Source organism: Myxocyprinus asiaticus, chromosome 25 (genome assembly GCF_019703515.2).
Source record: "Myxocyprinus asiaticus isolate MX2 ecotype Aquarium Trade chromosome 25, UBuf_Myxa_2, whole genome shotgun sequence".
Classification (NCBI taxonomy): Eukaryota; Metazoa; Chordata; class Actinopteri; order Cypriniformes; family Catostomidae; genus Myxocyprinus; species Myxocyprinus asiaticus.
In genome coordinates, this window is record NC_059368.1 from 21856425 (window position 1) to 21983561 (window position 127137).

A 127137-nucleotide genomic window follows, 5' to 3' on the forward strand; every position below is an offset into this window, starting at 1 on the left:
GGTTTAGACACGTGTGTGGAGAAAGATGGCAAAAGAAAGACGCCGCGGCGGGTCTGATGATGAAGGAAGTAATGTAGATGGAGCGGAGGATGTTGAAGACATGAATAATGAAGAGTGGTCTCAGGTAGGGCAGATATCACAAAAATGGAAAGACAGAGGATCAGATTCTGAGGAAATCGTAGGAGGAGGAGGAAGGAGTAAAACGATGAGGATGGAGGATGAGTACAAAGTTATATCAACATTTGCAACAATGGATGAAATGAGTAATCCTATGCAGCTAACAAATGTACTCAAAAAAGCAGCAGGAAAAATTAAATCAGCAAGATACAGTACTTAACTAACAATCGGGTGCTTGTGTTTTGTTTGAACAAATAACAACAAGAGGTGGCTATCAAAAAGAAGGAATTAGGGGGAATAGAAGTGAAATGCCATGTACCAGGTGAAATGAATGGTATTAAAGGGGTGATAACTGGGGTTCCAGTATCATTAACAGATGAAGTACTAAAAAAATCAGAAAACAAATGCAAAGGTAACAGATGTGAAAAGATTGACATCAAATAGAAATGGGAAAAAAGAAGCGAGTACAACAGTGATGATAGTAGTGAATGATAAAATACTACCAGAAAATGTAAAAATTAGATATGTGAGCTATCCAGTATGTCCATACATAAAACCTGCTTTGAGATGCTTCAGCTGCCAAAGATTAGGACATGTGGCAGAAGTATGCAAAGGAAAGAAAGGGTGCTGTAAATGGGGAGTGTGGAGAACAAGTTGGACCTAAGTGCTGCAATTGTGGAGGCCCACATAGTGCAGCATACTTAGGATGTACAGCACAAAACAAGCAATGGAGGTTATGAAGTACAAATCAGATCACAATGTATCAAATGCACAAGCAGTAAAGAAGATTCAAAATGAGCAAGGAAATAAGATAAGTGATGGGAACACTCATAACGATACAAATGAGATATCAAACAAGGGTACAGATATGGATAAAGCGAATGTTGACTCGGGTATGCTTGTGGTTAGTAAAGTGAGTTTCATTGCATTTATCGCAGAAGTCATTAACTGCACAGCACAAACAAACAAAAGCACAGAGAAACTGGAAATAATCATATCTGTAGCAACACATCAGTTGGGTATAACAGAAATAACAGTTGAGAAAATTCAGACACTCCTAGGTCAGTCTGAAAATATTGCAAATTCTCAGGAATTACCAGACAAGCAAAAGTTAAACAAATAACATGACATTCAGGATAGTACAATGGAATGCCAGAAGTCTGATCGTGAATGGCCAAGAGTTCAAAAGAATAGTACATAAATTAACAAATCCTCCAGATGTTATATGTATCCAAGAAACATGGCTTAAACCGCAATTAAACTTTGTTATTCCAGGGTACTTATCCGTGAGAAAAGATAGAACAGAAACAAATAGTGGAGGGTGTGCAACGTTTATAAAGAATGGGGTGGCTTATAGGGAAGTAAATACAGAAACACAATATGAAGGTACTAAGGTGGAGGTATGGACACGGTTAGGAAAAGTTGTAAAAATAAACTATTACAATCCATGTGAACAGTTATCCTTAATAGAATTAAACAAAATTTGGAGTAAAGAAGAAGGTATGGTGATATGGTGTGGTGATTTTAATGCGCACAGTGTTACATGGGGAAGTTTAAGCACAAATAAAAATGGCATAGTGGTGGAAGAATATATGGAGGAGAATTTGTTGGTATGCTTAAATGATGGGAGTGGAACAAGGTTCAGTATCAGAGATTCAACTAAGTCATGTATAAATCAAACAATAGTATCAGCAATAAAAGCAGTAAAATGTCAATGGGAAATACTAGATCAATCAAAAATTGTGAGTGATCATTATCCAGTAACCTGCACAAAAGGATTAGAAATGCAAAGGAGTGTAGTAGCAAAACAACAAAGATGGAAATTTGAGAAAGCAGATTGGGGGAAATATAATAGCATATGTAAGACAGAATTGATGAATTATAGTATGGGAGATGACACTGATGAGTGTACAGGGAAATTAAGCTCAATATTAATCAGAGCAGCAGAAGAATCCATCCCTACAGGGAAAGGAAAAGAAAGGGAGAAAGTTGTTCCATGGTGGAATGACGATTGTTCCAATGCAATTAAAAAAAGAAATAAGGCATTTAGAATATTAAAAAAAAACACTGACACCAGAAACAGTACAGGAATATCAGAGGGAAAGAGCACAGGCAAGGAGGAAAATTAAACATGCAAAAAAGAGATACTGGCAAGGTTATTGTTCTACTATAGGTAAAGAAACAGGATTGGATGAGGTATGGGGTATGTTAAAGAAAATGATTGGGATATATAAAACCAGAAATATACCGGTATTAACAGGAGAAGGAAGAATAGCTATTACAGAAAAAGACAAGGCAGAACTATTAGTTAAAACATTTCAGAAGGCATATAGTTAAGAAAATCTCGATGAGAATTATAGAAGGAGTTGTTTATCATTGTTTACAGAGCTGAGCTGACGGTGGTGCTGCAGTCAGGGCGGAGTTCAGCGGTGTCTTCTCGGTAAATTGCTAACTAGTTTGTGAAATACATACTGGAAAGTTAATATACAATGAGCCCATCATTTTATATAACTAATATAACATTAACCCTGTCCCTGACAACCATGTCACTCATGTCTGTTTGCTGTTAGCCAGCTATAGTTTGTCAGTGCAGTCAGTAATGTAGCAGATTGAAAGGTAAACATTAGAGCATCTTTTTGCAGCTCAGCAGACAACGGTGGTGGATTTATTTGAATTTATTCTTTATTTAAATGGTCAGCAACTGACTGATACTGAACATACAGTACTGATGTTTTTTTAAGCTATTTATTGTATTTTTATTTATTCTTTATTTTCTCAGTGTTCATTTCTAGAATTTGTAATAATAATGATGTCAAATATCCTTTGATAAAAATATGTTTAAGAAAGCAGTCTTCTGAGTACCTTTGCATAGTCATATCAGTGAACAATCCACATAGAAAATGTCTGTTTTCATTCCAGCTCAAAAATTAACTACATCGGCCACCATATCGGTAATCATGAATTTCCCCCTCTAAAATCGGTATCGGTCTCAAAAATCCCATATCAGTCGGGCTCTACTTAAAAGAGTATTATATCAAATTAATCAAATGGCGCCAGGAAAATATCTGGTATGTTATATTATGCTAAAATACGTAGACAACATAATACTTAAAGCAGTACTGGACTTATTTAATAAGATATGGGTAGAAGGGAGGCTGCCAAGATCATGGAAACATGCCATAATAATTATAAGCAATTATAATGCCATAAACTAAACTGGGGAAAGATGTATCAATAGCTGGGAATTATAGACCAATAGCACTTACATCTAACCTATGTAAATTGATGGAGAAAATGATTGTAAATAGGCTTTATCATGTGTTGGAGAGTAAGGAATTGTCAGCGCCTTATCAAAATGGTTTTAGAAAAGGTAGATCAACATTGGATGCACTAATAAAATTGGAAACAGACGTTAAGAAAGCAATAGCAATGAAAGAGGGGTTAGTGGCAGTTTATTTTGATATTGAGAAGGCATACGACATGATGTGTAAAGAAGGTTTATTATTAAAATTGAAGAAAATTGGAATAGAGGGAAGAATATATAATTGGGTTTAAGTTTTTTATTTGAAAGAACAGTCCAAGTTCGAGTAGGTAATGAATTGTCTCAAACTGTAAGAGTGAAGAACTGAACACCTCAGGGAAGTGTGATAAGCCCTATATTATTTAATATTATGATTAATGACATATTTGAAGGAGTGTCATCAGGAATCAACACGGCTTTATATGCAATCAATACTAGACTATGGTTGTATTGTATATGAATCTGCATCTGCAACTATGCTAAAGAAACTAGATATCATGCAAGCTAAAGCATTAAGACTCATTTTAGGAGCAGTTAAAACTACACCAATTGCAGCATTACAGGTGGAAACATCAGAAATGCCACTGTATATAAAAAGAGAGAAACTAGCTATGGCATACTGGATTAATCTTCAGGGACAAAACAATGATCATCCAGTAAGGGGAGTACTTGCTGAAAGTTGGGAAACAATAAATACACCAGGTAAAGGCTTTGCATGGAAAATAAAGAAATGGGCTAATGAAAATGGTCTAGATACAAAGTCATTTGCTCCAATAGTTGCAATACCTCCGATACCACCTTGGTTATTCACACAACCTGAAATCGATTTAAAGCTACATGAAAGAATTAAGAAAAAAAGGGATGGAGTTAATACAAAAACATATGTAAAAAAATATATAAAAAGTATGCATTATTCATTTCTTCAAGTATACACAGATGGCTCAAAGAACCAAGAATCCGGAAGGACAGGGGCAGCTTTTTATGTTCCAGAGTTTGAAGTAAGGAAGTTTGGAGAATAACAGATGGTGTATCTGTATACACTGCAGAGATGATAGCAATCTTAATGGCACTAGGTTGGATTTATGAAGTAAGAGCAGATAAAGTAATAATATGTTCTGACTCAATGGAGGTTCTTATGAGTTCACAATCAAATCAAACAAATAGAAGTGACATTTTAATAGAAATTATGATTACATTATACAGTCTAAAACAGATAGGAATAATAATTCATTTCATGTGGGTACCAGCACATGTGGGAATGCAAGGCAATGAAGAAGCAGACAAAATGGCTAAAGAATCATTAAGGATGGATGAACCAAGTATAAATATTTCACTTAGCAGATCAGAAGGGAAACATTTGGTATTGGAAGCATGCAACAGGAAATGGCAGACTTTGTGGGATTCATGTCAAACAGGAAGATATTATCATAAGGTACAAAGGAACATTAAAAAAAGTAAAATCATTCATAATATAAGTAGATTGGAACAAGTTATATTCACACATCTAAGAACAGGACATTCAAATCTTAACTATACATTACACATCATAGGGAAACATAAGACAGGTTTATGTGAGGTTTGTGCAATAGAGGAGACAGTAGAACATGTGTTGATGGTATGTCCTGCATATGAAAGAGAAAGGAGCAATCTTAAGGAAGAATTACAAAGCTTAGGAAGTCAAGAATTCATAATAAGCAATATCTTAAATGATGGTCCAAATGCGGGGAAACAAATGAATGAAATAATGAGATTTATTAGGAGCAGTGGATTAAAATATAGGATATATGGAATAGGGAGAAATATAGATTTCATTATCTTCACACTCCATCACAGAAGGTGGCGGTATGCACCTATTAAGTTGGTTCGCAACCCGCCATAAAATCTAAAGAAGAAGAAGAAGACGAAGAAGAAGGCCAAACATGGCGGCGTGCACAAGGAGGGCGCGAGAGATGACGGGCTTGTTACAAGTTTTAAGAAATTTACCACAGAGCAAGCGTATGTTATTGCGTTTTGCATCCTCCATTACTGGGTCAATGTTAGACGGTAATATCAAAACTAATTGTGCGGTTAAGAATAGAGTACTTGCGAGACAAACACTAGAACAGGTGCAATGCTGAGCCGTCACCTACTCAAATGAGTTACTGCATTGGTTCATAGAGTTCACACTACAGTACATTTATAATGTGTCGGATTGCTAGTTATAACTGATACCTTCATGTGTTATACACAATTTTTATTGTATTCTTAGGATTTATCTCGACGTCTGTTTTGAGGCATGCTGCGACGTCAGATGGACCACCAAAATTCACCCCTCCGACAAAACCTGTCATCATAGACAAAACACAAAGCGAGGCATCTCTGCGACGGTTTGTACATCACTTGGTCGTTTAATAACGTTATCTTGATTACGTTACACAAATGTGCACAATAATCATATATTAATTCAGGCTCTTTAGTCTAAGTTTAACGGAATCTGTCACTGAATTAGCTATTAAAGATCACAACATGACATATACATTAGTTTGCAACATGTGTACACTTAAGTAATGGCTATTTTTGGCTTATTGAGAACAGTATGGTGGTACATAGTAGAATGCTGTATGTTTAAATTGGCTTTAATAATGACCTTCCTGCTTTTTTTTTTTTTTTTTTTTTAAATTTAAATCTCCCTTTTCTCCCAATTTGGAATGCCCAATTCCCACTACTTAGTAGGTCCTCCTGGTGGCGCGGTTACTCACCTCAATCCGGGTGGCGGAGGACAAGTCTCAGTTGTCTCCGCTTCTGAAACAGTCAATCCATGTATCTTATCATGTGGCTTGCTGTGCATGACACCGCGGAGACTCACAGCATGTGGAGGCTCATGCTACTCTCCGCGATCCACGCACAATTTACCACGCGCCCCATTGAGAGCGAGAACCACTAATAGCAATCATGAGGAGGTTACCCCATGTGACTCTACCCTCCCTAGCAACTGGGCCAATTTGGTTGCTAAGGAGACCTGGCTGGAGTCAGCCAGCACACCCTTGATTCGAACTCGCGACTCCAGGGTTGGTAGTCAGCAGCAATACTCGCTGAGCTACCCAGGCCCCGAGCTACCCAGGCCCCAACCTTCCCTGCTTTTAAATCATGAGTTGATTTGGGAATATGCTTGGAAAGCACCACTCGGTTTCATGCTTAATTCAGACTGCATGCTAAAATGGCTTTTCTAGGTTTCTGAGTCCAGAGTTCATCCCTCCTCGTCAGCGCACAAATCCTGTGAAGTTTTCCATAGAACGGAAAGACATGATACAGAGACGGAAAGTTCTCAACATTCCAGAGTTTTATGTTGGTAAGAGAAACTGACAATTGTAACATCTCTGTAGACTCCTGTGTCGCATTGATTTTTTTTCCTAGTTAATCTATAGGCCATAAAATGTCCTCTTCGCCCCTCTTCTGTTTTTATTTATGCTTTTTTATGTAGGCAGTGTCTTAGCAGTGACCGTGTCTGACCCTCATGCGGGTGGGAACCTGAATCGCTTTGTTGGGATCTGCATTCAACGCTCTGGAAAAGGACTGGGAGCTACTTTCATCCTTAGAAATGTGGTTGATGGACAAGGTATAAAGAGTTAACTGTAACATTTCTTTTACATCACCCGACGGCCCTCGGCCAAGCTGTCATATTTTGTTTTTACCCATGCTGTGAAAACATAGCTAAAATTGTTACAGTATATCCCATTTATCTGTTCTGATTGTACTGGTAGCATTTAAATAATGATATTCAGGGGGTTACATGGAAATATAATGTCTGTGTGTAAATGTAAAGTAAATAATGAATGAGAAATAATGTATATTGTGATTACTGTAGGCGTGGAGATATGCTACGAGTTGTACAGTCCACGTCTGCGGCAGATTGAGGTGTTGAAGCTGGAAAAGAGACTGGATGACAATCTCATGTACCTGAGAGACGCGCTACCTGAGTACAGCACTTTTGACTTTGATTTGAAACCTGTCCATTTTGAGCTCACTGGAGATGTCCCAGTCAATTCAGTAAGAGACCGTTCATTTGTAATAAGTCATGAGTAATGCACACTTCTTGTAAAAGCTTTCATCACCTGTCCTTTACTCTCTCTTTCTCTCACTTGCAGTTGAAAGTAAAAATGAAGCCTAAACCATGGTCGAAACGTTGGGAGCGTCCAAAGTTTAACATTCAGGGGATCCGCTTTGACCTATGTTTGACCTCAGAGAAGATGGAGCATGCTCAGAAGTGGGCTGAACCTTGGAGGCAGTACGATATGCTGCGGGAATATGACACATCCAGCCTGGAGGAGCAGATCCTACAGGAGGTACAAGCAAACCTCAGCAAGTGAGCAGTCAACAGGGAAAGAATCCATATAAAGGGCCCTGGGGCAGATATGGCAACTGATTGAGTCAAGATGCTGAAAAGGTTTGAATTTGAGAAGGGAAAATGTGTTCAGGTTGGCAAAAGACTCATCCATTTATCCACCCATCCCAGTTCTGGTGTGTGCTTCAAATTGGATACTGGAGATGCATTCGGAAGAACAAACATTGGTGCCTGGAAAAATCTTTTTGTTTATTTCACACATTGATATGTACATAATGTATCTCACCTGCACAACATGTTTTAATGCTGGTGCTTATATACAAATAACAATAGTCAATTAAAAATGACTCAATAATTGCTTTGATATTATTTATCATTATCTTATCTGTCTCATCATGTGTCTACAATGGAGTGTCTTTTTGAAAATTGTATACAGTGGTCCTTCTGCCTTGCAATTAGTCACTCTGACCAATGGAGAGCAGTAGAGAACACATGAATATTAATTTCTAAATTGTAAATAAAATATCCTTCAAACGAAAAATTTTCGTTTTTTTTTTTTTTTTTTTTTTAAACAATGTTTGAAATGATTACGGTTTAATTCTGAAACTGAGATGAATCGCGATTATTTTATTTTATTGACAGCTATAGTTTTAAACCATAAGAAATAAAAACTAATCTGTATATAATTGAATATATTGTGGAACAATCTTATTTTTAAGAAATAAGGGTCGTACTTCAGTATTCTCTTTAAAGCTGCTTTGAAATGATATTTATTGTGAAAAGTGCAACACAAATACATTTGAGTTTATTGCAACTGCTCACAATCTGGAAAGAAATTAGAAGGGAAGTTAAGAAAAGTTAGCAGAGAAAGAAATATTTTATTAATAGAACTGCGGTTTGTTCACAATGTACTGATAGTGATTAGAGACTCTGAGTCTTTAAATACGATTGCATATAAAGCTCAGTGCTATTAATATAACCCAGATATTTCTAATGATTTGTAATAGCTTTTAAAAGTTCATAATTATTCATTTAATATGTATTCCAAAATTAATTGCAACACAATCTCTTCAAACACATGCACAATGAATATCGCCTTTCTCCACTTTCTCACTCTTGGTTTCAACTCTCCGTTTGAACAAAGGAGTGCACTGATTTACATATCAGTGACTTCTAATATCCAAGCGTGCTGTTTCATTTTAGACCCACTGCTAGATATGTATAATCCACAGCATGAACTTGTCACATTACCTTGGTGACTGACATGGTATTTTTTCTGACTTCATCTGGAGCCGCTCGCGCTAATCCTCGCGCACATCTGTGCATTGCTCTAGAGAGAGCACGGGCGAGGCTCCGCCCATCCTGCTGTTGTCAGTGACGTCAGCCCTATCGCTTGTGGACAGTGAAACGACGCCGCAGTCAGCGAGCTGCAGTGAGCAGGTGTATCCGAGCCGTCACCTGGGTACCAGAACCACACATCGTCCGCTATCCAAGGATATATCCGGCGTTATTTTCATAAAATCCAAAGAACACCGGGTCGTCCTCTGTTTTTTACGCAATGTACGGTAAGTATTAACGATACCTCGCGACATTTATCTTGTGCAGATGCTTATGTTATTCTATTTTGATGTTCGCAATAAGGTTGCCATCTATTTATATATATATATATATATATATATATATATATATATATATATATATATATATATATATAACTTATTTAGTAAACATACTCTATATTTATGAGCAATATCTAATAGCTGCTTTTTGAGATGAAATCTTTTATGCAAGAAAAAGAGGCAGAACAAAAGCCCGTAACATGTTGGAGAAGGTGCGGAATAGCTGTCAATGATTTCAGTCACATAACGGGCAAACTTGTTCGGCCGGTTATGAACTTGCGCATACAGCAACTCTATCCGTTTAAGCTCCATAATATCCTGAAACGTTAGACCGGTAGCATTGTAAGTGTTTCCCCACAGGGGAGCTGAAAGTGTCGTCAGAGATGCAACACACCTGTCCCACTAGATAACCTGCATTAAGGATACCTGTGTACCTGAGTACATCTACAATGACCCTTATCATCCAAGACTCTTATCTCAATATATGGACTCAATGCATACAGAAAATGCACTTATTTTAATCACAGTTGATGAATTTGTCTACTAAATTAAGATGTTGGCTGTTTGGTAACACTTTTTTCGTTTGTGGAGTCCATATTACATGTTAATAAAATGTCATTCAATACCAAACACAATGTGCTCAAATTACAGTGTAATTCTGAAATACCTTGTTATGATTTACTCTTATAATTATACTGTAACATGACGACTGTAAGTGTCATTAAGTGTGACCCAGAGTTTTAGGTTTTGCAAATGTTTAGATTTACAGACTGTAGGTTATGAGTGCGTGCCAACTGCCATTTATTCTCATAAATCTCTTTCCAAGGCTAGCTCAGTTAATCAAAGCACAGAGGCTACAGTCTGTTTTGGCTCTTGCATTTCAGTATGTGGGGCATGGGCCAAGAGGCAATAGTAAATAACCTGCTTGATGAATTTGTGAGGCTGGTCAGGAGAAATATGTTGACAGTCGTTCCTTTTCTCTAATCAACACAGTGATGCTCTGTCCCCAGTTTTTTTTAATTTATTTTTTATTTTTTTTATATATATATTTTTTATACCATAACTGGGGGATGTATCCAGATGAAAATATTAATAATCCGCAGGTGTCATGCATGCACCTTAGGCAGTTATTTTTTTAAATATGCATTTATTTTTGTTATTATAGAAGGCAGAATCATTGTTCTACAACTAAGCTTTAGTGTTTGGTTGGATGCTGTCTGAGGTCTGGAATAGTCTAATCTTTGTGTAAAAGGCAGTGGAATTAATAACTCACTGCAACTGTCCTTGGAGGACATACAGTACTTCGTTAATCAGAATTGTTCTTTAGAGTTGTATGCTGACATCACATACACATAGCAGGCCTATGCAGGAAAGGCCTTTATCTGAAGAATCTAGATAGATGACATAATTTCCTGCAAGGTTAAAGGAATAGTTCTCTACAAAAATGAAATATTTCTCATCATTTCCTCACCCTCATGCCATTCCAGATGTGTATGACTTTCTTTCTTCTGCTGAACACAAACAAAGATTTTTTTAATCATATCTCTGCCCTGTAGGTCCATACAATGCAAATGAACAAGTACCAATTTTATAAAGCTCCTAAAAGCACGTAAAGGTAGCATAAAAGTAATCCATACGACTCCAGTTGTTTAATCCATATTTTCAGAAGCGATGTGACAGGTGTGGGTGAGAAACAGATAAAAGTTTGTCCTTTTTTTTCTTTTTTTTTTTTTTTTACAAAAAATTCTCCTCCCTGCCCAGTAGGAGGTGATATGCATGAAGGATGTGAATCACCAAAAACAAAAGGAGAATGTGAAAGTAGACATTTATAGTAAATAAGGACTTAAACATCACTCTGTTTCTTACTTACACCTATCATATCACTTCTGAAGACATGGATTTAACCACTGGAGTCGTATGGACTACTTTTAAGCTGCACTTATGTGCTTTTTGGTGCTTTAAAGTTTTGGTCACCATTAATTTGCATTGTGAGGACCTACAGAGCTGAGATATTCTTCTAAAAATCTTCATTTGTGTTTTGCAGAAGAAAGAAAGTCATACACATCTGGAATGGCATGGGAGTGAGTAAATGATGAGATAATTTTCATTTTTGGATGAACCATTCCTTTAATAGTGATAATGTTCATGCAGCCTATACAAGCTGAATTGTGTTGCTGTATTCTGTGTTTGTGCAAATCTGTAAACATATCCTAAAATGCACTAGCGAAAATTAATTTAAATGATTTGTGAGTTGCTGGACTGACTGGGGTCAGGCTAAAATAACTGCATATGTGTGGAATCGGATGGTCGACGTGACATGGTTTTCTCTTTGATTCTGAAATATCGATCGGTACAGTTTTTTTTTCATCAAAATCTTTTTTCACTCTGAATTGCCAACCACCATGTTCTATGAGAGTGCTAGTGTGTGTAAGTCTCCCCTGTGAGATCATGGTGGAGTGGCCCAGAAATATGCCATATATGTCCTACTAGAGGATGCTGGCTGCCCTAAATACCAACAGTGGGGTATGTATGTGTGTGTGTGCATGCTTGTGAGTTCACCAGAGACATAGAAACAGGAGAAAAAGGGAAAATGGGTGTCTGTGACCATATGTCCTCGAAACGCTATTTGATGTCATCAGGTCTTCTAGGTCAAATTCTCTGGCTGTACATCATCCAGAACAACACAATATCACTCTTGAATATCAATTGATTTACAGAGAAACCTCATTGCTGTCCTCGTTCACCTTCAAATGTAAAAAGACTGAGAAAAGCTTGGCATAAACCTCTGTTGTGGAAAAATAGAAACTACACAGAATATGAATGATGGAGGTGCCTCTCTGAAATAATAGCTTTGCTACACTGGAAGATGGACCTGAGTGAGATGAAGTGTGAAGTGTTAACGGTCTCTTAAACATATACTTTCAAAGAAATGTGGCTCCCACCTACACATAGTTTATACACACACTGTGAAACAGATAAAAAGAGAAAGAGTGCTAAAGGAAACTGAAGCGTGAATGCTATTTGTGTTACTCAAATTTAGATAAACACTTCAGAAAGTTGTGTGTGAGAACAAGAAGATCTGGTGGTGCAGTTCTCCTCCCTGGTGCATTACGATTGTCCTGTTTAGCTCTGTAAACAAAAAGTGAATAAATAAAATGTGTGTACATAAATCAAATGTGAATGATTATAACATTTTCATTGTTGAGTGAACTGTCCCTTTAAAAAGTATTTCTGGAGTTCACTGCTTCATATAGTCCGGGAGCTCTAGTTCAACTAGTTCAGGATAGTTCACCCAAAAATGAAAATGACCTCATAATTTACTTACCCCCATGCCATCCCAGACTTTTTTGGTTCTGCTGAACACAAACAAAGATTTTAGAAGAATATCTCAGCTCCAATGGTCCTCACAATGCAAGTGAATTGTGACCAGAACTCGGAATGTCCAAAAAGCGCATAAAGGCAGCATAAAGTAATCTGTATCACTCCAGTGTGTCTTCTAAAGTGATATGATAAGTGTGGGTGAGAAACTGATCAATAAGTCCTTTTTTACTTTAAATCTACTCTTTCACTTTCACACTCTGGTGTGGAAGTGACTTTCACATTCAGTCACCTACTGGTTCAGGCTGGTCAAAGGTGGAGATTTATAGTAAAAAAGGACTTAAATATTGATCTGTTTCTCTGCCTCGCATATCATCTTGCTTCAGAAGACATGGATTTAACCACTGGGGTCATGTAGATTACTTTTATGATGCCTTTATGTACTTTTTGGACCTTCTGAGTTCTAGTCACCATTCATTTGCATTGTGAGGCCCTACATAGCAGTGGTATTCCTCTAAAAATCTGTGTTTGTGTTCAGCAGAAAAAAGAAAGTCATAAACATCTGGGATGGCAAAAGGGTGAGTATATGATGAGAGAATTTCCATTTTTGGGTGAACTGTCCCTTTAAGGTAAACAGATTTGACATGATATCCATAACAGAGGGGCTAGAGTTCAGGTATGGGCTTGAACTCTGAGATCCCCCCTGGAATATCTTACTAAAGCAAGAAATAGAAAGACAATTTTGAAATAATCAAAATTGAAATATGAAGGTAGAGATGGGGAGGTGGAGGGTTGCCGGAAGAATTATCACAGATGCAAGTGAAGCAGGCGCTTATATATCCTTGGGATATAATTGGCAGGCCAGAACAAGCTCCTTCAGGACTTACGTTTGGAACTAGGACTTTTTAAAATATTGAATTTCTGATGCATCACGATCTTCATTTGAATGATATCGATTCTTAAATCCCAAGATTGGTCTTTTGACTGCGCAACACTCCACTTCAATGAAAGGAAAACATTCGCATTTGCAACCAAATTTCGTGTTATGTGACTAATAATTTCTATAATTAGGCACTGGCTGGTAAATGTTCAGATTTTACTCACCAGTAATTTTATAGTGGGGAAGAAGTTCAGCACTGAGATCCTTTTACTGTGTGTTGAGAGTAAAAGTTTGGTTTGACTTATTCCATGTATGTGTCCAAAGATAAGATTCATGCAATCCATTTGTCATTGAAAAATGTCTTTTTTAAATACCCTTTCTGTTCTATACAGTCAGTTGTTGATAAAAAACAAGACAAAATAATCATTTAATACTAATGACGGATAGCATGGATGAGATAAAGCCTTCTGAGTCCTCTCTTGTTAATATGCAGATTTACAGACACTCTTTACAAAACTGCCAGTAGTCTTAAAGAGACAGTACTGGTTTTTAACACTTGTTCAACAAATCATTGTAAATACTTGTAATGGTACAAATTATGCATGTAAACAATACACATGTAAGAAAATATAATATATGAAATATAGAATAATTTTTAATGATGGAAAACATGGATTTTTCAAATGCAAACAAAATGGCCAGGGGTTACACCCCTGCTCTTTACGAGAAGTGCCCTGGGATTTTTAATGACCACTGAGAGTCAGGACCTCGGTTTAACATCTCATCCGAAAGACGGTGCCTTTTTACAGTATAGTGTCTCCATCACTACACTGGGATGTTAGGACCCACACAGACCACAGAGTGAGCATTCCTTGCTGGCGTAACTAACACCTCTTCCAAGTAAAAGTCATTTTATTAACCATAAGTATATGCCAGGTGAGCAAGTGTAACAACAGTGAAACTGCTGCACTGTCAGTTTGATGGCAACTGCATATAGAGCTAAGCTGCATTCATATCAAACATTATGAGAGTCCTCAATCTAAGAACAAGCAGTAATCTTCACCACAATTGTAACTCCAAAAGCCCCAGCCTATATATATAATCCTTTTAAATGGCAATATAACACACCATTAAACATGAACAAATGTCTTCCTATTCTTATCTTACTCAAAAATGCATAAAATAACACTTAGTTTCGACATTTGTTCACGCCATCCAGTCGTCTGAAAAGCATGCTGGGAAATGGAAATCCCCTGCCCAGTTTTGTCAATGCTACAAAAAGTATTCATGTAGTCTAGGGCTGGGCAGAATTGCAGAGGGTCAGAATTTTTTATTGATTTTGCAATTCATTTATTGAAACACAATAAACATAAACAAAAGACATTTCTAAATTCTAATTGCACTTTGAATTAAACAAAAAAGCAATAAAATAACGAAGTGATCAAAAAATCTTATTTAACCACCTCCCCAAATCCAAACATTTACAGTCTCCAACGGCTCCATTTGCCATCACGCAAGCATCCGTCAACACAACCGATGGAAAATTACTAATAGCCTACAGATTAAGAACTAAAGACAATTATAAATGTAAAGAAAATAATAATCAAAATAAATAAGCTTAATAAATTCCCTTGTGTTCCCAAAATAATGCTGCCAAATGTGTTCTTATTGAATTTGTGTTTGTATTGCATTTTGGTAATACAGTTAATGCTGCCTAAAGAAAATAAAATAAAACTAAATTTTAGGTTCAAGGTGAACATGTCTTGTATTACTTTATGATTTAATCACTTTTGTCTTTGTTTCTTTAATACAAAGATATATAATACTGAACCTGCAGAGTTGCGTTCATAATGCATGCCAACCAAGTGGAAATAAAGCGAAGTAAACTCACAGCACCTCCTGAGATGATCAGAGATAATTTGCAGCAATCTCACAGACAACATTATTCTTGCAAACAGTTTTCAGACGAATGAAACAGAGAAAAAAGAATGAAATCTCTTTACATGCACTTGTTCCACATGACAGGCTCGTGCTGCACGCCTCTGAACAAACAGCGAATCAGACACAGGCATTGATGGCTTTTCTTTTGTTTGATTTAAAAATATAATAAAGTGTGTTTCTTCAAGCGCATGTCTTTGTGACTAACAGCATTTCTTGTCATGTGTCACTCCGAGACAGGTCGCCCGCTTGTTGGCAGGTAGATGAGCAAAATTACCCGTGCATGAAATACATTTGGACGAGGAGCTTGCGAACTTGATTCAGCCTCGTCGCATTTGGCGGGTGCTAGTTTCACACCCTGGCCACTGTTTAATATATTTGGCGACTTCCCAGATCCATGGTTTTGCCATTTGCAGATGTTGTCGATAATCATCTGTTCGCAATCGGCATCGGGATCTTTGTAAGACATTGTTGATATCCGATTACATTGCCATATCACCCAGCCCTAATGTAGTCCAAACTCAAATTGATTAAGGAAACTTCAGTTTTACAAATTTAATTAGATAGAACATAATGAAATCAAGTTAAGACAAAATGTTCTAGATTTGTGTTGCTTTAGATAATTCTAATTAAGTAAAGTGGACAACCTGCAAAAATCTTTTTTTTGAGTGTAGAACTGGAACAGAGAGAAGATTTTTCTCATGTGGTGGTGTTTTACTGTTCACTTCTGCAACATCACTCAGCACAACTGTCTGAATGGTTGATGTGGTGTCTGCTGGCATGTCTCATATTCTTGTTTCCTGTGTGGACAGAGGAGCCCTCATTCTCCTTTCCTGCACAAAGCATGCTGGGAAATGCGCTTAGAACAGACATGTGCTGTGTGAGGAGAGTGAAATGTTGAATGCTGATTGAACTGTGCTGCATGCAGGTGTCCATCATTAACAGTTAAAGGGACATTTGTGACTAAGTGAGAAAGTGAATGATAGCGGACAGGAGCAGGCATAATGAAAAGAGAGAGTGAGGCTTTAAAGCTAAAGTGTGTAATTCTTGTGCCACCAAACGGAACTGCAAAAATGAACATTGTTTTTATACAGCTTTCCCAAATGAACTCTATACATGGCACAAAGCCAATGTATTTCCTGTAAAATCTGTGTCCGATAACGAGCTTCCGGTATCATATTCTGCCATAGCGAATGTGTCAAGAGAGTTGCAGCTAACTACTTTTCTTTCTAAACTGAAACGATTGATCAAAACAAATGTTAGTAAAAGTATAATAATTATCTCAGTAATGAGCTCCAATAAGTTTAAAAACATACGCAATGAAGCTTGCAGAATGGCCGAGCACTGCTGTCCCATTGTGTGAGGTTTCCTCTGTGTGCATAGTGTTTTAATTTAATTTACATCCAGCAATTGTACAGCAATTTACAAGTGATGAATACAACAACAGAAGTGATTCATGTAAAGGAAAGCTCAAACACCAGAAGATGAAGTTAGGGAGACTTTACCAAACATCACAAATAACAGTACAAAGCTCAAACAGTTTTTTTTTTTTTTTTGGTAAGTTATTATAATTTCAGTCTGATGTCATGAAAATTATGTGACTGTGGCAAAACATTTTTTTTTAATTATGTGGTTCATTACACGTATCGCTGCAGTTTGGAGGTGAATTGTTCACTGGGCGCTAAAAGCAAGTCAAATGTTTGCTCTATGGAATGCTCTATGGAGTTTTAAATTTACAAAAGCTACATCCCTAACCTAAACCTTTGAACTGAAAACCTAACCCAGGTAGCAAAATACACTCGGTCGAGTTCCGGTTAGAATCTCACCCGCCTATCCCGCTGTAGCCCGCTTCCATCTCCTGTACTCGGGCAGGTGCCACTCCCCGATTCTGGCCCAAATCAATCGGCCCAGATGTGGCAGTCGGTGACGCGCCAATGCTGTTGGAGTTAAGCTGGAATTGACCCAAAAACTATAGTGGACAGCGCCCATGTTCATTTCTGCATGTAACCATGTATGGTTCGTAAATGTTACCTTTTAAAATTGATATGCAGCCTAAAAGTTCTTGTTTATAATACATACATAATACATTTATATTAACTCATTATAATAAATGTACAATAACTCACTTAAATGCATGAAGAACATTTACAACATTACACAAACGCAATTTAAAAAAAACACATTACGCAATTGTTTAATAAGTATAGTTTTAAACATTTATAACATTTTAGAATCATGTAAGTGTATAATACCTCTGTCAACCAACAGTGTAATAAAAAGCAAATGTGACATGACAGAGCATTAATCTTAAAAACCTCATCAGTTTTTCTAGCTTTAAATAAACAAAACCGATGTCCCTGCCCTAAATGCTACATCTAAACGTAACCGATGGTGTCATAAAAGCAAACGTGATATGAAAAACGCAATAGCTGAAGCAACCACTTTATTTCATGGTGTCGCTCACGTGTCAACTTGCGTGCTTTGCTGGTCTCAAACCTGGGTCTTCTGTGTTCAAAGTCCAACACTCTGGTCACGCCTGAAAAGCTTGTAAATGTAATGCAAGCATTAAAATGTGTAGTCTTTGAATGCATTATAGTAAAAGTGTTTTGCTGTCACAAGATAGTACTGTGTGGGGAACAGAGTGAAAAATAAGTGTTCATAAAGTGCTAATCTACCATTTTACTCGTGATTTTAGTGAAAATGAATTAATCTCATTGTTGCTGTTGCGCCTCTAGTGTTTATTTCACCAGAAATCTGCAGCGATACACAGAACAAGGCATGAAATACTAATTTTGTTATAGTAACATGATTCTATGAGACCAGGTTGCAGCTGTATAATTTACAAATATATAATTGTAACAAATTTGTGATGGGGTTCAAGGAGGAAGCGGGAGTCGACAAGTTCCAACACAAAAAGGTATTTATTTTTCGACACAAATTTTTTTTCACTCTAATAACATGCACACGAGTCTCTGTGGGACGTTGTAGCTCTTTCTCCATTCACAAGCCGGTGCTCAACCATGCCCCCACTTCCACATACCCCCATCTGCCAACTCAGGTCGGGGAGCCATCCGGCCTGCCCAGTACACCCCCCCATTTCTGGAGAGGAAGTCCGCCACAGCCATTTGCGGCCCCAGTCTCTGGACCACCTCGAACTTAAAAGGCTGAAGCGGCAGATACCAACGGGTGATTCGCGCATTGGTATCCTTCATGCGATGGAGCCACTGGAGCAGGGCTTGGTCCGAACAGAGGGTGAAAGCCCATCCCGGGAGGTAGTAGCGAAGGGTGAGGACCGCCCACTTGATGGCCAGACACTCCTTCTCAATGGTGCTGTACCTCGCCTCTCTCGCTGACTGATGTACAGCACTGGGTGCTCCTCCCCCTCGACCAGCTGGGACAACACAGCTCCAAACCCTCTGTATGACGCGTCGGACTGTAACACAAAAGGGAGAGAGAAATCAGGAGAATGTAACAACGGTACCCCCCAAAGTGCAGCTTTCACCTGCATAAAAGCCTGTTGGCATGGCTCCACCCACTGGACCAGGTCTGGGGCTCCCTTTCTAGTGAGATCAGTCAGCAGGCTAGTGACATCCAAATAATAAGGCACAAATGTTCTATAGTAGCCAGCCAGCCCCAGGAACAGGTCTCCGGCAGGCTGCAATTGCTGCAGTCTTTACAATTTGGGGACACACCTGCCCATGGCCCAAGTGGAACCCCAGATAGCAGAGACTTCCCTCTTCCTTATGTCATCCTGCTGTGGAGATGATGTAGATGGCCCTGGCTCAGCCTCCCCAGCCAGCACATCGCAAACAACACACCAAGACGCTTTGTTACAAGACCCATCCACACAAATTTCCCTCAATAAAGTGGTAAATGCCGGCCAATTTGTACCCAAGATTAGCGGATGGGTGAGGCGGGGACTAACTGCCACCTCGACACTATGCTTTGTCCCTGGAATTGAATAGTCAGCGTCACTACCGGATAACCTTGGATATCACCATGCACATACCTCATCTTCACCCTTCGCCCACTTCTCATAAACGAGAAGTGTTTGCTGTTGGATATGCGGCACATTTCAGCGGCTTTCTCCCCCTCTACATGATTAATGCAGAGTACACCCCTGGGCACTTCTACAGCTGAAAGAGTATATATTCTTCCAAAAAAGAGTACATTTTCTTCTAAAAGAGTGCTTACTGATGGAGAGAGTCTTTTTAAAGATGACTTTCTGTCTGTGTGTAGTTCCTGGATGTGGTTGCTATCTCTCTGCCTCTGACGGCCACAATCGCTGTCTCACGTGCCTGGGCTGTAGTCACGTTGAGGCAGCGTTCGTGGATGGTGCTTGTTCTCACTGCGAGAACATGACCATGGCAATGTTGCGGTCACGGCTTTCCTTCTTCCGGGGGAAAGCCACTCCAGCCGCTCCCAGCCTCGGTCCTTCTACCTACAGGTACGAGGCTGGGTTGGTTAGCGCTGGGGGCGATTTGGGGACCCCAATGGGAGTGGTTCCAACGGGTAATCCCCCACGGACCTCCCATTCCCCAGTATGCTCGTTTGCCCCGGTCGATTTCTGGGATGAGACAGGCAGCTTGCCTCAGGGTGAGTTTAATGTCTCTTTCGGAGCTCTTGAGCAGGATGAGGTCTCGATCGCAGCATTGGAGAGCGGGTTGGCGCAGTCGGATGCTGAGGACTCGACTGGGCTCCCACCTTCGGGTGCAGTTGCCCAGTCTGAGGCCGACACGGAGCTGACCGCCACGCTTGCCCGGGCTGCCGCGAGTGTCGGGCTGGAGTGATTGGTTCCTGGGTTCGGAGCGCCACTCATGGCCACGCCCTGCCCCGGTCCCATTCTTCCCGGAGGTGCATGAAGAACTCACAAAGTCGTGCCAGGCACCTTTTACTGCCCGGACCCGACTTCTGGGTTCTTCCACTCTCACTACTCCGACGGTGGGGCAGCCAGGGGGTATACAGAGATTCCTCAGTTGGATAAGGCGGTTATGGTGCACCTGTGCCCGCAAAACGCAGCCACCTGGTGGAATCGCCCGATAATCCCGTCCAGGGCCTATAAGTCTTCATCGTCTCTGGTGGCCAAAGCTTACAGTGCCGCTGGACAGGCCATCTCCACCCTGCATGCCATGGCCCTCCTGCAATTACACCAGGCCAAGGCATTGAAAGAGCTTCACGTGGGTAGTCCTGACCCCGAAGTGATGCAGGAGCTGCGCTCGGCAACCGATCTCGCCCTCTGGGTGACGAAGGTCACGGTGCGGGCACTCAGGCAGGCGATATCCACCTTGGTGGTCCAGGAGTGCCACCTATGGCTTAATCTGGTTGAGATGATGGACGCCGACAACTTCCGCTTCCTCGATGCTCTCATCTCCTAGATCGGCCTATTCGGCGACACCATTGAGGACTTTGCCCAGCAGTTTTCAGCGGTGAAGAAGCACATGGAAGCCATCAAACACATCCTGTCCCAGCGCAGTTCAAGGTCCCGCACCCCGTCTGCTCGCCACCGAGGCCGTCCCCCTGCTGCTGCACCCGCTCGGCCCCGGCGTAGAGCCCCCTGCAGGAAGCTGACGCCCCCCGTCTCACAGTCTGGCGCTAAGAACCCCAGGAAGGCCTTCAAGCGCCCCTGAGATGGACGACCCAGGGAGGAAGAGGCCCGCTGGAACCCTGGAGCTGGTATACAGACCACTCCGTCCTCCGGTGGGAGGCCGGGAGGAGAATCCTTTGTTCCCTTTTGTTTTGTTTTCGCCGCATGCCCAAGGGGCTGCGGTACCCACATTTTCAAAAAAGGATCAGTTTCCTCACTCCCTGGGTCATAAACCCGGTGTTTACGGAACACTTGCAGCCAGGGCACCCAGCCGCGGCACACACACACTTACAGCCAGGTGGTCGTGACGAGACGCGAGGGCGCTCAGCCTCCTCCTCCATTACTGACCGGTCCTATAGTAGGTATGCGGAGGGAGGTAAGTGCTTTGATGCCTCCCTCAGCACAGCCATGAGCTCGGGATGCACGGCTCCTCGACATGGCGGTTCCTGCTCCTCCCTGCCGCGAGGCCCCACCCGCAGGTACGTCAAATGTGGTCGTCCCCTTGGTGCCCCTCGTTCAGAGTTTGGAGGCGTGGCTAGCCCTCTCCAACCCGTCGTGCTGGTTGGCCAGGACGATCCGACTTGGCTATGTGATTCAGTTCGCCCGGCGCCCGCCTGTGTCCAGTGGCATCAGTTTCACCTCAGTGAGGGGCAAGAATGCCGCTACCCTGTGTGCGGAGATCGCAACCCTTCTACAGACCCTGTCCCTCGAGCCGAGATGAAGAAGGGGTTCTACAGCCCCTACATCATCGTGCCAAAGAAAGGCGGTGGGTTGCGGCCAATCTTGGACCTGGGAGTGCTGAACCGGGCCCTGCAGACTCCCGTTCAAGATGCTGACTCAGAAGCACATTCTGTCATGCGTTCGGCATCAAGATTGGTTCATGGTGGTAGACCTGAAGGATGCGTATTTCCATGTCTCGGTTTTACCTCAGCACAGACCCTTTCTGCGGTTCGCTTTCGAGGGCTGGGCGTATCAGTACAAGGTCCTCCCCTTCGGTCTGTCCCTGTCGCCTCGTGTCTTTACGAAAGTCGCAGAGGCAGCCCTTGCCCCACTAAAGGAAGTGGGCATCTGCATCCTCAATTATCTCGATGACTGGCTGATTCTAGCTCACTCTCGAGACCTGTTGTGTGCGCACAGGGACCTGGTGCTCAGGCACCTCAGCCAGTTGGGGTTTTGGGTCAATTGGGAAAAGAGCAAGCTCTTCCCGGTTCAGAGCATCTCTTTTCTCGGGATGGAGTTAGACTCGGTCTCAATGATAGCACGCCTCTTGGATAAGTGCACACAGTCGGTGCTGAGTTGCCTGAAGTCATTCAGGTGGAGAAAAGCGGTCCCACTGAAACAGTTTCAGAGGCTGTTTGGGCATATGGCATCCTCGGCGGTGGTCACGCTGTTCGGGTTGATGCATATGAGACCGCTCCAGCACTGGCTTCAGACTTGAGTCCCGAGATGGGCATGGCTCTGCGGCTCGCATCACCTGGACTGACCTTGCATTTCTGCGGGCAGGGGTCCCCTTACAGTAAGTGTCCAGGTGTGTCGTTGTTACGAAAGACGCCTCCAAGTTAGGCTGGGGCGCTATGTGCAATGGGCAAGCAACCGTGGGCTCCTGGACAGGGCCACGACTACGTTGGCATATCAACTGCCTCGGGTTGCTGGTGATATTGCTGGCCCTGTGGAGGCTTCGGCCGTTGATCCAGGGCAAGCATGTGTTGGTCCGGACGGACAACATGGCGATGGTAGTGTTTTTAAACCACCAAGGCAGCTTACATGCGCGTTGCATGTCACAACTCGCCCGCCGTCTCCTTCTCTGGAGTCAGCAGCGACTGAAGTCGTTGCGGGCCACTCACATCCCAGGCGACCTCAACCGTACAGTGGACGCGCTGTCATGGCAGGTGATGCTCAGGGGAGGGTGATGACTCCACCCCCAGGTGGTCCAGCTGATTTAGAGTCGATTCAGCGAAGCACGGGTAGATCTGTTTGCTTCCTGGGAATCCTCCCATTGCCTGTTCTGGTATTCTCTGACAGAGGCTCCCCTCAGCACAGATGTGCTGGTACACAGCTGGCTCTGGGGGCTGCGCAAGTATGCGTTCCCCCCAGTGAGCATGCTTGCACAGACCTTGTGCAAGGTCAGGGAGGACAAGGAACAGGTCATCCTCGTGGTGCCATACTGGCCCACCCAGACTTGGTTCTCAGAACTCACGCTCCTCGTGACAGCCCCTCCCTGGCGAGTTCCCCTGAGGGAGGACCTCCTCTCTCAGGGACGGGGCACCATCTGGCACCCGTGACCAGACCTCTGGAATCTCCATGTCTGGCCCCTGGACGGGATGCAGAAGACCTAAGTAGCTTACCACCGGTGGTGGTAGACACAATCACTCAGGCCAGGGCTCCCTCTACGAGGCGCCTGTATGCCTTGAAGTGGCGTTTGTTCGCAAAGTGGTGTTCTTCCCGAAGTGAAGACCCCCAGAGATGTGCAGTTGGGTCAGTGCTTTCCTTCCTACAGGAGAGGTTGGTGGGGCAGCTGTCCCCCTCCACCTTGAAGGTGTATGTGGCCGCTATAGCGGCGCACCACAACGCGGTGGGCGGTAAGTCCCTCGGGAAGCACGACCTGATCATCAGGTTCCTTAGAGGTTCGAGGAGGCTGAATCCTTCTACGCCACGCCTCATTCCCTCGTGGGATCCTGCTGGGCCTGCGGAGAGCCCCGTTTGAGCCCCTAGAGTCAGTTGAGCTAAAGGCTGTCTCATCGTGCTCACGTCCATCAAGAGGGTTGGGGACCTGCAGGTGTTCTCTGTCAGTGACACCTTCCTGGAATTCAGTCCGGAGTACTCTCACATGGTCTTGAGACCCTGACTGGGCTATGTGCCCAAGGTTCCCACGACCCCTTGGACTGCACGCAGAGCTTTAGATGCTGAGCAGCTCTTTGTCTGCTTTGGCGGACAGCGGAAAGGGAACGCTGTCTCCAAACAGAGGTTTGCCCACTGGATCGTGGATGCCATCGCTTTGCATACCAGGCCCAGGGTGTGCCCTCCCCTTTGGGATTACGAGCACACTCCGCGAGGAGTGTGGCATCCTCCTGGGCACTAGCCAATGGCGCCTCTCTAGCAGACATCTGTAGAGCAACGGGCTGGGCAACACCCAGTACCTTCGTGAGATTTTATAATCTCTGGGTTGAGCCGGTTTCGTCCCGTGTGTTGTCAGGTACGAACAGGTAAGTATACAGGGCAGCTGGCCGGGTGTACCGCTTGCGTACAGTGCCTTTCCCCTCCCGGAGGGGAAGACGTGTGCTTTATTCCCCCATGCGAGTTCACGAGACGTGTACCCTGGATGTTCTTCCTGCTTAGCCCTACGGCTGACGATTTGACAGAGGAATTCGTAGCCAGGCCCAGTACATGTGCTAGTATGCCCTGTACTGGGGTAGGTGCTCCACATGTGCTGGTTACCTGTGGTAACCCCTTGTGATGTATTTTCCATGGTAAGGTTTCCCTGAGGGCAAACCCGTGTCTCCCTTCGGCAGGGTCCTCCCGTGCCTCTGGTCACCGTGCTGGTCGCCATGCTGTAGAGTTCCTCCCCTCTGGGCGCCTCTTCCACGTGCGGCTGGTAAGCCCATGTGACGTATTCGCCACATGTTAACCTCCCCTTCAGGCAGGATGTGGTCTCCATGGTGTCTTTTTCTCCTGGTGAAAGAACACCTTCCCCGACGTGATGGCCTCAGCTGAAAAGATTTTCACTCTGTGGGGAGAACAAAAGAGAGAAAAGGCTGTGGCTGGCATGGCCTGTTCCCATTGTAGATACGTCTTGTCCCCCCCGGGGTGTGAGGGACTGTGCAACGTTCTTGGGCGTTGGGGGAGGCTACATGCAGACCGGGTGCACCTGCTATTAGGCACGCAGCGGCTTGCTTGCACCTGCACTGTCAGTCCATGTAACACAGTTCAGCTGGTTGTGACGTTTCGTATAGGGATCCCTAGTGTCACTACATCGACACAACGTCGAGTGAGTGACAGATAGGGAACATCTTGTTTACTGTTGTAACCTCCGTTCCCTGATGGAGGGAACGAGATGTTGTGTCCCTCTTGCCACAACGCTGTACTACCCGCTGAAATGGCCGGGACCCTGTCTCGGCTCCTCAGCGCAAAACCTGAATGAGTGGTTGCGAGCCAGCTCCTTTTATACCCGTATGTCCAGGGGAGTGGCATGCAAATTCCACTCGCCAATTCCAATTGGCCTTTTCTCAAAGATCAGAGGTGTTTCGGGCTCCCAAGAGCGACCCCTAGTGTCACTACATCGACACAACATCTCGTTCCCTCCAACAGGGAACGGAGGTTACAACAGTAACCAAGACGTTTTTGTTTGTATAAACTGTAATATCACACCACAACATATATAATTAAAGGATAGTTCACCCAACAATTAAAATTCTCTCATCATTTACTCACTCTCATGCCATCTCAGATGTGTATGACTTTCTTTCTTATGCAAAACACAAACAAAGATTTTTAAAAGAATATTTCAGCTCTGTTGGTCCTCACAATGCAAGTGAATGGTGACCAGAATTTTGAAGGTTCAAAAGGCAGCATAAAAGTAATCCATAAGTCTCCAGTGGCTAAATTTACACTATATCTTCTAAAAGCAATATGATAGGTGTGAGTGAGAAAGTGTGGAAGATCAATATTTAAGTCCTTTTTTAACCGTAAATATACACTTTCAATTTCATTTTCACTTTCTGGTGTGGATGTGACTTTAACTTTCACATACAGCCACCTACTGGTTGGGGCGAATGTGGAGATTGATAGTAAAAAAGGAATTAAATATTGGTCTGTTTTCACCCAAACCTATAATATTGCTTCAGAAGACATGGACTTAACCTCTGGAGTCTAATGGATTACTTTTATGCTGCCTTTATATCATTTTTGGACCATCTGATTTCTGGTCACCATTCACTTTCATTGTGAGGACCAACAGAGCTGAAAAATTCTTCTAAAAGTCTTCATTTGCAGAAAAAAGAAAGTCATAAACATCTGGGATGGCAATATAGTGAGTAAACGATGAGAGAATTTTCATTTTTTGGGTGAACTGTCCCTTTAAATGACAGTAATGATACAATAATACTATTTAATATTTTTTATTGTGTCATTGTTAACTGTCACTCTTTTCTTTTCTGCAAATAAAAGAAAAAAGGGAGAAGATGTAAAAAGTTTACTTCTCTTAAGTATTCATCCATCATAAGGGTGCTCACTCTTCCAGTCGGCAGAGCACTGCCCACAAATAATCGCACATAACAAATCTCTCTGAAACTGGAAGCAATTCTTATTAACATAAGTAAGAAATGAATTTATAAAAATAAAATAAAAATTAGCACTATTAGACATATGGTAGCCTGTGGTTAAAAGGTCACTGTGTTAGGACAAATTTTATCACTCACTCCCGCATTCGACGTGAAGTCAAAGTATCGTCAATTGTTATATTATACTACCTTATAATATCTTAGTGGTATACTTAATCTAGCAAGATGAAACAAAATAATAACATGTATAAGTATATACAGACCTTGCTTAGCCAGTGCTGGTCAGCTATGACCCTCATAGTTGTCAATATAACTTGAAATATATGTTGATAAACCCCTCCTCCTTTTAACTGGATAAAGCAACAGCTCCATGTCTCAATGCGTGATGGATATTGTTTAATGTCATCTGTATAAACTCCTAAAAAAGAATGCATGTAAACCCCCTGACACTTCATCATTACACACTTCAGCTTCAAGAAGTGAATTCAAATGTAGAAATCACAGTGGTGGAATTTAGCGCATCTAATATTACCCATTGTTTTTTTTATATGTTTGAGCTCCAGGATCTCGGGTGGGGTGGTGTGTTACTGTGTTTGTGTGTGTATAAAGGACAGGTTTTATATTATGTTCCATTGCCTGTGGGCTCTGACTCTGTTTGCAGTGTAACCAATTCTTAGGTTACACACACTCACAAACACACATTCACACTGCATGTACAATGACCTACTGTCCATAGTATTGACACAAGTGAGGAAGTGTTCTAGGTAACAAATAACAATTAAAGTCTTTCTTTTCCCGTCAGTACTCTTGTGCACCACTGTGGTAGTGGGGGTGTGGTTGAGCGCCGATTTGTGAATGGAGAGCAAGATCGGGAGATGGGAACAGTAAAGATCATCACCTGTCATTGAATGTCGCTAACAGCTGTTTGTCATTGCAGTGAGAGTTGGAGGCAGATTTAAGAGTGAGACAGATGCCAGTGAGGCAGAGAGAGAGAGCTACCACACACACCGAGACTGTGTTAAGCTGTGTGCGCTGAAAAGCATGATTATTGAGTGAAGTGCTGGAAAGTCAATTTTGTGTTATAAAATAAATACTGTCTGAGTTGGATTCGCCAATTCCCACTTCCTCCTTGCAACCCCATTACAAAGTTTGTTACAACAACATTCACTAAAAAACTAAAACAAATATTAGTGCATTATTCTTTGCTTATGAAACCCTGTGGGTTCCAAAAGACCATCAGACCAGTTTTGTGATCTTTCCTTATGAGAGCACTTAGACAGATGTCTTAACAATGTCTCAGATTTAGACTTTTGTAGCAAAAATGGCATTAAAGTTGGTAACACATTTTCTTGAATTACTGTATATTTCCATGAAACAATTCATTTCAATGAATCAATTCAAAACACTGACTCTCTGATTCTGTATATACAGTATATATACAGTATACAGCATATACTGAATATATACAGTACTGTGCAAAAGTCTCAGATGCATTAGATGTTTCACAAAAACCTTTGTCTTAAAATTTTTATTTTATATCTTCTGCTTTGGTGTGACAATAAGAAAAATCAGTTTTAGATTTTAACATTCCTTTTGAAAATAGAATAGAATAGGAGTAGAACAAGGCGTCTCATAACAGGTGGTATGGCCGTCACAGAGCCCGGATATCAACATCTTTGAGTCAGTCTGGGATTACATGAAAAGACAAAATAAATTTAGATTTTTTGCCTAATACATCTATGGCAAGTTCTCCAACATGCTTGGAACATCCTGTCTGCCAACAGCCTTGATAAACTGTGCGTGAGTAAACCTAGGAGAAACACGCACACACACACACACACACACACACACACACATGCACACACACACACACACACACTATAAAACTATCAATATATACAAGTATCATTTTTTGTTTTTGTTTTATTGCCCAGCTCTAAACCAGCATTCCATGTAAGTTTTCTCAGCACCTTAGGGAGATGTAGTTGTGTGGTTTTGCATTTGTGTGGGTGTAAATAGAAATTTTGCCGCTGCAGAGCTTGAATGAGTTTATTGCACAAAAAACACAAAAAATGTCTTTCTGAGACCCACATTGACTTATACTGCAGTCAAGATAGGAAGAATAGTATGTATGCTAGAGTTACTATAAAAGTGGCCCTGCAAGCCATGCTATACTGATTTATGAACTCTCCTCTCCTCTCCCGCAAGCAACCCAATTTAGTATTCAATATACTAGTCCACATGAGAACCGTGAAATTGAGAATGGATTTTAGAGTGAAGTCTTTAATAAGCAATTCAGCATCAATTCACCTTTCAACCTCTCATTGACATCCTACTTTTTTTTCTAGACACATTTTTCTAGAATTCCTTGACATGAGGTGGCTAAAATCCTGAATGAAATAAAAAAAATGACTCTCTCCCTGATTCCTATTATCTTGAACAAGCTTGTTGTAAATGTACTGTGGATGATATTTGTTGGTATGTGGCTTTATGCAAATCAGTCACGTTGTGGATTATACAAAGCTGATTTAGAAATTAATCTGAATAATATTCCCCCTGTTCAACAAGTAATGACATGCAAATGTCAGGTCTTTACTATGTGCATATAAATGAGATGAGAATCACATGTCTGTTTGAGAATAAAATGTGTTGTTTGCTTTTCTGTTGATTGTCTCTATGCTTGTTTTAATGTTCATATTTTACTGGATAAGTGTATTTGACTTAAGTTGAATAGTCAACTTAGGAAACCCGGTAGTTAACCAAACTTTACTGTAATAACTCTTTTATTGTAGAACTGAATTTTTTTGCAGATATTACCTATTGGTTATAGTGGCTATGTATCATAGTCTAATAAATTGCAACATGTCTCCTGTTTTGTATAGACAGATAATTTAACTTGAATGGTTTTGAATTTGGAAGTAGTTCATTTTTTTCCAGTTATGTTCCTTTTGCTGTGGTGTTTTTAGCTTAGACCACTTCTCTCCATAAACGCTAATTGTATGTGGTTGATACACCAGCACAGACAGGGAAACTAGAGCAAATATTCGTATTCATTCTCTTATACTGATCACTAGAATAAGAGCTCTGTTATATTTTGGGGTTGAATGAAATAATTGGGTTGAATTAAATAGCAGAAATGAATGTGTGTATGCATGTATGTTTGTGTGTGTCTATTTTGGAAGTACTTTTTGTCTCATGACTGAGATCTAATTTACACACTTCAACTTTAAGATTGAAGAGCATTACTATGTGGCAAAGGCAATTAGAAGTCGCTAAAACAGTCCAATGATTCTGTGCTGTTGAATCACTTACAGATAGATCCTGTGCTGTTGAATCACTTATAAATAGATTTCTCAAAGACATAAGCCTCAGCACTTAATGTAAAACTGATGATGATTAACTGAGTTAATGGTTAATTTATACTGCAATTGGTCATGGAGAAGTTCCACTTTTTATTAGGAAAGTTGCACTAAATGTGTTGAGTCAAGAAATGGAATTGGTAGAATCAACTGTTTTCAGTTGGTTGACAATTTGCTGTTATAGCATTGTAGAATGCTGGTTAATTTGAATTTAAGGTAGTATAATATGCCTTTGTAACAGTGGAAAATCACACCCCATTTAAAAAGAAATGTAAGGATAAAAGCAAAGAGAATCCACCAGTCAATGCTATTACAGAGCTCTGACCCACTTGAGAGCCATTAATGCAGCACAGTGCAATGCAATAATGCAATTCTGTTTACTGTAAATGTGGACTGGCTAAGCTGTTCATGGCATTGTGGAGTCCACTGTATTAAGCAAAGACAAAAATGCATGAAAATAAATATGAAATGTAAAACATGTGTGCACAGCTGTGGACAAACTATTAGTTATGATTTAGTATAAATGCTTCAGAAACACTTGCTGATGAGTAAATTTATGCTTTGACAACATAACCAACTGGGTTATAGGGTAAATGTAAAGTTTACTTTGCAAGGAATGAATGAGACCAGATTGTGCACTTTGGGCCTGTTTGCAGATTTTTTCAGATGTTAATTAGTATTTTGCCTTGGTTGTTAGCTTGACCTTTTCATATAGTACATGTGCAAAAGTTTTAAGCTGACTTACTCCATGATTTAAGTTAAAATTAGGGCTGTCGATTTAATTAATAATCAAATTTAAGTTAATTCAGTATTATATAAAATAACGCATTAACTGCAGCCAAATGTATGCAATACAGCACGTACATTTTTAATTACAAAAATACTGTCATGTTCACATACATTTTATGAGATCAGGCTGGCAATTCAAGCTTGAAGCACCACCTTTATGTCTTTGCGAGTCCTAGTTAGCAGGGGGCAGTAAACACAACTCCAAAGACAATGTGCAGTTATATGGGCAACAAACTCTAGCTGTGTCCGAAATGGCTCACTTATTCACTCATTCACTATTCCATATATAGTTAGTGCACTATATTAGCAAGGAGTGAATGAAATGAGTGAGTGAATTCAGACACCGACATCAGCATTCTGAATGCTGAAGAGACTATCGTGTGCATGGCGCTCTCATGTGAACATATAGCAGTTCTAAAGGTAAACTGTTCTGGAATCTGTTTGGAAATTCATTATTTTGCAAGTTAAATATTATAAAAAACAGTCCAATGATTCAATACTGAAATAGGAGCAAGAAACTTAGCTTTGAGAATAGCGCTTTCCTAAATAGAGCACTCTGTGGGACACCAGAAGTGAGTATTTGTTGTGCATACTCAAATATACAGTATACCTCTCTCAAATAAGAGATAGGAGGATCATGCACTAAGTTACTTCCTGGAAAGGCAAGACTAATTAGCATCTAAGTAGTAATTTTGCTTTAAAATGTAGATTCAAACACTCCCAAAACTGACAGCTGATTTGCACACTAATGCGTTGAAGCATAAAGAAACATTTACTGAAAGATGTAATGTTTTGTCTCTCACCTCTGAGTAGGTAATAACCAAGCTCTACCACTGTTGCCTCCTCCACACCAGCTGCTGGGCTGAAACACTGCCAACTTAAGACTTTTTAAAAAATGTCACTGACTTCTGTTCAAGAATCGAAGATATGACATTTTACATATCAGCTAAATGGGTCTTAAGTAATTGGGCAGACTGAAATTGTCTGACGTTGGACTACTTAAATGTATTTTCGATGTAGCAGTGTTCTCTTTTGGGTACACCGCAGAGGAATGCTGTCATCCTAAACTAATTATTACTGTAAGTAATGGGTCATTTTTTCATAACAGTATATGATATCTAAATCTGTATCTGATCTGTGTTAATATACAATAAAACAATTTATTTAAATAACTTGTCGGAAATAGCAAGTTACTTGAGTTAGAAATAACATATGTTAGAGTTAAGAAAATAATTCAAAGGACATTTTCTAGTAAAAAAAAAAAAAAAATGCTGAATCATGAACCTTCTTTCAAGACAATCTTGACTACTTATCGTAAACAGAGATATCTACCTCTGAAGTCATTGGCTAAATTGTTGCACCTCCCAACTTATTTTAGTGTTTGTCCACATGAACATTTCTCACACTGGTGATCTTTGTTTACCTAGGATCTCTGGTTTACAATTCAGCTTGTTGGTAGAAGGAAGTTCATGTACATGAACATGCAACAGACTAATGAATAATGAAAAATTAATGAAAGCTGCAATACGTAACTTTGTGCTCTCTAGCAACATATGCAATGCACACTATAACACAGTAAACATAAAATGAGGAGTCAGTAATGATGGGGATAAAATCTACTTTATTAAACATGAAAATAATATGCTTAATTATGCAATATAACAATTACAAGTCAATTTCAGAAGTCATGCATATTAGTAAACATGTTATAGAAAATTCCCCGGACAACGTAGGTACATCACGATAGGTTAACACGAGTAATGTTCGATTCATAAAAGCATGACAACCAATATATGCTTCAACAACCCTACCAGAAAACATATCCAAGCATTATAGCAGTTAAACAACTTTGCTAAACGGATAACAGATATACATCCATCCAGATTGCTGCGATGCTGTCCTGAACTGTATGAGTGTGACTGACTGAACTGAGCGGCATAGATTCCCCAGCCGGAACACGTGACAGTTGGTTCCTCTTTTCTGTCTTTACGGACATGACGTAATGACGCAAGGATGAACAACATAAGCCAGAGATTTCGCGCCAAATCCGACCTGACAGCTCAAAATACATATAATTTTTATAGGCTTACCATAGTGAATCAGGGTAAGGTTAGAACATTGTTTGAACACTGATTGTTTATATACTCAATCAATAATGGCAATTTGTAAATTTTTACCAAAAAAAAAACTAAAGTAATGCAGCTTTAAATTTCATGTTTTTCTCACTAACCTATCATATGCCTTAGAAGGACATCACGAAGTTAGAAGAGGGAGGGCATCGGAGAGTGCGCTTATTGTCTCTGACTCTGCCTGCTTTTTGATTGCTGTCTGTTCACTATGCATGCACATGCTTGCCAACCAAATGAAAGGAGCCTGATTATTTTGATCAAACGAAAGAATTATGAAGAGTTATCACTTATAGCCATCTGAATTCTGTAACATCATACCTAACAACACTGCTCAGCACCAGATGTGTGTGTGTGTGCATTAGCACTGAATGGACATGATAAAGAGAAAATGTGAATAACCCAAGGGCAGTGAAATTAACAAAAGCTCTTTGTTTTACATAAAAATTACTGTTATAGTTATAGTATCTGTAATAAACTAAGTATGTATAAAGTTTCATTATTGCTTACCCAATAAAATTATACTTAATAAAAAACAGCTATTTTGATGTTATGATACTTTGGTGATCAGTAGTGTCCTGTATTTTGTTGTTAATAGTGAAGTTATGCTCCACGTGAGTATCAAAAAGAAAGTATCGGTATTCATACTCATTCTCTTAAAATGCTATCTGTGCATCTCAAGTATGATTTATATTTGGATGAAATGTTTGAATTAAATTTTCATATGAAATGCAGTATATTCAGTTGAAATCAGGACACGTACAGAAACATTTTCCATTGATGATCAACCTCAGAGTTCATTATATAGAAATATATATTAGATTTACATTGGCCAATTTATCACACGGAAAATGTCTCAAATTGGTGTATTCTGGAATACTTATTATGCGCAACTAGGCCTACAAATGAAGGAAAATCATCAGAAAGTGGACTATAGGGACTTTAAAAATGTTTATGTATTAGGTTTGGGATTGGCATATATTGAGTTTTGATACTGGGCTAGTTTTATAGGTTATTGGGCTAGTTTTGATTGGCTATTGGGCTGGTTTTGTAACAGAGACCTGGCAACCCTGCCTGATGTAATCTCATGTACATATACATGATTTTCTTGCGTCGTCAGGTTTTGCTAATGAGCTACTTTTTGATAATTATCAATGCTTTGTTGTACATGTAAACACACCAATTTACACTGTTCTTGAACTCTCCCCTTGACTGCAGCTCTCAAATTCTCCAGCAAATATTTAGAATGAGCTCGGAACTCTTCAGCTCTAATTAGGTTGAGTTTGTGTTCGGCTTGTGTTTGTTCAGTTGGCCCATGGAGCACTGACTTGACTCAGCTGTGAGACGCAGGGCTAGTTTCCCAGAAAGAGCTTTAGAGCGAAGACAGAGAGGTATACACACGTGTGCACAAACACTCACACTGCATTAGGCGAAAGAGCTATGGAACGATCAAGATCATTGATGTGTGTGTGAATGTGTGATGCTGTGCAGGCTGTGTGGCTTGCTGCATGTACATAACTAAGAGGAAGATGAATGCAAACAATTAACAAAATGACAGTGTCAAGAGAGGCTAAGAGAGATCCCTTTGTCCATTTTTTAAAAGCACTCCTTTTCTCAGTACTCTCTAATTATTCTCTTTCCTTTACCTCTTTCACTTCCTATCACAGTGTGTCCTCTGTAGCTCCTAAAGGTTTGTAAAACCTCAACTTTCTAATTCAACATGATCACACGGAAGGTCGGCATGTTGTGTCAGAAAGTTCCAGTAGCCTAGGATCGGCCACATTATGCCGACTCACTGACAAGCACCATCTCCCATCAGACATTTTTGCCTTGGCTCCAGCGTTTTTACCTTGTCTTGTGGAACGACTGGAGGCATGTTGCGCAGGCAGCGTGGGAGACCTGTGTTCAGATCCAGCATTGAAACCATGAAGTACTCATGTTGCTAAATCTATGATGAGTACGATTCGGAGGTTATATTTTTCCCTCTAACACAACATTTTTACTCCACAGATGGTTAGGTCTAGTTTTGGGGTTTGGGTTGGGGTTGAGTTTATAAAATATGTATTCCTCTTCACTTATTATAGCCTGTTCAGCTGATAACAACTCACTTCACAACTCGCTTTTGGTGCCCCTCCATGGACATTACACCCGGAAAATGGAGCTCACGCATGTCCATACTCCCAACAACACTTACCGCTTTGGCAGTGTTTCAAATTTCGATAAGCACAGACCAATTTTAGCTACATCTGATTTCACAGTGAGATCAGTCTGAACTCCTTACCTTTCTAATCTCTCTCTCTCTCTCTCTCTCTCTCTCTGTGTGTGTTTCTGCAGATGAGTATTAGCTAGCCAGTCGAGCAGAGGGTCACTCGCATCCCACCTGCAGTCATGAATGGTAAGAACAGAGTTCTTTTTGTATTTGTGTGTCAGGGTCATGCATTTTCTTTTAGAGGAAGGAGGTAATTGCATCCTCTCTCTCTCTCTCTCTCTCTCTCTCTCTCTCTCTCTCTTTCTTTCTCTCTATCTCTCCCTCTGCTTTAATTTTTTTATCTGTGGAAAATAATTCAGCTGACAGCTCATTTCGCTTTTGTGCTGAATTTTATCAGAACAGCATAGCACAGTATAAGAAGGACGTGAAAGGTTCTGGTGTTGTAGAATGTTATTGAGCTCAGATTATAACGAATAGTTCTGACTCTAAATTATGATCGAATGAGCCTTGTTCAAAGTCATTGTATAATGCAGATAAACGCACAACTGTGACCACACATTCTATATTCATGAGCCAACAAGATATATTGCTTGGCAACTGTAAACAGATTACAGTTAGACAGTTATTAATTATATTACTTTGTGGAAGAATGGTTTATTCCGACTATTACTTTTAATAAACTTTACTGTTTATTAAACAGTGTCTTTTATATTGCTCTTCTTGCCATCACTTTATGAAAGTCAAAAGCCACCGTGATTTTACTATGTGCAAGGGTGTTCTTATCTTAAGCACGACAGGAAGCATAATGCCTAAAATCTCCTTAAAATAAATGTAATGCATGACCTTCTGTGGGTTATTACTTTAATACATGAATTAGTGAAAAAGTAATTGTCAGAATGTCCACATTGTCTAGATGCAGCACAATGTTTGTACAGAACACGCCCAACAAAATTTGCAAATGACTGCTTCCCTAATTATTTAGGGATAGGTCAAATATTTGCTAAATCACCACAAAAGATTCTGAAAGGTTTTCTGAATATTTGCAACACTTTGTTGAACACCCTTACAAAAAGTAATGTGGAACTGACTACTGAGTGATTGAATAATATCAAAACTCCATGGTACATCGTACTACAAGCTACACTATCAGTAGGGTTGCCACTTGTTCCATAAAATACGGGATCACCCTGTATTTAAAGATGAAATGACGCATCCCGTATCGATTCAATACGGGACACAATTTGTCCCATATTGAATCTGGTTAGATAGCGTCACACTCCAGATTATTAATTTAACATTGATATAAATTGGACATTTTGCCTACGGTCTGCCGTCTGAAAAGTCCACACATTGTGCTAAAACTGTGGATTTTTATTTTATTTGATTGAAAAACAAAAGGTTCAGTATAAATGTTCATTAAGATGTACAAAATTACACAGATCTGTGTGGAGTTTTAATACAAAAATCATACCATGGCATAATTTATATTTATTGGGTAGAGAGTGTGTGTGTTTGATGTCTTTGGTTTGTTTATGTGGCCTTGAAGTAAAGCTTCACAAAAGTTTCACTGTTAAGCTTACTTTTAGCCATTACATCTCTTACTTTAAGAAAATCAAGAATTGCCCATTTGCTGAATGCAGCATCAGAATGGTGGCAAAACTGAGATTGCAGGTTTGAACCTTTGAAGGTAAATTAATCCAAAATGGCTAAATAATCTCAAATAAATGCTAATCATAGAATGTTGTTCAGAATTTAGGCAGGGATTTTAAAACTGTATAGGCTGAGGTAGGTCATTGGGGAAATTTAGGTACTGTTACTCCATGCTCTATCTTCATGTGTGTTTGTGATGTGTGATTTTGAGTGGGGCAGATGCATTTCTTGTTCATGTTTCGTGTGTGTATATACTGTATGTATGCTTATTTTGTGTCTGTGTGTACTCCATTTACCTGTGTATGGGCATGTGTTTGTTTGTAGCCTATGTGGTGGCTAATCGTCTAAGCGCTGTTTGGAAGGGGTTGCCTGTTCACAGTTTAATCAACCTGTAAGTGCACAACAGAGAAATAAATATTGTTTGCCTATAACATTTGGTGTTTTTGGATACATTTTCTATGTTTCTGTAAATAAAATGTGTGTCAGTTGGTATTTTAATTGTCATTTGCTGTTGATTCTGTATAATGTTCATTTGAGCTGAAAAAAGATCCTTTACATTACTGAAAAAGCATACCTGCCTTTTCAAAACTGAAAAAAAAAAATTGCACTTGATACTTAAATGGGGAAATGTTTGAATTAGTAATAAACCTTAAGAATGTGTTTCACTGTGTGTGGCCTGTAGGGATTACATTTTCCTAAAGGAGCACCTCAATACTCCAGAACACAGACTCCCTGATTCCCACACGACAAACTCTGTTGCCATGATTAATTGTTAGGAGACCTGATTGTGGAACTGTGTGACCTTCAATTCACTGTTAAAAGTGGAAATGTGCAGATGTTATAATGGTTGGTGCTATTTTATGATTTTCATCAGAACTGCAGTGAAGGTTGCTCCTGACATACAGTATATAAGAGCTGTTAGCTAACAGGAACTTGGGTTAGAATCCGGCAAATTGATTTGCTGGTACTTTCATTCCAGATTCAGAATGTCTTTCTGCAAATCAGCTTGCAACGCATCTGATTGTCACTAACTATGCCAACACTGAAACTGAGAAAAAAAGTGTGGATTTTGTAGTTACTGCAATTTTGTCTCTAAATCCGAGCATAGTTGAGCCAGACCTGTGCTGAAAGCCTTCATGTTTGTCCCTGTCTGAGGCTTTGAAAATCTGGTCTACTTGAAGACTTCTTGTTATGTCCGACTTCTGGATAGCATGTTTACAATGCTCTCTGATCAACTCCTCTATAAATACTTCACTTAGATCCAATAACCAAAATAATTTCACAGAAAGCTTCATTTGTTGTTTAGTCAGTAACCCGCAAAGCTATACGGGAACATGGTTGCAAGGAATGCGAGACAAAAAAAAAAAACCAGGGCAGATCAGGCAGACAACCAGGGGACCAAGGAAACCAGGGCAGATCAGGTAGATGATCAGGGGACCAAGGAAACTAAGGTAGATCAGGCAGACGACCAGGGGACCAAGGGAACCAGGACAGACCAGGCGGGCGACCAGGGGACCAAGGAAACCAGGGCAGATCAGGCAAACGATCAGGGGACCAAGGAAACCAGTGCAGATCAGGCAGACAACCAGGGAACCAAGGGAACCAGGGCAGATCAGGCAGGCGAACAGGGGACCAAGGAAACCAGGGCAGATCAGGCAGTCAACCAGGCGACCAAGGAAACCAGGGCAGATCAGGTAGACGACCAGGGGACCAAGGAAACTAAGGCAGATCAGGCAGACGACCAGGGGACCAAGGGAACCAGGGCAGACCAGACGGGTGACCAGGGGACCAAGGAAACCAGGGCAGATCAGGCAGACGATCAGGGGACCAAGGAAACTAAGGCAGATCAGGCAGACGACCAGGGGACCAAGGGAACCAGGGCAGATCAGGCAGACGATCAGGGGACCAAGGAAACCAGGGCAGATCAGGTAGAAAACCAGGGGACCAAGGGAACCAGGGCAGATCAGGCAGGCGAACAGGGGACCAAGGAAACCAGGGCAGATCAGGCAGACAACCAGGCGACCAAGGAAACCAGGGCAGATCAGGTAGACGACCAGGGGACCAAGGAAACTAAGGCAGATCAGGCAGACGACCAGGGGACCAAGGGAAGCAGGGCAGACCAGACGGGTGACCAGGGGACCAAGGAAACCAGGGCAGATCAGGCAGACGATCAGGAGACCAAGGAAACTAAGGCAGATCAGGCAGACGACCAGGGGACCAAGGGAACCAGGGCAGATCAGGCAGACGATCAGGGGACCAAGGAAACCAGGGCAGATCAGGTAGAAAACCAGGGGACCAAGGGAACCAGGGCAGATCAGGCAGGCGAACAGGGGACCAAGGAAACCAGGGCAGATCAGGCAGACAACCAGGCGACCAAGGAAACCAGGGCAGATCAGGTAGATGACCAGGGGACCAAGGAAACTAAGGCAAATCAGGCAGACAACCAGGGGACCAAGGGAACCAGGGCAGACCAGACGGGTGACCAGGGGACCAAGGAAACCAGGGCAGATCAGGCAGACGATCAGGGGACCAAGGAAACTAAGGCAGATCAGGCAGATGACCAGGGGTCCAAGGGAACCAGGGCAGATCAGGCAGGCAACCAGGGGACCAAGGAAACCAGGGCAGATCAGGCAGACAACCAGGGGACCAAGGAAACCAAGGCAGATCAGGCAGAAGACCAGGGAACCAAGGAAACCAGAGCAGATCATGCAGATGGCCAGGAGATCAAGGGAACCAGTGAAGATCAGGTGGACGACCAGGGGACCAAGGAAACCAGGGCAGATCAGGCAGACAACCAGGGGACCAAGGAAACCAGGGCAGATCAGGCAGATGACCAGGGAACCAAGGAAACCAGAGCAGATCAGGCAGACAGCCAGGAGACCAAGGGAGCCAGAGCAGATCAGGCAGATGATCTGGATACCCAGAAGACCAGAGTAGATCAAGCAGATGATCAGAAGACCCAGAAGACCAGAGCAGATCAGGCGGATGGTCAGGAGACCCAGAAGACCAGAGCAGATCAGGCAGATGGCCAGGAGATCCAGAGAGACCAGAGCAGATCAGGCAGATGGCCAGGAGACCAGAGCAGATCAGTCGGATGGCCAGGAGACGCAGAAGACCAGAGCAGATCAGGCGGACGGCCAGGAGACCCAGAAGACCAGAGCAGATCAAATGGACGGCCAGGAGACTTAGGAGACCAGAGCAGATCAGGTGGATGGCCAGGAGACCTAGGAGACCAGAGCAGATAAGGTGGATGGCCAGGAGACCTGGGAGACCAAAGTAGATCAGGCAGATGGCCAGGGGACCCAGGAGACCAGAGTAGATCAAGCAGACGGCCATGAGACCAGGGAGACCACCTCAGGGTAGGGACTGGATCAGGAGGCCTGGTTGATGGCCACAGAGCTGAAACAGGGTCAGGAGGCCTGAGTGATGACCACAGACTAGATTCTGGAGCTGTGGAAGACTCTGAGGGCGGAGCCGTGGAAGGCAGAGCCATAGGAGGCTCGAGGGGCGAAGCCGTGGTAGGCGTAGCCGTGGAAGGCTCGAGAGGCGGAGCCGTGGCAGGCGGAGCTGTGGGAGGCTCGAGGGGCAGAGCCGTGGAACACGGAGCTGTAGGAGGCTCAAGGGGTGAAGCCGTGGAAGGCGGAGCCGTGAGAGGCTTGAGGAGCAAAGCCGTGGAAGGCAGAGCCGTGGCAGGCTTGAGGGGCGAAGTCGTGAAAGGCGGAGCCGTGGGAGGCTTGAGACAAAGAGTCCTGGATTAGCAGAGTCTCGGCAGCGACCTCCGTGGTCGCAAACATGAGCAGAGTCTCGGGAGCGACCTCTGTGGTTGTGGGCATGGGCAGAGATTTGGGAACAACCTCTGTGGTCGTGGGCATGGACAGAGACTCGGGAATGACCTCTGTGGTCGTGGGCATGGACTGAGACTCGGGAACGACCTCTGTGGTCGTGGGCGTAGACAGACACTCGGGAACGACCTCCGTGGTCGTGAACATGGGCAGAGACTTGGAAACGACCTCCGTTGTCATGTACATGGGCAGAGACTTGGAGACGACCTTTGTGGTTGTGAAAATGGGCAGAGACTTGGAGATGACCTCTGTGGTCGTGAACATGGGAAGAGACTCGGAAACGACCTCCATGGTCATGTACATGGGCAGAGACTAGGAGATGACCTCTGTGGTCGTGAACATGGGCAGAGACTTGGAAACAACCTCTGTGGTCATGTACATGGGCAGAGACTTGGGAACAGAAGACTTTCTCCTCCTCCTCCTCCGGGAGGCCGAAGTTGGCAGCGCAGGCTCTGGGACGGACGAGGCTGGCAACGCAGGCTCCGGGACGGACGAGGCTGGCAACGCCGGCTCGTTGGCCGTGGCAGGCGTGGGCGTCGACTCCTTGGCCGTGGCAGGCGTGGGCGTCGGCTCGTTGGCCGTGGCAGGCGTGGCCGTCGGCTCGTTGGCCGTGGCAGGCATGGACGTCGGCTCGTTGACCGTGGCTGGCATGGGCGTCGGCTTGTTGGCCGTGGCTGGCGTGGGTGCCAGCTCATTGGCTATGATATGGCGTAGAGCAGACTCAAGCGTGGCTGTGACATTGCGTGGAGCAGACTCAGGCGTGGCTGTGACATGGCGTGGAGCAGACTCAGGCGTGGCTGTGACATGGCGTGGAGTAGACTTAAGCGTGGCTGTGACATGGCGTGGCGCAGACTCAGGCGTGGCTGTGACATGGTGTGGAGCAGACTCAGGCATGGCTGTGACATGGCGTGGAGCAGACTCCGGTGTGGGAGGCTTGGAAACTGGGTTCAGGGTAGGGAGAGGAGGATCTTCTGAATCGAGAATTTCTAGAGTTAAACTCACATATTCCTCCCATGTATAGTCTCCTGTTACCGGCAACTCCCTCCACTGGTGTGCAATGAGTCCGATTTGATACAGGGATTTCAGGTTGGAATCAGCAAATCCCGTGTATCTAGCAGCAATGCTAAAAAGATGTGAGTATTCTCTGACGGGTAAATTCGCTTGACTCAACTGAATAAAGTAAGCCGCTAGATCCATATCAGTCATGGTCAATTGTTCTGTTACGAAATGAGGGAGATGATGAGAGCAAGATCTAAGAGCAGCTACTTTAATGAAGATAAAACAAAATACAAAACAGGATGCAAAACAAAAATAAACAAACGGGACGGAAACCGGATCATGAACAGGCAACTGACAAAGGTAAAACAGACATCAGGGCAATATATACACAAGGATAACGATGTAAATGAAACACAGGTGAGAAACAATATGGAACAGCTGGAAGTGATCAGAGCAGGGTATTATGGGAAGTGTAGTCCGGGGGGAACAGATGACAGAGGCAAAACACAGGGCAGACAACAGTGAATCATAACAATTACTCTATTTCTTTCTCTATACTTCATAGGTGGTTTTAATATTTGGGCTATAACTCCAGAAGAGAGAGGGAAACATGACAAACAGTTTGAATCTCTGGCTCCCAAACTGGGCTATTTGTCAGGTGAGAACACACATACATACGTACAGTATGCTTCATGCACACATGCATTCTGATTGCACTGTAGATTACTGTGTGTGTGCTGTATTTCTTTCTAGGAGATCAAGCACGGATGTTCTTTCTGCAATCTGGCCTTCCTACAGCAGTCCTGGCTGACATCTGGTAAATGTACACATACATACACAACTGTAACTGTAAATACACACTTGATCCAGTTCTTCTGACTGTTTTTCAGTGAACTGCCTTGCACTTCCTATTTCTTCCCTTCTGTCTTGCATTCCCTTATTCTTTGTGTACTGTATATAGTCTGCTTTCAACACTCAAAGCCAGTTGTTGTGATGCTTACTGTAAAGGTTTCACACAAAACTAATTTGTGAATGCACATTTGTGAATGTTTAAGTGACAAAGTGGCATATAAAAAAAGTGAGGTAAGAATGCACACTTTCACAAATTAGGTCCAAAAGTCTGAAACCACATTAAAAAATCTCTGGATATAACTTGACCTGGAAATAAATTTATATTTTTGACGAAATTAAAACTGATAAAAGTTATGACATAAGAATTAATGGTAGTACTTTATACTAAGGTTACATTTGTTAACTTTAGTAAAAGCATTAGGTATTATGAACTATTAATGAACAATATATTTTTACAGAATTTAATAATCTTAGTTAATGTTAATTTTTAAAAGTATAATGGTTCATTGTTAGTTCATGTTAGTTCATAATGTATTAACTAATATTAGCACATATAACTTATAATTTAATAAAGTATTAGTATATGTTGCAATCAACATTAACCAAAATAAATAAGTGGTGTAAAAGTAAAAACGTTCATGTTAACTAACGCTGATAACTAATGTTACCATTATATTTAAAAAAATTAACATTAACTAAGATTAATAAATACTGTAAAAATATATTGTTCATTTACAGTTCATGATACCCGATGCAGGGTATCATGAACATATTAACAAATGTAACTTTATTTTAAAGTGTTACATATTTATTTAATATTTTGCATTATTTCTTAGTCATTAATTAAATCAAAGAAGCAAATTTATGACACTGAGCATGTTAACTGCTATGTACAAAAGGTTGCATTTCCTCGCTTCCACTGAAGCAAACAAGATGCTCTTTGGAACATTCTCAAATCATGCTAGGATAACCTAAATCATCAGGTTTTGCACAGATTTCCAGTTCAATTGCATGCTGTCATTAAAGCAATTGGGACATACCAAATGCTAAGAAATTCTGAAATTCATGTTAATTTTCTAATTCAACTTATCACTCAAATTGTTATGCTGATAATACAATTTTAATTTACAGTAATTACATTTTTTTTAATAAAATAAAAGCATTTTCGCTACTGGTGTCAGAATTTTGGACCCTATTGTACATACAGTATATCTAAAAGGCTGTGCATTGTACTTGCATCTGATTTACACATGCTACACTTGTGTATACTGCATGTGCCTTAATGGTTGTTTTTGAAATTGTTTCTGAAATGTGTGTGTGAGTGTGGATGTGTGTGGTACAGTGTGAGCTTGTAACCACATACCCCTCTGGAGGGTGGAGGTTCCCTGAAGCAAGCTCTTCCTGTCTGCGGTTAGTCTGCTGGTAAACACTGTTGCCCATCCACAAACAGGATGTCGATTTATTGTGACCGTTTATATGTTTATAACATAGCAAGTTGTCTTCTCTGCACCATGCTAATTCCAAAAATTCTCTTATTCCTAATTAAATAGATATGCTGGAAGCATAACAGATTACTATCTGAGCTGTGCTACTGAGATCACAATAATGCTGCTCTGTCATCATGCAGTTAATTCTGGGCTGCTCCACTGGGACTATATGCAATTAGTGTTCTGTAAGCCACATTTGATAAAAAGCATCAATGGCTGCTAACTTCCTTTCTTTCAGGTCACTTGCAGATATGGGGAAGGATGGGAAGATGGACAGATTGGAATTCTCCATCGCAATGAAGCTAATTAAACTGCAGTTGCAGGGTCAGCCCCTCCCCTCCACTCTGCCAGTTGTCATGAAGCAGACACCTACCCCCATTATGACATCATCATCATCACGCTTTGGTCTGCAAGATGGTAGAAAATCTGATTATATAATGACAAGATGTTTACCCATTTTCTCACCCTCATATCCTTCCAAACCCGAAGGATTTTCTTTTTTCTCTAAAGCGAGATGTTAGGCAGGATGTTAAGCAGTGGCTATCAAGCTGTAAACACAAACAAGCATTTCAAAGCATTAATTTTCATTGTAAGGAAAAGAGCAGTGTTAATATTTTTTTTTTTACTTCTCATTTTGAAAAAAAAAAAAGAATCATACAGGTTTGAAATGGCATGAGGGTGAGTAAATGATGACAGAACTAACCCTTTGTTTATTTAACTACCGGCTGAGACTAAGATGGCTTTGATGCTAAGATTATTTGTGTAAAACAAATAATTTTTGAATTTAGAAAATCTCAATGAACTTATTTAATTTGATTCCTTATTTTCAGGAATGGGCTCAATGTCAAATCTCTCTGCCATGTCAGTGATGCCCATCCTTACAGCCATGCCTGTGGTCCCTGCTGTGACCGCTTTGGTCCCTGCACCCACCCTGGTTTCAGGAGCCCTGCCTCAGATCTCCAACTCTCTCAGTGTGCCAACCTTACCCAACGGCAATGCAACTCTCCTCACAGCAACACCAGGTAGCACACTCTCTCACACTGTTCTGCATTTTTGCACATCCAGCATTTTGCACTGGTCAAGCTGACTGCACAGTGAACAAAATTTGCATGCTGCAAAATTGAGTTTTAGATGATATATCAGCATAAATTACTAGCAAATATGTGTGCAATGAGACTCAAGCATTGATTTACTGTCTCATCTACAGCACAAAGTTTATCTGTATTTTAATACTGCTTTCACGCTTCATTCAATGGCATGGTCCGATACCAAATTTGAATCCAGCCCTCATACCCTGCCCTAGAAGGTTTCTTTTCACGTTGTATTATTTTGGTCTGAACCATGCTACATTGCATCATAACGTGAGTATCACCACAAGTTTTAGCAGCAGCTGTTTATCACAGTTAGTAGGTAACAACTCAGGAGGAGAAGATGCCAGTTTCATTTTGTTATTGAAGTATTTGTCCCTTTGCATTTAGCAACAAACTTTACATACACAGAAGGGCACTTGTGTTTATCTGCCATGGATGCATTGCAAGTGATGCAAAGAATGCAAATTGCTCTAAGAGAGTTTATTTGGAGACAAGCAGCTATTCTAATTGCATTATATTATAATAATTGCTTTGAGTTTGCAAAGAGGAAAATTAGACATCATCACACGTTGCATTTGCGAATTGAGCCTGATTGCTTTCATACTAAATTGTGAAAGCACCCTAAGCAATTATCTTTCTCTCTCTTTCTCTCTTCTCTTACCTCTCCAGCTTTCCCAGTTTCCAGTGGTTTAAGTAAATCACACTCGCTGTTGGACCTTGGCTCTAGCAGGTGTGAACCATGCTTACTGAATTCTAAATACACATAAACGGGCATGTTTCTGTTGACTATTGGATTTTTATGTAATATCCGTTACATGTGTGTGTTTGAGTGTGTTGGCACATTGTTTGTTTTTGTCAGAGCTGAAAGGACAGTGATTTTCTTATTGCAGATTTAAATGAGTGGGTAGAACTGAACTCTTCTGAGACACCCTGTTGTTTTGCTTGTACTGGAAGTTTGTAGTAAATAAGAGTGTGTTTTATGATGGAGTGCTTGAATAGCACAGTTGTCTCCCCGTATCTTAATAAGATCTTGTTAGAGTTCCTCTGAGAGCCATCCAGCCTCCACATGGTGGTACAGAAGCTGTTAATAAACCCACTAATACCTTCTCAGTGCCTTTTTACAATTAATTTGTCCACCCATGTGTGCATATGACAGTGTGTATAAGATGTAATGATTATCGCTGCAAAAACTTATCTTGAATTAATAATTTTTTTATTTTTTTTTGGCATGCAAATGCAATATCTGGATTTGAAAGTGCTGTACAATTGAAAACTTTCAGGAATTACCTGAAGATGTAGAGGGTCTGTATTTAGCATAAAAAGAATATAAAGGGATAGTTCACCCCAAAAGGAAAATTCAATCTCCCCTATGTTGTCCCAAACCCGTATTACTTTTATCCCTCTGGAATACAAAAGTTGATGATAGGCTGAACCTAAGGGATTGACAGGATCAGTCGCTATTTATGTGTAAATGGTGACTTAAACTATCAGTCTCTAACATTCTGTCTAACATCTCCTTTTGAGTCTTTTTTTCTCCACAGAAGAAAGAAATTTTGGAACAACGTGATGGTAAATGAGAGTGCATGATGACATGCTGTAATTAAACATTTTGGGTGAACTATCACTTTTAAAGGTGCACTCAGTAACTTGTTTCTGTTTCATCTTGGACTTACATTGACACCTAGTGGCTTGGATGTAGTATCATTTAAAATCAATAATTTTCAGTGTCAGATGCCATTGTAGAAATTTAGTATTCTGTCAGCCATGAATACTTTAATCAGCAAGTGTCAAATAACAGGACGGTTACTAAGATTAAGCGAGTAGTATTGGTCATGTGATTCTAGCATGGCAGCCCCCATGTGCGGACCCTCTCCATGTAGAAAAAAACAGCTTTTGTAAGGTTTCTGATATGACTGGAGTCTTCATTTTAATGTGAGTGGTCATGATTTTCTACATATATCAAAAAATTACAATTCATGTCTTTAGAAGTTAAACTTTTTTAATGAGGAAAAAATTACTGAGTGCACCTTTAAGTTTATTTATTGGAGGAATTATATTTAGGAAAGAAAAACAATAAAACCTATAAGACAAAAAAATAGTTAAAGATTAAATTACATGTGCAGAAAAGCATACTAATAACTTTTCCCCCTGAAATCTCACTGGTTCCCACAGTTCTAACTCTTCTTCTACCACCTCTCTTGCGAGTAACTCCCCTAAAATGGGTGCATCTGACTGGGCAGTACCTCAGTTGTCCCGTCTGAAATACCGACAGCAGTTCAACAGCCTGGACAAGCTGATGAGTGGATACCTATCAGGTGAGTGTAAGTTTGTAGATGTAAAGAAGTGGATGGGATTAGCTATGTTTGTATATGGCACTGTGTAAGCATCTCTGCATATGTGCTATGTATTAACTCTTTAGTGTATATATTTGAAGGTCCCCAGGTCAGAAATGCCCTCACAGCCTCAAACCTCACGCAAACACAGCTTGCCACCATATGGTGAGTACACAAAACACAGTCTCTCACAGTCTAGTTAAAACACTCAGGGGTGTAGAACATGTCTGGGTGGCATTATTTATATGACTTATTAAATTAAGCACACCCTCGATTCTCATTACTAGGTAACTAGGCTATACTTGGTAATCATGTTCAATTGCTGAGTGATTACATTACTTGGTTGCCACAGTAGTTTATGTTGCACTTCCTTGAATTTATGCTGATTTAAATACATTCATAACTCATAACTGTCATTCATAATAAGGAGAATTACAAACCTAAACAATCCAACATCCAGATGCATTGCAGTAAGGAGAATTCATGAAAATAATGTTGCAATGCAAAAAATCCCAACGGTTCTAAAATAGGCTTCTTTTTCTTTATGCAAAGATTATGTAAAATAAACATGCAAAGATTATGCATATAATTTCTTTTATTTTTAATTTTTATTTTTTTGGGCTGAAATATGACCAAGACATGTTCTTAACAGGCTTTGTAAAATCCACCCACATATTCTGGTTCATTAAACATGAATGTATTGCTTTGGATCACACTTTGTATTGAACATTGTATTACGATAAACACCAGGTTTACATGAAATGCTTCCAGGTTAATCAAAAATGTGTGCGTGTTTGCACATGGGTATGTGTGTAGGACTCTTGCTGATGTAGACCATGATGGGCAGTTAAGAGCAGAGGAGTTTATTCTAGCAATGCACCTGGTTGACATGGCCAAGACTGGCCGTCCCTTACCTCTGACTCTACCTCCTGACCTGGTGCCACCCTCATTCAGGTAAGGCATACACTTATGCAGGAATAAGTAATTTATAGAGGAGATATCTTTTCTTGTTATTTTGTGAGTTTGTGTTTGTTTTCAGAACAGGGAAGTCATGTGACCTGCTGAACGGACCTGTTCCTCTGATCAACACTGAGCTGATTGAGCCAGAACAGCCACAGAAAAGCAAGACCAATGGTATATGCATGTGCACATACTGAAAATGTGGTCGACCAATAGGTTTTCAATGACCGATGGCAATATCTAGAGAGTGGGGAGGCTGATAGCCAATATATGCCTATGTATATGAGATATACATTATAATGCAATTTAATGATAACAGATCAAAATATAGCTGCAAGCAGCAATGCGTATTCCTCCTCAAAACTGCAAATTATTTAAAAATTGACATGGTAGAGACATGTAATTCACACATGTACACAACATTTCAAAGCGATTGTAGCAATGGCTGATTTTGTAGCATTACCATTGAACAAGAGTATACTCGCATAATAGTAAAATATTTATAGTGGAAATGTTGAAATAAGCAGAGACCAGTTTATTAGCTTGGGTCAGATTTGGCTCTAATTCCATCATCTTTTCACATATCAAGGTGAAAATTGGCAGAGTAATACAGAGTTATGTCATCTTGAAACCTGTTACGTTTGAAAAACCATCCGTGAAAATGGCGTTCGATTTATGGACATATAGATATTGAGACAATGTGGACATTTACATAAATATGCACCTTTCAGCCATTTTGGATTATATTCCTTTTTGCTGTATATCAAATTGAAAGACAGGTATCCTACACATACATACTGAGTTTCAAGTCAATTGGAGCTATGGTTCAGGAGGAGTAGATTTTTGTATGTTTTCCCAAATTTTCACTGTACAGGAAAATCCATTATGGTGGACTTTATGGGTTCTATAGGCTTTTTTGTTCCTCATGAGAAATGTGGCATATATAGCAGGTTTCAGAAATGTTGGTCTTGTGGGGTGGAAATGGCATCACTTTGAAAATGGAAAATTGGGGTGTGGCCTGTAGCGCCACCTATAGGCTCACGTGGGCCATTTTCGGTGTGGTAGTTACTAGTGGCCTGTAGTATCAATGTGCCAAAGATCTTGAGTTATTGGGCAATTTAGAGCTACAGGAATAATAAAAATAAGAAGAATACTAACAAAAACAATAGGTTTCCTCCTACTGGAGGAATCCTAATTAACATTTTATTACCGATATATCAGTCTATCTTTAATACATACTCGCACCCTCACTAAAACATATGATCACAGGCACACAAATACACATTGTCCTAATTTCAACACTATATTGTAAATTAACCTAAATCAACAGCTAAACAGTCTCTTCTGTGAGTTCTGTGACATCATGTAGAACAGTTATGAAATAATTGTCTTTCGATTACACTTTTCTCTGATTTCTTATGCTACTTTTGTCATGTTGACTTGGATAACACTTCTCTTTCTCTCTCAGTGTCATTTGAGGACAAATTGAAGGAGAATTTTCAAAAAGGCAGCGCAGAGCTGGAAAAGCGCCGACTGGCTTTGCAGGAGGAACAAAAGAGAGAGGAAGAGAGACGGAGAGAGGAAGAGTGGAGAGTGGAGGAGAGGAGACGACAGAAAGAGAGGAAGGAGAGAGAATGGAAGGAGAGAGAGCAGAGAAGACAGAGGGAGGAGGAGAGGAGGATAGAGAGACAAAGAGAGCTGGAACGACAGCGAGAGGAAGAAGGACTGAAAGAATTAGAACAACAAGAGGCAAGTACAGAATAGCACACAAGTGTACAGCAGTGTGGTCATTAAACAGCACTACAGTATCACAGCAAAACCTTGGATATGTTCTAGGGCCATCAATAGATTAAAATAATCAGTCGCAATAAATCTCTTATTTTAAGTGCATTTTATATCTCATAGTTAAATGCTAGTAATGGGAATTGTACAGAATTGATCAATTCTGGTTCTGGTTACGATTACCTTAACAATTATTTTAGTATTTGAAGAACAATTTGTTATAAACTATATACTACTTAACTAATTTTTCTTAACAAAAATAATACAACATTTTCTATTAAAGAACCATTTATTTTAACAAAACTCTGTTCTGAATATGAATCTTTAACAGCACAGACAGTAATGACAAATTAGGTAAATATGTTTATTGCGTTAAGCACATGTAATAGCAATAGACATATTTAACTAACCTCATGGAGTGTTAACTTTGGCAGCCCTTATATTGTATATAATGGAGTGGTTCTCCATTTAGGGCTGGTTCCCAGGAAAGCAATTTGAACATAACATATATCCATGTCAGAATGAATGATTAGATGGTAAATCTCTGTATTAATCTCTTCCTTTCTTTATTTTTCTCTCAGGAAGTGGAATGTCAGAGGCGGATGGAATGGGAGAGGAGAAAACGAGTGGAGCTTCAGACACAGAGAGAAAAAGAGCAGAGCGACATACAGAGACTGAAGGACAGGAAGAGAAGCCTAGAGATGGAACTGGAGGCTGTGGTCAGATTTCTACTGGTTTCGTTTTCCTTTTCCTCATTCTCTGCTTTTTTCGCATTCTTTTTCACCCTCGACACTACCTGTTCTTCATCCAGTCTCTTAGATCCTTGTCTCTGTGGTGTAATGGGATTGATGGTTGGATTAAATGACAAATTTAAGACATTTCAGTCCGTTCTTCTTCCAGGGTAACAAGCATAAGCAGATCTCCGATCGTCTCCGAGATGCTAAGAATAAGAGGCAGGTCCAGAGGGCCGAGCTAGACTTGATCAATCAGAAGAGGGACAGTCGTATTGTGGATATCAACTCTCTCCAGTTACAGTTTGATGTATGAATATTACATTTTTGTTACATGAATTGGATTGCATTCATTATTTTTATGTCATTTATATCATCTAAAGGAATAGTTCACCCCAAAACAAAACTTCTGTCATTATTTACTTACCCTCATGTCATTCCAAACCCATATTATTATTAAATTATTGTAGTTTTTCAATGAAAAACACAACAGCATACAGTTTTGAAATGACATAAAGGTGAGCAAATAATGACCAAATTTTCATTGAGTGGGGGAATCTATTCTATGAACAAAAACAATAACAGATTTTGCTTCTCTTGTGATTGAATGTTTATGAATATAAATTTAAAAGTAATTGGATATCAATGTGTTCATGCAGGAAATTCAGAGGCAGATGAGTCATTTTGGTCCTGAAAAGCAGAGACTGACAGAAACACTGCTACACCTCACCCAGAACAACACCAGTGAGCACTCACATACTGTAGGACTAAAGCAATAAATTAATGGAAGGGTGGATGACTAATTTAATTTGAGTTCACTGCATTTGTCTTGAACTCAGGGTCAAAAGAATTGACTTTTTAAAAAAGTGCTTTTTTTTTACTCTCTCTCTCTCTCTCTCTCTCTCTCTCTCTCTCTTTTTTTCCCTTTCAGGTCCTTTGATAAATGATGTGAAACAGAGTGTGTGCGAGAAAGATCTGAGCTGTCGGAAGCTGAAGGAGCAGTTGGATGCTTTGGAGAGAGAGACCACGGCTAAACTCTCACAGATGGAGCAGTACAACAGAGAAATCAAGGTCTCCTAAATTCCCAAAGTAAACCTTGAAAACATTTAAAGTGCCATGTTTTGATTAAAAGGTAATGTGGACATTGGATGGGGACTTGTTCCCTTTGAATTTATTTTAATCCTTAATGTCCCTGTGAGGGACTCACTAGTTCACTGTTCTAGATGTTCCAGTGATTAAATCCTGCAGCTTAAATCCCAGCCCTGAGGACAGGAGCGCTGTTCATTACAAACTAACTTCACACATAGTCACACTAAATAAGAAACTCAACACACAAACACTGTAATAACACATACCATATGTCATAGGATGGTTAGATCTGCAACTTGAGCATTATCATTATAACACTTAGCCATTGTTTAGTGAACTTCTAATGTTTCTACTCCGAGCCTTCTTTCTTTCTTTCTTTCTTTCTTGCTTTCTTTCTTTCACAGTGCACATTTTCACATCATTTTCTTTCCCTGCTATGTCTATTTTCTCTGCCTCTCCACCCTGGCTGTCTTAATAGTTTGTGGAAATGGATGACTGTGTGCTTCAAGGACTTCTCTCTTTGCTGGGTTGCTTAACCAATCTCTTCCTTCTAATAAAGGTTGACCGCTCTTTGTCTTGCCTGTACTTATGCTCATCTCAGCTTCCTGTCTTTCATTCATTTTCTTGACACCTTTTGCCACAGTTATTCTCCACGAAAGAAACCTCATTCTACCCATCTTCGTGTCTGTCTGTTATATTTCCATCAATTCATAACAGTGTCATTGTGTCATAGAGCAAACTGAAGATTTCTACTCACTGCCTAAAAACGAACAAACAACAATTAAATTAATAGGCTCTTTTTTTTTTTTAAATATCTGCAACATTCATTTTAGATAAATTGTTGTATTAGTAACAATTTGTACTATATAGAACAGATCCAGAACTGTTTGCTTGGGAAATTATAGGAGCTCATTACTACCAAATTAGTTTGATATAGAGATTATCGGTTAGAGAGATAATCGCACTTTTCATCAGTTCTTTAATATTGTTCTTTAACAATAATTACACTGTTCACAGCATACCTGCCAACACTCCCAGTTTTACCAGGTTTCCCCCATTTTTCCACCCCTCCTCCCACTGTACTCCCGATTTGAGACTGTCCTCGCTGCGGACTGTAGCGTGGTGACGTAGTGGATTTAATCCACCATGTAGTCGTTTTCCGTGATGTACTGGATGTTTTTAATGTGTACGCCCACAGCTACATATTATAGTAGATTCTCTTTACAATATTATGTCATTTAATGTTGACAGTACGGCATACAGCTTATACGCAATTTGTTGACAATTTGTTTGACAGGCTATATTAGCCTAGTGGCTAACTAAAAGTTAGTAGTTTAACTACTGCCGGTAGACATCTGTGTCTGTATAAGCTTTAATGTTTACATTTATCCATATACCGTAACAAATGTTATTTTCTCTTTGGCAGCTTCAAAGTTTGGTGCATTGTTTTGTATTTCATCTCCACCAAACTGCTCTACTTGTGCCGTATTGTAACTGACCATTGCAGGATACATAAAGATTCATTTTATTCTTGTCATCTTTAGTAAGTCATATTTTATATCGATATATGTGTTGTCCATAATCCACATAACTTTTATTATTTGTCCTTTATGTTTTGCTGTCCAAAATGTAAGGTTTATAGACTGAATATATCTATTTGTAGCCTAACTACATAATTATTCTCGTTTTATAAAGATGTTGAAGCAGTCATCGGCGTGTTATAATCATTAATGTAACTATCAAATAAAGGCTATATAGTTCTCTGTCCCTCTGTGATATAAGCTACTAGGCTACTAAAATAAGATTTTAATCCCAAATCAAGTTAAAGAGGAAATAGGACTGTATATGTTCTCGAAACAGAAACAAACGAATAAAAAAACATATATTAGTCATCATCCATACCAAACAAATTCACTCCAAATACTCAGCAACCTCTCATATTCTTTAGAAGACTAAAATCCCTGATGCTCAAAAGTTATTAGTACTATACTATCCTACTAATATAAAAAAAAGTTTAAGGAAATATTGCTCTCTCTCACTTTTTATTTAGGCTAAACTTGCATACTGTAGAAGCTGAATAAAATGTTTGCATTAAAAACATCCAGCATATCACGGCTCTAAACTTTTTAAATCCATTAAAACATGGATTTAATCCACTATGTAATGGATGTCCGTGATGTAGTAGATGAAATCCACTACGTCATCGCACTACAGTCTGCAGCGAGGACCTCTTGCACAATTTACAATTTCTCCCGATAAACTCACGATTTTCGACTGTCGTGAACTGTGGGTGCATCTCAATCATTTCCCTAGTTCAGTAGTCAGGGCACTGATCAGTGAGTCTGAAATTTTTAGAGCTGTCTCATGCGCAAAATCATTCCAGTGCACTGAAACATTTACTCCCTAAAAAATCCCACAGTGCACCGTAAAAACCAGGGAGCATTGTTGCTCACTATGTTTCTCACTGGTGCTGATTAATAACAGCTGCGCTTCAATGCCCGAGCTCGTTAACGTGTTGCAGGTGATTGAGTCAAGGGTGTAGATTTGGCTTGAACATTGGGAGGGTTGCAGCATGAAGCTTTTACATGTTTCCATTGATCATGGTATTCCAATGGATTCCCCCAAAATCTACGCCCATGGATTGAGTCATAAGTGTCCCAGTGTTCAGTGGATCAGTACTTTTACCAGTGCATGAATTTGAGTTTACAGTATACTTAATTGGAGTTTACAGTATACTTATTCACGACATAGGGAGCTAGGGAGCTGATTGAGACACAGGTACTGTGATCGAAATCACCCCCTATCCACTATATAGTGCACTATTTCGGGTGTCGGCCATTTTGTAGTAGCATCCGAATTCTGAGTGAACTATTCATTCCCTACATTCGTTCATTCATTCTTACCCACAATGCACTCTGATTTGGAGTGTACATCGGATGTACACTCGTCGATGGTTTATTGCCTAAAATCCACCACGGGGAGGACTGACGTGCGGGAGAGAGAGCACGTGCGGGATAGAGAAAGAGCACGAGCGAGAGATGCCAGTTTACAGCTTCCTTCATTCCTGCAATGTTTTATTTCATGCTGACTGTATTGTTTTACTTTTTGAAAAATATTACTTGATTAAAATTACGAGAAAATATAGTGAGCCAAAATCATACAGATACATTTTCAAATTTATAAAGCTCCATCACTCTCTCCAATGCTCAGTGTATACGTCAGAGTCCAAATTCACTCACTCTTTTAATTCACTCCTTGCTGATATAGAGCACTCACTGTCATTCAGTAAATAGGAAATAGTGAATGAGTGAACGATTTCGGACACAGCCAGGGTGAGTCTGCCCGTAAAATAGAATCCGCATCTGACGTCATAGCTATTCCTGGCTCATAGGACTTTTATTGAGTACTATATTCACTGCCTGAGTAAAAATCCTACAAAATCCTTTTATGATGTATGTCAATATAACTTTGTAAATATGACAATTAATGACTTCTAAATAATTTGATACACATAATAGTATATTACCACTGCTATATATTGTGAAATTAAACATTTATTGTTCTGTGTGTTTTTCAGTTAGCTTCCATTTGGCAAGCTATCTACTACAGAATTACTGAACCACAATATTACAAAATATTTTACGTATTTACACACCTTACAATCTTATATGGCCACCAGCAATTAAGATGGAAAAAAACAGTGTGTCTTGAGCGGTTACCCCTGAGGACACTATTTCACGGGCGGACACAATTGATCATGACACCGCATCCACGCTTTGCTCATGAGAATGTAGGCTATTAGACCTCCAGATAGGGTTGCCACCCGTCCTGTAAAATACGGGATCGTCCCGCATTTAAATATGAAATGATGCGTCCTGTATCAAATCAATATGATCATTTTGTCCCTTAAGCAGGTCAGATGGTGTCACGGATAAATAGTTCCAGATCGTTGATTTAACATTGATAAAAGTTGGACATTTTTCATATGGTGGGTAAGGGGTCGTCTGAAAAGTCCACACATTGAGCTGAAACGTGCTAATACGGTGGATGGTGTGGTAAGGGACTGTCTGAGAAGCCACACATAGAGCTAAAACTATGGATGAATTGAAAAACAGAAGGTTCAATATAAATGTTCAATAAGATGTACAAAATTACACAGATCAAACAATGTACACAAAGAAGATTTTTTCTTTTTTTAAATAAAGTAGATGACAATAAAAATAAAACAAAAATACATGTAAATAAACACAGATGTTTACATAAATAAGATAAAGAAGGTGAATAATCAAAGAAATAAAAATAAACATTTATTTATGTCATGGGTCAGGAAAGTTCTCAGCATATAAAAAAGTTAATTAAATCAGCATATAAAAATATAGAAAAGATATAAACATGTTATTATTAATAACTTCAAAAGCATTTATTGCTAAAACTGTGAAGGACTATTATTGATTATTGAAGATGAATAATACTAAGAAATTGACCATTTATTCAGAATTATGGGGTACTGCCACTCCCTATAATTAATAATAATAATAATAATAATAATAATAATAATAATAATAATAATATTAAAATATAAATAATGCATGTTTTTATTGTTGTAGTCTTACTGTAATTATTATTTAGTTATTGTGGCAGAAATAAAACAATGATTAAAAATTGTTTATCGGATACTTAAAATCATTATATCCTGTATTGTTTGTTTGAAAAAAAAAAAAAAAGATTGGTCAATCTTTAATTTGATTATGCTAGTTTGGGCAGTCAGTAGAGCTCAGCACATTATTTCCTAACCCTAACCCTAACCCCTGAACCTAACCCTAACCCTAACCCTATCTCAGCATACAAATATTTATGTATTTGAAATGTCTCTCTGTTATTATAATTTTTGTTATAAACATAATCCAACTGTTGAGGGAGCATGTGGGTAACGTTTCAGGAGTTGAGACAGAGGCAAAGCCAGCAGCAAGACGTCCTAGAGCAGCTAAGGAGAGTGAGATCTGAGAAACTGACAGCGCTACAGAGACACAGGAAAGAGGAGGAGGAGAGGAAGAGAAAACAAGAGGATGAGGCTGCCAGGTAATCTCTTGCTCACACACACACACACACACACACACACACACACACACACACATATTGGTGCGGCTACCCTTATGAGGACTCTCCATAGACATAATGATTTTTATACTGTACGAACTATAGATTCTATACCCTAACCCTAACCGTACCCCTAAACCTAACCCACACAAAAAAACTTTCTGCATTTTTCATTTTCAAAAAAACATCGTTTAGTATGATTTTTAAGCGATTTGAATTATGGGGACACTAGAAATGTCCTCATAAACCACATTTATACCATAATACCCTTGTAATTACCAGTTTGTAACCTAAAACAAATTTCCTCGTAAACCACTTAAACCTGTCCACACACACACACACACACACACACACACACACACACACACACACACACACAAACACACACACGTGTTGGTGCAGCTATCCTTATTAGGACTCTCCATAGACATAATGATTTTTATACTGTACAAACTATAGATTCTATCCCCTAACCCTAACCCTACCCCTAAAGCTAACCCTCACAAAAAACTTTTTGCATTTTTACATTTTCAATAAAACATCATTTAGTATGTTTTTTAAGCGATTTGAATTATGCGGACACTAGAAATGTCCTCATAAACCACATTTATAGCATAATACCCTTGTAATTACTAGTTTGTAACCTAAAAAAAAGTCCTCGTAAACCACTTAAACCTGTCCACACACACACACACACACACACACACACACAGACATTTACCTATAGGGTGCACACAGTCATGGTAAACCTGGAAATATCAGGGAATCTTAAAATGTACATTTCCAAGCCTGGGAAAGTAATGGAAAATAAAAGAATTACTAAAAAGCGTCATGGAAATTTCTATAGTGAATATAGATTTTTCTAGGTTTACTCTGCTCTGAAATATTTCTTCACAGAGTATTTGCGCATTGTGATGCAGAATGTATGAAATAGATTTAAATAATCCTTATTCAATAATCACAAATGACTGTCATAGAAGGTCATGGAAAAGTCATGGAAATTCATTGGTCGAACTGGTGTGGGAACCCTATATTTAGAAAAACCTCTATTGTTTTTAAATAAAGCTAAGTTAAATTAGTATAGACCAGTAGTTCCCAACCCTGTTCCTGGTGGCCCCCCAACACTACACATTTTGGATATCTCCCCAATCAAATGCACCTTAATCAGCTCATCCACTCTTTAGTGGAGACTCCAAGACCTGAATTGGGTGTGTCAGAAAAGAGATATACAAAATGTGCAGTGTTGGGGGGACTCCAGGAACAGGGTTGGGATCCCCTGCTATAGACCAACTCTAAGCCAAGCCCTAACCCTACCCCTACAAGAAAACCTTTTGCATTTTTAGAATTTATTTTTTTCATTACTATTATTTAGTTTATTTATAAACCATTTTTCCTTTTTAGGACATCCCTAAAATGTCAAATTTAGCTACCTTCATAAAGTATGGCTAGGTTAAACTCACACACACTCTTACCTACTTATGTATGCTCAGTCTCAATGCACACTTACAGAAGCATTTTGTTCATGTGTACATTAGACAGACAAAGCTGGAGCAGGAGCGTCTTAAGCAAGAGGAGGCAGAACGTCAGAGGATGCTCGTCCAGGAACGAGAGGCCAAACTCAGAGAGGAACAACAGCGGCAGGCCCAAGCCCGACTTCAGGAGGCTCAGGAACTGGCACGAGAGAAAGAGGAAAAGAGAAGAGCAGAGGAGAGAGAGTGGGAAGAGAAAGAGCGACAGGAGAGAGAAAGGAATGAATTGGCGGTACACACTCAGGCCTGCATATCATACAATAGCACAGAGAATAAAGGTAAGTGTGTTTAAGTATAAGTGTGTGTTGATGAGGTGCTCTGCCAAAGCCTAAATTTGCCTTGTATTTTATCCACTTGGCCATGAATGTGATGTTTTCATTATATTCAATGTAATAAGTGCCGTTCTGTCTCCTATGAATTATATGACTTAATATATCAGAATGTGAGCTTTGAGAGAATTATCAGAAGGTAATAGACCTAACCATGTACTGTATAAAGGAATTATACACCCAAAAATGAAAATTCTGTCATAATTTACTCACCCTCATGTCGTTCCATATCCATATGGCTTTCATTCTTCTGTAGAAACACAAAAGGAGAATTTGTAACCAATGTGCTGATCGTTCATTTTCATGCATTTACAAAAAATGGTGAATTAAGCTTTTTAATGACTTAAATTAAGGTTTGCTCAGTGCTCACACTGGCTTTCTGTTTTGAATTCTTGTAAGATGATTTTAATAGTTAAGTGGTTAAAAGACTATTTCTATGATGCCTTTATAGATGTGTTTTATGGTTGTGGGACGGTTGTGATATGGTTATAAGTTGGTTATGTGCGGTTTTTGCAGGTTTACTGCCAGTGGTAACCACTGAAGATATGTCTAGTGTCCTCACCACCTACAGAGCTCTTTATCCCTTTACAGCACGTAACTCTGACGAACTCTCACTGGAGGCAGACTGTTTAATCGAGGTACATGTGTAAACACACATTGACTCATATACATATATACATTTTAAATTAACTCTCTCAAATACTCATATTTATGCTTCCTATGGATCCATAGGTAAATGAATCAACAGTTAGGGAGACTGGCTGGCTGTATGGGAGTTACCGTGGTAACAGCGGCTGGTTTCCAGAGAGTTATGCTGAGAGATGCAGTAAAGATAGTCAAACTGAACTGACTGCAGCTGTTATACACTCCATATTGCCCTCTACCAACTACCCTGGGTATGGCACTAAAACTACTCTACTAACACAGTGGCTATCTTTGAATAGGAATACCAGCTTAATACTTAATGAATACTGTGCAGTTTATGCTATATAGGCTACTGCCTACTATTTTTTTAATTAGTTTGCAAAACAACATATTATGCAACGATAAATGTTCCAAAAAGTTGTATGTTACATAGTTGTCACATAAGATTCAGCTAGTAACATCCAGTTATCATCTTGTAAATGAAAATGTTGTTTTGCATTTTCAAGATAATTTCTTAATATTTGGCAGTCTAATCAAATAATAAGTCAAGAAAGAGATGTTTGAAATTGCAGCTGATACTACTTGCCTTCTTTTCATCTCACTGGAAAGGGAAGGTCAAGTCAAGTGATTGCACTGTGGGAAAAACTGTACAACATGCAGTGCTCTTTTGTATACTGTACATTTTGGTTGGGTATTTCTTGCATACAGAAAAAATCACACTGTGCACAGTGTACATACAGTGGTATATACCGCAGAAATGGTCAAAGTAGTATGGTAGTATATGATCTGAACATTTTGATGAGCTTCACATTTATTAGATGCCAAAATAAGGCATAACAATTTGTGTCTCTGGAGAATATGTGAATCTGAGAGAAATGTTTGAGGCAGTCATTTAGTCTGTCACCTCTGTTTCATTCTTAATGAATGAGTGTAATAGACCTCTGAGATTCAGCAACATTCAGTAGGTGATATTCTCGACTGTTATTGAGCTGTATTAAATCTGCTAGTGGGACAACAACTTAAAGGAATATTCCAGGTTCAATACAAGTTAAGCTCAATCGACAGCATTTGTGGTATAATGTTGTTGACCACAAAAATAAATTTTGACATTTGAAAAAGCAAAAATCTGTGTTACAGTGAGGCACTTACAAAGGAAATAAACGGGGCCAATCCATAAACATAAAAATACTCACTGTTTCAAAAGTATAGCCACAAGACGTAAACAATATACATGTTAACATGATTTTAGTGTGATAAAATTGCTTACTAACCTTTTCTGTGTAAAGTTATAGCCAATTTGACAACTATATTGCCATGGAGATGTAATGTCTTGACTTAAACCCTAAAACTCAAAATCGATCATAAAAACGACGATTTACACAACTTTACAGCTCATATTATACACAAGTTTTAACAGAAGAATTAATGTAAGTGCTTTTATAAAATTATAAGCTTCACATTTAGGCCTTTTAAACCCACCAAAAATTGGCCACATTCACTTCCACTGTAAGTGCCTCACTGTAACCATACTTTTTTCTTTTTTTTTTCTTTTGCTTTATTTCTTTATTTCTTTATTTTATTTTATTTTTAAATATTTTTTTGTGGTTATCAACATTATGCCACAAAAGCCATCAACTGAGCTTAACTTGTATTGAACCTGGAACATTCCTTTAATAGACTGACATACAGGTGCATCTCAATAAATTAGAATGTCGTGGAAAAGTTCATTTATTTCAGTAATTCAACTCAAATTGTGAAACTCATGTATTAAATAAATTCAATGCACACAGGCTGAAGTAGTTTAAGTCTTTGGTTCTTTTAATTGTGATGATTTTGGCTCACATTTAACAAAAACCCACCAATTCACTATCTCAAAAAATTAGAATATGGTGACATGCCAATCAGCTAATCAACTCAAAACACCTGCAAAGGTTTCCTGAGCCTTCAAAATGGTCTCTCAGTTTGGTTCACTAGGCTACACAATCATGGGGAAGACTGCTGATCTGACAGTTGTCCAGAAGAAAATCACTGACCCTTCACAAGGAGGGTAAGCCACAAACATTCATTGCCAAAGAAGCTGGCTGTTCACAGAGTGCTGTATCCAAGCATGTTAACAGAAAGTTGAGTGGAAGGAAAAAGTGTGGAAGAAAAAGATGCAAAACCAACCGAGAGAACCGCAGCCTTATGATTGTCAAGCAAAATCGATTCAAGAATTTGGGTGAACTTCACAAGGAATGGACTGAGGCTGGGGTCAAGGCATCAAGAGCCACCACACACAGACATGTCAAGGAATTTGGCTACAGTTGTTGTATTCCTCTTGTTAAGCCACTCCTGAACCACAGACAACATCAGAGGCGTCTTACCTGGGCTAAGGAGAAGAAGAACTGGACTGTTGCCCAGTGGTCCAAAGTCCTCTTTTCAGATGAGAGCAAGTTTTGTATTTCATTTGGAAACCAAGGTCCTAGAGTCTGGAGGAAGGGTGGAGAAGCTCATAGCCCAAGTTGCTTGAAGTCCACTGTTAAGTTTCCACAGTCTGTGATGATTTGGGGTGCAATGTCATCTGCTGGTGTAGGTCCATTGTGTTTTTTGAAAACCAAAGTCACTGCACCCATTTACCAAGAAATTTTGGAGCACTTCATGCTTCCTTCTGCTGACCAGCTTTTTAAAGATGCTGATTTCATTTTCCAGCAGGATTTGGCACCTGCCCACACTGCCAAAAGCTCCAAAAGTTGGTTAAATGACCATGGTGTTGGTGTGCTTGACTGGCCAGCAGACTCACCAGACCTGAACCCCATAGAGAATCTATGGGGTATTGTCAAGAGGAAAATGAGAAACGAGAGACCAAAAAATGCAGATGAGCTGAAGGCCACTGTCAAAGAAACCTGGGCTTCCATACCACCACAGCAGTGCCACAAACTGATCACCTCCATGCCACGCCGAATTGAGGCAGTAATTAAAGCAAAAGGAGCCCCTACCAAGTATTGAGTACATATACAGTAAATGAACATACTTTCCAAAAGGCCAACAATTCACTAAAAATGTTTTTTTTATTGGTCTTATGATGTATTCTAATTTTTTGAGATAGTGAATTGGTGGGTTTTTGTTAAATGTGAACCAAAATCATCACAATTAAAAGAACCAAAGACTTAAACTACTTCAGTCTGTGTGCATTGAATTTATTTAATACATGAGTTTCACAATTTGAGTTGAATTACTGAAATAAATGAACTTTTCCACAACATTCTAATTTATTGAGATGCACCTGTATACTCACTTTTGCTTTAGGGTTGAATTATAAGTTTTGTTTTTACATTTTATTTCATGCATTTATTTGAACTCCAAATTACAACATACTTGACATTTATTTCTCATTTACTCTTTCAGGATTCCTCGGGTGGACATAGAAGGTCCAACACCAACACACACACCAACGTTTACAAACACACAACGCACACAGGTTGGCATGTGTGAATATATACATATTCTTTATCTCTCTCACATACATGTTCACATAAGTCATTTCTCTGCTAAAAAAATAGCTTAGCTTGTTTGAGATGGTCTAGCTGGTCTCCCAGCCTGGCCAGGCTGGTTTTCAGCTGGTTTCACTGCTTGGCCGTCTGGTCTCCACCAGACAAGCCTGACAAGGCTGGGAGATCATCTTAGGCTTTTTTGCTTGATTGGAAGATCATTTATAAGAATATTATATTTTATTACTGCCATTTTTTCTGTGTGTGCACATTTTTTGTGTATGTTTGTGTTTATTTGTGTTGCTGTAGGCTGTAGCTGTGTGCGAATGGGGTGCTAAGACTGACAGTCACCTGGGCTTCTCTAAAGATGACATCATCACTGTTCTAGAGAAGCTGGAGAACTGGTGGTACGGAGAACTAAATGAGAGTCGGGGCTGGTTCCCTAGTACACATGTGTCCATGGTTACCACCAATAACACACAGACCGAGTAAGCAATGAAATACCTCACACATGCGTCCACTCAACAAATTAGTCACAGACTAATCTTAAAGTCTATTGAAGTCTACTGCAAATATATAACATTGTATTATGTAATCATAATTGCTATTTACTGTAACTGAAATGACTAACATAATGCTTTGGAACTCAATAGCAAAAACTGCAGAATTTTAATGTTATCACAGGTAATTAATAACAGAATGTACTGGCTTACCAGGACTTGAACCCTGAGAGAGATGCAGCGCAATGACCAAAGATGTCTGGCTAGGTTGTTTTTATTTGCTACTTAAGCTAAAGCTTTCATGTTTTTGTGTCTCTCCTAGACCATTGTATTCTACTGTTGATGAGATTGAAATTTCAAATTCTTGTCTGCTTGAGGGTGAGGCACTGTTTATGTTTTTTTAGAATCATCAACCAAATCAGTTATTTTGACATACTTGTTAGTAGTTTGTAAGTTGATTCACCGATTTTTGTCATGGTTTGTATTTAATTTAATCTAATTAGAGTATGTGGCTCTGTACACATATGAGAGTCCGGAGTCTGGTGACCTGACGTTTTGTGCGGAGGATGTTGTCCTGGTAACAGAAAGGGAAGGAGAATGGTGGAGAGGGTGCATCGGTGACCAGTTTGGCCTCTTTCCTTCCAACTATGTTAAACCCAAAGATCCTGATGTACGCATATTTAACAAATGTAATATATTATCATGTATCGATAGTTACCTTTTGAATATTCATTTTTTGTTTAATGATGTAATATTTTTTTTAAAATACAGTTTGTGAATAATTTTATTTAATTGTACTTTGGTTATTTGAATCATATTAATTAGAATACCATGCTAAAAATAAACATCCTAAACCAGTTTTTGCTGGTTTGCTGATTTGATCTGGTCTTCCAGCCTTGTCATAGTGGTCTGTTTGACGGTTTTATAGGGGTTTTGGGCACTTTTTGGTTTTCTTGGAAACTGGTCAGGCTGGGAGACCAGCTAGACCAGCCAAGACAAGCTTTAACCAGCTAAGACCAGCTCTGGTCTCAACAAGCTTAAACTGTTCTTTTCAGCATAGTAAATGTTCTTTTGGGAGATAAATGTTTTAAAATAAGTTTCTATTTGTTAAAATCATGCACTCAGAGATATTAAAGTTGTTATGTATTGTGATAATCATGTGCTCACTGCATTATTTTTTAGATTGCCAAAGCTGGAGATCCTTGCAAAAAGCCAGGTGAGATTTTAAGCATATGATAATATGTGCCAATACACAGAAGAAAGAATCTAGGCCGGATATTTCAAATGTTAAACATTATTCATTTGCCATCTTGATTGGTCTTCAGAAATTGCCCAGGTAACCACGGCCAATGTTGCCACAACACCTGGGCAGCTGAGTCTCATGCCTGGTCAACTGATTGTGGTGCTGCATAAGAACTCAAACTGCTGGTGGCTGGGTGAGCTACAGGTCAGTATATCACATAGGACAGCAACTCTAAGTGCAATATCAGTTTGTGCCCACAATTACTAACCATTATAAATGCATAGTTTCGGTCCTGGATTCTGATTGGTCAATAGCTGTGCTTTATTCATGATAAAGCACAGCTGTGACCTCTTCATCAATCTATTATTTGTATCACTGCGCAGCATCCATAACTGATTGTTACTTTTGTTGTTTATTTTTATTGTTAGCAATGTTATGTGTACAGTCAGAGAAAATTATTCGGGAAAAAAATTATTGTTAATAAGGCCACGTCCACCGTGCTGAGTGACTCCAGCCAGGTCTCTTAAGCAACCAAATTGGCCCGGTTGCTAGGGAGGGTAGAGTCACATGGGGTAACCTCCTCGTGGTCATAATAATGTGGTTCTCGCTCTCGGTGGGGCGCGTGGTGAGTTGTGCGTGAATGCCGCGGAGAATAGTGTGGGCCTCCACACACGCTACGTCTCCGCAGTAACGCGTTCAACAAGCCACGTGATCAGTTGCGCGTATTGACGGTCTCAGACGTGGAGGCAACTGAGATTTGTCCTCCGCCACCCGGATTGAGGTGAGTCACTACGCCACCATGAGGACTTAGAGCGCATTGGTAATTGGGCATTCCAAATTGGGAGGAAAAGGGGAGAAAAAAATTATACAAATAAATAAATTAATAAAAAATAAGGCCACGTCCACACTAAATGAAGTTCCAAACTTCATGGGGATTTCAGAACTCAAGCCCAGTCCTGTGCTCGAGCCCCTGTTTGAAAACGCATTGATTTTGCTATGTTTATGCCTTTCATCCACACTAGAACAGTGTTTTTCCTCCGCAAAAGGAAACTTCTGAAAACCCCATACTTTGTAAAAGAATGACATTAGGAAACTAAAAAACAGAGTTTGAAAAATTAAACGGATTAGTGTGGACATTGCCTAACAATTGATTTAGTCAGAAAAAGAGTCTGTCATTGACATTAAAATATTTAAGGAAAGACAGTTTTAATAACAACATTGTTATAATATTGCATCAAAAAGAGGGAGAGGTTAATTATTTGTGTGTTTGGGGGAGTCAGGTTTTGCCTGTATTATGAGGAAGAATGTCCTCTCAAGGATTGTGAAACCTAAAATCACCTACTTTGTGGGGACCAGGAAAACAGCTTTATAAAAATAATAAATGTTGTCTTATTGAAAAGGTAAAAATACAGAAAGGTTTATGTAGCTCAGTATTATAAACAACAGAAGTTAATGTAAGATCTCCACCATGATAGAAAAACAAAAGTGTGTGTATGTTTGTAGGCACGGGGTAAGAAGCGTAAAAAGGGCTGGTTCCAATCCTCAAATGTCAGATTACTGGAGGCCAGCAGTGGCAAAATAGCTCCTGCATCTCAGCCATGTAAGACACTCACTCTTACACACTCTTCTATTCATCTCATTCATACTCCTTTGTATGTGCTGATGTGTATGTGCTCTTTTTCCTTCTCTTTATCTCTCTTTACCTCTTTACCTTTCCCTGTCCCATTCTGCTCCATCCACACATTCTCTCTCCCTCCCCCCTGTAGTGTGTCAGGTCATTGCAATGTATGACTACAAAGCAGCCAATGAGGATGAAATGAGCTTCCAAAAAGGTCAGCTGATCACCGTACACAACAAGGATAACCCTGACTGGTGGAAAGGAGAGGTCGGTGGGGTCAAAGGGCTGTTTCCAACTAATTATGTGAAGATGACAACAGAATGTGATCCTAGTCAGCAATGTGAGTAGAGCTACTTTGATCAGTTACTATTTTCACATCAGTTTTAAGAGTTGTTAGTTTAGAGGGCAAGGATGGAGAAAATATAAGCCTCTATATGTTTGAAAGATATTTTGAAAAAGAGTATCTGCTCACTGCAAAGGTTGAGAGGTTGAAAAGTATATATGTATATATGTATATATACAGTATATATTTCACATAGAGATGTTGTATATACATACAAGGCATAGAAATATGTTGTATTGAAAATGAGCTTAATGTAGTTGTTCAGTTTTGGCTGAACACTTAACCAGAGGATGAAGCGTCTATAAGATTAAAGGGACAAAATGAGAAATCCTTTCTTTCTTTCTTTCTTTCTTTCTTTTTTCTTTCTTTCTTCAAAATGTTCTAATATATATTCTCCGTTCATCTCTTCATTTTTCTTTATTCTCTTCTCTGCCCTCATCTCCTCTCTTCCACTTTTTTTTCCATTTCATCCACCTCATATGTGTTTTATTGTAGGATGATAGCTCTGGCCCCTCCTCCCTCTTCCTCCTCTCTTTTCTGGGCCACTCAGAACACTGCTCTGGTCCAGGAAGCAGCCTCAAGACTCTGTCCTGACTAGCTCTGTTTGGATTTGACTCCTCCCCTTTTAATATTTGTGTTGAAACTTTTCTTAAAATAGATAAATGAACAAATTAATTTACTCCCTCTGCCTTTAGCACACACACACACACACACACACACACACACACACATATATATATATATATATATATATATATATACGTATATATATATTTATTCATTTTTGTTTTTTTGTGTCATAGGGAAATGTTAGATATCACTTGCAACAGGCTTCATAAGATGAATTAAGGAGGTCATATCATGTGGAATTAAAAAAAAATATATATATATTTTTTTTTACTTATGATATAAAAGAGTTAATTGTACTATGAAAACATGTTTTTGTAATTTAGAAAGCTCAAAACTTCCTCCCCAGTTCAAAAAGTCTATCTATAGAAACTAAGCTGCAAAAATGGCTTGTTACGAAGACGTTCAATCCCTGACATAGGAAAACATAAACATATGACAATCTACTGCAAGCTTTACAGAGATGCTGTTATTGAAAATGGTGTAGTATAAGCAATATTGAAACCGACAACAAACCTGCAACCCACATATAAGCGCAACAAATCGCTCACATTTCACATCTGAAGTGATCATTAGACCTAGCTCTAAATGTGTTAACCTCTGGATGCATTTTTATATTGAAAGTATTCACAGGTATACTGTATGAATTAGAATTTTAGAAATAAAGTTTCTAATTGTGAGATGCTGTAATGTTGTGGTCACTGATGAGTATGGATGTTTGCTTGCATGAATGTGGCATGCTTGTCCTGTGTGTATGTGTAGGGTGTGCCGATCTGTTAAGTTTAGAGTCGATGTGCACTGAGGAGAGGAAGAGGCAAGGCTACATCCATGAGCTCATTCAAACAGAGGAGTCCTACCTGGAGGATCTGGAGCTTGCACTGGAGGTAAACCTACAAACAATTTAACATTCAAATGCTGCTACTGCATTAATTATACAGGGAAGTGCTTATAATATCCCTGCTTTTAGGAAGTAATGCTCTTCATAATTGAAACCAATTTAATATGGGAATATTTGGTTCCAAAAGTCAGAGACTATTAGTGAAATGTTGTAATTTAATAAAAAATATTTCATGACAAATTATATTATCAGAATAATAATTTGAGTAAACAGTTCAATTGAAAAATTATATTAATTTAAGAATATCTGAGTATTTTTTGTGTCCCTTTTTTGCTTTTAATGACAACATGTACTCAAACTTGCATGGACTATATCAAGTTTGTGCAAAACCTGTGATTCATGTTATCCCAGCATAATTTGGGAATGTTTTAAAGAGCATCTGGTGTGTTTCAATGGAGGCAAGAAAATCTGACCTTTTGTGCAAAATTTGCTTATTCGCTTAGTGACCTAAACATAGTGCAGAATCTTACATGTATTTATTTTTCATCATTACTCGAAACTAAAAAATGTTTTGTATCTGTTTAAATGAATAATAATAATAATAATAATTTTCAATGTGATCTCAGATTTTTGGACCACACTATATCTTTTCTAGCTTGTAAACTATACATAGGCCTAAATATGTTGATTTGTTTCATTGATGTGTGTATGTGTGGATATTAAGGTGTTCTATAAGCCAATGGCAGAATCAGGGCAGTTGACGGAGTCCGAGATGGGCATGATTTTTGTGAACTGGCGAGAACTCATCATGTGTAGCACCAAACTCCTAAAGTGAGTAAACACCAACTGTTGGAGTCCAACTGGTCCATAGCTTACACTGTAGCACTGTTGTATCACAAACATCGAACATTAAACTAGATTTCCAAAAACTACCACAAATAAATTGTAGCACTTAGGCAAACAAAAGAAAATGCAATCAATGTATAATACATAAATCGCAGTGGATAATATCCTGTATGTGTGTTAGAGCTTTGCGTGTGCGTAAGAAGATGGCTGGAGAACGGATGCCGGTGCAGGTAGTGGGTGATATCATGTCCTCTGAGCTCTCTCATATGCAGGCCTATATTCGCTTCTGCAGCTGCCAGCTCAATGCTGCAGCCATGCTGCAACAGAAAACAGACAAATCACCTGACTTCAAACTCTTCCTAAAGGTGAGAAGATACAGTTTAAGTTCAATACAGTATAATAACAGAAAAATGGTTGTTCACTCTCTCAAATGTGAATAGATTTCAAAATCTGTTGTTTTAGACAGATACGTACATTGAGAGACAAAAAAAACACACAAAAAAAAAACAAAACAAAAAAACAGCTTAGACCAGCCTTAGGTGGTTTGCTGGTCTATTCCTTACACATTCAAATATGGTTAGAGTTAGGGTTAATCTTTCCTGTGACCTGGAAATTCTATCTTAACCTTAGGTTGAGGTTTCTATTCATAGACTATTGTCCTATATTGAAAGTTTTTAAAAAAAAAAAAAATTATGCATTAGTGTGATCCACAGTTTCATTTAATATTTTAATATGTATTCTTGATAATAATTCTTTTATTGTTTTCCTGTAAAAATATCTAAAAACCATTAACACAAGATAAATTTAATTTATCTTGTTTTAGAAACAACACTGCATAAGATATTTAGGTTTTTCAGAGAATATATTTTTAACGTGTATTTTGTCTTCCTGTACTGGCAGAGTTTTTATAGTCAAAATAAGTGAAAAATCTACCAGTGCTGAAGAAGTAATCCAAAGTATTTAGAATACGTTACTGACCTTGAGTAATCTAATGAAATAAGTTACAAATTACATTTTACAGCATGTATTCTGTAATCTGTAGTGGAATACATTTCAAAAGTAACCCTCCCAACCCTGGTGATCCATGCCTAAAATATTTTATTGCAATGCTGTGCCAGCCTTGGTTACATTTTCCACAGTGGTCCACAAGAGGGAGCTGTAAATACTACGCTCGATTGACTACTGAGGACTTTTACTCTGCAGAAAGAGATAGGACATTATTTATACTCTTTTCCTTGTGTTTTCTTGTGTGGCTTTCATCTCCTTTGTAGAAAATAGCCAGTAATTACCGCTGTAAAGGAATGCCACTGTCTAGCTTTCTCCTGAAACCCATGCAGAGGATCACACGCTACCCACTGCTTATCAAGAATGTACGTGAAGCTTCTCCTACAGTCCTGAACAATAAAATGATATGAGGAATGAAAGCTACAATATTATAAAGAGACATAGGAAAAAAAGAAAGAAATTAAAATTGAAAGTAATAAAAGAGAGATAATGAAAAAAAGAAATGAGATATTTGAGCAAATTAATTTGTAAGGTATCTGAAGATTATTGAATGGTCCTTCAAATTTGGAGGAGAAATAATAATGCACATATTCACAGATAAACAATATCACAATAATTTTGAAATATGAACAATGTGAGCAATGGAATTAAAGCATCTTAAATATTGTTTTCATGTTTAATTTACATTTAATTTAAGCAATTCATTTATTTTACTCTTTGTTTTTGAATCTGGTCATTTAGATTCTGGAGAATACGCCTGTGACTCATGCAGATCATGCAAAGCTGCAGGCAGTGCTAGAGCAGGCCGAGGAGTTGTGCTCACAAGTGAATGAGGGAGTGAGAGAGAAAGAAAACTCAGATCGGCTGGAATGGATCCAAAACCATGTGCAGTGTGATGGAGTAATTGAGGTGTTTACTAAGATTGTTAACTAAATACACTACTGTTTACATTTTTGTGCTACAGAGTGACCTCAAGGTGTAAAAAAACAACTTTTATCATAATAATTATAATTATAATAATTATCATGTGTTATTAAAGAAATAGTTCACCCAAAAATGAAAATATTCTCTCATCATTTACTCACCTTCATGCCATCCAAAATGTGTATGACTTTCCTTCTTCTGCAGAATTTTTAGAAGAAATCTCAGCTCTGTAGATCCATACAATGCAAGTGAATGGTGACCAGAACTTTGAAGCTCCAAATGCATATAAAGGCAGCATAAAAGTAATCCATACGACTCCAGTGGTTGAGAAACAGATCAATATTTAAGTCCTTTTTTACTATAAATCTCAACTTTCACTTTCATCTTTTGTATTTGGCGATTCGCATTCTTCATGCATGTCACCACCTACTGGGCAGAGAGGAGAATTTATTGTAAAAAAGGACTTAAATATTGATGTGTTTCTCACCTACACCTATCATATCACTTCAGAAGACATGGATTTAACCACTGGAGTCATATGGATTACTTTTATGCTGCCTTATGTGCTTTTTGGAGCTTCAAAGGTCTGGTCACCATTCACTTGCATTGTAAGGACATTGTAAGAACAGAGCTGAGATATTCATCGAAAAATATTTGTTTGTGTTCTGCTGAAGAAAGAAAGTCATACACATCTGGGATGGCATAAGGGTGATGAAAATGAAATGAAAATTTTCATTTTTGGGTGAACTATCCCTTTAATATTTTTCTGAAAATGTGACTGTATTTCTTTTGTAATATTCTTTGTCTTGTTTTAGCACCTTGTTTTTAACTCTCTGACTAACTGCCTGGGCCCTCGAAAACTGCTGCACTCTGGGAAATTGCATAAGACCAAGAGTAGCAAAGAGCTGTGGGCCTTCCTGTTTAATGACTTCCTGCTTCTCACATACACCTCCAAACAGTTCTCATCTGCTGCAGAAAAACTCTTCAACTCAAACTCCAATGCACAGTACAAGATGTATAAAACGGTAATGCTACATGGTTGGTTATGTAGGGACCTTCTGAAGTGTGTGTTAAGTTCTAGATTAGATTGTTTTGGACAGTGTTATACTGTATATTATATATTTTTGTCTTATTCTAACTTTTGTATTCTAGCCAGTGTTTCTGAATGAGGTCTTGGTCAAAATGCCCTCTGACCCATCCAGTGACGATCCAATCTTTCACATCTCGCACATTGACCGTGTATATACACTCAAGACTGACACCATTATTGAGAGGTACACATCATATTGTGCACACACAATTTCACAAATGCATTCACACTCTTCTCATTCTCATTTAAAGACCTAGATCTGGAATTACACACTCATAGACACAACCACCAAACGTCCTGGTTACTGGTAATCTGTCACTCACTCGACGTTTTGTTGATGTAGTGACACTAGGGGTCCCTATACGAAACACCACACTGGCTGAACTGTGTTACGTGAACTGGCGGTGTGTGATGGGCAGACCACTGTGTGCCTCGTAGCCAGTGCACCAGGCCGACACTTAACCTCCTCCAATGCTGTTATGAGTGTTGAACGGCCCTTCGGGGACAAGTTGACTGCCCAAAAGATAGAGACAGGCAAGCCCAGTCGTGGCCTCTTTTTTTCCTCTCCCCCCAAAAAAAGGAATTAACCGACTGGGGCCACCAGGTCTACGTCGGGGGGTGTCCCTCCGAAGGGGAAGACACCACAGAGACCACACCCCGCCCGGGGTGGGGGGGGGGGGGTATTTGAGTGGAAATACGCCACATGGTCTTGCCGAGCTTTGTCGGAAGTATGTCATGTGGAGAAGTCCCATGGTAGGTCCTACCCTACGGGGGAGGAGTTTCTACAAGCATGGTGACTGGGGCAGAGGAGCCTTTGCCCAAGGAAGACGCAGTTTACCAACAGGGAAACGAATTAGCGGAAGATATACGTCGCATGGGGTTACCTATGGGGAACCACCACATGCGGAGCACCTACCCCAGTACAGGGCTTAGTTAGCACATGTACTGAGCAGACAGCGAGTTTCTCCGCAACTCATCTGCCACAGGAAATCATCCAGGGAACACAGTTTGTGAACACTACTGCGAGTCAACAGCACACGTCTTCAGCTCAGGGGAGGTGAAAGGAGCTATGCGCAAGCGATACACCCGGCCAACTGTCCCGGACTTACCTGCTTGTGCCTGCCACTACATGGGACAAAACCGGTTCCACCCGGAGATTGTAGAACCTCACAAAGGTATTGGGTGTTGCCCCGTCCGCTGCTCTGCAAATGTCTGTTAGAGAGGCGCCACTGGTCAAGGCCCAGTAGGCCGCTACACCCCTGGTAGAATGGGCTCGTAGCCCTGCTGGGGTGGCATGTCCTGGGCGTGATATGCCATTGTTATGGCGTCAATGAGCCAGTGGGCGATCCTCTGCTTGGAGACAGCGCTTCCTTTCCACTGTCCACCAAAGCAGACACAGAGCTGCTCAGAGACTCTAAAGCTCTGCGTGCGATCCAAATAGATGTGTAAAGCACGCACTGGACACAACAATGTCAGGGCTGGGTCTGCCTCCTCCTGGAACAGCGCTTGCAGGTTCACCACCTGGTAGCTGTCGTGAGGAGCGTGAGGTCCGAGAACCATGTCTGGGTGGGCCAGTAGGGTGCTACCAGGACAACCTGCTCCTCATCTTCCCTGACCTTGCACAGGGTCTGTGCAAGTAGGCTCACTGGGGGAAACCAGTCCAGGGGGCCAGCTGTGTGCCAGCGCATCTATACCGAGAGGTGCCTTGGTCAGTGGGAGGATTCTTGGGAAGCGAACAGGTCTACCTATGCCTGCCCGAATTGACTCCAAATCAGTAGGACCACCTGAGGGTGGAGTCTCCACTCTCCCCTGAGGGTAACCTGCCGTGACAGCGTGTCCGCTGCAGTGTTGAGGTCGCCCAGGATGTGAGTGGCTCGCAGCGACTTGAGGTGCTGCTGACTCCAGAGGAGGAAACGGCAGGCGAGTTGTGACATACAATGGGAGCATAGACCGCCTTGACGGTTGATATATGCTACCGTTGCCATGTTGACTGTTCGAAATTTACATGCTTGCGCTGGATCAACGGCTGAAACCTCCACAGGGCGAGCAGGATTGCCAGCAACTTGAGGCAGTTGATGTGCCAACGTAGCCGCGGGCCTGTCCAGGAGCCGGCGGCTGCGTGCCCATTGCATACAGCACCCCAGCCCCTTTTGGAGGTGTCTGTCGTAACCACGACGCACCTGGAGACCTGCTGTAGGGGAACGCCTGCCCGTAGAAACGTGAGGTCGGTCCAAGGACTGAAGAGGCGGTGACAGATCGGCGTGATGGCCACGTGATGTGTCCCGCGATGCCATGCCCATCTCGGGACTCGAGGGACACCGCTGAGGATGCCATATGCCCCAGAAGCCTCTGAAAAAGTTTCAGTGGAACCGCTGTCTTCTGTCTGAACACCTTCAAACAGGTCAGCACTGACTGTGCGCGCTTGTTCGTGAGGCGCGCCGTCAACGAGTCTGAGTTCAACTCCAAGCCGAGAAAAGAGATGCTCTGAACCGGGAGGAGCTTGCTCTTTTCCCAGTTGACCCGAAGCCCTAGGCAGCTGAGGTGCGAGAGCACCAGGTCCCTGTGTGCACACAACACATCCCGAGAGTGAGCTAGGATTAGCCAATCGTCGAGATAGTTGAGGATGCGAATGCCCACTTCCCTTAACGGGGCAAGGGCTGCCTCTGTGACCTTCGTGAAGACGAGAGGGGATAAGGACAGGCTGAAAGGGAGGAGCTTGTACTGATACTCCTGACCCTCGAATGCAAACCACAGGAAGGGTCTGTGTCGAGGTAGAATCAAGACGTGGAAGTACGCGTCCTTCAGGTCTACCGCCGCGAACCAATCTTGATGCCGGATGCTTGCTAGAATGCGTTTTTGCATCAGCATCTTGAACGGGAGTCTGTGTAAAGCCCGGTTCAGTACTCGCAGGTCCAAGATTGGCTGCAACCTACCGCCTTTCTTCGGTACAATGAAGTAGGGGCTGTAAAACCCCTTCTTCATCTCGGCCGGAGGGACAGGCTCTATCGCATCCTTCCGTAGGAGGGCAGCGATCTCCGTGCGCAAGGTAACAGCATTCTTGCTCTTCACCAAGGTGAAGTGGATGCCGCTGAACCTGGGCGGACGCCTGGTGAACTGAATCGCGTAGCCGAGTCGGACGGTCCAGATCAGCCATTGTGACAGGTTGGAAAGCGCAAGCCACACGTCCAAGCTCCGGGCGAGGGGGACCAAGGGGACAATCTCATTGGACGTACCAGCGGGTGGGGTCTTGTGGCGGGGCGGAGCCTTAGGTGCCACGCCATGTTGTGGCCGTGCTGAGTTCAAGGACATCGAAGCACTTACCTGGCTTCTTATGACCACCCTCGGAACAGCCTGGGATGGGGGAGGAAGAGGCATGTCCTCGTGACCCGTGGAGACTGTCACACTGGGGGCGGATTTGTGCTACAACTGGGCGCGCAGGGGCGGGGAGACCGCCGCTGGAGCGCCAAACCTGCCAAAATGGAATGGTGGACAGTGGTCATGATGATGGCCGTGCACACCGTTTATGTGACCCAGGGAACAAGGAAACCGCTCTTTTGCTGAACTCTTGGGTACCGCAGCCACTTGGGCATGCAGCAAAATGAAATGAAAAGGCAACAAAAGATTCTCCTCCTGGCCCTCCACCGGGGGATGGAGTGGTCTGCTTACCAGCTCCAAAGAATTGGGTTTCGTTGCCCCTGGTTCGCCCGTCTCAGGGGCGCATTGAACACTTTCACGGGTTCTTGGTGGCCAGCCGTGAGACGGGTGGCGTCTGCTTCCTGTGGTGGGTTCCACGCCGGGGCTGGGCTGCAGGGGCAGGCTGCAGCGGAGCTGGTGCAGTCACCGCAGGGGGACGCCCTTGGTGATGAGCAGGCGGGGTGCGTGATCTTGAGCTGCGCCGGGGTAGGATGTGCCGGATAGCCTCCGTAAGCTGCTTCACCACCGAGAACTGCTGGGCAAAGTCCTCGACGGTGTCGCCGAATAGGCCAACTTGGGAAATGGGGGCAGCAAGGAACCGTGTCTTGTCGGCCTCTCCCATCTTGACCAGGTTGAGCCAAAGGTGGCGCTCCTGGACCACCAAGGTGGACATCGCCCGCCTGAGAGACACAATCCGGAAGCACAATCGGGGCAGACGAGCGTGCTGGGGAATGGGAGGTCTGTGGGGGGATACCCGGCGGAGGTGGTCCCATTGGGGTCCCCAAATCGCCCCCAGTGCTAGCCGCACTGACCTCATACCCGTAGGTAGAAGGACCGAGGCAGGGAGCCACTGGGGTGGCTTGCTTTCTTACGAAGGCAAAACGTGACCGCAACGTTGCCATGGTCATGTTCTTGCAATGAGTACATGATCCATCCACAAACGCTGTCTCCACGTGGGTCACAGCCAGACACAAAAGACAGCGATCGTGACCATCAGAAGGCAAGAGATAATGACCGCAACCAGGAATAACACACAAACGGAAAGGCATCTTTAAAAAGACACGTCTTTAAAAAGACGTTCCATTCTCTTTTAGAGAAATATACTCTTTTATTTCTGCCGAAGCGCCCAGGGGCGTTCTCTGCAGTGCACCAGTGCAGAGGAGAAAGAAGCTGCTGAAATGCACCGTCAGATCCAGCAGAGGTGAATGAACAGTCAGCTCAGTGAACATCGACCTTTCGGCTCCGAAGAGAAAATCTGAATGAGTGGTTGCATACCAGCTCCTTTTATACCCGTATGTCCGGGGGAGTGGTATGCAAATACCACTTGCCAATTTTCATTGGCCTTTTATCAAAAACCAGAAGTGTTTCGGGCTCCCAAGAGTGACCCCTAGTGTCACTACATCGACACAACACAAGTACCTGTTGCAGAAACAAAATGAAAATATGGAATTAATACGGTAGGTATGTGTTTTAAATGAATACAGTCACTAACATTATTAATCTTTAGCACTTTCCTGTTTAATCAGGACTACATGGGTGCAGAAGATCAAAGCAGCATCTGACCACTTTATAGAGACTGAGAAGCTCAAAAGAGAGAAGGCATACCAAGGTTGGAAATCAATTCTTCTTAAGTGTCAGCTCAAAGCTATTGTGTCTGAATGCATCTTTACTGATAAAAGCCTTTGTATTTTGTTTAGCTCGCTCTCAAAAGAATAGTGGAATTGGGCGACTGTTAGTAACAGTCCTGGAGGCAACTGAGCTGAAGCCCTGCAAGCCAAATGGTTTGTAATTAATGCACAGACACATCACATTCACAAGCACTATTCACACAAATTCATTAACAATTTTCCAATTTTTAAAGGTGCTCTCAAATTTGTGTTTATGTTGCACTGACACCTAGAAGCATAGATGCAAAACCAGAAGTTTTTAGTTGCTTTTTAGAAATGCTATTATTCCACGAGTGAAAGCGTCCAATTACATCGAGATAAAGTGAGTAATATTCAGTTGGACTCATGAGTTCAACGTGGCGATGCTCAGTAGTGTGCGCCCAGCACAAAATGTAGAACAAAGCAGCTTTTTAAACAGATTTTTCAAAAATACCATTCTACTATCACTATTTATTTCTCTTTAAAAGTTAGCAATTAGCAAAACAAAATAAATAAATAAATAAATAAATAAATAAATAAATAATTTTTAATTTTTAATTGATAATATTTAGACATTTAAAGATTTCTCTTTTTTATGGTACTTCACATTTACTAACAGTGTACCCGGATTAGTATCAGTTCATCGTTTCGCTTTTGCCAAATATCTGAATCAATTTAATCATTCAACTGGTTCATGTATTCACTTGCCTAATTTTAAGTCAGTTCTTTTTGTATCCGATCTGATGACATGTAATTTGCTGTGTGTTTTATAGGCAAGAGTAACCCATACTGTGAGCTAAGTATGGGTGCTCAGTGCTATGCCTCCCGTCATCAGCCCGACACACTTAACCCCAAATGGAACTTCAACTGCCACTTCTTCATCAAAGACCTATATCAGGATGTCCTCTGCCTCACTATCTTTGAGAGGGACCAGTTCTCTCCAGACGGTGGGGTTTAATTGATAGTGCACATAAACACTCATAAGGTTATTGACAATGATGCATACCCATACTAATGGGGCTTTCCCACTGCATGGTACAGCTTGACTCGACTCGACACTGCTCGCTTTTTGGGGGTTTTCTATTGTGGATAGTACCTGATACCTGGTACTTTTTTTAGTACCACCTCGGTTGAGGTTCCAAGTGAGCCGAGCCAATACTAAATGTGATGTCAAAACCCTGCAGATCACTGATTGGTCAGAGAGAATCGTCATTACCAGCTTCACTAGATTTGCGACATGGGACATCAACCCGCTAGTTTTAAAGTTAGCAACAGCGATAGCAGTATCAGTTGTTCACGCGACTTTCGAATTGTAAAAAGAAATGGCTGTGCACAAAACCACGCCGTGCTCAATAAATGAGGTGCAGACATTCCTCTCGTTAGTAGCAGAGGAGAGAATCCAACGAGAGTTGGATGGAGCGACGCAACTATTACAATCAGCCTATAATCCCACCCGCGTTGAGGCTGCACTAAACTGCCCTGGAAAAGCAAGCTCAGAAAAGTAAAGCGAGCAGAGTTGAGTCGAGTTGAACCGTAACATGCAGTGGAAAATTACCATTAGTGGGTATTTGGGTACTTTTCAGCTTGGTCAGGCTGGGATACCTCTGGCTAACCAATTAGACCAGCAAACCACTCTTAGGCTGTCCCCCCCAAAATTCTACATTTTATCAATTAATATTATATCATGAAATTGTGTATATATAATAATGTGAACTGTCAATGTTTGAAATATTGTGTACAGTATACAAAGTGTTCTCACACAGGTGTTCCGGTTCATTTATTAAAGAGAGAGAAGTCTCGTTTCTGTAGCACATCTGTGCTATTTGTAATTAAAACAAATATTAATATTTACTTTTTTATCTGACTGTAAAGAACAGAAAGGATATTAAAAGACACATTATTCAGTGAAAGTGGAGTGCGGGATCTCATCTTTGATGGACACACATTAAACAGAAGAAATGGTCCATTATAATCTCAAGCACTTTTCAACAAAAGGCGTTTTTCCAGGTATTCCAGTACTTAGATTTCTAAAAGTTAAATTCAAGCACTTCAAGGACCTTGTGCGAACCCTGTAAACAGTGTAGAAAGAAAGCGCAGTAGGGGTAAAATCAAGCGATGTTTGAAAAGTCATTTCATTTATGATCACATGGACAGAAAACAATGTTGCAAATTTCGAAACATCGAGTATTGCTTTGATATGGTTAATTTTTTGGGGGGTTTGCAACATATCGAAATTAAATGTATTGTCCCATCCCTAATGCAGATAAAAAATGTTTTATATTGTTATGCATACACTGTAAAAAGTGGTAACCTGCAATTGCTACCTTAAGGAGCTATATTCTGCTTGATCTAACCATTACAATTCATTTTGTTGGAGTAATCTAATGTATTCAGCTTTATTTTGAAATGTTAATAACATTTTTGACTTGATTAAACCAGTTAATTTAGATGTTACACCTTCAGAACATCTTAGTCTTTTTCAGTGTTTTTTTTTTTTAACTTAATGTTCTTTCAATACAGATTTTCTAGGTCGTACTGAAGTTCCTGTTGCAACAGTAAAAAAGGATCAAGATGGTAAAGGTCCATTGGTACGCTGTCTGCTTCTTCACGAAGTTCCAACTGGAGAAGTGAAAGTGCGGCTTGACCTGCAGCTCTATGAGCAAACACCTCAACTGTGAATTCCACATCTGTTTAACAATAACTTACACTTACACTTACACTTGAACATTAAACAGCTCAAAATTTTTCATTTCATCTATATGATTATATTTCTAAATTACATAATGAGCACTTCAGAACTATGTTTGGCTGTTTTATCTTGTTGTGAAGTGTAAGCTTTAACTGCAGTGTCTAAGGGCTGACTTTCCTGTGTCATCGTGGGATGGTGATTTTTGTCAATTCATTGATTAAAATAGTGATCGTTTTAAAATTACAGGAGTGACAGCTCCTTTACAATGTGCACACTCTTGATGTGGCAAAGGTGAACCACTTTACAAATGTTTACATGCTTTAACATGCCTACAGCCTTGTAGTTTCATGCTATTTACTCTCATACATGCTCATGATGTCAAACAATGGGAAGTTTTGGTTAATAATAACATGATGGTTAGGATAGGAACAAGTTGATATTTTAAACCTTTTCAAATCTTTCCTTAAAACTTTGAATGATACTCTGAACATATTCCTTCTGACCAGAAATTTCAGTCTCAACACTATTTTTAAACATACGGTACAGGGAAGTTTCTTTAATGATATGAACCATATATATTTGTCCTAAATATGAATTTGTTTTACTAGAGAATCCCTACCTTACTCTTTTCTTTCTTTGGTCAAATTCTGACCTGTCAAATGTCTTGTTCTAAAGCCAAAATTGCTTTAGTTAGGGTAAAGCACAGTTAGAGTAATCTGTATTACTATATCTTAGAGTACTCTGAAATATACTGTTATATTCAATAGCAGCCATGAAAAAAATCTGGCAGAAATTAAGTCAGAATTGGAATACTGGTTCTAAACATGTTTATACTGTATATTTATATGGATATAAGTTACAATGACTCCTGTGTTGTATTTTGTTTTATTGCCATCAAATGTATAAATAGATTAAAAGATGCCACTGTTGTTTTCAACTAAAATTATGTTTACAATTGCCTGTACTCAGGACATGCCAAACATTAATTCAGTAGTTCGTAGAGTCCATGGAGCTAAGCATACATCCCACCATGAGCAACCTTAAATCTAAGAGCGATACATAAATGCAGAAACTTTAATATCCTTAATGACTTTTCAAAATGTATAGTCCTTTATACACAAGACACAAGGACTTTTTTTTAAATACATTCAAGATATACAGTACATAATTGTTTCAAAAGTGATATTCACAAGGTGAGGTCAGATAGATTCCTTTTTTAAATACGAATACACAGTGTTAAAAACACTAATATAATCAAAAATTATGTCAGAACAAAACAACAAATCTACTTTTATTTCTCAAGTATGCACATTTAGGGAAGCTTTACAGAAGCTTACATGTTGCAGTTGGATTTTTTAACAGCTGTATTGGGCTTTAAGTACAGACTGGATCTGAATATTGTTCAGTTACATTTAGGGTTGTTCCTGCCAGATGTTAAATGTTTTTTTAATTTAATGCATAATACTGTTAAACAATACTTCCACTGGAATATGGAATATATGGAATTGGGTTAGGGTACAATTATTCATATACACCAAAGACAATTATTAATTATTAAAATCAATAGAACATTGATGAGAATCAATGTTAGCTTTTCTAATCCTTTAAATCAACAATTATCAAAGATAATCTTTCATTGTTAACATCGATGAAACATAAATTAAAATTAACACTAGCTTATTGATCATTCAAATTCAACAATCATCAAAGATAATGATCAGTTATCAAAAATCAATAGAATATTAATAAGGATTAACATTGACGGGGCACCACCCTGGAATCAGGGACTAATAACCAGATAGTATAACAGTCTCAATATTAGATTGTTTTCTTAGGAAAATCGACATCCGAAGAATATCAATTTTCGGGAAAAAAAAAACAATGAATGAAGGCTTGAATCCGAGCACTGACATCCCGTCAGCATGACACAGGCGTATGCAAAACAAACCAAAACACTTCTCTTTGTAATATAACAAAGTTTATTTATGCAGTAATATCAATTAATAATTAATACAATGCAGTCAATAAACTTCTGACTTACAACTACAAACTAAACAGTGATATGATTAAATATGGAAACTAAAATAATCCTATAACACATAAGGTGTGTGTGTGTGTGTGTAAGGAGGGACGTGCACAAAATGGCGGACGTGACTCTCGTGGAGAGTATGTCACGCGAGACTTCCAGCCAGGGAATATGGCCGCGAATGTGGGTGGAGAGAAACCAGTCAATGGTAGCTTAGGGAAAAAGCTGAGCTTTATCATGAAGCTATCTACTAGCCAAAAATGTGTGCCAGAATGTTTGTGAGGGGTTGCGTGTGTGTGTGTGTGTGTGTGTGTGTGTGGTTAGTACGAGAGAGAGAATTAAGTGATGGCCCCAAAGCCGATTTTGCGATCGTGGGAGAGAAAGCAGCTGTTAGTTTATCACTCAGAGACGCGGTGGACGGCTCGTAAACCGTTCCGCGGTCTTTGATTCTTTAATGGATAAACTCAGTTTGCCAGTCTCACCCGCGATGGCAGAAATGCACAACAGCCCAGTGTGGTTGGACTACAATACAGCAACTCAAATTCGTGATAATTATTACCCTGAGTATTAATAATGAGCGGACATGGTGGTCCGTAAACTGTACAAACAATAACCTTGATACACAAGAACAACACACTATAATATTCTATCTCTGCCCAGACTTAAATCTCTTACTTGAAACGCATGAGGATGCAGAATATGTGTTCATCCATCCTTTAACTCAGACTCGGTTCCTCGAGGCTTGGGTGATGACGGGAGGCCGTTTCCTCGCTCTGTTGGCAGGCGTTATGGCTGCTGATTCTCGGCGGGCTGGCGGAGAAATCAGTGATGTTGACTTGATTGAAGAGGGAAGAGAAATCTTTTCTCTTCACTTCTGCAGGCAAACGGATTAAGATGCGGATTGCTCGGCGGTCTCCTTCGGATCCGTTAGAGTATTCGGTGGAACACAGAGTAATCTCAACTCGTCCAGCGAGATGGAGATTGTATGGCCACAGTTTTAAGTTGGACGTTACTTCCTTGTGCCACGAGGCTGCACCTGAGAGCAGCAATGAGCTGCGTCTACACACGGCGAGCAAAGTTGCTGGAAGCAAATCCCGGAAGCATTTCAGAGGTATTTCTACTCCTGATGATGTCATGGTTGAGGTGCGTTCTGTCGTGTGCCTCATCCAATAGGAGTTGAGAGTTCGATCCTTTAGTGAGCAAGGCTTCATGGGATTTGTAGTCTGTTTTGGACTCCCTTTGTTTGATTTTGGCACGATTTTTATCAGTACAATTTATGACTTGGTATGTGGGGGCCTGAGATAGGTTTTACGACTGTGTTAGGCCTGCCTTTGTCTTCTATCTGAATACATGAGGCCCAACATTTGTGTTCTACAGAAGTAGAAAGTCATACTCATCTGGGATGGCATGATGGTAAATAAATGGGTGAACTATCCCTTTAAGAATATATATTTAATATGTACTCTCATGCTGCCCTTTATGCATACAGTATACCTTAGCATTACAGTAGTTAATGTAGTGCGTGTACATGCTCTTCATGTTCTTTGTCTCATAATAGCCGTGGTGTGTAAAGTGTTGCTCAATGCTCCACTGCACAAGCAGCCACACACGCTGTGTCCAGCGCTTATAGAGCAGTTACCGCTTCCTCAGGGCCAATGTGTCTCTGTGAGTTAGGTAGTGCTCCAGATTCTGACACAAACACAAATGGCTCAGAGCTATTTGACAGAACAGTCACTTCTAAATTGCCACCCTAAATATTATAAAACCAAATACTGTATCTTAAATAGACATTGAAGAGGACATATCCTACCCAGTATTCAGGTTAGTGGTGAATTATTATTGTTTATTTTGTAATGACATTAGCTTCTTGCTGTTCAGAGTGTAATTGTTTCTGCAGGTGAACAGACAAAGGAGTTGGGTGTGTGCAATATCTATTCAATATGCAGTTTGTGTGTGTGCAAACATATACCAGTATTTGCTTTTTGGAGCTGAGAGAGAGTGTGGGTTTCATGTCATATGCAGTCCTCCTTTCTGTGATTGTGCTGATTGGTTGGAGTTTCATTCTTATTGAAAAGAGATTTCCTGGCTGATCATTTCACTGTGACAGCTGCTTGAAAAAAGAACAGCTCAAGTGCATTTATGTAAATAAATATTCCTAGATTCTAAGTACTGTATATGAACACAACATTTACTGGAGGTTTTAATGCTAAATCTGATAGATTAGGAAAAACAAAAAGTAGATGATGCATTGCTCTCATGCTCCAATCATTACATACACAATGCATTCATAACGAATGTTTAATTGTTAATTTCCATTCTAAAATATTGTCTTGGTTTATTTGACAAAATATAAGGAGACGGTAACATAACAGGTCAGGTGTAATTGCAGTTGTAGTATCTTATTCTTTAGGACATTCAACACAGCTCACCCTGCCTGACACCACCTTGGACAACCAGGGAAGAAAGAAAAGGTATTCATGCATGAAGTAACACACTGTATGTTGCTAAATGACTCAGCTTGGCAGGACAATTTCAACACAATTTTGAATAATCTGGAACAAACAATGTACTTTAATTCTTTTAATGTCAGCCAAACATCACACAACACACCCAAGCCATTGGTGCCGTGATCCACTTGGCCTCTTAATGCATTACCCTACAACAACAAAAGTAAATACCTTGAAGACCCCTTTAAAAAATAGGAATGTTCACTACTATTTACAGAAACTCTGGCAGTATTAAAGCTCATGTTCTGCTTGGCTGGGACGGTGGGGTTTGTGATGCCTAAGTGCGGTTGCTTCTGCATTCTGATAAATCAAGCTTCCTTCATTGCTACTGATGAATAATTTGTGAGCAGCAGGTTCAGCCTAGCTTGAATGCAAAGGTTTGGGAGAATGGTGCATTCAGTAAGAATGAAACACCAATGCAGGGCACTGTAGGCTATCTATGTTTATGCAACTTTATTTACAATACACTTATGACATCATCTGTGTGCTAAAAATTCTTAAATTAAATGAGTCTAATATAAAGTAAGCCTACTACCCTAGATACAGTGGGCTCTAGATCAATTGAGAATTCAAAATGAGATTCAAAAAGGATTCAAAAACACCTAATACTTCAGATTAAAGATGGTTTGATGTGGCTCCCCATCCATCCCACCTCATTAAAACATTGCTACATTTTTTCTCTCCAAATTCTTTATTTTCGTACAATAACATTAAAAAAATTACAAGCAAGCTGATTATACGCTATTTGTAAAATGTACATTACTAGAAAAGAAAGTCATTGAATCATGAATCAATACATAGCGTCATCGAATTGATGCAAAAAACATAGGCACCTATTTACTCTTTTCGGCAGGACTGTGTTTCTATTGTGACATCTATCCAATGAAATTGAATTAAGTTCTGTCAAGAACTCAAGAAGCTTCACAGCGGCACAAAGGCAGTCACAATTGTGCCCATTGTGCCTCCAGCCTTTGTAGTTTATTTCGTTGCAATAACTGTGATGTGTTACAGTAAATAAATCTACTTCACACTATTACTGTATACTAGACTTTTTTTAAGGCTATGATTAAATTCTTTGGGCCCCAAAGTTTGGGAGCATGAAGGCCACACGCACATGTAAAGAAATGTATTCTTCATTTTGTATGCACTTTATTTATTATTTGCCTAAATGTATTATTTACCTTATTTATTGAAAAGACAATCTGATGTCCAATGAATTGTACATAAATATGATAAAGTAATAACAATTTCCTCATTCTTTGCATAATGATATTGCAGAAAAGGCGTTTGTCACCATATCCAAAACACTCTGACGTAGATATCCGTTGACCAATGAGGAATGAGACAAATGAGGAGTCATGTCCAGTTCTGCTTTCAGAAATTATTTCAAACTGAAATATTTTTTTCACACCGTCAAAATTAATATTATGCTATAGTCTCCATCAGAGCTTAAAGGGATAGTTCACCCAAAAATGAATATTCTTTCATCATTTACTCACCCTCATGCCTTCCCAGATGTGTTGTAACCACTGTGTGTGATATGTACTTTTTGCAGTGCAGGCCTGAACACACACGGTCCAACTCACGGGCATAATTTCTAAAGTGGTCAATTGTAATTCATGAGGAGCACATGGATATTGTAAAAGTTAAACAAGGTAAGTTTGCAGTCTGGATTTCAATAATCATCCCATTGAATGTTAGATAAAACCGGAATTGGTTTGCAACAGGAGGAAAGAGCTGTATGAGGACACAATTTTCAGCCTGGCTTCACTGAAGAGAATAGACAACAATAGCTGAGTAAAAAAGATTATACTATCTGTTTTTATTTGCAATGTAGATACTTTTGCAACATGCAGTATAACAACAGTCTTATATAATTACTGTGTTTCTGATGGTTATAACTTTTAATGTTAATAGAAAAATTGACCCAAAAATGTAAATTCTGTCATCATTTACTCAACCCCATGTCCTTCCAAATCCATGTGACTTTCTTTTGCAGAACCCAAAAGAAGGTATTTTGTATTACATATAAGGAAAGTAAAAAATAGCTTGTTTTGGTCACCACTGACTTTCATTATATAGACAAAAACATTCTTTAAAATATAATCTTTTGTGTTCCACAGAAAAAGTAATACAGGTTTGGAAGGACATGAGGTTGAGTAAATTATGACAGAATTTATATTTTGGGTGAACTATCCATTTTAATGTATGAAAAATATACTTCTTATCTCTTTATTATTATTATTATTATTATTATTATCTTTGTTACATATTGTTATAAACAAAGATGATTCTTTTCCAAATGTAATTTCTAGGGATGGGCTTGGCTCTTGCAGAAGCAGAGGGGGACATTGCTGCAAAGCGTGTTGGTGTAGCCTTTATCACAGTGTCTGCAGCATCATTATTAGTGATATCCTGACCTGAAAAATCAGTGTTGGGACTGATAAAATCTTTTTTCAGCCAGCGATACCTGTCACAGGGCACAGTCTGTGTTCTTGAATAGCTTGGTTTTGTTGGCGTGATGTCCACGTAATCATCCGATGGGCGGTCATTGGGTTTTTTATTTTCCTTTTCCAGTTCACAGGCATCTCCACATTCCTCTTCATCATTTGTATCAGAGTCCTTCTCAAAGTCACTGTTCCCATTTTGGATGGCATCAATGACATCATACACATTGTAGATAAGACAGTCTTTCCTGGCAGGAGGCATTCTGAAATGGAAAAAAAATCACTGATTATTTTCCAGGCTAAATAATCTCAATGCAAATCAATCCCAATCATACTTACACGTTTTAAAGAATTCACCCATTCCACAGAATTCACCCATTCCACAGAATTCACACAATACTGTCTGGATAGCTTATTGTGCCCTCTAATTATCATGCTAATTGCACTTATACCCCTCGCATTCCAGAACATTATCACCTGTCCCTCATGAAGCAAGCAGATAAACAAGCAAAGCCCAGAAAAGAAAACAGGACCAGTTAAGTATATTTTATAAATGATAAGAAACAGATAGTTTCAAATATTGCTACACAAATACTTTCAAATTCTCAAAGAAATAATTTATTCCTTAATTCAACTTGAATTTATAATTTAATAATCATTACATTTTGATTGAAACTCAAAATGGTAACAGAGAAGACATTTAAAACTTGTGAATGATCAAAAACATTATGTTTCTATTAGTATTTTTTTCATATTGGAACAGATGAGAAGTACAATTCATCCATGTAATGTGCAAGGTGCACAGGCAAATTTTGCTACCCCTTTCACCCAGTGTTGTAAAATTACAACACTGACATAACAAGCTCAAAATCTAATTATGATCAAAGCATTCAACAGTACCTTAATATCTGCATGATCTAGACATATTACTAATCACAGAAAAAAATATTTTAGGCATTTTACTTACTTGAATGTTGATTTATCCAGTCCAGTAAAACGTTCTTGTTACTTGCGTAACCTCCGTTCCCTGATGGAGGGAACGAGACGTTGTGTCGATGTAGTGACACTAGGGGTCACTCTTAGGAGCCCGAGACACCTCTGGTCTTTGATAAAAGGCCAATGAAAATTGGCGAGTGGTATTTGCATACCACTCCCCCGGACATACTGGTATAAAAGGAGCTGGTATGCAACCACTCATTCAGGTTTTGTGCTGAGGAGCCGAGACAAGGTCCCGGCCATTTCAACGGGTAGTTCAGCGTTGTGGCAGGAGGGACACAACATCTCGTTCCCTCCATCTGGGAATGGAGGTTACGCAAGTAACCAGGACGTTCCCTATCTGTCACTCACTCGACGTTGTGCCAATGGAGTGACGCTAGGGGTCCCTATACGAAACGCCGCAACTGGCTGAACTGTGTTACTTGAACTGGCAGTGTGTGATGGGCAGACCACTGTGTGCCTCGTAGCCAGCGCACCAGGCCGACACGTAACCTCCCCCAACATTGTTATGAGTGTCGAACGGCCCTTTGGGGACAAGTCGACTGCCCAAAAGATAGAGACAGGCTAGCCCAGTTGTGGCCTCTTATCCTCTTTTTTTCCTCTCCCAAAAAAAATTGAATTAACCGACTGGGGCCACCAGGTATAGTCGGGGGGGGTGTGGTGTCACTCCCAAGGGGAAGACACCGTGGAGACCACACCCCGCCCAAAGAGAGGGGGGTGGGGTATTTTGAGTGGAAATACGTCACATGGTCTTGCCGAGCTTTGTCGGAAGTATGTCATGTGGAGAAGTCCCATGGTAGGTCCTACCCTACGGGGGAGGAGTTTCTACAAGCATGATGACTGGGGCAGAGGGGACTCTGCCCAAGGAAGATGCAGTTTACCAACAGGGAAACGAATTAGCGGAAGATATACGTCGCATGGGGTTACCTACGGGGAACCACCACATGTGGAGCACCTACCCCAGTACAGGGCTTAGTTAGCACATGTACTGTGCTGGCAGCCAGTTTCTCCGCAAACTTGTCTGCCACAGGGCTCGGATGAAATCATTCAGGGAATTCAGTTTGTGAACACTACTGGGAGTAAACAGTGCACATCTTCAGCTCAGGGGAGGTGAAAGGCACTATGCGCAAGTGATGCACCCAGCCAGCTGTCCCGAACTTACCTGCTTGTGCGTGCCACTACACGGGACGAAACTGGTTCCACCCGGAGATTGTAGTACCTCGCAAGTTGTTGGGGGTTGCCCAGCTCGCTGCTCTGCAAATGTCTGTTAGAGAGGTGCCACTGGTCAAGGCCCAGGAGGCCGCTACACCCCTGGTAGAATGGGCTTGTAGCCCTACCAGGGGTGGCACATCCTGGGCGTGATATGCCATTGTTATGGTTTCAGTGAGCCAGTGGGCGATCCTCTGCTTGGAGACAGCGCTTCCTTTCTGCTGTTCACCAAAGCAGACAAAGATGCTGCTCAGAGACTCTAAAACTCTGTGTGCTATCCAAATAGATGCGTAAAGCGTGCACCGGACACAGCAACGTCAGGGCTAGGTCTGCCTCCTCCTGGGGCAGCGCTTGCAGGTTCATCACCTGATCCCTAAAAGGGGTCATGGGAACCTTGGGCACATAGCCCGGTCGGGGTCTCAGGATCACGTGAGAGTAGCCCGGACCAAGCTCCAGGCACGTTTCGCTGACAGAGAACGCTTGCAAGTCTCCTACCCTCTTGATGGAAGTGAGCGCAGTCAGGAGGGCAGTCTTCAAAGAGAGTGCCTTTATGCTCAGTTGACTGCAAGGGCTCAAAGGGGGCTCTGAAGAAATACAAAGAGGTCCTATGAGGGAACAAGGCGTGGTCTGGAGGGATTCAACCTCCTGGCGCCTCTCAGGAACCTGATGATCAGGTCATGCTTCCCTAAGGACTTATCGTACACTGTGTCGTGGTGTGCCGCTATAGTGGCTACATACACCTTCAAGATGGAGGGGGACAGCCACCCTTCCAACCTCTCCTGCAGGAAGGAAAGCACTGATCCGACTGCACATCTCTGGGGGTCTTCGTGTCGGGAAGAGCACCACTTAGTGAACAGATGCCACTTAAAGGTATACAGGTGCCTCGTAGAGGGGGCCCTTGCCTGAGTGATCGTGTCTAGGTAGGCTGCTTAAATCTTCCACGTCCTGTCCAGGGGCCAGTCATGGAGATTCCAGAGGTCTGGTCATGGGTGCCAGATGGTGCCCCGTCCCTGAGAAAGAAGGTCCTTCCTCAGGGGCTGTCGCGAGGAGCGTGAGATCTGAGAACCACGTCTGGGTGGGCCAGTAGGGTGCTACCAGGACGACCTGCTCCTCGTCCTCCCTGACCTTGCACAGGGTCTGTGCAAGTAGGCTCACTGGTGGAAATGCATATTTGCAAAGTCCAGGGGGCCAGCTGTGTGCCAGCGCATCTATACTGAGAGGTGCCTCGGTCAGGGTATACCAGAGCGGGCAATGGGAGGATTCTTGTGAGGTGAACAGGTCTACCTGTGCCTGCCCGAATCGGCTTCAAATCAGCTGGACCACCTGAGGGTGGAGTTTCCACTCTCCCCTGAAGGTAACCTGCCATGACAGCACGTCCGCTGCAGTGTTGAGGTCGCCCGGGATGTGAGTGGCTTGCAGGGGCTTGAGATGCTGCTGACTCCAGAGGAGGAGACGTGGGCGAGTTGTGACATACAATGGGAGTGCAGACTGCCTTGACGGTTGACATATGCTACCGTTGTCATATTGTCTGTCCGAACTAACACATGCTTGCCCTGGATCAACGGCCAAAAACTCAGCAGGGTGAGCAGAATTGCCAGCAACTCAGTTGATGTGCCAACGCAGCCGCGGGCCCGTCCATAAGCCGGCGGCTGCGTGCCCATTGCATACAGTGCCCCAGCCCATTTTGGAGGTGTCTGTCGTAACCACGACGCGCCTGGAGACCTGCTCTAGGGGAACGCCTGCCCGTAGAAACGTAGGTCGGTCCAAGGGCTGAAGAGGTGGTGACAGATCGGCGTGATGGCCACGCGATGTGTCCCGTAGTGCCATGCCCATCTCGGGATTCGAGTCTGAAGCCAGTGCTGAAGCGGTCTCATATGCAACAACCCGAGCGGAGTGGCCACCGCTGAGGATGCCATATGCCCCAGGAGCCTCTGAAAGAGTTTCAGTGGAACCACTGTCTTCTGTCTGAACACCTTCAAACAGGTCAGCACCGACTGTGCATGCTCGTTCGTGAGGTGCGCTGTCAACGAGACTGAGTCCAACTCCAAGCCGAGAAAAGAGATGCTCTGAACCAGGAGGAGCTTGCTCTTTTCCCAGCTGACCCAAAGCCCTAGTCGGCTGAGGTGCGAGAGCACCAGGTCCCTGTGTGCACACAACACATCCCGAGAGTGAGCTAGGATTAGCCAATCATCGAGATAGTTAAGGATGCGAATGCCCACTTCTCTTAGCGGGGCAAGGGCTGCCTCTGCGACTTGCATGAAGACGTGAGGGGACAAGGACAGGCCGAAAGGGAGAAGCTTGTACTGATACGCCCGACCCTCGAATGCAAACCGCAGGAAGGGTCTGTGTCAAGGTAGAATTGAGACGTGGAAGTACGCGTCCTTCAGGTCTACCGCCGCGAACCAATCTTGATGCCGGACGCTTGCTAGGATGCGTTTTTGCGTCAGCATCTTGAACGGGAGTATGTGCAAAGCCCGGTTCAGTACTCGCAGGTCCAAGATTGGCCGCAACCCACTGCATTTTTTCAGTACAATGAAGTAGGGGCTGTAAAACCCCTTCCTCATCTCGGCCGGAGGGACAGGCTCTATCGCATCCTTCTGTAGGAGGGTAGCGATCTCTGCGCACAAGGTAGCAGCGTTCTCGCCCTTCATTGAGGTGAAGTGGATACCGATGAACCTGGGCGGACGCCTGGCGAACTGAATCGCATAGCCGAGTCGGACGGTCCGGATCAGCCATCGCGACGGATTGGAAAGCGCAAGCCATGCATCCAAGTTCCAGGTGAGGGGGACCAAGGGGACAATCTCGTCGGACGTACTGGCAGGTGGGGCCTCGCGGCGGGGCAGAGCCTGAGGTGTCATGCCATGTTGTGGCCGTGCTGAGTTCAGGGACTTTCAAGCACTTACCTGGCTCCTTGTGACCAGGATGGGGGAGGAAGAGGCCTGTCCTCGTGACCCGTGGAGACTGTCACATCGGGGGCGGATTTGTGCTACATCTGGGCACGCAGGGGCGGGGAGACCGCAGCTGGAGCGCCAAACCTGACAAAATGGAATGGTGGACAGTGGTCATGATGACGGCCGTGTACATTGGGTATGTGACCCAGGGAACAAGGAAACCACTCTTTTGCTGAACTGTTGGGTACCGCAGCCACTTGGGCATGCGGCGAAATTAAATGAAAAGGCAACAAAAGATTCTCCTCCCGGCCCTCCACTGGGGGATGAAGTTTGTCTGCTTACCAGCTCCAAGGCAGTTGGTTTCGTCGTCCATGGGTCACCCATCTCAGGGGTGCCTCGAAGCCTTTCGTGGGTTCTTGGTGGCCGGCCGTGAGACGGGTGGCATCTGCTTCCTGCGGTGGGCTCCATGCTGGGGCCGGGCCGAAGGGGCGGGCTGCGGCGGATGCCCTTGTTGACGAGCAGGCAGGGTTCGGGATCTTGTGCTGCGCCGGGGCAGGATGTGCCGGATAGACTCCATCTGCTGCTTCACCATCGAGAACTGCTGGGCAAAGTTCTTGACAGTGTCGCCGAATAGGCCAACCTGGGAAATGGGGGCAGCAAGGAACCGTGCCTTGTCAGCCTCTCCCATCTCAACCAGGTTGAGCCAAAAGTGGCACTCCTGGACCACCAAGGTGGACATCGCCCGCCCGAGAGACCGCGCCGTGACCTTCGTCACTCGGAGAGTGAGGTCGGTCGCCGAGCACAGCTCCTGCATCAAATCTGGGGCGGAACTACCCTCGTGCAGTTCCTTTAGCGCCTTGGCATGATGGACTTGCAGGAGAGCCATGGTGTGCAGGGTGGAGGTGGCCTGTCCATTGGCACTGTAGGCTTTGGCCGTCAGTGACGACGTAAACCTACAGGCCTTGGACGGGAGCTTTGGGCGCCTGTGCCAGGTGGCAGCGCTCTGCGGGCATAGATGCACCGCGAGCACCTTATCCACCGGGGGAGTCACTGAATAGCCCCTGGCCGCCCAACCATATAGGGTAGTGAAGGTGGGGGAGCTGAAAGATCAGGATCGGGCAGTAAAAGGTGCCTTCCACAACCTTGTCAGCTCCTCGTGCACTTCCGGGAAGAAAGGAACTGGAGCGGAACGTGGCTGTGAGCGGCACCACGAGCCCAGGAACCAATCATCGAGCTGCGAGGGTTCAGGGGAGAGCGGAGGGTTCCACTCTGGCCCGATGCTTGCGTCTGCCCGGGAAAGCATGTCTGTCATTTCCGCATCAGCCTGTGACTGAATGACCGTACCTGAGGGAGGGAGCCCAGCTGAGGCTTCCACGTCTGACTGGACGAGCCCTCTCTCCGATGCTGCGCTCGAGAGCTCATCAGCTTCGCGGGCTCCGAACAAGAGGTCGAACTCGCCATGAGACGAGTTGGCGGACTCATCCGGAAGCCCGATTGGGGCAGACGAGCGTGCTGGGGAATGGGAGGTCAGTGGGGGGATACCCAGCAGAGGTGGTCACATTGGGGTCCCCAAATCACCCCCAGTGCTAGCCGTGCTGGCCTCATACCCGTAGGTAGAAGGACCGAGGCGGGGAGTCGCTGGGGTGGGGTAGGGTTTTCTTACGAAACCAAGCTGCGCCCGCAACATTGCCATGGTCATGTTCACGCAATGAGAACATGATCCATCCACGAACGCTGTCTCTGCATGGGTCGCACCCAGACGCGAAAGACAGCGATCGTGTCCATCAGAAGTTGAGAGATAATGACCGCAACCAGGAATAACACACAAACGGAAAGGCATCTTTAAAAAGATGCGTCTTTAAAAAGACGTTCCGTGTGTGCCGCTCTTTTAGAGAAATATACTCTTTTAGAGAAATATACTCTCTTATTTCTGCCGAAGCGTCCAGGGGCGTTCTCTGCAGTGTACCAGTGCAGAGGAGGGAGAAGCCGCTGAAATGCGCCATCAGATCCAACAGAGGTGAATGAACAGTCAGCTCAGTAAACATCAACCATTCGGCTCCGAAGAGAAAATCTGAATGAGTGGTTGTATACCAGCTCCTTTTATACCCGTATGTCCGGGGGAGTGGTATGCAAATACCACTCACCAATTTTCATTGGCCTTTTATCAAAGACCAGAGGTGTCTCGGGCTCCCAAGAGTGACCCCTAGTGTCACTACAATGACACAACGTCGAGTGAGTGACAGATAGGGAACAGGATGATGTGTTTCAAGGCAAGTTTGCAGGTTGTGTGAGTTCATGGCCAGGTGAACAGGCCTATTTACAAAATCTACCATCCAATAGCATTGCAAAGCTGAACAATAGGACCTATTAGTTGTGTAAATGTGGTCTTAGAGAGAAAAAAAAAACATGTGCAGGTTTATTACAACATTGGGCCTCACAGGGTTAAGTAATATGCGACATACAGTACTTCTGGAAAGAACACCTGTTGAACCGCCATTACATGTAAAAACGCAACCACAGACGAAGGATGGAAGCCCAGCAATGCCGGTAAATATTAACATTCTTTGTCTGAAAGGATACTTATATGTAAATCACACTCAAGTAATAACAGGAACATCTTTTATGCTTGTAGTATATTGTTTAAAAACATATTTGCTTAGGCCATGACTAAGCAATATGCATTCCACATGTTCCAAGTGTTCAGAGAGTAGAGTATTCTCGGGTCAGTAACCAAACAAAAGAGCTGTTTACTAAATAAATAAATAAAATAAAAAAATAAAAAAAAGTTTTTTTAAACATTTAATAATTGTAATGTTTAGTTTATGAAAATGTTTTCATTTCAATTCTTCATTCTTTTTAAATACATGGTAAATTATGGTAAAATGATTGTTGCAACTATTCAGTTCATTGAGGTATGTATAGTTTTGAACATTAGATCTGAGTTTCCCTTTGCTGTAACTTGTTTTTTACTCGCTTTGCTGTAACCCAGTATCCAGCATTTTACCCAATTTACCCATTTGCCTAACTTAGTTAAACCAGTTAAAGACCTTGTTTTCAGCCATTTTTTTTAAATATTGGCTCTAAAAATAGACATTAATAGTATTCCTGCATTACTGAAACCCAGAACTTAGCATTTGTTTCAAATTTTGCATGTAAAATTAAAGCTTTAAATAGAAGATATTCATATAGCTTCTTTTGTTTTTACAGTTTTGAAGCAGTACTAAAAGAATTCGACAGACTGAGAGACAGTATGAAACCAAATCAGTGATATCTAAAACCTATTATATTAAACTCACGAATAATGTCAATGAACAGTACATTAAAGATTGACTCATTTTCTATTTTCATTTTCTATTCTTTAACACAGTTCAAGAATTGTGGAAGAACATGCCATTAAGGTTGGTATAATTATGCATTAGTTATTTTGGTTTACACATTGGAGACTTATCATATAATTTCAGACCACAAGGATTTTGCATATTTTATGTATAAAACTACATAAAATCCTTCTCTTCTGGAGACCATTTAAAGTATACAAATGTGCTACAGTGTACAAATATGCTACAGTGCTACAGTTGACAAAAACGATGTGAATCCATTGTAAGTCTATTGGTACAATTATTTTAGGCATATATAATTTTAGGTACATACGTATTTGGACAGAGATACAATTTTCACAATTTTGACTCGATGCCACCACAATGGATTCGAAATGAAGCAATAAAGATGTGATTGAACTTTATATTAGGTGTCTTTAACTAGTATGTACTAACATTAAATAAATACAATACAGTGTATTTACTGTGTTAATACTGTTCTGCAAAATTCTCACAAGATTCACATTTGCTGCTTCTAAGGTGGTGGTAAGGGTAGGTTTAGCATTAGGGTTAGTGTCAGGATAAGGGTTTTAGTTTTAAGATAAGGGTTGAGCTAGGGTTTGGTTTAGGGGTAAGCTTAACAGTGTAACTACAAATGTAATTAAATACAGGTACTTTAGATGTAACTGCTATGCAACAACACATATGTGCATAATACGAACACTGTATCAAGTCCTCAAGTACATGGTAGTTAAAGACACCTAATATAACACCAACACCTCCTGCAACCACCCTCCTCCCCACCTCCCTGCTACTCAACCTGCACTTAAGATCTGTGAAGAGGAGGTGTGCCAGGACTTCCTGAAACAAAAGACAAGTAAAGCACAGGGCCCAGATGGTGTTTTACCCACTTGTCTAAAATCCTGTGCTGACCAGCTGGCTCCCATCTTCACACACATCTTCAGCAGAGCAGTGGAGCAGAGTGAAGTTCCCTGCTGCTTCAGATGCTCCACTATCATCCCTGTCCCAAAGAAACCCAAAATCAAAGGATTTAATGACAACAGACCCGTCGCTCTGACATCTGTGGTCATGAAGTCATTTGAGAGACTGGTGTTTGCCCACCTGAAGGACATCACTCGACCCTTTCTATATCCCCTTCAATTTTCTTATAGAGTAAACAGGTCTGTGGATGATGCAGTCAACATGGGATTGCATCATGTCCTGCAACATCTGGACAGACCAGGGACATATGAAAGGATCCTTTTTGTGGACTTCAGTTCGGCTTTCAACACCATCATCCCAGCTCTCCTATGGAATAAATTAACCCAGCTCTCTGTTCCCAGGTCTATCTGTCAGTGGATCACCAGATTTCTGACTGACAGGCAGCAACTAGTGAGACCTTGGAAATTCACTTCCAGCACATGTACGATCAGCACTGGTGCCCCCCTGTGATGTATGCTCTCCCCACTACTCTTCTCCCTTTATACCAGCGACTGCACTGCCAAGGACCCCTTTGTCAAGCTCCTGAAGTATTCAGACGACACTACTGTCATCTGCCTCATCCAAGATGATGATGAATCTGCATACAGAAGGGAGGTTGAACGGCTGGCTCACTGATGCAGTCATAACAACTTGGAGCTCAACACACTCAAAACATGGAGATGATTGTGGACTTTAGGAGGAACACCCCAAGACTGACCCCGCTCACAATTCTAAACAGCACTGTGGCAGCAGTGGAGTCATTCAGGTTCTTGGGCACTACCATCTCACAGAACCTGAAGTGGGAGACCCACATTGACTCCATTGTGAAAAAGGCCCAGCAGAGGTTGTACTTCCTTCGCTAGTTGAGGAAGTTCAACCTGCCACAGGTGCTGCTAATCCAGTTCTACTCAGCAGTCATTGAGTCGGTCCTCTGCACTTCAATAACTGTCTGGTTGGTTCAGCTATGAAATCGGATATCAGAAGACTACAAAGGACAGTTCGGACTGCTGAGCGGATTATTGGTTGCCCCTTGCCCTCCCTTCAAGAACTGTACACTACCAGAGTGAGGAAAAGGGCTGGTAAAATCACTCTGGACCCCACTCACCCAGCCCACTACCTTTTTGAACTTTTGCCTTCTGGCTGACGCTACACAGCACTAAGCATCAGAACCTAAATTTTTTCCCTCAGGCAATCCATCTCATGAACAGTTAAAACTGTACTATAATAATGTGCAATACACAGCCTAGTCAATTATATTATTTAACATATCCAACCTCTTCAGCATTACATTCCCTTGCACTGTATATAACAGATTTGTGTTTGTACATACTACATGTATATTTTTGTCTTATTGTGTATTTCTATATATACTTATATTTCTATTTGCTCTTTATTTTTATTCTATTTTTTTTTCTTTTTTTTATTATCTCTGTCTTGTTGTTGTATTGTTTGTGCACTGGAAGCTTCTGTCACCAAGAAAAATTCATTGTATGTGGAAGCATATTTAGCAATAAAGCTCTTTCTGCTTCTGCTCTGAATATAAAGTGGGACCAGGAATGCGCTGGTGAGCTCAGCAACACCTAAAGGCCTGGAGGACCATGGAAGACCATCAAATGAAAAGACTTTATAAAGTAAATACAGAGGGTTTACCAAAAGGTGCAAACCACTGGTAAGCTTCAAGAAAGGCCAGATTAGACTTTGGTAGACAGCATGTAGAAAAACCTGACCTGGGGGCAATATCTTTTGGACAGATGGCACTAAGGTTGTACCAGAATGAAGGGAAGAGAAAATACCACTTTTTATGTTAAACATGGTGGAGGCAGATGATGGGCATGTTTTGTTACCAACAGAACTGGGTCACTAGTGTTTTTTTGATGATATGACTGCTAACACTATACTTTCTGCTCAGAATCAGCCAAATGCTGCAAAATTGATAGGACAGTGCTTCACAGTAGAGATAGACAATGACCCAAAACATACGGGAAAGAAGACAAAGAGCTTTTAAAGGCAAAGAAGTGGAATATTCTTCAATGACATAGTCAGTCACCTGACCTCAACTCAACTGAACATGCGTTTCACTTGCTCAAGGCAGAAAGACCCACAAACAAGCATAAACTGCAAGGTATGGCAAAGCATCACTAGGGAAGATCCCCAGAATTTGGTGATGTTAATGGGTTTCAGATTTAATTCTTTCGCTGCAAAGGATTTTCAACCAAACATTAAGAATAATAATTTTATGATGATGGTGGTGGGCTATGCAAACAAATGGCTGTATTGCAATATTTTTGAGAAACCCCTTGAATACAAAGCCAAAATAATGCAAATTTTGTTGATGTACAAATACTTGTGTACCTAACTTTAAATGTTTCTTCTACCATAAGATGGAAGGTATATTTGTAGTATTTGTGAGTTATGAAGGAAAAGGTAATAAAATGTCACAATTGCACCTAGTTTCACCTATGTGATAATGTTCTTTGGCATCCTCCCAACTCAGTCAGCATGGGTGACAATGTTCATCTACAACAAAGCAACATGTTTCACAGTTGATCTGGCAATACATAAGAATTAATAATTATGTAGAGCTTATATTAAGTCCCCTAGCCATTTTTTTTTCAGTTGAGGTGAACAAAAGAAAAGAGTTTGTGTACTGACACCCACATTAATGGTTTTGTATCTGCCCTCCTTTCAGCCCCCACTACATCAAAGCTGGAGGCCAATCTGGCTCATTGACATTTATAAATACATGTGTCACTGATTCTCTTCTGGCATTATGTTGTCCCTTCACACTGTACCTCAGATACAAACAGGTCTGGTCTAGAGCCCGACCAATATGGGATTTTTGAGACCGATATGATACCGATTTTAGAGGGGGAACATTCACAGATTACCGATATAGTAGCTAATTTTTAAGCTGGAATGAAAACAGACTTTTTCTGTGTGGATTGTGCAATGATTTTGCACCGATATGACTATGCAAAGGTACTCAGAAGGCTGCTTTCTTAAACGAATATTTTTATCAAAGAATACTTGACATTATAATTATTATACAAATTTGTCAAAAAATTCTAGAAATGAACACTGAGAAGATAAAGAATAAGTAAAAATACAATAAATAGCTAAATAAACATCAGTACTGTATGTTCAGTATCAGTCAGTTGTTGACCATTTAAAGTAAGAATAAATTAAAATTATAGATAAATAAAAATCAGTACTGTATGTTTAGTATCAGTCAAATGCTGACTATTTTAATATTGCCAGTCAATTAGGGGTTATAAAACAAGAAGCATTTACACCTGCCGAGGCAAGAGACAAACAGCAGCAGCGGTGTTACACTGTATTCTGCTATACAAGTTAAGGGGAAACATTCGATGGTGGAAAACCAGACTTTTAAATATTACATTTTATAAATGCAATGACTGGAATTGTTCGGTTGAAGAGGTTACCAAACTGCGAATCCTGAACAAAACAGTTTTGTGAATACATGTTTACACATTAGCTTCCACTCAGCTGACAAGCAATGAAAGTAGCTACATGGTTAGCTAGTTAGCTATAAGCTTGTTGTCATGGAGAGTAAAAGATGGACGTTGTTTATTTACTTTCCAGCATTGCGTCTCACCAACTACAACGTAGCGTGAAATCAACACTCAACAGACACAATCCACCACCGCACCGTTGTCTGCTGAGCTGCAAAAAGATGAACTGATGCTTACCTTTCAATCTGCAACGTTAGGCCTACTGACTGCACTGACAAACTATAGCTGGCTAACATAGCAAACAGATGTGATAAACATGAGTGACATGGTTGTCAGGGACAGGGTTAACATTATATTAGTTATATTGAAAATGAAAAATGATGTGGTGATTTTTTATTAACTTTCTAGTATGTATTTCACAAACTAGTTAGCAACTTACCGTGAAGACACCACTTAACTCCGTACCACTTAACTCCGCCCTGTCTGCAGAGCCACCGTCCATTCAGAGTCAGCTCTGTAAACTGTGGAGTCGGAGAGCACTCTGCTGGACAAACTACGTTATGATACCAATTCTAAATCACTGTTTTCTGCATTATATTTTCTGAAAAAAGTTTACATATTTGCGCATATCGGTAAACATATATGCCGATACCGATATTTCTGTGAAAAGCTAATATTGTCTGTTCGGTCGGGCACTACTCCGGTCCCTTTTCAGCTTTGAGCTCACATTTTATGTCCTCATGGCCTTAATGAATGCAAATAAATTTGATGATGCCAAAGCCTACTGGTGGAAAGAATTCTGGTGTTATAGTGTCAAATTTCCCATTGACTCATTGTCCAGGGTGGGGAATATAATAACGAGTGAGCCAGCAGATCATCTGCCACTGCCATTATTTTTCAACATGTTTTGTCTCAGTGAAAATTCTCCAGGCACTGCTGTTTTGAATAAGACCATATTAAGGTGACTTTGCCTTTTATTCTCCAAATTCTCACTTAAATGCCCCTTTAAGGCAGCTTGCATGAAGAAATATTCAGTCAAATCATGAAAACATTTTTCTATTGAATGCTGTCTCCATTCTCTCTTTTCTCTGTATGTATACAGGTGCATCTCAATAAATTAGAATGTCGTGGAAAAGTTCGTTTATTTCAGTAATTCAACTCAAATTGTGAAACTCGTGTATTAAATAAATTCAATGCACACAGACTGAAGTAGTTTAAGTCTTTGGTTCTTTTAATTGTGATGATTTTAGCTCACATTTAACAAAAACCCACCAATTCACTATCTCAAAAAATTAGAATATGGTGACATGCCAATCAGCTAATCACCTCAAAACACCTGCAAAGGTTTCCTGAGCCTTCAAAATGGTCTCTCAGTTTGGTTCACTAGGCTACACAATCATGGGGAAGACGGCTGATCTGACAGATCAATAATTGACACCCTTCACAAGGAGGGTAAGCCACAAACATTCATTGCCAAAGAAGCTGGCTGTTCACAGAGTGCTGTATCCAAGCATGTTAACAGAAAGTTGAGTGCAAGGAAAACATGTGGAAGAAAAAGATGCACAACCAACCGAGAGAACCGCAGCCTTATGAGGATTGTCAAGCAAAATCGATTCAAGAATTTGGGTGAACTTCACAAGGAATGGACTGAGGCTGGGGTCAAGGCATCAAGAGCCACCACACACAGACGTGTCAAGGAATTTGGCTACAGTTGTTGTATTCCTCTTGTTAAGCCACTCCTGAACCACAGACAACGTCAGAGGCATCTTACCTGGGCTAAGGAGAAGAAGAACTGGACTGCTGCCCAGTGGTCCAAAGTCCTCTTTTCAGATGAGAGCAAGTTTTGTATTTCATTTGGAAACCAAGGTCCTAGAGTCTGGAGGAAGGGTGGAGAAGCTCATAGCCCAAGTTGCTTGAAGTCCAGTGTTAAGTTTCCACAGTCTGTGATGATTTGGGGTGCAATGTCATCTGCTGGTGTTGGTCCATTGTGTTTTTTGAAAACCAAAGTCACTGCACCCGTTTACCAAGAAATTTTGGAGCACTTCATGCTTCCTTCTGCTGACCAGCTTTTTAAAGATGCTGATTTCATTTTCCAGCAGGATTTGGCACCTGCCCACACTGCCAAAAGCACCAAAAGTTGGTTAAATGACCATGGTGTTGGTGTGCTTGACTGGCCAGCAAACTCACCAGACCTGAACCCCATAGAGAATCTATGGGGTATTGTCAAGCGGAAAATGAGAAACAAAAGACCAAAAAATGCAGATGAGCTGAAGGCCACTGTCAAAGAAACCTGGGCTTCCATACCACCTCAGCAGTGCCACAAACTGATCACCTCCATGCCACGCCAAATTGAGGCAGTAATTAAAGCAAAAGGAGCCCCTACCAAGTATTGAGTACATATACAGTAAATGAACATACTTTCCAGAAGGCCAACAATTCACTAAAAATGTTTTTTTTATTGGTCTTATGATGTATTCTAATTTTTTGAGATGGTGAATTGGTGGGTTTTTGTTAAATATGAGCCAAAATCATCACAATTAAAAGAACCAAAGACTTAAACTACTTCAGTCTGTGTGCACTGAATTTATTTAATACACGAGTTTCACAATTTGAGTTGAATTACTGAAATAAATGAACTTTTCCACGACATTCTAATTTATTGAGATGCACCTGTATATTCCAATATTACTGTATTTTGTCTATACCAGGGAATTTCAGCACTATGGCCATGTTGTGGTTTTGGGCAGAGATTGCATACCACCCCATCATTCTATACATGGTGACTACTGTATACACAATTCTAATGTGGAACTCCAACTCCAAATCAATGTGTATGGCAGGTGTGACATATTGCAAGATCCAAAACAGAATAAAAAAAAGTACGGTAACACTTTACAATAAAGTTCCATTCGTTAACATTAGTTAATGCATTAGGTATCATGAACAAACAATGAACAATATATTCTTTACAGTATTTATTAATCTTAATGTTAGTTAATAAAAGTACATTTAGTTGTTAGTTCATAGTGCATTAACTAATGTTACTAATAAAACATTTAATTTTAAAAACGTATTAGTACATGTTGTAACTAACATTAACCAAGGTTAGTAAATGCTGTAAAAGTATTGTTCATCGTTAGTTCATGTTAACTAATGTTAACAAATGGAACCTTATTGTAAAGTGTTACCAAAAATACATCTCAACACAGCAGCACATGATTTAATACTGTTGTCCTCTAAACTTCAGTTTTCTTTCAGAACCTTTGAACTGCTGTTTAAGCTTTACTCTTTATCCACACACATGATGGCTTGGCTCTCCTCAGAGGATACATGGTACAACTATGATGATGACACCAAGAAGCCACCTTTTGAGATGTTCCAAACTAAACATACACATTCCATAAACCATTTGGTGTGTTATGTTAATACAACAAAAGAAAAGCCTGAAGATGGTATGTCCCTTTACCATTTATTTATATTTAGTCTTTAGTTTTTAAATATTTGTATATAAATATTTGCAAAGGAAACAGTTACAATCTTAAAATCACGCTGATTTTAAGTAAAAATGAGACCCATTTTAAAATGTAACAAATAAAGAACAATTTTAATTTAATAAAGATATTAAATATATATGTTTTATTAAGATTTACCCTTCTTTTTTTGCAGGCACATTAATGATTTCTGAAGACATTTCTAGTCCCAGACCCTTTGTTTTGGGCACAGGCTTTGTCGGCTTTCAAGATGAAGGAACCACCCTCTGGCCTTACAACGGAATCCAATAAATTTTCCTGCATGTACTTGGTCTTTTGAAATAAAATAACTGAATTTATTAAATTCTGGTTTAAATGTCATTCTCTGTCTTTAATCTGACTCTAGTTCAAAATGGACCTCGAATTTAGACTGAAGTTCTAAAAGTTAAATACTGATCATTATTTTAGATGTGATCTTAATTTTTGCATTTTATTATTCTAGGTATTCTTATACTATACTCTCTAATTATACATAGTTGCCTAGAGCTTGCAGGTATCACTGACTGGCTGTCTCATAACTAAATGGCAATTTAGTCTGGTGAAATCTGGAGGTCCTAGAAAATAAGACCGAAGCTCCATAAATCATGGACCTTGGTATGGTAACCTTGGCAACAGATTTGCAGTAACAACTCGCAATCTACTAAAAATAAATAATTTCAAATGAATCCAGAACACATAAAGGTTAAAAAATGGATTTGCCAGTATTATAAAATTAAAAAACATTCCAATTAAAAAAATAGTAGATTAATTTTACCTATGAATTAGTTCTAGCTACAGATTCTAGCAGATTGTAGCATTTGAATAATGTCACTAGTCATGGGGAATTGCAATTAATTGAGCTCTGCCTCTATTATATCAATTTGATGTTCTTGTTTCTAATCAAACATTTCCCTTTTTTCATTACTACAGTCAAAACACTAGATGTCACTCATTCTACATAACTTGAGAGCGGTTTGTTACAGAGAATCCAGTCTTCATCCCTGAGTGAGCATAATGTGGACAGGTTCAGCTATATTATACAAGGGTCAAATGTACTAAAAAAATGAATAAATACATTTTAGGACATTTTAGGTGGTCCTCATTAGTAAAAAAAAAAAAAAAAAAGGCTCACAAATTGACCAAATCAAGTTTTGCTTTAATTTGTATGTGCACTTTTTTGCGGGGTTTGGGGATAAAATAATATAATTAGCCTGGCATGAAATCATTGGAAGTCTATAAGATGTATTGATTCCCTGCTGAAAAAAAAAACAAACAAAAAAAAAAACAGCCACCCTTAACCACCATACGTAGTCTGGTATTTGCTGTTTATTGCTGGTATGGTGCTAATCCAGCTGGTGGACCAGAAAAACATAACAGTTGGTCAACCAGACTTAAAAAGCCTGCTATGAACATCAGCATACCAAGCTGGGGAACAACTTTCAAAACATCACAAATGCTCGTGACCAGCTTTTCTGCATGTGTATGTGAGGTGTGTGAACACATCCCTGAACTTTAATATTGTGTTTAATGGTGTTTAAGAGCATGTTTCATGTACCAGTTGTATTTTTGTATATGCTATGAAACAGCTGTGCACACCTTATGAGCACTGGAAGTAAGCATGCCTATGAAGTACAGTATGTCTATTTTATACATAATGTGTATGTATGTTCTGTCATAAGGACTGTGTGTGTGGTCTTGGGGATAATGAACTGCACAGTCGCACACAATGCAAATATGTGGTCGTCAATGGTGGTGTAAAAATGTCATTTACGTGTGAACATCAGAGGACCTTGTTAGTGGTGTGCATGTTGGATTAGTAAGGTAAAATGACTCAACAAATAACAATATTTATATAAAAAATATAATATTTTATTTCAAACTACAAAAGTGAAAACATGTAACGTTTTGGTCACACTTCTCAATAAAACAATGGACACACTGTAATGAGAGAACAGTCAAGTCAGCACATTAAGCTATCATTAATCATGGTGAAAAGCAAGAAAATAAGAAAGACAAATGCTTTGAATTTAAATTAACTTAAGCTGTACAAAATATGTACAATATTTACAGCTTTAAAAAAAATAGATACTGTAATAATAATAATAATAATAATAATAATAATAATAAAAGAATGAAGTTACAATTCATCCAGTCTTTTTGACAGGGGTACTGACACTCTCCTAAAAGGAGCAGCTAAGTCAAAGTCAAACACTCAGTGCTATATTAACCTTCATAATTCTTGGCCAAACTGCATGTCCCAGTTCAGCTCAAACTCTGAGCTGGTAGGAACACTGACAAAAAATAACTAATCACAAGAGCACATCACTTTCTGTCTCTTTCTTTCTCCTTCTCTCAGCTGTGGTTCAAAGCTGCCACCCATTTAAATTCTTATATTTATGCTCTCAGAGTTGGAATTTGCCCACCACAGTTTAGGGGAGGGGCTTGCCGTCATCTGCCAATCAGTGACATTGGGCGTCACAGAGTCGGACTATAGTGCATTATTGTTTTGGGGTGCGTCCGAACAGAGCCCGGTCATTTTACAATCCCAAACCCCTTGCCTTAACCTCTATGCACTTTAAGGCAAGGTAGCCTTAGACATCCACCATGACAAAATGAATATACACATATACTGTAAATCTGTGTCCATGTACAAGATACAAACAAACAAACAAACAAACAAACACAAAAATACAAAATAGAAAACCGTAGAAAGACAAACAAAAGTACTTTGTGCTGAGATATGAGATGGATATCTGTTCAGTTCAAGTGGACATTCAGTGGATGTATTTTTCTTATTCAACTCCACATTATCAGTCTTTCTTCATGTATGCCATGTCACCAACCATCTTCTTGTAGTACATGGACTCAAAGATGTCATTCTCCCCAGGGCAGTTGTAGTGGCATGCGCATGTCTTGATGAACATCATCTGCTTCTTCATGACTTGACCATCGGGACACTTGAACTCCATTGGCAAGGTGGTGGTTCTGTGGGGGGTGCAACAGCGACCATCTGTGCACACGCCACAAAACTTGGGCCTGTAGGAGTTGGTAGTGGTGCAGCCGGAAATCTCAAACTTCATTGGCTTGGAGATACGGGGTGTACGGATACACTTTTTCCCTTTCTGCAGAGATGACAAGGAAAACAAGCAAATTTAGTCCATATAAACAGGTGATGACATCACTGTGTGTGAACAGCAACGTGATTGGTAGGTTGCTGCTTACCCTAATTCTTTCCTCCAAGTGCGATTCACAGGGGCGGACCATGCAGAGGCGGGACTGCTTCTCCAGACGGCACTCACGGTTGTCATTAGTGACACGGGTGGAGATTCCCAAGCCACATGTTTTTGAGCATGCACTCCATTCTGTGGTCTGAACCAAGCAGTTCTCTCTCATCATGGAGGGATCAGGCCCATATGTCTCCTCCTCTCTGTAAGCTATAACAAGCAGACAAGACATTAGTCAACACATTCCACCCACTATTATGTCATCATGCTCTGAACCCTTGTTGTAATTCAAATAATGACATCACTGCACTGATATTCATTCCAGACTTTTTAATGGAGACCATTACTGTGTCTGTATATGTATGATTCATTTAATTACTCAGGAATGCTTACCTGCCAGAGCTGAGCCCACAAAGGTGATCTGGTGAGGGGAGTCACACACCCACTCCTCGCAGCACTTTCCTGGCACTTTCACCTGGCGGGGCAATGGGCAGTCAGGGCTGGGCAACCTGATGTCCATTCCACAGAGGGGCACACAACCCACGGCACCATCCAGACAAGTGCACTTGTATTTACAGCTGCTCTGGAAGGACTCTCCACTGAGATACATCATCCCACCAAACACACAGGTGGCACCTTCTCTGGCTATTGGACAGAGACAGAAGATAGATTACAACTCTGATCAATAAACTGTCACCATGTCATATTGTGCTTAAAGAGTTAGTTCACTCAAAAATGAAAATTGGACATCAGAATGTTGGGGACTAAAAGCCTCATTCACCATTTACTTTCATTATATGAAGAAAAAAAAATGCAATGAAAGTGAATGGTGACTGAGGCTTACATTTTGTCTAACATCTCTTTTTGTGTTCCAGCGAAGTCATATGGGTTTGGAACAGCATGAGGCGGAGCAATTGACATTTTTGGGTGAACTATCCATGTAAAGTGGTTGGAGCTATGAATGTGATTCAATATATGCATGGGATGTAAATGACATCTCACCTGTGCAGACTCCTATACGATGGTTGCTTGGGGAGCCATAGTCACAGTAAAGGCCTTTGTGAGGGTCACAAACGTCCCGCTCAGTGCAGAGCTCACCCAGCTGCTTGGCACACACCCTGCAGCATCCACAGGAGTCCAGCACCAGGCTTACGCCTGGCAGGCACTGAGGAGGCATGCCAGGGCACTGACATTGTCCACTGCACTCCTGAGCCACAGCCTGAGGAACAAGACAGATTCATATGAGACTTTGTTCAAAAGGAAAAGGTAATCTTTTAAATGTCTTTTATTCAAAAAGAAAATGAACTGCTGTGGACAGAGAGCTTAAGGCATTATGTGATGTAAAGCTGTAAAGAAATAACCTGATCACTATAAAGACCTGGAATTCATTATATTTTAGAAGTATATCAGACAGCAATTTCATCATCATAATAGTGCATTAATAGAACTTACCCAGCTTAGGAAAGATAGGCATATCAGATAAATCAGGTTCATTCCAGAAAACATTGTGACTTCTTCGTCTGTGTCCTTACAATATCAAAAAAGAAATAGCTAGTTTTGGGGTCCTCAAACGTCTTGCTTGGAGAAGTGCAGTCTCCTCTTCAGATCTGATTGAGCTGATCTCGTTGTGTAGTCTGTAAATTCAATTCCTCCTGACGGCGCCGAGGGAAAGCTAGAGTTTAGCTTCAGTATAGAATTTAAAGGCTGAGCTGAGCGACTGTTGCTTCTTTCAGGAGGACTCGAGTGTTCTGATTCTCCAGCAGCAGCAGCACAGCTACCTTTATACATGCCAAGCTGTGATGGACTGCCTCCACCTCAATGGAACACTGGATAAACATGGGCATTCCTGGCATTCTTTCCAAGTTTCCAAACCCCCCCCTCCACTCTCAACTCCCCTCTCCCTCTCCGTTAGACCTACACCCACTGCCATCCTATATTCCAGAGAATAAAAGTGCAGTCTTGGCATTGCCTTGCTCTTGCTGTGCTTTGTGGTGGCTTAAGCCATTTGTTTTATTGATGGTTACATGTTTTTCCGATTTAATAAAGCCAAGATGGCTTTTATCTTCTACTGTCTTATTCTCTGTATAATGATGTGATGACTGACAGTTCAGGATATGTAACTGTATGGCAGTTGAGCATCATTTACAGACATGGTTCACCCAAAAATGGAAACTGTGTCATCATTTTCTCAGTCATCATTTACTTTCATTGTGTGGAAAAAAGTTTTTTGGGGGTGAACTATCCCTTTCAGTCTATGCAAAACAAAGACCCCTGGGCTATGTTACCTTAAATATACCATAAGTCTGTATTTTAATGCTAAACAGACATATTAAAGGTGAAGTGTGTAACTTCTCCACAACTAGCCTCACCTTTTCTGGTCCCAAAGTGTATGACAAGTAAAAAATATTATTCCTTTTATTGAATGTTGATGGAGCAACACAATTAGTGTGAAAAGAAATGAGCAACTGTTGCTTATTTTGCTCAAGATAATTATTTCATGTGCTAAACACATGTGTCTATTGCTGTAAGGCGGGACTTCTCTTTTTACACTCGCCATTTTGGGTGTTCCAATTTCTCCCATTCATTTTAAAACAAGTGGTCTGTCTCAGGCTATACAGTCTCTAATATAAAAAATGGAAACTAACAAGCAGGGCTGTTTCAGACCATTCTGGTGCCCTAGGCGAGATCCCTATTGGTGCCTCCATCAAGGGGGTGGGGGTGAGGGGTATGTTTGGGGTGCGTGGCGGTGGCCTCTCTTTGGCGACCGCTTAGTTCGCCTATGCCTAGAAACGGCCCTGCTAACAAGAAGCTACGCTTCTAACCACACGAGGAGAGCTGTAGTTTCAACCACACAACTTTGCAATGCTGTTTGCAAATGTTCATTGGTAATATGGATTTGGTAAACACCAAACTATGCTGGTAACATTGGAACTTGCAACCATAGTTGGCTGATGATGCTTTTGGGAAACGCATCCCTGGTCGGATGCTCAGACAAATAGAACAATGTTTACACTTTTCAGGGGAATCAACCTATGAATGACTTACTAATATTCTATTAGTATTTTAAAAGTACTTTAAATGACACACATCACCTTTAAGAATACATTACTTCGAAGAAAACCTCAAATTATGAACACCAGACCTAAATCAGCTTCCATACTGCACTTTTTGCACAGCTTACATAAGATTCTTGTGAAGCTAGAACTCTGGATTCTGATCCATTACTTTAATCATGCAGTTTTTCTGTAATTCTATGCGTTCACCTGGCTAATAAAGTTTAGTCATCTGCATGTTTTACAGCGCAGTGCTGTAAGATTCTATTTAGCTATTTCAGACAGCAGACAGAGAGCAGACAGAAGGGCAGCAGGAAAGTGGCTAGACTTCATCGTTTGTATATACTTTTTTTTTTTTTTTTTTTTTTTTTAAAGGATCACCAGACTCCCCTCCTCGCTCTTATGAAAGGAAGCACTGCCTCTTTGCAGCCAGTGAATCGGAAATGAAAAACTCCCAAAGAAGAAACGGGAGGTGAAGGAATGTTATCCCCCTGCCAGCAGACAGACTGTTACTACATGCAAACAGTCTCAGAGGAAGACTTGCCTTATATGGGAATCTTCACTCTAGGCTTTCTTGTTCCCCCCCTCTCTTCTTCCCACTAACTCTCATTCTCTTGTCCACAGTCTTTCTGGGAAGAGGGGATTGTGTGTGTGTGGGGGGGGGGGGTCCTGGTTCTCCCTATGGCCAGTCCACCTCTGACCCATGTTATTAACAACGTCTCATTCCAGCCGGGCTGAAACCTGCAAGCCCCCTCTCCTCTATTGGAGTTTGGCTCATCATGATGCTGCATGTGACTCTGTTGCACACTGTCAGTCATTTATGATATGCTGTGCGTATTTGTGCATGCAAGTGTCACTGTGGCCAAGCAGGATGGACAGTGCCCACAGTCTGGTTGTTAAATAAACATAGCTCTGTGTGTGGCACAATTCAGGTGTGAATAAGAATTGCATTCTTAGCTTAGTTCACTAAGCTCTTTTAGTGACTGCGGCTACATACTTACCTCAATGAAGCAGAGATAAATAATTTCAGCTCTGCTAAACTTTAATGTCACGCTTACTACCTCCCTAGGAGGATGAATGAAGACTGAAATTTTACCTCCAACAGGGCAACTATTTCAGAAACAGCTTTATACCAGGTCTTTGAAAAGCAATACCCCCAACATACAGTTTATTCAAGCTGGCACACTGATCTAAGATCATAAAACGGTTGGGATGGGAAAAGGTAACGGTTTGAAGAGTGGGACATGGATAACTGGCTTTAAAAAAGTTTATTGTAAATGATGACCTGATTCTAAAACCAGTAGGAGTGACGCGGGCGGTTAACAGGACTAAATTTGGCGAGCCAAGACAGTGTGTGTGTATGAACCAATGAGACAGGTCAAAGGTCACTATCTAATGATGTAATGGAAAGACTCTAGGCATTTAAAAAATTAAAGCCCGTTGACAGAAGTCACTGGGGTATGTGATCACATGACCACATTTCACTTTCCTTCCAAGAGGGGCAGGGTCAGGTTTAGAAGGCAGATGGGTGTTTAGCATATAATTTGGAGGATGTTTATTTTTCTCTAGACAAAATCTAGCAAAGCCCAAATACTTCAGAGCTGTTTTCTGGCTGCCAGGTTTAATTTTCCATCATTAAGCAATTCCAGCATCCCATTTTCATTGTCTGGACAGCTCCCAGACCAGTTCATTTGAGTCTCAGTCTATAGAACTTCACCAGTAAGGGTTTTAAACAACAAATCTACACTGTAAATAAATGTATCTTAAACTCAAAAATGTTTAGTGACTGGTTGCATCTACAATTTAGTTGGCTTAGTAAAATGTTTTGTAAATGAATTGAGTAATGGTGACAGTTGTGCATATTTTTGAGGTGGAACAGCTGTGTAATGTTTTCATTTAGTATTGAGCATTCCTTTTCCCCAAAGCAACCTGTAATCAAGATAAACATTTTATAATTAAGTTTGTTTTCTGGAAATCAAACCCATGACTTTAAATGGCTAGTAACATTCTCTATGAGCTGAGCAACAGTTATTTGAGCTGTTATGCATTTGGCTTTGCTGAATATTGAATCTTTATAGAGTTTTGCAACATTCGTCTTATTGACTCAATGTCCATTGGTGCTTGGAAAATATAGATTTTTGTGCTGAATTTAAGAGCTTAAGAGCACAGTAATTACAATTAACTGAATATATGCTTGTCTTTAATTAGTAAAAAATTACACAATGATTAATAAAACCAATTTTTCTGTTTTGGGACAACTATTTTCATTCATTATTGTGGCAACATTTCTTCTTATTTTTGGTTAACATTAACTTTCTATAGTGTGCTTTCTCTTGTATAATTTTTATGCTCATGAATTGGAGGAAAAGCTGTCTGACAAATTTGTACAATCCTGCACAGCCCTGAAAATAAACCAGCAGTTACACACATTATTATTTCCTCGTGTAAAATAAGATAGAGATGTGGCAACATGCACCATGCAGAACACACAAATAAACAGTTCCCATACACAGGTGCCCCACTCTCTTCCAAATGAAACACAATTTGGTCATTTAACCATAAACAGATGCTCTCAGATTTGTGGCTTAAGACATATTAATCCTTCTGTTACATAGGCCAGTAATAAAAGCAGCCTCTGTTTCTGCTACTCCTGTTTCACTCAAGGTAAAATAAGCCAAGCATAGCCATGTTATAGGGAAGTTTTAGCAAGGATCAGTGAAAGAAGATTGTTTTTGTCATTATTTTCATCATTATTTTTAGAAGATTGAAGCATGGTGTATGTCTCTAAAGAAGACCTATTTGGACATATTAAAAGGGAAAAATGACAATTCTCTCATCATCTACTCATTCTCATGCAATACCAGATGTGTATCACTTTCTTTCATCTGCAGAACACAAATTATAATTTTTAGAAGAATATTTCAGCTCTGTAGGTCCATACAATGCAAGTGACAGGGTGCCAAAATGTTGATGCTCCAAAAAGCACATAAAGGCATCATAAAAGTAATCCATATGACTCCAGTAGTTAAATCCATATCTTCAGAAGTGATATGATATTTAAATAATTTTTTGCTAGAAATTCTTCTCCCTGCCCAGTAAGAGGTGGTATGCATGAAGAGTGTAAATCACCAAAAACACAAAAAGAAGAATGTGAAAGTTATCTCTTTCTTACCCACATCTATCATATCACTTCTGAAGACACTGATTTAACCACTGGAGTCTTATGAATTATTTTTATACAGATTTTTGTGATTTTTTGAGCTTCAAAATTTTGGCACCCATTCACTTGCATTGTATGGACCAAAAGAGCTGAGAAATTCTTCTAAAAATCTTTATTTGAGTTCAGCAAATGAAAGAAAGTCATACACATCTGGGATGGCATGAGGGTGAGTAAATGATGAGAGAATTTCCATTTTTTGGGAAACTATCCCTTTAATGTGTAAACACATTAAAGGTATATTCAGTATTTTTTTCCTTATTCAAAAAGTTTTGCACCCAAAGAAATTAATAGCCCTTTTGGATAATATAATAAAAATGATGTACACTCACATGAAATGAAAACAGTTTTATCAGTAGCCTAATAAAATATATTTTATTGTAAATTGAATGGGGTTACCTCATGGGAACTGAAATATTAAGATCATATTAAGACCAGCCGAATGCTGCTCACTTTATTTCACTTCAGCACCCCTGTTACTGGACAATTGTGCTTGCAGAATAAATTAACCATAGCTTACTACGAACTGGGATTTTCTACAATGCCATCAAAAAACATTTGCTTTTTCCAGGCACGACTCACCTATATGGGTAAGTAGGGCAGAGCCCCACCTAAATATTCATCCACTTGAAAACAAAGATCCATACTATAAACTATACTATGTAACATAGTATATCGTCACCGTCCGATGAAAAACACGTCTCTCCACTTTTGGCAATTTTTACCATAGATGGAATGCGCCGAATGACCTCCTCCTACTGTTTGAATTGTGCATTGAAATAACCTCTGAATAGATATTTAATCAGGCTATCTGCTTAACAAGTATCTCCACTGGCCTTGAGAAGTGTCCATCAAAACCATGTATGTCCTGCCCTTATGTTTTGAAGAGTGTCAACTAATTTACCTTAGCTGTCCGGCTGTCACTTGAAACTAGAGTTGGTCTGCTCATCTATAACACCATCACCAAAGTAAAGTATCTCCTCTTGTTCTTTGAAAACAGTGTTAAAATATGTACAAGTTAACTTAAATAACATTTTCCCATCTGGAAAAAAGGAACACGTATGTGAGAATGATGTTTGTAGATTACAGCTCAGCATTCAACACCATAGTGCCCTCCAATCTTGATGTGAAACTCCGGGCTCTGGGCTTAAACAGCTCGCTGTGCAGCTGGATCCTGGAATTCCTGTCAAGCAGATGCCAGGTGGTTAGAATGGGCAGCAACATCTCCTCATCACTGACCCTCAACACTGGAGCCCTGCAGGGCTGTGTTCTCAGCCCACTCCTGTATTCCCTGTACACACATGACTGTGTGGCAACACATAGCTCCAATGCCATCATTAAGTTTGCTGATGATACGATGGTGGTAGGTCTGATCACTGACAATGATGAAACAGCCTACAGAGAGGAGGCGCACACTCTGACACGCTGGTGTCAGGAGCACATCTCCTTCAACGTCAGTAAGACCAAGGAGCTTGTGGTGGACTTCAGGAGAAAAGACAGAGAACACAGCTCCATCACCATCAATGGAGCACCGGTGGAGAGACACAGCAGCTTCAAGTTCCTCTGTGTCCACATCACTGAGGAACTCACATGGTCCATCCACACTGAGGCCGTTGTGAAGAAGGCTCACCAGCGCCTCTTCTTCCTGAGACGGCTGAGGAAGTTTGGAATGAACCACCACATCCTCACATGGTTCTACACCAGCACTGTAGAGAGCATCCTGACCGGCTACATCACTGCCTGCTACAGCAACAACACCGCCCTCAACTGCAAAGCCCTGCAAAATGTGGTGTGAACTCATTGGAGGTGAGCTTCCCTCCTTCCAGGACATCTATACCAGGCAGTGTAAAAAAAGCTCGGAGGATCATCAGAGACTACAGCCACCTGAGCCATGGGCTGCTCTCACTGCTACCATCAGGCAGGTGGTATCGCAGCATCAGGACCCTCAACAGCCGACTTCATGACAGCTTCTTCCCCCAAGAAATCAGACTTTTGACTCTTGATCGCTCATTATACATATATCAGCACTGCATTTTATTAGCCTCAGACTGGACTCACATTTTATACTTCTCTTAATAACACACTGGCAACTGACTATCAACCGACAGCTGAATGTCAACACAACACTTCCTATATATTTCCACTGATTACATGGGGGGAGGGGGGTACAGTGTATTTTTTTTTTTTTTATACAGTCTTCTTATTTTGTGCATACTGTATATTGTATATTATTTTTATTGTATACAGTCTTTTTATTTTGTGTATACTGTATATTGAATATTATTAGGTGTATATTGTATATTGTGTTGTGTGTAAATCAGATGTTTATTGTAATTGTCATACTGCTATGTTGCTTGGAACTGCATCCAAGACTTTCACCCATTGTTGCACTTGTGTATATGGTTGAGTGACAATAAAGGGATATGATTTGATTTGATTTGAAAAGCTAATTCTGACTGAATTTATGCATTGGACCCGGAAAACACTTCTCGAAACCGAACTTTCCACTCAACTACCGGACTAGAAACCCTAGTCATAAAACTGATTTGGATCTAAAATAGTAGTTGAAAGCTCAGATTATATCCAAAAATAAATTCTCTGGCAATTGATAACCTACCAGCTGAGTTCTGGGAATAGAAACAGACTCGAGTGTGTAACTGAACATGCACCACTGGAACCCATGATAAGAAAACTGTGTATGTCCACATTTGCAAACACAAGTCCAATGGAAATATCTAACAGTTCACTAACAGATGTGCAATGATAGAATTCTATTTATGGTGCTAAAGGTGGCTAATTATGCTTTTTCGATTCATTTTGTAAGATTTGCCATGCTCTTGAAAAATAAATTTTTTGGAGATATGTGCTTTTCACCAGACATCGACAATATGTAAAAATAATGTAATATGTTTGCCGATAAATGTGTTCAAAATCCTGACATAGGTATTTACAAGCAGGCCTAATATAAGTTTTATCCTATTTCTAAGTCATAAAGTAGCTGAAAGCTCCTTTACACAGTGTTTGAATAGATCTACGAGCATGTGGGGTAGAGAATCCGCTGCCCTCCCGAACTCCACAGTGGCACTCATTTTGTCAATTGAAATCTGTGGTCAAATATGGTACTGCACCAAGCCCTCATTGAGACCCATTGGGGCAGAAATGAATCTGACCATACACATAGTGGCAAACCAAAGTTCCCTATTTGTCACTCACTCGACGTTGTGTCGATGTAGTGACACTAGGGGTCACTCTTGATAGCCCCAAACACCTCAGATCTTTGAAAAAAGGCCAATGGGAATTTGCATGCCACACCCCCGGACATACGGGTATAAAAGGAGCTGGTATGCAACCACTCATTCAGATTTTCTCTCCGGAGCCAAGCGGTTCTATTCATTGAGCTGAATTCTCCGCAATTTTCATTCACCTCCTCTGCTGGATTCTTACAGCACATTTCAGTGGCTTCTCCCCCTCTGCACCGGTGCAGTGCAGAGAACGCCCCTGGGCGCTTCGGCAGAAACAAACAAACAACAAAAAGAGTACATTCTAAAAGAGTTTATTTTCTTCACTAAAAGAGCGGCACACACAGAATGTCTTTTTAAAGATGCCTTTCCGTTTGTGTGTTATTCCTGGTTGCGGTCGTTATCTCTCAGCTTCTGACGGCCACTATCGTTGTCTTACGTGTCTGGGCGCTGCCCACGCGGAGACATCGTTCATGGATGGGTCTTGTCCTCATTGCGAGAACAACATTGCGGTCACGGCTTGCCTTCGTAAGAAAGCAAGCCACCCCAGCGGCTCCCTGCCTCGGTCCCTCTACCTACGGGTATGAGGCCGCGGCGGTTAGCACTGGGGGAGATTTGGGGACCTCAATGGGAGCACCTCCGCTGGGTATCCCCCCACGGACCTCCCATTCCTCAGCACGCTCGCTTGCCCCATTCGGGCTCTCGGATGAGACCGCCGGCTTGAGGCGAGTTCGACCTCATATTCGGGGCCCGGGAAGACGATGAGCTCTCGAGCGCAGCATCGGAGAGCGGGCTCGTTCAGTCCGACACAGAAGCTTCAGCTGGGCTTCCAGGAACTGCGCCCGGTGACCGACCTCGCTCTCCGGGCAACGAAGGTCATGGCGCTGTCACTCGGATGGGCGATGTCCTCCCTGGTGGTCCAGGAACGCCACCTTTGGCTCAACCTGGTTGAGAAGGCATGGTTCCTTGACACCCCCATCTCCCAGGTTGGCCTGTTCGGTGACACCGTCGAGGACTTTGCCCAGCAGTTCTCGGTGGTGAAGAAGCAGACGGAGGCCATTCAACATATCCTGCCCCGGCACGGCTCAAGACCCCGCACCCCGTCTGCACATCGCCAAAGGCGTCCTCCTGCAGCAACAGCACCGGCTCCGCCGCAGCCCGCCCCCATGGCCTGGCCCCGGCGTAGAGCCCACCGCAGGAAGCAGACGCCACCTGTCTCACGGCCGGCTGCCAAGAACCCGAGAAAGGCTTTGAAGCACCCCTGAGACGGGTGACCCAGGGACGAGGAGACCCGCTGCTCTGGAGCTGGTGAACAGACCACTCCATCCCCCGGTGGAGGGCCGGGAGGATAATCTTTTGTTTCGTTTTCATTTAATTTTGCCACATGTCCAAGAGGCTGCGGTACCCAAAATTTCAACAAAAGAGCGGTTTTCTTGTTCCCTGGGTCACATATCCGGTGCGCACGGCCGTCATCACGACCACCGTCCACCATTCTATTTCGGCAGGTTTGGCACTCCAGCAGCGGCCCCCCCAACCCTGCGCACCCAGCTGTGGCACAAGCATGCCCACACCCAGATGGTTCCGACGGACTGCTGGGACGATATACTTCCTCCCCCCTCCCTGACCGATCCTATGGTGGTACCAGGAGCCAGGAAGTGCTTCGATGTCCCTCGACTCATCACGGCCACGGGGCTCAAGCCCCCTCGACGTGGCACCTCAGGCTCCGCCCCGCCGCGAGGCTCCACCCGCTGGTACATCTGACGAGATTGTCCCCTTGGTCCCCCTCACCTGGAGCTTGGATGCATGGCTCGCGCTTTCCAACCCATCGCGATGGCTGATCCGGATCGTCCGACTCAGCTATGCAATTCAGCTTGCCAGGTGTCCGGCCAGGTTCAGCGGTGTCCGCTTCACCTCGGTGAAGGGCGAGAATGCCGCTACCTTGCGCACGGAAATCACTACCCTTCTACGGAAGGGTGCGATAGAGCCTGTCCCTCCGGCCGAGATGAAGAAGGAGTTTTACAGCCCCTACTTCATCGTACAGAAGAAAGGCGGTGGGTTGCGGCCAATCTTGGACCTGCGAGTACTGAACTGGGCTTTGCACAGACTCCCGTTCAAGATGCTGATGCAAAAACGCATTCTAGTGAGCGTCTGGCATCAAGATTGGTTCGCAGCGGTAGACCTGAAGGACGCGTACTTCCACGTCTCGGTTTTACCTCGACACAGACCCTTCCTGCGGTTTGCATTCGAGGGTCATTCGAGGGCTGGGCGTACCAGTACAAGGTCCTCCCCTTCGGCCTGTCCTTGTCCCCTCACGTCTTCACGAAGGCCCTTGCCCCACTAAGGGAAGTGGGCGTTCGCATACTCAACTACCTCGACGACTGGCTGATCCTAGCTCACACTCGAGAGTTACTGTGCACACACAGGGACCTGGTACTCAGTTACCTCAGCTGGCTGGGGCTTCGGGTCAACTGGGAAAAGAGCAAGCTCTCCCTGGTTCAAAGCATCTCTTTTCTTGGCTTGGAGTTGGACTCAGTCTCGATGACGGCGTGCCTCACGAATGAGCATGCACAGTCGGTGCTGAACTGTCTGAAGGTGTTCAGGCAGAAGACAGAGGTTCCACTGAAACTCTTTCAGAGGCTCCTGAGGCATATGGCATCCTCAGTGGTGGCTACACCGCTCGGGTTGATGCATATGAGACCGCTTCGGCACTTGCTTCAGACTCGAGTTCTGAGATGGGCATGGTGCCACGGGACACATCGCGTGGTCGTCACGCTGATTGCCACTGCCTCTTCAGCCCTTGGACCAACCTGACATTTCTACGGGCAGGGGTTCCCCTAGAACAGGCCTCCAGACACGTTACGACGGACGCCTCCAAGACGGGCTGGGGCGCCATATGCAACGGGCACACAGCCGCCGGCTCCTGGACTGGCCCGTGGCTACGTTGGCACATCAACTGCCTCAAGTTGTTGGCAGTACTACTCACCCTGCGGAGGCTTCGGCTGTTGATCCATGGCAAGCATGTGTTGGTTCGGACAGACAATATGGCAACGGTGGCATACATCAACCGCCAAGGCAGCTTACGCTCCCGTTGCATGTCACAACTCGCCCGCCATCTCCTCCTCTGGAGTCAGCAGCACTTCAAGTCGCTGTGAGCCACTCACATCCCGGGTGACCGCAACACCACAGCAGACACGCTGTCATGACAGGTTATGCTCAGAGGAGAGTGGAGATTTGGAGTCGATTCGGTCGAGCACAGGTAGACCTGTTTGCTTCCCGGGAATCCTCCCACTGCCCGCTTTGATCCACCCTGACCAAGGCACCCCTTAGTATAGGTGTGCTGGCACACAGCTGGCCCCCAGGACTACGCAAATATGCTTTTCCCCCAGTGAGCCTACTTGCACAGATCCTGTGCAAGGTCAGGGAGGACGAGGAGCAGGTCGTCCTGTTAGCACCCTACTGGCCCACCCAGACATGGTTCTCAGACTTTACGCTCCTCGCGACAGCCCTCCCCCGGTGAATTCACCTGAGGAAGGACCTTCTTTCTCAGGGACGGGGCACCATCTGGCACCCTCGACCAGACCTCTGGAACCTCCATGTCTGGCCCCTGGATGGGACGCGGAAGACCTAAGTGGCCTACCACCCATGGTGGTAGACACAATCACTCAGGCTAGGGGTCCATCTATGAGGCACCTGTATGCATTGAAGTGGCATCTTTTCGCTATGTGGTGTTCTTCCCGATGCGAAGACCCCAGAGATGCACAGTCGGATCGGTGCTTTCCTTCCTGCAGGAGAGGTTGGAGGGGCGGCTGTCCCCCTCCACCCTGAATGTGTATGTAGCCGCCATTTCGGCACATCACAATGCAGTGGATGGTAAGTATTTGATCATCAGGTTCCTGAGAGGCGCTAGGAAGTTGAACCCCCCCAGACCACGCCTCATTCACTCATGGGATCTCTCTGTAGACCTTCGGGGACTACGGGGAGCTCGCTTTGAGCTGTTGGAGTCAGCCGAGCTAAAGGCACTCTCTCTGAAGACTACCCTCCTGACTGCGTTCACTTCCATCAAGAGGGTTGGGGACCAGTAGGCATTCTCTGTCAGTGAAACGTGCCTGGAGTTTGGTCCGGGCTACTCTCATATGATCCTGAGACCCCGACCGGGCTATGTGCCCAAGGTTCCCACGACCCCATTTAGGGATCAGGTGGTGAACCTGCAAGTGCTGCCCCAGGAGGAGGCAGACCCAGCCTTGGCGTTGCTGTGTCCGGTGCATGCCTTACGCATCTATTTGAATCACACACAGAGCTTTAGAAACTCCGAGCAGCTCTTTGTCTGCACTGGCGGACAGCGGAAAGGAAGCGCTGTCTCCAAACAGAGTTTCGCCCATTGGGTCATTGACGCCATCATGATGGCATATCACGCTCAGCACGTGCCGCCCCCCGCGGGGCTATGAGCCCATTCTACCAGGAGTGTGGCGGCCTCCTGGGCCCTGACCAATGGCGCCTCTCTAGCAGACATCTGCAGAGCAGCGGGCTGGGCAACACCCAACACCTTTGCGAGGTTCTACAATCTCCAGGTTGAGCCAGTTTCGTCCCGTGTTTTGTCAGGTACGAACAGGTAAGTTCCGGGACAGCTGGCCAGGTGTACCGCTTGCGCATAGTGCCTTTCCCTCCTTTGAGGTGAAGATGTGCGCTGTTGACTCCCAGTAGTGTTCACAAAGTGGTGATCCCTGGATGACTTTCCTCCTTAGCCCTGTGGCAGATGAGTTTGCGGAGAAACTCGCTGCTGGCCCAGTACATGTGCTAACTAAGCCCTGTACTGGGGTAGGTGCTCCACATGTGCTGGTTCCCCATAGGTGGCCCCATGTGATGTATATCTGCCACTAAATAGTTTCGCTGTTGGTAAACTGCATCTTCCTTGGTCACCGTGTCACCGTGTTTGTAGAGTTCCTCCCCTCTCGGGTAGGACCTACCATGGGACTTCTCCACATGACATACTTCTGACAAGACTCGGTAAGACCATGTGATGTATTTCAACTCAAAATACACCCCCCCCCCCCCCCCGGGTGGGGTGTGGTCTCCGTGGTGTCTTCCCCTTGGGAGTGACACCACCCCGACATAGACACTTATGGCCCCAGTCGGTAAACAAATTCCACTCTTTTTGGGGAGAAAAGAGAGGAAAAGAGGCCACGACTGGGCTAGCCTGTCCCTATTTTTTGGGCAGTTGACTTGTTCCCAAAGGACCATTCGACGCTCATAAGATCATTGGGGGAGGTTACGTGACGGCCTGGTGCGCTGGCTATGAGGCACACAGCGGTCTGCCCGTCTCGCACCGCCAGTCCACGTAACACAGTTCAGCTTATTGTGGTGTTTCGTATAGGGACCCCTAGTGTCACTACGTCGACACAACGTCGGATGAGTGACAGATAGGGAACGTCCTGGTTACTTTCGTAACCTCCGTTTTCTGATGGAGGGAACAATACGTTGTGTCCCTCCTGCCACAATACTGAACTACCCACTGAAATGACTGGGGCTTTGTCTCGGCTCCTCAGCACAAAACCTGAATGAGTGGTTGCATACCAGCTCCTTTTATACCCGTATGTCCGGGGTAGTGGCATGCAAATTCCACTCGCCAATTCCCATTGGCCTTTTTTTAAAGATCAGAGGTGTTTCGGGCTCCCAAGAGTGACCCCTAGTGTCACTACATCGACACAACATCTCGTTCCCTCCATTAGGGAACGGAGGTTACGAAAGTAACCAGGATGGTAAATTTAGGATTAGTGCCAACCTGATCTCATGAAAATTCTTACATAACTTACAATTTGGCTATTTCGTATGGTCTCACACGATGTTGTTCGCATAAACTCGTATGACTTCATCATGTGCAAATTCCCGGATGTCTAATGCGTAAGTAAGCATGAGTTCCACGCACGAGGCGTTAAGGACATACTTATTAATATTATGCCCTTACCCAAACCCCTTATCTAAACTTGACCAATCAGTAGAGTGTGTAAACATGATCCGAAGCTGTTGTGTGTGACAGAAGCAAGTAATTGTTGTGTATTACATGGAAACGATGTCCAGCGACATCATTGGCTGTAGTGAAAGTCGTAGGAATTTAAATGAGTGCAGTCATACGATATCATACGAATGAGCCAAATTTAGAAAAGTCGTACGACGAATCCCAGGGCGTGCTGAGTGACTCCAGCCAGGTCTCCTAAGCAACCAAATTGGCCCGGTTGCTAGGGAGGGTAGAGTCACATGGGGTAACCTCCTCGTGGTCGCTATAATGTGGTTTGTTCTCGGTGGGGCGCATGGTGAATTGAGCGCGGATGCCGCGGTAGATGGCGTGAAGCCTCCACACGCGCTATGTCTCCGTGGCAACGCGCTCAACAAGCCACATGATAAGATGCGTGGGTTGACTGTCTCAGACATGGAGGCAACTGGGATTCGTCCTCCGCCACCCGGACTGAGGCGAATCACTATGCAACCACGAAGACTTAGAGCGCATTGGGAATTGGGCATTCCAAATTGGGAGAAAAAGGGGAAACCCCCCCCCCCCAAAAAAAAAAGAAAGTCCTGACGATTTTGCCATGACAGTGTGTTGATTAGTGCTCACCTGCAGTGTGACATGGTGAGCGCTATTGCTAAACGTGTGTAACAGCGTGTCGTTTCTATTGCAAATCCAAGACAAATTTGCCATCTAACAATTTGTTCCTGACAAGCCAGACAAATAAATAAATGATAAAAAAAATAGTTTGGCAATCAAAAGACAAGGGTAGGTGATAAGACATTGTCTGTTTTGTATGTCGAAAAATCTTATGTCAGAAAGCTATGGCTCTTGAAATGTTTTGTTTTAAATTTACTGTGATTTAAAACATTATATTAGATTTTTAGTACTGTGGAAACGTGTAAATGGCATGTAGGTATCTCCTCCCTGGGGTTCTTCAACCACACTTAACATTATAAAATAACATTTGATTTAGATTTTGATCTACAGCAAGTCAACAATTTAATATTTATTTAATAATATTTATTTAAGATAAATATTCTTCTTTAGAATATTAGAATCAACATTATGTTCTAAGTGTCCCAACTTGTGGTGGAATAATGCAAGGACACCACATATTGTGTCAGCGCGTTTGTGTTTGAATAATGAGTTGAACGAGTTTGAATAATATAAAAAAAAACAATACAAACAAACAAACAAACAAAAAATAGAGCAAGATCTGCCCCACCTTTATCTGTGGTCATGAGCCGCTGCTGGCTTTTTGTGTGATGATGCATACACGCTGATACGTGTTCATATAAGTCCAAGACCACTGTTGTATCTGCCACTGCAAAATAAACCAAGTCCTCCTTTAAATAAAGCACTTGGAAATCCCATTTTGTGACTTTAACGTCACTACCATGTCAGGGTTTCCTCTGTCTGGCTGAATTGGTGGCGTAAGACTAGAGGGATGCCCTCATTTGCTCAGTTTGTTGTGCTGCAGCCATTTTTGCGGCTGCATTCCTGTGGGATTCGGTTGAGCATTCCTCATGGGTATTGCCTGACACTCCTTATTCCCATGCATCTCTCACGTCTCCTCTAGTTACATCATCAGCTTCCTTTCCACCTATTACTTGCATGATGATGTCATAGTAGTTAAAGCCTTTTGATGGGTCAGCAAATTTGCTGCTAATTTGTGTATTTTTATTGTATTTAATGATAATCCACATGTTCCATAAAGCAAACCTAAACTTTTTGTGTTATAGAAATACATTCATACAAAAGAGAGCATTACTGGGTCAACAGGTTCACATGTGTTAAAGATTCAGGCCTCATTGAGGTATTTTCATCTAATGTTTATAGAAATGCCAAAAATGATCCATGTTCCATTTTCCAACTTGCCTCATGGTACGTGCACCACCAGAATTTGCAAATGCTTCTGTGGAATGTACCACATGGAGGACATAAAATCCATGATTAACAGCTTTCTCTTGTACAAGCATTATTCTTTCCATTTGAACATTAAACATGCTCAAAATTCAGGAGACAAGCATATTTTTAAGTTTCCTATCAATGGTTATTGATTGGAAACATATTTCATAAGCATGTTTCCTATCAATTTCAGCTGACAGGGACTCTCTTTAAAGCTAAAAAAACCAAAACCAAAAACAAACAAAAGTCTCCATATTCCAAGTCTTCTAAAGTATTACAATCACTTTAAATGATGAATCCAGAGGTGGACTGGCTATCAGGGAACCGGGACTTTTCCCAGTGGGACGGCCACGAAACAGGGCCGTGATATACAAAAGTGGGTAGCAATATGATGACGGGGGCCGCAATAAGCTAAAGGGGGCAGCGAAATGGTGCCACGATATACCGAAGGGGGCCACGATATGCAGAAGGGAACAGAAAAACAAATTTTTTTCTAGGTTATTTTTTTTTAAACCCAAAATACTGGATTGAGTCTTTGGCAATTTGTAAAAATATAATATGCTTAACATCACTATCCTCAAAAAACATATGCCAATCAGTAACGAAAACAGGATGCCATTAAGAATTGTGGAAATTTAGGGTGTTATTCACCCTCAAATCAAATCAAAACTTCATAACACAAAAATGTAACTGCCTTTTGTTCAGGAAACATACAACAGAAAAAGTAATAGGAGTTTGGAGTTTGGAATGACATAAAGGTGAGTGAATACAGAAATTTCAAGATAATCAAACTGATCATAAATTATTATTTTTGTCTCTTAAATTCCTTTTTCTGCTTGATCAAGCTACTGTATACTGCTTGAAAAAATGTAATGTACTGGCAGATATTAGACTGGCTGCTCAACTCTCAACTATTTCAGTGTCAAAAGTTTCATCATCAAAAGACTCAAGCAGCTATGAGTGCTGAACCATAAAATAAACTCAGAGAAAGATTATTTACCCCTAAATCCGCCACACCCTCTAAAAATGCTGCCTCTATAATTGGCTTCTGGCTGGCCGTTAAGAGAATGTTCCGCACTTTGAAACTTCAAACTGACCCTCCCTCAGCCTCAGTTTAAATACCACATGTGGCAGACATGGTAAACGAAGTTAATGGTGGTTACGGGCAGCAGTTTTGGTCCTTTGAAATGGTGCGGCTAGGTCAGACTGAACTGATTCAAAGTCCAGACTGGCCCAAGCCCACCAGACAACATCACAATGTCTCATGGCAAAGACCCACACCACTCATTAGATAAATTAGGGTACTCAGAGTCAATGGAAAAAAATTGGAAATTGAGTCCCACAGAAAGGGTTAGCTGATTTATAAGACAAATAAAGGGGCATGATGGGATGGTTGGATTGTTCGAGTTTGTGGCAATAGCTATCAAGGATTGAGTTTTGTTTTGTTTGAAAGTTAAAGGCTGGAATGTGGTGGGAAACTGTGGCTGATTTGTTGAAAGTTTTGGTTTGAGCGAAGAAGCTAGGGTGCAGTATGTGCAGATCAGGCCCATTTCAAGGTCTCTAATGTTTCCAACAACTAATCTAAATCATTAGGTTTAAAGCTAAATCTGAGAATCTGAGAGGTTTTATTTCCTTTTTCTAGCCTGGCTGACGCTAGAAAATAAACATACTAGTTTCAGAAGGTCTATAGAGTGGAAATGATTACACTAACCATCTGTACTGTATATGTACTCCAGTTTCAGTTCAGTTATATGTAGTTCAGTGAAATTCATTAACAACTGAACTTCATCTCTTGTAAAGTTCACTATTGTGCATTCAATATTACAATATGTATTAATTCTGAAGCCTTGAAAGCATAGATGCCAAAAAAATTTAAACTTTTGAAATGCTGACAACATACAATAGTTTAAAGAGTCTTGAAAGAAACAAGATGATGGTCAGTAAATATTTAGAGTTCCCTGTCTGTCACTCACTCGATGTTGTGTCGATGTAGTGACACTAGGGGTTCGCTCTTGAGAGCCCCAATCACCTTTGCTTAAAATAGAAAAGGCCAATGAAAATTGGCAAGTGGAATTTGCTTGCCACTCTTCGCCCCGGACAAATGGGTAAAAAAGGAGATGGCGTGCATCACTCATTCAGATTTTTTCTTCGGAGCCGAATGCTTGTGTGTTCATCCTCTCACGCTTTGCTACGCTGCTGGATTCTTATGGTGCATATCAGCGGTTACCCTCACACAGCTGAGTGCTGTGTTTCCCCTGGGCGCTTTGGCAGCCTAAGTCTGCAGGTGCTAAAAGAGTGTATTAGAAAGAGTATATTTTCATCTAAAAGAGCTCACGCAAATGCTTGCCATCTTTTAAAGATGTCCTTCCGTGTTTGCGCTACTGGATGTGGCCGTTATCTCTCCGGATACCCATGAAATCTGCCTCGAGTGTCTGGGGCGCCAGCACACCGAGGCGGCTTTCATGGAAGGGTTATGTTCTCATTGCGAGAACATGCCCATGAGAATGTTGCAGTCGCAGCTCACTTCCTTCTTCATGAAGCAAGGAGCCACCGTGGCTGCTCCCCAACCCGGTCTGTCCTGGGCTGACGCTCAGCCAAGCACCACGGGCGATCTGGATGTGGACATGGGAGCGTTTCCGCGGGCTCAGCCCCCGCGGACCTCCCATCCCCCAGCACGCTCGTTCTGTCTGGACGAGTTGTTGAGCGATGCAGGCGGTCTGCCTCAGGGCGGGTTTAATGTGTCGTTCACGGCTCACGACGAGAATGAGCTTTTGGTCGTGGCATCAGAGGGTGGGCTTCTGCTATTGGAAGCGGATGAATCTTCTGAGCTCCCGCCCACGGGTGGTAGAGCACAGGATGAGGCGGACGTTGAGATGGCAGCCGAGCTTGCCCGGGTGGCTGTGAACATCGGGCTGAAGTGGAACCCTCCACCCTGCCTTGAGTGTTCACGGCTGGATGATTGGTTTCTGGGACCCAGTGCCTTTCTTCCCGGAAGTGCACAAGGAGCTAACGAAGTCGTGGAAGCAACTTTTACTGCCCGTACATGCTTCGCGGGCTCATCCACTCTGACTATCCTCGACGGCGGAGCGGCTAAGGGATATGTCGAGCTTCCCCAGGTGGAGTGCGTCGTAGCGGTGCATTTATGCCCGCAGGGTGCAGCCACCTGGCGTGACCGACCAAGGCCCCCTTCCAAGGCCTGTAAGTTCTCTTCCTCTTTAATGACAAGGGCTTATAAGGCCGCGGGTCAGGCCGCTTCCACCCTGCACGCCATGGCCATCCTGCAGGTCCACCAGGCCAAGGTGCTAAAAGACCTGCACGAGGGTAGGACCGACCCAGGGCTGATGCAGGAACTGCACACTGCGACCAACCTCGCCTTATGTGTGATGAAGGTCACGGTGCGTGCCCTGGGGCAGACGATGTCCACGCTTGTGGTCCAAGAGCGGCACCTGTGGCTCAACCTTGTGGAGATGCATGATGCCGAGAAAGTCAGCTTTCTTGATGTGCCCATCTCCCAAGGGGGGCTTTTTGGCGACACCATCGAGGATTTCGCCCATCAGTTCTCGACGGTGAAAAAGCAGACCGAGGCAATTAAACACATCCTGCCGTGGCACGACCCGGCTGCCTTCAAGCTAC

General features: G+C 41.6%; 3 protein-coding genes and 1 long non-coding RNA gene across 5 annotated transcripts; 3 read left to right on the forward strand and 1 right to left on the reverse strand.

The window, feature by feature from the left end:
- The first annotated feature begins 5265 nt into the window (after nt 1–5265).
- On the forward strand, nt 5266–8430 carry LOC127415975 (39S ribosomal protein L19, mitochondrial-like). 2 transcript variants are annotated; one of them, XM_051655054.1, is made up of 6 exons: nt 5266–5413; nt 5667–5784; nt 6628–6746; nt 6879–7013; nt 7263–7444; nt 7543–8430. In XM_051655054.1, exons 1-6 carry the CDS (start codon nt 5338–5340, stop codon nt 7762–7764), a joined length of 852 nt encoding a protein of 283 aa, XP_051511014.1. In that variant the 5' UTR covers nt 5266–5337; the 3' UTR covers nt 7765–8430. The 2 variants fall into 2 exon arrangements, with proteins under 2 accessions (XP_051511014.1, XP_051511013.1); XM_051655053.1 differs by having other exon boundaries at nt 5322–5461.
- Nucleotides 8431–9149: 719 nt separating this feature from the next.
- Nucleotides 9150–80425, forward strand: LOC127416377 (intersectin-2-like). The gene is made up of 40 exons (XM_051655703.1): nt 9150–9304; nt 34963–35023; nt 41894–41986; nt 42082–42145; nt 43906–44084; nt 44498–44689; nt 45428–45488; nt 46931–47073; nt 47193–47256; nt 47908–48045; nt 48131–48225; nt 49520–49804; nt 50419–50552; nt 50734–50874; nt 51224–51308; nt 51496–51635; nt 52132–52212; nt 56593–56732; nt 58286–58557; nt 59125–59246; nt 59341–59504; nt 62638–62710; nt 63030–63208; nt 63543–63598; nt 63724–63890; nt 64403–64436; nt 64546–64667; nt 65967–66063; nt 66230–66421; nt 67814–67935; nt 68614–68720; nt 68917–69100; nt 70007–70105; nt 70482–70649; nt 71480–71689; nt 71817–71938; nt 76695–76777; nt 76866–76949; nt 77588–77761; nt 79335–80425. Exons 2-40 carry the CDS (start codon nt 35017–35019, stop codon nt 79490–79492), a joined length of 5031 nt encoding a protein of 1676 aa, XP_051511663.1. The 5' UTR covers nt 9150–9304; nt 34963–35016; the 3' UTR covers nt 79493–80425.
- A 2600-nt stretch (nt 80426–83025) lies between these two features.
- On the forward strand, nt 83026–85857 carry LOC127416378 (uncharacterized). Its single transcript, XR_007893097.1, has 3 exons — nt 83026–83350; nt 83940–84000; nt 85592–85857. It is a non-coding gene; the product is annotated as an uncharacterized LOC127416378 (long non-coding RNA).
- An 18877-nt stretch (nt 85858–104734) lies between these two features.
- On the reverse strand, nt 104735–107849 carry LOC127416508 (CCN family member 2-like). Its single transcript, XM_051655917.1, has 5 exons — nt 107536–107849; nt 107086–107302; nt 106477–106728; nt 106082–106293; nt 104735–105981 (listed from the first exon to the last, which is right to left on the reverse strand). The coding sequence occupies exons 1-5, from the start codon at nt 107587–107589 to the stop codon at nt 105670–105672; spliced, it is 1047 nt and encodes a 348-aa protein (XP_051511877.1). The 5' UTR covers nt 107590–107849; the 3' UTR covers nt 104735–105669.
- Between the last annotated feature and the right edge of the window lie 19288 nt (nt 107850–127137).

Coding starts and splice junctions, on each gene's coding strand:
- LOC127416508 (XM_051655917.1), bottom strand. CDS start 107,589: ATGTTTTCTGGAATGAACCTGATTTATCTGATATGCCTATCTTTCCTA. Junction 106,729..107,085: donor TCGTATAGGAGTCTGCACAG/GTGAGATGTCAT, acceptor TCTGTCCAATAG/CCAGAGAAGGTGCCACCTGT. Junction 106,294..106,476: donor TGTGGGCTCAGCTCTGGCAG/GTAAGCATTCCT, acceptor TGCTTGTTATAG/CTTACAGAGAGGAGGAGACA.
- LOC127416377 (XM_051655703.1), top strand. Junction 51,636..52,131: donor AGTACAACAGAGAAATCAAG/GTCTCCTAAATT, acceptor CTGTCTTAATAG/TTTGTGGAAATGGATGACTG. Junction 76,950..77,587: donor GAAGCCCTGCAAGCCAAATG/GTTTGTAATTAA, acceptor TGTGTTTTATAG/GCAAGAGTAACCCATACTGT.
- LOC127415975 (XM_051655053.1), top strand. CDS start 5,338: ATGGCGGCGTGCACAAGGAGGGCGCGAGAGATGACGGGCTTGTTACAA. Junction 5,462..5,666: donor TACTGGGTCAATGTTAGACG/GTAATATCAAAA, acceptor TTGTATTCTTAG/GATTTATCTCGACGTCTGTT. Junction 5,785..6,627: donor AGCGAGGCATCTCTGCGACG/GTTTGTACATCA, acceptor TGGCTTTTCTAG/GTTTCTGAGTCCAGAGTTCA.